This window comes from Sarcophilus harrisii, chromosome 2 (assembly GCF_902635505.1).
Source record: "Sarcophilus harrisii chromosome 2, mSarHar1.11, whole genome shotgun sequence".
NCBI classification, from domain to species: domain Eukaryota; kingdom Metazoa; phylum Chordata; class Mammalia; order Dasyuromorphia; family Dasyuridae; genus Sarcophilus; species Sarcophilus harrisii.
In genome coordinates, this window is record NC_045427.1 from 484,969,141 (window position 1) to 485,090,635 (window position 121,495).

General features: G+C 42.9%; 2 protein-coding genes across 10 annotated transcripts; both read right to left on the minus strand.

Moving 5' to 3' along the window:
• Positions 1-2,235: 2,235 nt before the first annotated feature.
• Positions 2,236-91,213, minus strand: RALGDS (ral guanine nucleotide dissociation stimulator). 6 transcript variants are annotated; one of them, XM_031954904.1, is made up of 18 exons: positions 91,065-91,213; positions 18,281-18,391; positions 17,643-17,836; positions 17,019-17,093; positions 16,080-16,273; positions 15,726-15,844; positions 14,694-14,909; positions 14,007-14,110; positions 13,736-13,820; positions 12,491-12,568; positions 11,461-11,547; positions 10,664-10,696; positions 10,311-10,432; positions 9,814-9,909; positions 9,416-9,617; positions 8,515-8,760; positions 5,382-5,496; positions 2,236-3,533 (listed from the first exon to the last, which is right to left on the minus strand). In XM_031954904.1, exons 1-18 carry the CDS (start codon positions 91,083-91,085, stop codon positions 3,358-3,360), a joined length of 2,274 nt encoding a protein of 757 aa, XP_031810764.1. In that variant the 5' UTR covers positions 91,086-91,213; the 3' UTR covers positions 2,236-3,357. The 6 variants fall into 6 exon arrangements, with proteins under 6 accessions (XP_031810764.1, XP_031810763.1, XP_031810762.1 ...); XM_031954903.1 differs by lacking the exon at positions 91,065-91,213 and adding an exon at positions 78,253-78,596; XM_031954902.1 differs by lacking the exon at positions 91,065-91,213 and adding an exon at positions 58,388-58,598.
• Positions 91,214-97,583: 6,370 nt separating this feature from the next.
• Positions 97,584-112,253, minus strand: GBGT1 (globoside alpha-1,3-N-acetylgalactosaminyltransferase 1 (FORS blood group)). Of its 4 annotated transcripts, none has more exons than XM_012553983.2 (7): positions 111,815-112,253; positions 106,406-106,534; positions 105,266-105,328; positions 102,815-102,865; positions 102,680-102,715; positions 99,331-99,465; positions 97,584-98,928 (listed from the first exon to the last, which is right to left on the minus strand). In XM_012553983.2, exons 2-7 carry the CDS (start codon positions 106,471-106,473, stop codon positions 98,244-98,246), a joined length of 1,038 nt encoding a protein of 345 aa, XP_012409437.1. In that variant the 5' UTR covers positions 106,474-106,534; positions 111,815-112,253; the 3' UTR covers positions 97,584-98,243. The 4 variants fall into 4 exon arrangements, with proteins under 4 accessions (XP_012409437.1, XP_003757494.1, XP_031810766.1 ...); XM_003757446.3 differs by having other exon boundaries at positions 106,406-106,537; XM_031954906.1 differs by lacking the exons at positions 102,815-102,865; positions 105,266-105,328; positions 106,406-106,534; positions 111,815-112,253 and adding an exon at positions 99,652-99,827.
• Between the last annotated feature and the right edge of the window lie 9,242 nt (positions 112,254-121,495).

Genomic DNA, 121,495 nt, shown 5'->3' on the forward strand with positions numbered 1-121,495 from the left:
GGGCATCCCCAAAAGCTGTCCTGGACCCTCTTTTTTGTCTCTATATCTGATGATCTCATCAGCTCCCATAGGTTTAATTTTTATCTCTATGCAGTTGATTCTGAGCCAATATATTCATCCCTAGTCTTTCCTGAGATCTAGTCCCATTCATATGACCAACTGCCTAGTAAACAGAATAATTTGTAGGCATCTCAAAGTGTGTCTAAAAATTCATTCTTTCAGCTTCTAAACTGATTACTATTGAGGGTATTATCTTCCTTCCTAAGTCACCAAAGTTCACAATTCTAATGCCAGTCACATACACAGTATGTGTATAGGTATACATATACACATTTAAAACCATTCTATATATACTTACATTTATCAGTTCTTTTTCTATAGTATCTTAATTTATATGTGCCCTTTGTAGTTAATCTGGGGTATGTTTCTATCTTTACAACATCTCTTGCATTTATCCCTTTCTCTCCATTTATAAGCCACTACTCTAGTCCGAGCTTTACTTTTTGCCTAAACCATTGCAAGAGCCACCTAATTGGTCTTCCTGGCTCAAATCTTTCCCATTCCAGTACATGTTCCCTTTAGTTGCTAAAGCATAGGTCTTAAAGCATAGGTTTAACCATGTCTATAGCTCTACTTTAATTTTAGTAGCTTCTGATTACTTCTCAAATCAACAAACTACTCTGGCATTTAAAACTCTTTACAACTTACCTTTTCCTGGATTTCTGGGCTTGCCCATTACTCTTCCCCATGCACTATAAAGTCCAGCCAAACTGGCCTTCTTGCTGTCCCTCACATAAGGCCAGGCACTATCTTGCATTTCTTTGTCTTTGCACTGGCTTTCCCTGATGCCTGGAATAGTGTCCCTCCTAAGTTCGGAGAATCTCTAGATTCCTCCAAGATACGCCTAAAGCACTATCATCTATAGGCCTTCTCCTGCAATATATATTGATCTCAGAATCAACTGCAAAGGCATAAAAATTGAACCCATAGGATCTGATGAGATCCAAAGCAGAGACAAAGAAGAGGGCCCAGGACAGCTTTGGGGGATGCCCAGAGTTAGTAGCATGCAATGGATAAAGATCATAACATCACAGATTTAGGGACCTTAGAGTCCATTCTAATCCCTTCATTTTGCAAATGAGAAACTGATATTCCAACTACTCTGTAAGCATATTGTCTCCCCTATTTGAATGTAAACTCATTGAGAAAAGGGAGCCATTTTTGCTTTCTTTTTATTCCTGAAACAGCCTGAGTGGCTAAGTGCTTGTAGACTTAGCATCATTTAACCTTGGTCTCTTCATCTGTATCATAAATAAATAAATAATGTTGTTTAGATTAGATGTTTCAGAAATCTAAGATCCCTCTTCTAGCTCTATGATATTACAACTTACTACTCTGATTCCCCTATTTTTTGAGATGGGGAAACCAAATCTAGGAGAAATTACTTGCTCAATTACTTCCCCAGTTATTAAAATATTAAGAGAGCAGAGAGACATTAAATGGCAGAGCTAGAATTCAAATCCAGGACCTTTGACTACAAATCCAGTGTTATACAGTTCTGTGTGTCCTTGGGAAAACAGGTTAATTAACCTACCTGCACCTTAATTTACTTGTAAAATGAAGGTATGGGTATAAATGGCATCGACCTTTTTGCACTGATATCCTGGGATTTAGTTGGCTCTACAGTCTCATCTCTGAAACAGTGCTTGGTATATACTAGGGGCTTGCTTAATGCCTATTAATTAATTAATATAACTCCTTGCAATGACCCAAGCTCCTAGCTGGCTAAGGGATATTTCCAGCCAGTTTTAGAACTACCTCATCTTCCTTTCCCCTTAAACCAGGGGTCATAAAACTTTATTCCATCTGCAACATAACTGGTCAGATTAGAAGTCTGTAGAGAGGGGGTGTCCACTCCGTCCATCTTGCCATCCACAGCCCCATACCTTTAAATACTCTGTGGCTACACCCAATGTGGGGATAGCGATGCTTATACTTCCAAACAGGGCTCGCCACTAGATATTATCATTACGGATGAGGAAACAGATGTCTGGAAGGGAAGCCAATTAGAAAGTATTAACTCTAGTGGCAAAGATGAGACTAGAACCCAGGCTTCCCAGACTCCTGTGAGCCAAGATTCTTTTTTTTAGCATCTCTCCCAGCCATCTGCCGAAGAGAAAAAAAGTCATGTATAAGGAAGACCTGGAGTGTCTGAGCCAAACAGAAAAACTCGAGTTCTGGTTGTAACAGGATTTAGTAGAATGTACAAGTCTAATGCTTTCTATTTACAACAAATAAATATTACCCCCCCCCATCAGTAAACATTTTTTCTTTTTTTTTCTTTCTTTTTCTTTCTTGTTTTGTTGTTTTTTACAAAAATTCAGTCATTTCCTCTTTCCCCCCACCCCAACTGCCCTCATTCATCATCTTATGATGTCTGCAAAGTCCAAGGTTAGTGGCACTTGGTGTGGTTGAGAATTCAATGTCAGCAGGACCCCGGCCTGACCCCTCCCCCTTGCCCACCGCAGTGAGTCATGCTGTATATGTACAGGGGCCCCTCCCTCTCCCAGAGTGTAGAGGGAAGGGTCACTGGATCCTCCCTGCCCTGGTGTGTCCCTTGAGATAGAATCTTTGGTGCAGGTTTAGGGCTAAAGATCTGGGAGGCAAAGTCCCTGTGCTTGGGGCCAGATCCAACTCATGGTGATTGGGAGAGAGAAATGCTTCGCTCCCACACCCCCCTCCACCCAGTTTGGTAGTGACCGTGGGGACACTGAGGGTGAATGACAGGGGTACAGGTGGGCAGGTGACTGGGGGGACTCTGGAGGGTGAAGGAAGAAGTGCGGTCAAACCCCTTTTGGGCATTAATGCTCCAGGATGCCCACTGGGCAAGGAATGTGGCAGTGACCATCAGCTTAGGAGCTGGAGATCCATTTGAAGGGCAGTAATAGGGAGGGGATGGGGCATCGGTGCCCATTGGCAGAGTTCCTTGGCAAAAAAAAAAAAGAAAAAAAAGAAAATTGTCTGTCCTCTGGTTCTCGGAAAGCAGAAGGCACCTAAGGCAATGAGGTGGTTGTTGGGGGTTGAGAAGAGGGGGATGGGAACCCGGTCAGCCCAAGTCTTAAGGGCGTCATATTGGGTAGGAAAGAGTGCGCTTGAGTGTCCAAAACCACGTAGAAAAAACAAAGTAGGAAGGTGTCCCAAAAAGTCCCTGAAGATCAGGGGATCTAATCTGTCCAGGGAGCTGTGAGGAAAGACCCTGGTGGAACGGACATGGGTGGGAAGCCCAGGCCTCTAAGTGCTTTGTGGCTCCAGAAAGAGGTGGGGAGGCCTGGGATTGCTGCCCCAAGGAGGTGAGAGTCAGAAGATGCCTTTGGCGATCTTGAGGCCTTTCTGTTTCATCCTGGGCAGGGTCGAACTGGCTCCATGCTTGACCTTTACCCCCTTCGGGAAGCCCCTCTTCTTCAGGACAAAGTCATAGTTGGCAGTGGAGTTCATAGCGTAGAACACATTGGCGTTGTCCGGAATCTTCAGCTCTGAGGAGGGACAAGAAAGGTTCGGGTCAGCTGAGGGCCTCTCCAGATCGGCCAATCGAGACCCACCAGTCCCAACGTAACAGGTATGGGGGCAGAGCTATTTCACAAGTCAGGACCCTGCATTTCTAGGAGGTGGGTGAGTTAACAGAAGTTGAGATGCTCTCTGGGGGGCTGGTTAGATTCAAAATGCCTGCGGCAAGAGGTGGGGCTCTGGTGGGTACCAAGAGAACGGCACGCAGGGAGCCTCAGGGATTCCCTATGGGTCACCACACTAAGTCTGGCTTCGGTTCTGTAATCCTCCGTGAACTGGCCTGAACTCATCTCTCAGTCATTTATTCAAACATTTACTGAGCATCTATTATGCGTCAAAAATCAAAGTCAAAAGAGTTTCTGCCTTTCTGTCCTCCCTGGGCTTGCCACTGCCTAGAGGAGAGAGCTAGTTAGCTTCGGAGCTGGAAGGGCTTGTTTTTCAGTCCCATCTCTGAGATAGCCTGGCTGTGTGATTCTGGACAAGTCAATGCTCTAGACCAGGGGCAACAAATTCAGATAGAAATGAGGACCACTAAACTGTACGTAAGCACCCCCAAAGACCCTGATTTAGAAGACAGCATTATCCTTTTTAATTATATTTTTACTTACTTTGTTAAATATTTGCTAATTAAATTTTAGTCTGTTTTAGGCTGCACTAAGGGATGTTGTGGGCTGCATGTGGTTCATTTGACATCTCTCCCCTATATATCTCTCTGAGACTATAAGTCACAAGAAGGTACAAACCTATATGAGGAGAGGGGAAGGAAAAAAACATGTATTAACTGCCTATGTGCCAGGGCAACTAGATGGCACCACAGCAGACAGAGTGCTGGCCTTGGAGACAGCAATATTCATCCCCCTGAGTTCAAATCAGACCTCAGACACGTGCTAGCTGTATGACCCTAGGCAAGTAATTTAACCCCATTAGCCTCAGTTTCCTCATTTGTAAAATTAGCTAGAGAAGGAAATAGTAAACCAGGATCTTTGCCAAGAAAACCCCAAATCGGATCATAAAGAGACTGAACAACATTTGTGTCAAGCACTTCTAAGCACTTTGTAAATAGTTAATTCCAATAATTAATACAATAGTGTGAGATAGATACTATTATAATCCCCATTTTACACTTGAGGAAACTGAGGCAGACAAAGGTTGAATGACATGGCACATGCCTGAGGCTACATTTGGACTCAGGCCTTTCTGACTGTCTGGTGCCTATTCCTGTCAGGGATAGAGTCCAATGAAATACTGAGGTGAAGAAGGGGTAGACTATCCCAAAAGAGATCACCGTCCAGTAGGGGAGAGAGGGTACATTTACCGATATTAGTTCAGAGGAGAATGGGATAAATGCCATCAAAGAGGCAGAAACAAGGTACTTTAGCATGTCAAAGACTTGGTTTTATAGTCAATTTTCTTTTATCCAACTCAAAACAAAGGTGCAAAGATGCAATCACCAAGTTACTTATATTCAATTCAGAAAGATATTCTTTAAAAAGTTAAATGTATTTCTATGAAACATATTTAAACTTAAATATATTTCTATTGATTATGCTTGATTAAGGCTAATAGGACAAGAAGACTGGGCACATTGGCTAGATAAAAAAGGGAGATAAATGGCATCTCTATTCTGAGCTGCTAAAAGGAGTTGGTTCTGGGATGAAAAGGTTGCGACTGAGGAGAAGTTCTCAGACTTTTTGGTCTCAGGACCATTGATTTAGCGCACTATGACTGAGAGAATCTGTGACCCTAAAGGAGACAGATGTAGGTAGCGAGTGGCCCCTTCCCCCAGCAGATGATGCCCTGTCTTCTGGGAGCCCTACCTCTTTCCTCAGAGATAATTTGTACCAGCTCGTAGTCCTCAGGCTGGTCACCATCCAAGTTGTGTTTGACCATGGCTTTCCGGATCACAGCTGGGGTCTTATCTTGGCTTGTCACCTGGGGAAGGGGACAGGAAATATTAGGCCTAAGGACTATGGGCCCCAGATCAACCTGCTCTCCCCTCCCACCCCCAGAGTCATGGAGGAACATGTGAATGGAAAGAGCCAGAATCACAGAATGTCCCCCTTGGCTGGATCCTCAGTGGTCAACTAGTCCAGCCTTTTTTCTACAATGTATCTATGATTAAAGCAGAGAGGTTAAGCCCATGACTCATAGGCCACAGGAAGCCCCCAACGCTCTCCCAGGTGGTATCTGATCGGGATTAAAATGTATGGGAAGTAGTTTACAAAGTAAATAAAATACAGTAAAACAACCATTATATTACAACTTCAAGTCAATATGTGGCCTGCAGGGATCCTTATGCACAGTTTAGTGCGGTCCCTTGTTTCTTCTTTAGCCTGATACTACATAGTGTGATATCACCTCCAAAGCAGGTGAGGGGGGTAAGTGGCTGTTGGGTTCATTCTCCTTTGGGATCGTTTTTCATCATTAGGAATTTATTTTATTATGTTAAATCTCAATTTGCCCTTTGCAGTTTTCAACCATGATGATCCCATTGTACTCTGCCCTGATCTAATCACATCTAGAGAATTGTGTTCGGTTCTGGCTGCCAAAGGAAAGACATTGATAAACTGTAGTGTCCAGACTATGATAAGCTGGATGGTGAGAGGTCCCCAAGATCCTGCTCTATGAGCCATTTCTGGTTAAAGGAACAGCATATTCAGCTTGGAGAAGACTGGGGTGGGGAAGGGATTGGGGAAAAATGGCTGTTTTCTTCAAAGATCTAAAGAACTTTCATGTGGAAGAGGGATTTGATTTATCCTGCTTGGTGCCAGAAAGCAGGATAAGGAACAATGGGTGGAAGTGGATACACAGACTGTTGTTTAAAAACCTAATAATGAGGCTGTCACAAGTGCAGTGGATGGCCTCAGGTGGCAGACAGTGGGCTTCCTCTCACCGGAGTGCCCTAAGTACAGATACTGGCATTCTACTTAATGGGGAAAGGATTTTATTGGAGGATTGGACTGGACTAGATCAACATTTTAAAGAATGTGATCTGGGGACTTTTGGATTGGGGGGGAGACATCCTCTCAGGAGATAACCATTGAAGGATATTACCCACAAAACAAAACCTCTTTGGGGGAGTACTCAATAATTTTTTTAAATAGTGTAGTGGGCTATATGTGCCTAAAGTGTTATAAATTCATGCATATCTTTTAACCTAACAGCTCTACTAGACATGAATACCAAAAGAGATTCAAAAAAAAGAGGAAAATGACCTATATGTACCCAAAAATATTAATAGCAGCTCTCTTTTAAGGGCAAAAAAAAAAAAAAGGAAATTAAGGGGATATCCATCCATTGGAGAATAGCTCAATAAACTGTGGTATGTCTTTATGATGGAATATTATTATTCTGTGGGAAATGATGAACAGGATACTCTCAGGTAAAAAAAAAAAAAAAAAAAAAAAAGCACTGAAAAGTCCTCCATGAATTCAAGCAAAATGAAATGTATTGCAAACAAAGTAATAGCAATGTTCTGGGATGACCAGCTGTGAATGACTTTGTTATTCCCAGGAGTAAGTACAATCATCCATGACTACTCTGAAGGACTTATGATGAAAAAACCTACCCAGACCCAGAGAAGGAACTGACTGTGTCTGAATACAGATTGAAACTTTCTCTCTTTTTCTATTTCTTTTTTAAACTTAAATTTTTTAAAGTGTTTTTATTTTCATTGGGGTAAGAGATCTATGTTTTCTTTTACAACTTGACTTTTATGGAAATGTTTTGCATAACTTCACATATGATGGACATAAGAGAGAGAACCTAGAAGTCGAAAAATTTAAAAACAAAGATTGAAAAATGTTTTGAATGTAGCAGGGACAAAAAATTAAATAACTGAATCAAATACCAAAAAAATATAGGGGGCAAATAGATGTGGCAATGGATAGAGCACCAGCCCTGAAGTCAGGAAGACTTGAGTTCAAATCCAACCCTAGACCTTAACACTTCCTAGCTGTGTGACTCTGGGCAAGTCACTTAACCCCAATTGCCACCATGCCCCCCATAGACATAGACACACACACACACACACACACACACACACACACACACACACACGGTGTAAAGGGATCTTGGGACCAAAAACTTTGAGAATTGTTGGACTAGATGGCTATTTGGAATTCTGTAATTTTGTGAAATATTTCAAGACAGGGATTAGGATTTCCCCCCAAAAGCCTTTTCTTCTCCAAGAAAAATGTCCTCATTTCTTTCAAACAAACCTAAAAGGGCAGGAGCTCAAGACCCGTTATTATCCTGGTTGTCCTACTCTGGACTAATTGGATTCAGATGATCTAATCCCAACCCTTCCTTTTATAGATAAGGAAACTGGAGCCCAAGAGAGGAAGTACTTGCCAGAAATCTTGAAGCTGGCAGGGAGCTGGAACTAGAAACCAATTGAGTCCCAATGTCCTTTATATTCTACTGACTGCTTCATCTCTATATAGAACACTTCTTCCATTTGACTAGCTGCCAATTCCCCTCCTGCTTCTCCTCTCCAATTTTCCTTTAATGAAAGGTCCTAACTCCCTAACTCCCATGACCCATTCCTCAGGTCAATTCCGTTTTTGACTCATTCTTCTCCCATTCCATCCCATCAAACATCTCCAAATCAAATTTAAAACAAATCTCCCTCATACTGGAGAGGAAGAGGAGATTCCCCTGTCCTGGCCCTTCTATCCCCAGCCTTTCTATGGAATAAAAGGTCTGAGAAGGGACTCTGAAGTCACTCGGCTTATTCTTTGCCTATGGGGGGATATCCTCAAATCTCTCCAGAGAGAAGAGACTTTCCTGCTATCTCCAGGCCCTGTTGCCCTTATTAGTCAGGCACTGGAGCACCAGCATAGCCCGCTGTCCTGGGAACTGGTGCTCTCCTATTCCCTAAAGCTCCAGTCCTGTTTCCAAATCTCTTTTCACAGTAGCAAGTCGGAATCAAAATAGGGAACCACTCACCAGAACACTCTTGTACATGTTCCCATTGTCCACAGCCAGACTCACTCGAATGATACAGCAATCGTCAATCTGCTGATTGTAGAGGGGGAGGGAGAGGGAGGAGTAGCTGGAGATACCCGAGACGGAGCGCTTGTGGGTGCGGGAGGCAGTCACCGGCGTGGAGGAGACGGAGGAGGACGAGGCACTGCTGGAGCCGGACCCGATACCCGATGTGTCCAGGGAGGACAAGGATGTCGACTCCCAGAACTGGTGGGATGGGGAGTGTTGGGAGTGGGGAGGGACACAGATTTAGGAGGGGCCCCGAGTGGCTGCCTGGCCTGAACAGGGGCTGGGGCAGAGATTCTCAACCCTTATCAGGCAGAAAGTATAAGGTTCATAGGAAGGAAGGTGTGGAATAGATGTGGACCACATTCTAAACCCCTTCGATCCCCCTTATAGATCATGGCTTATGTATCAGTCTCTGTTCTTCAAACCACTAATATGGCAAATTTCACTATTCACTCAACAGTGATGGATCCAGTGACTGTTTTTTGTTTCTCTTCTATCTACCCAAGGCTTTTTCTTTTCCTTTCTTGGAGTTTTCCATATCTCCCTTATCCCTAATGGGGTAGAGAGCCAAAGTGTCACGGGGATCACAGGCCTAGTGCCCAAAGGGAATTCAGAGGCCATCCAGTCCAGTCTCCCCATTTTATAAATGAGACAACTGAGGGCTGGAGAACTTCTGCCCAGTGTCACATCGATGGTGGGATCTGAGCCCGGGGTCTCTGATTTCTCCTGTACGAAGCTGCCTCCCTGTCTTGATGGAAAGGTTGAGAATCTCACATAAAACTGGAGGTGGAGGCCATTTGATGGCTGGAGAAGCTCAAACCCAAAGGCGGAGAAGGAGAGTAGGGATACATACCTTTTTCTCCTGGCAGTCTGGAGACTCCGGGACGAAGGTGATGTTAATTTCTTCGACATCTGAACTGGAGGACCCCGCTGAGGTGACACTGAGGGAGTCTGCCCCGTCCCCGCTGCACAGGTAGGGCCCACACTTGAGCTGGTCAAAGGACTTGGAATGGGAACTGCCGCTGGTGCTGGGCTCTGCACTGGGGGCCTGGCGGCTGGAGGGTGAGCCACTGGTTAATCAAAAGCCAGCTCTGCCCAGGGGACCCTCCCCCATTACCCTCTTCCTCAGCTCCGGCCCAGAAAGATTGATACTGAAAATGCCAAAAGGGAACCTAGTGACCTCCCAGTGTGTATCTCCCCCTTTTCCCTGACTTCTCTGGGTGTCTCAGGGAAGGATATCCAGGTACTTACTCGCTCCATCGTTTGATAATCCCTGGGTTCTTCTTGGCCTTCAGTGTATTACTGGCCGATTCCGACAGGGGTTCTAGCTCACAGGACAAGCTGTAACTGGGCATCCAGAGAGCAAAGCCAGTGAATAAGGGGAGGGCAGATGGAAATTGGGGTAGGGCAAATTCACACTTTTGTCCCTCTTACCCAAGACACAGTTTTTTACCCAGGTAAAATCAAATTAGAATGAAGCTTGACATAGCCTAGAATGTCAAATTTAACCCCAAAGAGCAATGTCTGAGATGGGCAGGAATGGAGCTGGAGGTGGGGAAGGTGTACTATAGGTTTGTGTGTCTGTTTTAAAGCCTCAGCTTGTCCAGGGCTACCCTTCCCCTCTCTGGGTCCGCCCCTCTGGCCAGTCTCTGAAGAGGCAAGGGGATCCTCCTCAGTGTGGAAGGATGTGGCTGGATGGACTGCAGGCTCAGCAATCAGAAGGAAGCGGATGAAAATTTAATCCTTACCTCTCAGATTCACTGAGCCTCTCCATGCTGTGGAACCAAGCGATAAACCGTACTTCTGGGGTAAAACTGTAATTGTTGCAAGCCGATTGCAGCAGTTTGATCTGGGCAATCACTTCAAACTCCTGGAAGGATAAGATAAGTTTGGATGCCAGAAAGGAGGAAAACTTGCAAAATTTGTTTTCTGCTTCCCAGCTCCTATGCCTTTTCTCCTCAGCCCACTGTAGCCTTTTCTCTTTCCATTCACGCTTGGCCAAAAGCCCTCTCTCATCACCCTAGGGCTTCAAAGATCCTTCTGAAAGTGCCTAAAAGCTGCCAATAATGTCCTTGCCCCCACATGGCCACTCTATGCTCACCTTTCTCCTCTTCTCAAAGTTGATCAGGCCCCCCTGAAAAGAAGAAATCCAATCCAGTGGTCAAGCCCAGCCCCCAGAGACAGGAACCCACCCAGCTCCCGGCGGTCTCCGGCACCGGACCCCCTTAGCTCCTGGTGGTCTCCGGCACCGGACCCCCCCAGCTCCCGGTGGTCTACCAGCACCAAACCCACCCAGCTCCCGGTGGTCTCCGGCACCGAACCCCCCCAGTTCCTGACGATCTACCAGCAGCCCTAGCTGGCTCCTGGTGTGTAGTGGAGCATGGGCTCCACCAGAGGGCAGTAGCTACCCACCCAGTGCAGGGCTGGATTTCCAGCCAAGCTGTCAGGATTGCCCGGGGAAGGGATTTCCACTGGAGGGTGCCCAGGGGGTAGTAGCTAACCAGCCCAGAGAAAGCAGATGTCTTCCCCTGGAGGGGCACCCCAATGCCCAAAGGCCAATCAAGCCCAGAGACAGATACCCAAAGCTGGAAGGGCCTACAGAGATCTCCTTGTCCAGCCCCGTTACTTTATACATTAGACAACAAACACTCAGAGACTTGATCAGTCATACTCTAGTTATAATAGGCAAAGTGGGACCATCAGCAGCTCCCTTCCTGCTTTGTGTGTAGCATAGTGCCTAGCACACAGTCGGCGCTTAATAAATGCTCTCTAAGATTCGTGGCGGAATCTGCCAGGTGATGATGCTCCCCCGGAGGAAAGCCCAGTCCCAGGACACGGTCACGTAGCCCGGCCCCCTTCTCCCTCAACCCTGGAGGCCTGGGCAGAAAGGTCACTTACGTCCAGATAGTCCTTCATTGCTGTGTCCAGCATCACCAGGTCTGTGAGGAAGGTGCCGAGGTAAGGAATAGTGCCTTGCATGACACCCTGTAGCACGAGGAGGGAGAGAGGAATCCCTGTGGAATGATGGCTCTCCAGAGACACCCCTAGCTCTTTGGACCTGACCTCTGCCTCCTGAGGAGGAAAGCCTTTGCATGCCAGGGAAAATTCTGGGAGAACTGAGAAGGTGCTTCAGACATTTTCCACATTTTTCTCTCTCTCCCAGCTCTCCCCAGCCCCTTGCTACTCCCAAGTCTTTCCTCCCCACTAATCCGAAGCAAAAGTATGAAGTGGATGGAAGTCTCTCTCTCCCCTTCCCCTTTTAGGGTTAGAGTCTGACCACCAACTAGTCCAAACCCCTCATTTTATATATGGGGACATTGAGGGCTAGAGAAGTTAGGTGACTGGCAAAGGCAAGATTTGAACCTAGCTGCCTTACGAGACTCCTCTTCCTGATCTTAGTTTCTGATTTCTCGCTGTCACTCACAGGTGATTGATTGGTTAGCCCATGTCCCTTTCTGACAAGATTTGGCTATCTTAGGTCAGGTGTCAACTGATAAAAACTTAAGCTATACCTTTGTCTCAGTGGGAATAGGGGGAAAAGGTGAAAATTCCCATCAGAATATTTCTCTAATAGAATATAATATTGTATCAGGCTCCGATTTCCTTTTCTCCATTCCATTTGTCCCCATCCCCTTCTTTCTGCCTCTCCCTAACTGTGCTCTTCTCTGAGTCCCAAATCAGAGGACCCTCACTTTAGGACGAGAGTCTCAGAGGTCATAAGTTAGTCCAATACCCTCATTTTATAGCCGAGCAAACAGACCCAGGAAGGTATGGCAGAAACTATGAGGGTAGTAATAGATCTGGGAGCTGAGCGTCTGTTCTTTGATTCCAAATCCCGGTACCCTCTCAGCCTAAGTCCCACCTTCGGCCACCCAACCTGCCACTGCGGAGCCGAGGGTGCTAATTCAGCTGCGTTCTAACCACTTACCATTTCCCGTTGCTGCTGCTGCCTCTTTTGGGCTCTCTTGGGGTTGATTTCTAGTGTAGCAAACTTCGAGGTCCCCTCCTGGCAAAAGTCATAGAATAAACACATAAAGGAGAAGAGAGATCAGATAATTAATAGAAGCATATAATGTTAAAGCTCAATAAATCTTAAAGACTATCTAGTTCAATCCTCTCACTTTATAAACGGAGAAAGTGAAGAAGGTATAAGTGATTTGCCATATCTACTCTGCCAACCTTCTTTCCTTTCATTTCCTTATAGGAATCAAACTGAGAACTGAAAGAGATGTCAGAGATCATGCAACTTAATCCCCATTTTACAGATAAGCAAACTAAGGTCCTGGGAAGCTAAGGTCACAAGTCAGTAAATGGAAAGAGACAGATTTGAACTCAAAGCTTCTGATTACAGGGTCAGCACTCTTTCTCGTTCACTTAAAGCAGCTACATGGTGAAACAGACACTGAAGACTACTGGGTCTGGATTCGGGAAGACCTGAATTCAAAGCCAGCCTCAGATACCTACTAGCTGGGTTGCCTTTTTTCAGTCATGTCCAGCTTTTTGTGACTCATTTAGGGTCTTCCTGGAAAATACTGGAATAAGTTTGCTATTTCCTTCTCCAGCTCATTTTACATATGAGGAAACTGAGGAAGAGTTAGGTGACTTGTCCAAGGTCACACAGAAAGTATCTGAGGACAGATTTGAACTCAGGGAGAGGAGTCCTCTTGACTCCAGGACCAGCGTTTTATCCACGGCACCTCTTGGGCAAGTTGGTTAACTTCTGTCTGCCTCAGTTTCCCCATGTCTGAAATGCAGATAGTAATAGCACCTTCCTCCCAGGGTTGTTGTGAGATGAGATAATTATTTAGGAAATATTTTGTAAACCTATAAATGCTATGTAAATGCCATTCATTACCATTTTCTTCTTTCACAAACTACTGCTCCTTGTAAAACCACTGCCTTAGCCAGGTCATGATGGAATCAGGCTACCCCAATCCTAAAAGACTCTCTCAATCACTTCTCCACCTAGTCACTGATGCATCAAACTATGGATTTCTGAATAGCTAGCTTGTTGTTGTAACTAGCCTGTTTTTTCTCAGGGGAAGGAAAGACAGAGCAGGGGCTAGGACTTCTGAGCTTGCCCCGCTCAATGACCTGGCCTTCCTGCCTGGTGGGTGCCCCCAGGCCTGCCCCCCAAAGCACTCCCTTTCCTCCCATGGGTCCGATCCTTTACCTTAATAAGGAGCTCCCGGCTTAGTGAATGGTTGTTCTCATCAGAGAAGATCTCTGACAGCTCCAGAAAGATTCGGAAACTTTCTCTGGAATGAGGGGAAGGAAGGCAGAAAGTAAATGAGAGATGGAGGCAAGGCAAGCCAGAGAGGATCACTGCCACCCAAAGGCAAGGCTTTCCTTTCCCAGACTACCAGAATCTTGTTCTTCAGGGTGCATCCTGCCAGGTAGGACATTTACAGCCATGGAATAGCCACGGCAGAAAGATCACCTACCTCGCCACTTCATCCCAGGTCTTCCTGAGGCGGTGAACCGCATTGCACTGCAGGGCAGAGAGGATAGCACGCAGGGAGGAGAAGTTTTTGAGGATTCGGCATTCCTGATGGATAGAAGAGGAAACAGAAAGAGGGACAATGAGACTGAGGAAATCCTGGATTTCCTCTGTTATGCTCACTGCTGCCACTCCCTTCAACTCTCACCAGGGTTCAATCCTTACTTTCCATAAACTAGATAATTTTACTGGGAAAGAAAAATACTTTCCAGCCCCCCAAAGAGATTCATCCTCTGAGGTTCCAGAGGATTCATCCAGAGATTTCCCCATGAAATCCAGAACTAGGACCAATGGTTGGAAAGTACAAGACAATAGATTTGGCTCACTGTGAGAAGAGGTTCCTGACAATTAGAGCAACTCCAAAATGGAGTGAGTCAACATAGAAGGTAGTGGGGCTTCCCGTCACAAGGAGGATGCAAGAGGAGAGTACTTGTATGGACTAGGAAGGAGGCTAAACTTGATGCAACTGTAAGAGTCTATGATTTGTGGAGGCTGGAATACCAGGACAGGGAAAGGGGGGAATCCCACTGGACTAAGAGTAGTGGAAGAGGGTGGGTGGTTGATCCCTGCAGTCCTGCCATGCAATGTTCCCTCCTCATCATGACCCCATTGGTGAAGGGCTTCTCCTTACCCGGGCCACCTCAATCCACCGCTCCACCACCTTGGCCCGCTGCTGGGGCTTCAGACCTCGATCCCCTAGGCACGTGGCGATGACACAGTTGGTGACAGAGTTGAACTGGGTGACAGTGGCCCGAATGGTGGGTGCCAAGTGTTCATTGCCTTTTTTGTCCCTCTGAGACCAGATGCAGCCCAGGCAGTGATAGGGGACCACTTTCTTAAATAACTCCTGGGAAGACATAGCTTGAATTAACCGTGCCCCATTAATCCCACCAAAACCTCATCATTTTTAGATCCTAAGGCATCAAGGACGTCATCTGCAAGAATAGGTGGGCCTTTGGCATCTGTTCTAAAGTTGTTCAGTGATTAGAACACTGTGCTAACAAATTCAGGGTTTTCATCTCTTTTTGGAATAAGGAGTCTTGATTGGATTATGAGTTATGACTAGCAAACACAGGCACTTAGTCTCAAAGAGTTACAAAGTGGGGTGAAAAGGGCCCTGGGTTTGGATTCAGGAGGCCTGGGTTCAGTCTTGACTCCATTACAACTATGTAGAGAAAGTGAGATTGAGAAAGAATAGGCTGACTTGTCTGTGTCTGATCTCAAATCCAGCGCTCTATCCATTATGGCAACTTTAATGCTAAAGAAATGTCAGGGTTTTTTCCAGGACAACCTTTCCATTCCTGGGAGAAATTTCCATTTCATGAGGACAGAAAACTCCAAGTCCATACTGAAGACAGAAACAGGAACATCACTTTCAAATACGAAAGCTTTGTATTCTAAGTGTCCTCAATTATTTTCATGGTTGTGTCTGGCTCTCCAACTACAGCCAGAGCTCCCAGAGGGAAGGAAATGTCTTCTATTCCTTGTGGGCCTTTCTCCAAAATACTCAAAGCAGAGGACTCAGTACTGCTATCTTTGAGGTCAGCAAATTGGAAGGAATATGACCAACCCTCGGTAGGACTCTAGGCAGAGGGGGAGGGAGCTTTGGAAAGACCAGGAGAAAAGTACACCCTAGTATTGCCAACATAAGCTAGTCACTAACCGCATCCATTAACGTGAACTGTTCTGCGACCATCTCTGGAGAGAAGATCAGGAAGTCAGGTTTTCCTTCTCCTAGTCCATTTTCTTCTGTGAGATGGAAGGAGCAGACAGACTCTGAGGCTATAGGAAATTGGGAACAAAAAAGACCCAGGAGATCACGGATACAATTCCTCTTTAATTTTTTCCCATAAGACCCATTTCTGCCAGGAAACCTTCCAGGATTAGCCCAGTCCTGATCTAACTCAATGAAATAAGCAACCTAGAACCTCCCCAGCCCCCCCAATCCTACTGGGGCTCATCATTGTGTGACCCAACCCTGGTTCCCTTTCCCCAACAAAGAAAGAACCCTTCTCACCTTCTGGCTCTGTCTCACTGGGCTCCTGTCTCTGGAACTGGGCAAGGAGGAGGTGGGCTCGCCGTTCAAGGTCTGAGCCAGGGATGTTGTGTTGAACATAGGAGACTAGCTGTTTGAGGCAGTTGAAGTCCGGGGGCTGTCGAAAGTCCTCGGAGTATTGGTCCAACCAGGCTCCCAGAATGGAGGAAATGGTGCTGAGGAAGTAGAGATTCAGGGAGTAAGGGCTTTAGCAGAGTGTGGTGGAAAAGGCACCAGGGTAGGAGGCAGGAGTCTCCTTGACCTCTGTTTACTTCACTATAAAAAGATGGAGTTCAGCCATTTGGCTTCTAAAGACTCTTTAATATTGAACATTCTACAATTCCCCCTCCCTAAACTCTGACAGAAAGTATAGTCTACATCATACAACCTGGCACTTAATTAAACTGTAAGTTCTTTGAAGGCAGGGATCATTTCTCTCCTCCCTCTTCTGTATTCTTTATAGTACCTTCCACTAAAGACTTTTTGAAGATTGATAACTCTTCTCTTCCCATTATGGACCTTGTAGAACCTCTGATATCTATCTGGTCGTGGAGAAGTAGGATTCTAGAAAACTAGTTTGTGCTTGCCATGGCACCCAATATGCTGTGTCTAACTTTTTCCTTCTCCCTCTCACTGGAAACTCCCTCTCCTCTATATCCCCAAAGAAGACAAAAGTAGGGACTTGGAGAGCTGGTTAAGGTGAACTTCCCTTGGGTGAATAGGAAGAGTGATATTTCTTCTGGCTGACATCTCAATTAATGGCTCACTCTCTCTGATCCCTATCTTCCTAGGAGAGAATTAGAATGGGTCAGACCTCTAATTCCATGTCTTACAAATGACCCCAGGGCCCTTATACTCTGGTTATGGCCACCCACATGCAAAGGAATGGTTACTGTCTTTCAACACCAAACTCCGCCTTACTTTTTTAGTTCTAGCCGGTCATCTGTGGCCTGCTGCCCACGGTCCCCATTGGCTTGAGGGTAGAGTCGGCCATACCTAGTTGGATGATCAAGGATGGCACATTAGACTCCAGGTTCTGGAGGAGCATGCCATTCTCATGTCTAAAATTGTATTTTAATTTATTACTTTTTAAAATTAATAAGCCAGTATTTTCTCTTGCTACTCCCACACTCAAATGATGATGATCATCAACAACAAAGAATAAATATGCTTAATGAAGCAAAGTAAATTCCCCATCCATGTCCAAAAAGGGCATCTCATTCTGTATCCTAAGTCCATTCTCCCACAGTCAAGCAGTGGCTTTCTCTCTAGGTTGCTAAAATGATCTCCCCACACCTTTTCTGGAACTCTCAAGAGTCTCCCTTCTCTCCCCCCTCTATGACTCCTGGTAGTCTCTACCTGTCTAGGGCAAAGGGTATGCACAGTTTCTTCACAGCTGAGGTGAGGAAAAAAAACAAATGGGGAATTGGAGGCAGAAGAAGGCGGCACCAGGACTGAACGGTCCTGGGATGGTGATTAATGGCAATGGCTCCAGAACAGGTTGTAGGACATTGATGGGGGCCCTCTAGGGTCAGACTCACTTACCTGTTAAGCAGGAGGTCCAGCACCTGTTTGGTGGTGGCAAAGGCACGGTAGGTACACAGGAAGATGGTGACGTAGGTGGAGTCATTGCCTCTGAAGGCTGATACTAAGTATTCCACCAGTTTCTCCAGCGTCCCTGCCTTGATGGTACGGACTTTGCAGGTCTCATACAAATTCAGAGCAGATTCATTCTCAAACTTGGGAATGGAGAGAAGAGGAAAGTCATTCCTCTTCCCTCACTGACATTCCCAGAGACACAGGGAAGCCTTTCTAACCCATGCCCCCAACAACAGAGACACAATTTCCAAAAGTAAATATGTAAAGAGGAAGAAAATTAATTGAGGGAGCATGCAAAACAAACTAAGTTGAGGGCTTGGTGGGGGAGGGAAGAATCACAAGAATCAGCCCAAATGGGATCGAAAAGACAACAGAACATGCTCGTAGCATGGTGGAAAGGACAGGATTAGAGCCAAAAAATATGGGTTTGAATCCTGGCTTTGACTCTTATGATTTATGTGACCTTGAGAAGCCACTTGATGTGTCTCAGTTTTCTTTTCTATAAATGTACTTGATAATCTCTGTGGGGCCTTTTAGCTTTAAATCCTAAGCATGCCCTGCTTCCCAACCCTGGAGACACTCACCCCCAGCCATCGCTGTCCCTTGTTGGCGGTGTGATGGAGTTGTACTTTACGCAGAGAGATACTGTAGATGATGTCATCTGCCAGCTCTTCTCCAATCTCCTGTGTGGAGCTCTGCAAAGAGAACAGCCCACAGATGAGCTTTAGAAGAAAAATTCCAAGATTACCTGGCCCAGATTTCTGGCATACTTTTTTTTGCTAATCTTCCCCCAAGCAAAGGAAACAAAGGCTGCTCTCTAGGGAAGGGAGCACTCCTTTGTTTTATTTAAGTGAGAAAAGCAGCGTGGTGAGAGTCAGAGGGGCAGGATCCAGTCCCAGTTGTGGATTATGATGTGATCTGAGTAAGACCCTTTAATGGCCCTTTGCCTTAGTTTTATGATCTGCAAAATGGGTTAATAATTCATTTCTTCTATTCCTTTCACTATTGTTTCAGGAGCCAAAAGACATATATCCCCAGGGATCACAAACTGAGATTTGGAAGGAATCTTAGAAGCCATGGTGGAGTCTAATATCTTCTCCCTCCCATTTTACACATGAGAAAACTGAGGCATGGAGCAATTAAATAATAGAGGCAGAATTTGAAGCTAGGTATTTTAGAATCCGAGTTCAGTGTCCTATTCATTATGTCATGCTTCTTCTCTGACAGAACATCTGCAATGTTAAAAGTGTTCTCTAGTATCCTGCCCTATAAACATATGGACATAGCACCATCACCATGACACACCACATTTTCCCGAGTTTGTCACACATAGTCCAGGGGCACACAGTAAGTTTAGGGACAAGCCTGTGTGGAGCTTTAGAAGCCTAAATCCTGAGACTTTTTGGCAGCCCAAGACAATCCCAGGCCATTTGTGGTTCTTTCCCAGGAAGTATTCCATTCACACATACTCTTAGCCAATACTCCAGAGTTTAGAACATAAAATGGTGCTGGGATGGGAGTATAACTCGGGTTGAATGGTTGGGGAAATGTCTATGGCACAATTATCATGCCAAATCTCTCAGATGATCCATATATATATATATAGATATATATATATATATATATCTATATATATATATCTATCTATCTGTAACTTTTATCCTGAACTCCAATCTCTTTTCCAAATGGACATATCATTTCAACATGGTTAAATGGGTTCTGCCTCTAAACATCTCTATTTTTACTGAATAGAATAACTTTTCTGTGCTTCATTTTCCACTTCCTTCTCCCTGCTCCTACATATTTAAATAGTTGCCAAGTCCCAAAGTTTCTGTCTTTATAACTTTGCTTATATTCATTTCAGTTTTTACTCCCAAGGCTACAATGTCCCATCTTGCACTGCATCATTTTCTTGTCTAGATTATTAATCACTTTCAATAGAACTTAATACATCCTTATAGAATATATTCTCAGAAAATCAGGGACTTTCATTTTTAAGTCAGTCTCCCTAGCACCCAGCACAACCCTTATAATAGTAAGTGCTTAATAAATGTCCAGTACTTATATGCTTCGATGGCTCTTTGATTTCACTGAAGAGAACTTCTCTTTACTGGTACAAATAGCAATCTTTTTACATCTTCTATAGATACCCAAGGAGGTTCTATCCCACACACATTTGACTTCTTCTGGTCCTCTCTTTTTAAAACATTATATACTTTGACATCTTCATGTAGCTGCCAAAGTAATCTAAGGCCCACATCTGACCATGTCACACTTCCTGTGTAAAAACCATCAGTGGCTCCCTACTGTCTCTAGAATAAAACACATACTCATTCCTCATTCTGCCTTCAATAATCTGACTCAAACTTGTCTCTGTCTTGTTTCCTCTCTCTCTCTCTATACATGCACGAATGCACGCGAACACACATAGATATTTAAATAAACTTAAACAAATATTTAATATACAAAGTCCAGAAAAAAAGGATTGTACATGAAACTGAACTTACCTTCAGTTTTTTTTAACCTGTTATGTTAAATTCAACACAGCAGCAACAAAATTTCTCTGCTTAACTATGTCCCCTTCTGAACTGTGTCTGCTTTATGTATGCTAAAGCTTTCTTCACTTCTTTCTTTCACTTTTCTTTTTATGATTATTGTGACTACCCATGAACCTCCTCCAAAACAGAAACCTTACTTCCTAACAAATATAGGCAAACAGAACAAAAATACTATATCTGAAAATGTATGTTTTATTTCATATCAATATTCTACCACTTCTCTCCCCAAATTCCCAACTTTCTATTATGTTCCAGCTAAATGGATGAATGAATGAAAAAAATATTTGCTAAATGCTTACTAAGTGCTAAGTATTAAAAGCCCTGGGACTACAAATACAAAAGCAGAGATGGTCATTGACTTCAAGAAGCTATGCTTATATTACAAATGAGGGAGACAATACACATAAGGGAGTAATAGCTAGGGAGAGATACTTTGCTCCAGAAAATTATAGGACAATGAATAGGGTCATGGGGATCTTCCAAAAAGGATGGCAGAGTCGATTTGATCATACTTCTAGAATTGAAGAGAGGATAAAGCTTGATAGACACTGGAAAGAGAGGAATAAATGGGAGAGGTATTGGATAAGATAGGTTCACTGAGCCAAGGTTGTTGCAAAGATAGAGACTAGAAAGACAAAGATAGCTTGGAATCTTGCCAGTCTGAAAAAGTGGGTCCAAAAATGAAGTCACTGATGGAGGTGGTGGGGGAAAGAAAGGCAGGATGGAAATTACAGAGATGAAGATAAAAGTGCTATAGACTCCAAGGCATGGTCTCTGGTGTGGGAGGCAAACCAGATCATCAGCTGTTGTTTACTGAGGTATATGTGACCTATCTCTCAATACTAGTGCACTGACACAAACAACAAACCAACTCTAGGCTCAGTCCCTCCTTAACCCTTAATGCAGGTAGATTATAGCGAGGAGTCCTGAAGTTCAAACTTTGCCTCACAAGCTTGCTAGATGGATGATCCTGGGCAAGTCAACTTAACCTGCCTGTGCCTTGGTTTTCTCACTTGTAAAATTAGGGAGCTGAATTCAATGTCTTCTACAGTACCTCTTCCAGGAAGTTTTCCCTAATGCCTTTAGTCTAGAGGTTCTTAACTTTTGTGTCCTGGTCCTTCTCAGGATAGTATTTTTAAATGCACAAAATAAATAGGATTATAAGGAAAACCATTTTACTGAAATCCAATTTCACAATTAAACAAAACAAACCAAGTTTATGAACCTCAGGTAAAGAACCCCTGCCCTAGCAGAGTCCTTTCCCCTCAAAATATTCAGAGCTTTACTTATTATATATATGTTGCATCTTCGAGGAGAATAAAAGCGCCTTGAGGGAAGGGATTTATTTTAAATTTTGTCTTTGTATCCCTATCATCTAAAATGATACTTTGTACCCAGGAGGTGGTTAATGTTTCTTGAATTGAACTGAACTTCTGAGGAAGCAGGCAGGGCTAGGAATGGGGAAGCTGTCACCCTGAACAGGTCCCAATACACATCTCTTGAGAAACATCAAGTATCCTTAGGCAGAGACATCCCCGCTTCATCTTTATGCAACTCTTACTTTACAAAGCTGGGAACAAAGCTCTCAGGCCTGTTTGAGAAAGCAGTCAATACATATTAGCTGGAACAGCAGCTTTTCATTTAGGAAGCTAGCCCCTAAGTCCCAAACTCATTCAGGGCCACCACACAGAACTATGGCATTCGTGCCTACTAACCGCAAAGTGAGGACCCTCTATCAGCTCCACAGGTGCTTCGCATCCAAGCTTATCACTGTTTCCCTGTCCCTATTATAGTTAAGTCTGGTCTTTGAAGAACACTTGTCTGGATTCATGAAAAGAAAGCAGGTGTCTCAGTGGATAGAGCACTGGGTCTGGAGTTAGGAAATCCTAAGTTCAAATCCAGCCTCAAACACTTACTATCTCTAACTATGTGACCCTGGACAATTCATTTAACCTTTCACTGCCTGACTAAAATGGATCTGTGGAGAAGGAAATGGCAAAGAAAAAGTCAAGAAAAGCTCAACTGGGGTCATGAAGGGTCAAACATGACTAAAAAACGGCTGAACAACAAATAATAGATTCATGAATATTACAGAACCAGAAACAGACACACACATACACTGTCCGTCTGTCTGTCTGTCTCTAAGAGAGCAGGTCCTGCATAGGTAGTCCTATAAAAGACACTGAGAGGTGGGGATAAGGAAGTCACATTTTATTACCTGGGAGACTATCATCTATCTGGGGAGATGAGAACTCTACATATGAAAAAGAAGGATAGAGCAGCTTGGAATTTTATTCCTAGATAACACTTATATGTGGCTTTAAGACTGACAAAAGCAGTTTACATTCATAATTATTCAATTAATCAAACAAATATAAAGCCACGAGATAAGACTGTCCTCCAGGAGTTTGCATTTGGGGAGGAGGGTGCCTCCTAGATACAGATAAATATAAGGGAGATCGGTGGGAGGGGAAGGAAAACAGGAAAAGCTTCACAAAAGGGGGTGGTATTCCAGCTGAGTCTTGAAAGAAGTTAAGGATTCTAATAACTGCGATGAGAAAAGCAATATTCCAGGCTTGTAAGACAGGAAATTGGATAAATTGTTTGAGGGAACACATCTAACAGGTCAGTTTGACTGGAATGGATAAAATGCGTTAAAGGGAAAGAATATGAAGTGTCTGAAAATGTTGCTTAGATCTAAAGTACAGAAAAGAATAAAGGTTGGTGGTATAGTAGATAACTGCTGGACCAGAATTTAAGAAGTCCTGAATTGAAATGTGGCCTCACATTTATTAGCTGGGTAATCATGGGAAAATCACTTCTGTTTGTCTCAGTTTCTTCAACCATAAAATGAGGATAAGAATAGCATCTACCTTCAAGGTTGTCATAAGGATCAAATGAAACAATATTTGGGAAGTAATTAGCACACTGCCTGAAGAGTGGGCCCTTATTAGATGCTTGTTCCCTTCCCCTCTGAATTATTGTAGGCTTTGAAGTTTGTATTAGTAATAAGAAGGCATGGAAAATTTCTAAGCAAGACTGACCTGGTCAGATCTATCTAAGCCTGGGAAAGACTAAGCTGTGTGAAGGAGGTTCAATAGAAAAAAAAAAGCAGGAAACAAGGAGACAAATGAGAGGACTATTATAATAGTGCAGCTGAGAGAAGATTCGAACCTGAAATGAACAGAGGAGGACAGATGTTAAGAGATGTTTGTAGTGATAGAAATTTGAAAATTTATAATTAGTTGTCAATTATGCTATATAAATGTTAGCTTCTTTTAAAAACCATTAATTGTATTCAGAACATGAGGAGGAAGAAAGAGTCCAGGATAAATATTTGGGCATTTGGAGGATAGTGGCACCCCAAGGAGAAACTGGTTGGGGGAGAAGACTTTCAGTTCTACAGATGCTCAGTTTAATATACTCATAACAAAATGACCAGGTAGAGATGGCCAACAGGCAGCTAGAGAAATTCACCAGAATTCACAAGAGACAGATGTAGATTTGGGAATCATCAGCATTGGGATGATCATTGATGGAAGGGGTGACATTACTAAGGAAAAGAATATATAAAAAGAAAAGGAACTTAGAGTCTTGGGGGGACACCAAGACTTAGTAGGTAAGAGATGGTAAATGATCCAGCAAAAATTTCAAAAGAGTAATCAAAGAGAGAGGAGAAAGGAAGGCCTGGAGAAAGTAGTGCATGGATGCTAAGGAAAGACACTTTATTTAGGTAAACGGGTGTTAAAAGTCACAGAGTTCAAAGAAATTAAGGTCAGAGAAAAGACCATTGGATTTATCAAGTAAGAGATTGTTGATTAACCTTGGGGAAAACAGCTTCAGTAGAATATAAAGAATAGAGAAGGAAGTGAATGGTGGGGGAATTGAGGCAACAAGTATAGTTCACTTTTTTAAGAGGAATTTGGTCATGAAACTGAGGACAATAAGATGAAAGTTTGAGAGGCTAATAGTGTGAAATAGAAGGGTTTTCTTATTTTGTATTTTTAAAGAATGGAAGAGATCTAAGCATAGTTATGTCAGGAGATCAATAATAATCATAATAGCTAGCATTTACATAGGTTTGCAAAGTGTTTTGCACATATTTACCTTATTTAAGAAGCCAATATATAAAATAGAAATTGTAAGTTGGATAGAAAGAAGGGAGATTGTGGGGTCAATCTTCCAAAAAAAAAAAAAAAAAAAAAGGAGGGGAAATTCTTCCTTTGCAGAAGGAACATGGGGATTGATTTAGAGACTTGAGAAAAGAAGGGGTTTAGAAGAACTCCTGTAAGAAGACTAATAAAGAGTCAATCAAGAAAATATAAAAATATGGCCACACAGCAGTGTGATCACAGCAGTTAAGATCAGAAAACAAAATTTTGAAGCAAACTCATGTGGCAGAGTTGTATGAGTTGCTTTAGCAAGGAGTAAACAAATAGGAGTAGAGAAAGCAGTTTAGCAAAATGTGAGCACACAAAGAACAAGAAAAGAGCATATAACTGAACTGAACTAATCTAGGGTCAAGAGTGAAGTCATGTGAACTCAAAGCAGGGGCAATTGACTGAGCATGCTCAGTTTAAGATGCTAAGGTAAAGGGCCTGAACATGGAGAGAAGTTTGAGGGGAATGAAGCACCAGGAGAAATGGAAGAATAGGAAGGAGACTATAATCAGAGAATTCAAGATTATGAAGATAATAAGTGTAGGTAATGGTGATGGTTTAGACTAAAGTATGACTATTAATGAGGGTGAAGATATATTAGTATAATAGATTTGCAAAGAGCTTTACATATGACAACTTATTTGATCCTCCAACAATCCTAGGAAGTAGATGCTATTATTATCTTTATTTTATAGATAAGAAAACTGAGGCAAACAGAGGTTAAGTGACTTGTTTGGGTTCACACAATTAATACTTAAATAAGGATTCAAATTCTAGTTTTCTTGCCTCTAAGACTAGCAGTCTATGTACCGTGTCACCTAACTGCCTAGGGCAAGGGCACTGAGGAGGCTGATGAACTAGGAAGCCAGGGTATGTGAGCAACGGGAACGGTAAAGAGAGGGGAAAAACAACCTAATGACCATGAGTTGGGTGTGAAACTTCTTAGGAAAGGAATGAGAATCAGCACAGACGGTGAGGGACTGCTGGAATGATGGGGGGGAGGGTCTGGAAGTAACAGCGAGTTAAAACAAATGTGGCGACTTTTCTGAGATCCACTGATGCTGGCCATCTTGCTGGACACTCCATTTGGGACTGGCATTTTCAGTGACTGGCCATCTCCCCTGCCTGGAATTCTCTCCTTCCTCATTTCCACCTCCTGGCTTCCCTGACTCCCTTCAAGTCCCAGCTGATCACCCTTAATATAACCTTCTGCTGATTTATGCCCAACTTATCCTCTGTATGGCTTGTTTGTATACAGTTGTTTGTGTCATCTCCCCCATTAAAAAGTGAGCTCCTTGAGAGAAAGGATAATGATAATGCTTGGTCCACAATAAGTGCTTAATAAATGCCTGATTTGAGAGGGACAATATGAGAACTAGAAGACATTAGAGATTACCTAGCCCAGTTTCTCATTTTAGAGAAACTGAGGCAAAAGAGAAGAAAGTGATATGCCTTCAGTTGGTTAAATAGTGGTATAAAGCGGGCCTCAAAGCCAGGTCTCTACCTCTGAGGCCAGAACTCTTTCTACTATATTTGAACTACTAAAGCTGGCTCCAGATTCAAGCCTGGAGACTTCCTGGTATAGTGAGGCCCTAGAGAAGGCCAGCTGTTGTCTTAAGGATTCTCCCCTCAGAGGCCTCTGCCCTGCGTCAGCACCTCATGTTCAGCAGCACGTGTTTCAAGAGATGCCCAACGTGACCACACTGGAGACTTCCTTCCCTAATCACTGCTCATTCATACCCATACGCCTTCTTGGGCAACAGCAGAAATTCCCCATTTTAGAGACATGACACTGGCGTGGGGAAGTTTGGGATGGGGTAAGTGTAGAAGCACATCTTTATATTTCCACCCTCTCCCTCCTGCAGGGTGCAGGGATACTTGGTGCTTAATAAATGCTTGTTGATTGATGACATTCCAGGATTCAAGGCTGCCTGCAGCTTTAAGGTGGGGAGGGAAGTCAGGGGAGAGAACGCTGGATGAATCGCAGTAGAAGTCTGGGCCAACAAAAACAGCAAAAGGGGAACTCTCCTTGGAGTAAGGAGGAATTGGCTATCAAGCCAAAAGATAATAACAGAAAGGAAAAAAATTTCATTATCTTTGGAAACAAAAGGCTTAATATCCTGGGAATAGAGATGTCAGGAAAGCTGGTGGGGTGGGGAGTTAGTTGTGAAGGAATTTTTTCTGCCTTCCTTGGAAACTCAAGGCCAGGTTTATTTGGATCCAAAGCCAAACCTTAGAATATTTTCCTTCTCCAAAGGGGGGAAGATATCCTGGATACGTTATGATGTTCTGAGATCCTCACTCTCTCTATCAACTTTTTACTAGTGGTGGAAAGGGAAGGGATGGGAAGGCATAGGATCCATGAGAGAGATGGGGAGGGAAGATGATTATGTGTGGAGAAGGAGAGCCCGGGTAAACGAATGCATAACTAGATGTGGGGTTATCCTTCTATACCAAACACTCCTAGCTAGGCCCATTTGACCAAGTTGGTGCCGGCTGACCAACGGTTATACAGAAAGCCAGGGACTCAGCTCCTTGCCCTGTTGTACCCTCTGGGGAAGAGGACATTGTGAAAGTCACAGGTTTCTTAGCTTACTCTTGCTATTCCCTATTTCTAGGCTTCCCTTGAGAGACCTCTCAGGGTAGCCCCATAGAAGCCAGTTTCCTCAGGAAAGGCATTTCCTCTGGGATCTGAGCCTACCTCGGGTTATATTCTAACCACATTTCCCTTGACATCTCCCTCCTCTCCCCTCCACCCTCACTTCCCCAGGCTGTTAATGAAAGGAAAGCCACAAAAATTACATTTAGCCCTTTCTTACCCCACACCTTCCTCTGGCCATAGGAACTGAAAAGCAACCTGAGGGCTCTCAAATTCACAGGGAAACCACAAAGCAGAAGTCCCCAAATACCCTCTGGTAACATCCGGACTATCCGGAGGGGAATTCCCCTTGACCCCAAAGCACCAAAAACAAACCCATCAAAAATTAGCTCAGGGAAGTGGGAAGGGAACAGAGGCTGAAATGAAACCTTTGGAGTCAAAGGCAGTCAAAGACAAAAGGTGCCCCATAACAACATGGGGTTGTCAGAGGCCATCACAAGCGTTTTTAAGCACTTATTTCATGCTAAGCATTATGTCAATATTTTCTGGCTCAATTCTTCTATCCTCCTGCCCTCCCCCTCCCATTTTGGGTTTCCATTCCCTCCTATGGATGCTTGATGAAATCCTGGTCCTGAAATTCCAGATCCAATTGAGGCTTCCACCATCTCCTTGGTGAAGTCTTCTTTCATTCTCTCAGCTGGAGTTATCCCCTCCCCCCCGACTTCTCATGGCCTCTGGAATGAACTCTTCCTTTACATTTATCACATTTTATCCTTGTGTGATAAATTATCTGTGTAGATGGCCTATGTCATCTCCCAGACTGGAGCAAAAAGTAAGGGATGTCCTTAGTACAGTGCCTTGTATCCATTAAGCCCTCATATTTTGTGGAAATGAGCCAGCCAAACACCTACCTGCCCATTTTTTAGGGAGCAATATATACTTTGGAGAGGAGTATAAAAAATTTGAATACTTCCCATGCCTAGGGGGACTACACTACCATCAGGAGCTTCACTCCCCTGCTCATAGGTCAAGGCCGGGGGCAGGAGGAGCAGAAGTTCTTAGGAGATGAATGGTGCCTTCTCCCCTGTTCTACTCTAAGAACTGAAAGCACACAGCTGTGCCATCAGGTCTCATGACTCCACAGACTGTCTCAGTAGCCAGAGGAGCAGCGTGGGGGAAGGGGGATTAGAGCTAAACCTCTTTAGTTTCTAGAGAGGAGACCACAAAACTAGCCTCATTCTTCTGACTTTTGGGGCTTCCCGTGGAAGCCCTAGTCACTGAGCAGCTCCGAGGGATAGGATGTCACTGAATGGAAACAGACAGGCAAGAGAAGGTGGCTACGCGGACCCAGTGCCAGCTCAGTTTCTCCAGGAATGCCATCTACCCTGCCCGGATTCTGCTAGAGTGGATGCTTGCTTGCTGATTAGCTGGCATGGGCGCAGACCTCTGGCATGTTTCAAGGGACTGCCACTCAGGAAAGTGTAAGGCAGAGAAGTGAGAGACATGATTCCCAGGAGCCTCTTTCATTCCAGTCTTTCTGCCAGAGATCAGAGAGGTCACAAGCCAAGGGGTAATGGGATAGTTGCTTAGGGAAGCCTATACTATTAGAATCGGGGCAGGGAACAGTGGCCTTAGACCTAGAAATGGCCCCATGGCTGGCTGGGCATTTCAGTGCCGTACCAGTGGGCTCCGGGGAATATGGCCCAATGGTCATAGACAGGGAACTTTTATCAGCACCCCAATATGTAGCATGTAGTTGTTCTCTGTTGCATCTATGCTGATCTTATCTCAATAGGGCTGAAATTTACTGAACTACATCTTAGACGCCTGTCTCCCTCCTTGGACAAGGCTATGTGTGTGTGTAAATACACACACAAATATATATATATATATATGCATATATACTTATGTATGTCTATACACATGTACATATGTTTATGTGTGTATATGTGTGTATAAACATACATCTGTATACACACCCAAATATTTAAGTGTTATTTGGCAAACACTTAAGAATGATAAGATTTTTACAACCCAAACAAGACTTAGATCATATAGTGCAGCATGCTCATTTTGCAGATGAAAAAAACAAGGTACAGGGAGGAAAAGGGATTGGCTCAGGATTTGAGATCAGGTTTTCTAAGTCCAAATACAGACCTTTTTCCATTACATCATCTCAGTGAGCTTTATTGATTGACTAATTGGGAAATAATTTTCCACAGTTAGATGGGGACAAATACAAACACAAAGAAGATGGAACCTGGTCCCTCCCTACACTATTCTGGAGTTACCCAGGCAGGTCCCCTTGCTCAAGCTCTAAATAGACCACTCGCCAATAATCCATCTGCCTCAGAGGCAGCAGCTGGCTCCCCGACAGCAGTCATGTGACCCTGGAGCTGCCTGTCCACCCATCAGTCTCCCCTCACCCTGGCCTCCCTCTCAGGCTCAGCCCCCAGCTCAGCCTCGGTCCCTCAGGGAGGCTTCGTTTCCCTCTGCCTGTGACCCACCCAGCAGGGCTGACCCCAGGAGTCAAAGCTATTTCCCTCCTCCCATCTCTCTCCCAGGGCGAGGGCTGGGGGAAAGAAAAGCTGTCTGACCCTTTCTCACCCTCTGAAACCAGGAGCTTGCTCTAGGCCGGGACAAATAGGGCCCTGGTGCTGCCTGGCATAGAGAGGGCAGTCCTCCTGGGTAACCCCGAGTCAATGTATCACTGTTCTCCACTGCCACCCACACATGGCAAGGGCCCGGGTCCGGGGAGCCAATCAGAGCCTAGCTTGGCCCTCTGGGGAATAGAGTTCTGGCAGAACTGGGGGGAGCAGTATGTGCATGGGAGGGGAAGTAGTAGGGGGGGGAGTGACCTAGTAAACAGCTGATGCGGAGAAAATGAATTGCCATTGAAAGCAGGACCTAGGCAGCCAATTCTGGGCTGATTGTTAGAGACAGTAGGGGAGGACAGGGGAAAAAACATTAAATGGTTCTCTTTGTTCTCATGGTACTTCCCTCTCACCCTCAGAACTAACCACTTCAAGCCTCCAGGTGACCCCTGTTCATCTCAGGCAAAGTCTCAGCCTCCTTGGAGACCCAATGCTCTGTTGAGATGCTGGATCTCTCTGGTTCTTAGTCTTCCCATCTGCAAACTGGGGCAAAAAGACACTCACCCTCTAGGGAGGGAGTACATTACAGGTTGAATGTTAAATCAAAAGATGGGATGGTGATATCATCCTGTTTCTGTCCTTCAACTCCCCTATGGCCAGGATATCCTTGACAGGTCAGTTTGAAATGGGGCCAAAATGGTGTCCTATTATTGTCACCAAATCGTCCTTCTCACAATGAAACTGGTGGGGGGAGTATGATGCAGTCCCCAAGTGATGGAGAAAGCAAGAACTCAGACTGGAAATCTGTTCTGCAGCTAGAAGGAAACTTGGAGGTCATGTGGAGGTCATTTGCTCCCTCATTTTAACCCACTCCCCTCATTTTTTTTAAATTAAAGCTTTTTATTTTCAGAATAATTTTGCACAGATAATTTTAAACATTCACATTTGCAAAACCCTGTGTTCCAATTTTTCCCCTCCTTTTCCCCCACCCCTCCCCTAGACAGCAAGTAATCCAATATATGTTAAACACATGTAATTTTTCCATACATATTTCCACCATTATCATGCTGCACAAGAAAAATCAGTTCAAAAGGGGAAAAGATGAGAAAGAAAACAAAATGCAATAAAAAAAATAGTGAAAATAGATTGTTGTGATCCACACTCAGTCCCCACAATCCTCTCTCGGGGTGCCTTCCTCATTTTTAATGATGAGAAAAGCAGAGTGACTAATTTAATGCCACATAGTCATTCTCTGGCAAACTCAGATCACAAACCTAGGTGTCCAGAGCTAGAAAGTGTGCCCTCCCCACTACAGAACAATGCTCTATAATTTTCACTTTTTGTTGTTGTTCTTTGCTTTTTTTTTTCTCATTTCCCCCCCCTTTTGATCTGATTTCTCTTGTTCTGATTTTTAGAGGTAATTTATTTTTGATTAGTCAGATTATATTGTAAAGTACTTCTATAATTTTATCAGAAATGCTTTGAATTTACCACTCAGACACATTTACTCTAGAGGCATAAAATGGCCAAAGACAAAACTGAGTACGTGGATTTATTTTTGGAAATTGACTAGATGTTTAAATGAGTGCTACTCATGCTATTAAGCACCATATTTTTCCTATGAGACAACTGATCACACACTAAGTTATGCTGATTTTCCTAGCTTTTAAAAACATGATCTGATTTTTCTTTTTTTAAAAAAAATCTTTTTTATTTTAAAAATATATACATAGTTTTCAACATTCACCCTTACAAAACCTTGTGTTCCAAATTTTTTTCCTCCCTCCCTTAGAGGGCAAGTAATCCAATATGTTAAACACGTGCAATTCTTCTATACATATTTCCCCAATTGTGCTGCACATGAAAAATCAGACATGATCTGTTGTTGTTTTTTGCGCAGCATGATGAATATAGAAATAGGTTTAGAAGAACTATATATTTTTAACTTATATTGGAGTGCTTGCTGTCTTGAAGAGGGGAGAGAGAGGGAGAAAATTTTAGAATACAAGTGAATATTGAAAATTATCTTTGCATATAGTTGGAAAAATTAAATACTATTTAAAAAAGAATACTGATAGCATTTTCATAGCTAAGAAATAAACCTTTTGAACTTTAAAAAATAAAAATGCTCTAACTCCTGGTCCACTCTGCCTCCTTTGGATAAGGCTATAAAACTCAAAAATAAGAGCTCGCTGCTTAACCAAAGCAAAATTCGATTCCCCCTGAAGGGAACTCATCTCTAAAAGAAGATAGAATCTTACCACCTGACTATAAAGATTGTTTTGGATGGTTTGGGTTAAAAAATAAACAATAAAATTTCTTTCTCATACACCCAGAATGACAGATAACTTTATATAGAGGACAAGTATGAAGTGAAAGGGACTCTAAGGCTATAAGAGGGCAGCTGCAGAGAGAACTAACTGGACCTCCAAGCAGAGTTTATTCAAATTTAAAAGGCCTTCACACTCTCCCCACTTCTTGAAAGCAAGTTTCACTTTTAGTATTTGGGGATATTTAGGGGTGGCAGATATGCCATGCATTCAGCCCCCTTTCCTCTCCAAGATCCCTGATCTTTCTTCTTCTGAGACAACACATGGAGCCCTAAATCTCCATATGCACCGCCAGAGATTCTATATACCTGCTACATCACTTAATCGGTGACCTTACATATACCCTTGCTTGCTCCCCCAAGTCACTCCACATCTTGTTCAGGCAACCTGTTGAGTATAAACAACCTGAGTCATCGCAGGGTTCCCAACTCCAGCTTCATGTCTCCCTTAGTGAGACAGAGCAATTGCCTGTAAAAAGAGGAATTACTTGGGAGAGGTGAGGGGAGTGAATACTGACCCTGAAGAGGGACTTAGCTGATTTAGGGACAAGGTAATCCACTTTGAATTCAGAAGCCTCTAAATGCCCTAAAGGAGATCCTATGTAGTACTGATTCTAAAAGAGCTCCTTGCATATCCAAAGGTCCCTATGACTCTTCTAGGGAGTCCCTGAGATCAAAACTATTCTTGTAATAATACTAAAATGTTATTTGCCTATTAAAATACAACTTCCTTTTTTCAACTACATTATCTGCATAGGCTAAACATTCCTCACATACTGCAACTCAAGGTATCACAATGTTCTGATAAAAAAAAAAAAAAAAAGCAGATATGAAAACTCAGCTATCTTCTGTTAAGCCAGACATTAAGGAGATTTGGAAAAAGAAAATAAAGTAAATCAATATCACTCTTTCACTAATTTTTAAAAATAAAATTATTTTTCATTAAAATATGTTATTTAACACTCAATGGGGTTATTATTTTAAATGAATTAATATTTTTAAATGTACAGTTTTCTTTTCTAAGGTGGTAAATATTAATAGATGTAACTGACATAAATAAAAGCTTTTTGGCATCTTCAGAAAATTTTCTGAGTGCAAAGGAGTTCTAAAGCCAAAAATTTTTGGCCCTTAAGAATCATTAAAGCAGGAGAACTTAGGATTCTCAGAGGCCAGAAAGTACTAGAATGAGAAATGCTCCCTCTGCTCTGACTCAGCCTCAACCACTGTACCTATCTTACTTCCTAAGACAGGGCTTAGGGGAGATGAGAGGCACACCACAGGCAGCTAGGGTGAGTCAGGGATTGGAAAGGGAAGAGGGTCACCTTGGTTGGATATCTAAGAGCTAAGGCAGAGAGGACTAAAAAAAAAAAAAAAAAAAAAAGAATAAAAACCAAACCCGAAAAATACCACCTTTCCACATAGGGGCTGTTATGTTTCTTTGCTGGGATATGGTGGGAAACATGTGTACACACAAGCCACAAACATTTCTGACCCCAAACCACCGAAACACCTCAACCAGAGACAAGCCCTGAGGCTAGAGAGGTGAAGTTGTTAGTGTTTTTAAGGTTGTCATGACAACCCACCTTCCTTTCAGTAGATGCATCTACTCCCTCTAAAAGAGAAACCCAACATTAGGCTCAAAGTCTTGAAGCTGGTTATAGATGATCTCAAAACGTCCCAGAACATAACAAACCTCCTAAGTCCTGCTTCAAGTACCTATGGAGCAGAAGCAGGACACAATACTAGTTTAAATCAAGAACATTGGCTTAAAAGTAAATGCCCATTGACTAGAGAAAGGATAAGCAAACTGTGGTACGTGAATGTAATTTAATATCATTGTGCTGTAAGAAACGAGAAGCATAATGAATACAGAGAAGTATGGAAGGATTCACATGAACTGATGGTGTAAGTAAGTAAGTAAGCAAAGCCAAAAAAACAACAGATACCATGGCTACAGCAATGTAAATAGAAAGAACTTCCAAAACAAAGCAATCAAAAATATTGCAAACAAGCAGCTTGGTCTGAAAGGGGAGATATGAAAAGATATCTTCTCCTATTCTTTTGCAGAGATTTGGGTGGGAGGAAGGGAAGGTGTTCTTGGGTGTGCAACACTACATGTAATGCTAGATTTTTTAAAAAATGTATTGATAAATTTTGCTAACTTGTTGCTCCATTTTTTTTTCTTTTTAGAAAATTTTGTTTGTTTGTGTGTGTGTTTGTGGGTGTGTGTATCACAATGGACAGAATGCAAAAGCAAATATGAGAATTCAGTTATCTTGTGTTAGGCTATACATTAAGAAGATTTGGGGGGGAAAGTAAAAGCACTGATTTTTAAATAGTTATTTTTTAATTAAAAATATGGTATTTAACATTCAATGGTATTATTTTAATTAATATATTCTATATGTTATAAATATAATGTATATCTTAATATAATGTAATAAATATAATGTATATCTTTTTAAAAAATTTTAATAAACGCTCTCTGGGAGGCAGAAGAGAGATACAGGGGAAAATATAGGTATTTATTTTTTAAAGTGGGGGAAAGAGAATTTTTGTTTAAGAAAATGATAAAGAACACATTTAGGGCAGATCTAGTCTCTCCAAGGTATCTGTTTCTAGAGCAACAAACCAGGGAAAATGAGAAGCACATCTAGGTTCTGAAATGGTTGTCTTTCCCTAGGATCTCAGATGGGAAGCTTGGACCAACTCTGAGCCAAGTTCAGCTCTGTTTGCATTAGTTTTTTCCTTCTAACCTCTAATTCAATTCACATACCATCTCCTCTGAAAAGCTTTTACAGATTTCTTCCTTTTCCACTCCAGCCCCCTCTCTCAATCATACCCTTCCTTGTGTTTTTCATATAAGTATACACAACATATTCCCTTTCCCCACCATTCCAATAAACTATAACTCGCTGAAGGCTGATATTGTAATTTTTAACCTTTATATGCCCAGCACACCTGGCAGTGTGCATTGCCCATTGTAAACCAATGTTTATGGAATTTAAGTAAACTTAAGTAATTTCCCTTCTCTGGGTCTCAATTTCCCTGTCTGTAAAATGGCTCTTGGGCAGCTAGGTGATCCAGTAGGGAGACCTGCTGAGTATGAAGTCAGGAAGATTCAACTCCTGAATTCAAATCAGACCTTAGATACTTACTAGCTGTGTGATCTTGGGCAAGTCTCAACCATTTTGCCTCAGTATTCTCCTCTGTAAAAAAGGGAATGGCAAACCACTGCAGAATCTTTACCAAGAAAATCCCAAAAGTGTCATGAAAAGTTGGACATTTCCAAAATTATTCAACAACAACAGCAACAATAACTGTAGCAGCAACAACAGCAACAATAACTGTAGCAGCAGTAACAACAGCAACAATAACAGCAGCAGCAACAAAAACATGGACTTCAAAAGATCTAGGACCTAGTTTGGAGTCTAGTTCTTTAACTTACTACCTGTGTCTTTGGACAAGCTTTACTCCCTGGCCTCAGTTTCCTTATCTGCAAAATGAAGAGGCTGGACTAACTGAACTCCAAGGTTCCCCTCCCTTCATCACTCAATAGGCTCATGCTCTGTTCTCCAAAATATCCTCTAAATCACTTGGATCTCAGATATTGAGAGTGGGGGCATTGGCAAAGGGACCCCACTCAGAGCATAGCAGTTTCCCAACCAACACTTATCCTTCCCTGAGCACAGGAAACTTTCCCCTTATTGGAAGACAAAGACAAGCCAGATGTGCCGCCCAACTAGACCTAGTGGAAGGATTGTTGGGACCAGAGTTCAAATTCAACCTCAAATACTTAGGAGCCATGTGACTCCAGGCAAGCCATTTAACTAACTCTGTGAGCCTCAACAGTACAATGGCTATATAATAATAGCATCTACTTCCCAGAGTTGTTATAAGGATCAAATGAAATAATATTTTTACGCACTTAGCAGCCCAGTAATTGGTGTACATCAGGCACTCAATAAATGCTTGTTTTCCTGACCCTGACTCTTATCTCACCCCACCCTTTGGCTATCTAAGACCATAGGAGAGGCAGAAGCATGGGAGGGGAAAAGATCTTCAGTCACAATTTGTTCCAGGTTAGGGGTGAAGGGATTTATTTTTCTAGACCAGGAGTTCCTAATTCTTAAGTCTGGTGAAACCTAATAGCCCCTTGAGAATCTGTTTTTTAAATGCATAAAATGAAATACATAGGATCACAAAGAAATCCAATTATATTGAGATAAAGTTATCAAAATATTTTTTAAAACTTTACAAACCCCTGGTTAAGAAACTTTTTTAGACAGATCCAGATCATATTTTGTGTTCAGGAATGATGGAGGGCCTTCTCTATTTGTATTCCCAGCACTTAGCACAGTGTTTTAAAGGCATATAGGAAGCACATTATACATGGCAGCCTCCCCCCCCCCCCCAATTAATTCATTTACAGGAAAGATCCTTTAGGCCAATTACTCTTTCCTCTGTCTCTTACCCAGCCACACATGCTTCCCTACCTTAAAACATAAACAGAGTCTCTATGGTGGAGAAGGGAGGGTGCCAGCAGTCTTTGGGACAGCAGAGACTGGGACTGGCAGGGAAAGTGGTGGTTTTGTTTGCTAAGCTAAACGGGGTCAGCTGGGGTGCTGCCTTTATTTATCTTCCTGAAAACTGTTCTGTAATCATTCATTTAACATTTAGTAAATGCCTACCATGTGGAAAGGCGCTATATTCGGCAGGAGGCAGCGACAAAGTTTAAATAAGACGTACCCTGCCCTCTTTCTCCTCCTAGATCATTTCTGTCATAAAGGCAATGACACAGATAGCTGTAATACATGATAAGTGTATTAAGCAGGAGCAAAACAAAGTCCTTGGCAGTTCCGGGGAGAAAGGTCATAATTGACTGAAGAGATTGGAGAGTGGAAGGCTGAAGGAGCAAAAGGTAGCATCTAAGAATCCTCTATCTGGGGTTCGGAGGCCCTGGATTCAATCCTAGATCTGCTAACAATTGGGCAAGCCATTTCCCCATTCTGGGGCTTAATTTCATCTGTTCAAAGAAAGACTGGATCAGATGATCTCCAATATCCCTTTTAATGCTAAATCAACAATCCTATGAATGGATGATCAATCCAGAGGAATAAAGCTGCCTCCTCTGTGTCATACTCATGGAACTGATGAAATCACATAAGAAGAAGATGTCCCAGGCCCAGACTCCCCACTCGTCCTGGCTTTTGACCGCTTCTTCATCCCCCCAAGCCCCTCCCACAATGCCAGCCACATTCCAACACACAGCAAAGGCCTTCTGGAATCTCACCTCCCAGGAAAGCCAGGCTGCCAATGAAAGGCCCCTGTGAATGGGGCTCAGCTGATATTGTGTCCAAATCCTGTTCCCTAGCAACAAACTCACCCCTTCCCTGAAGTGTGGATGCCATATTCAGAAGTTAAAGGGAGGGGGAAGGAGAATGTAGGCCATAGGCCATTGCTGTCTTTTGTGGTGAGATGTGTCCACCAATGCTGCTGCCCCGGGGGAAGCAGGAATGTACAGAGATCTCTGGTCTTGTGCCCCTGGGGGTAACAAGTCTGCCTGTAAAATTCCAGCAATGGAATCCAAGACTCTCATATAATACACTGGTATGTGAGATCATAGCACCTTAATGCTATAATGTATGAGAGATCCGAGAAGTCAGACTGAAAGGTCCAACAGGGCATAGCCAACGCTTCTTACAGATCCCTTGCTCCATGCCACAAGCCATATACCTTTTATATCTGCCTTAGGTTTTGCTGTCTCAGCCGGGCCAGAATAGAATGAGACAGAGAAGAATAGAAGAAGTGAAAGTTGTGTGAATCCCAGTGAGTCATTCCCCCTATACATGCCTCAGTTCCTTCACCTATAAAATAGATCACTTAGAGAACAAAAAACCACCTTACTGATATTCACATAGAACACTCACAGTTTCTAAGTATTGTCTCATTCTCAATCTTTAGAACACTCTTCCCTGAGGCAGACAGGATACAGATCGGCTAATTTTTTGCACACATTTTGACCTTTTCTTTTTTTGACAAACAAGGAAACAGAGGCCTCAAGAGTCTCCTTCAAATTAGTGAAAGAGAAAGGCTCTTCAGAATCTCATTAAGAGCCACAGCTATCTCCCCAAGGAGATTCCTTCCCACTCCTCCCTGAGACAAGTGGACATTATCAGCATCATTTTACATAGGATGACAGAGGGGACCTAGCTGATTTTTCCAAACCCATCTCTGACAGAGTTTAGTAACTTCCTGCATTGGAAATTCCCAGTCCTTCTAAAATAATCCCACTGCATCAAGGGCAGCAGAGTGTCACAGCAGAAAGGGCCTCTGCATAAGATCACAGACATTTAGTCCAACTCTATTATTTTACAAATGTGAAACAGAACTAGAGAATGGAATACATTGCCCAAAAGTCACAGTGTCAGGGTCCAGTTTGGAGCTCGCCTCCTGGCTTTCGGTCTAATCTTTGCAATACATCAGGGAAAAGGGGCCTTGAAAAATGGCTGCAGTTTAGAAGAATGGGACAGACATTCTTAGCAAAGTGGAAATCGATACTTCATTGGAGGATCTGGGTTCAAATCCTGTCTAAGCTCTTATTGTTGTTCACTTATGTTCAACTCTTCATGAACTCATGGATCATACTGTCCAAGGAGTTTTCTTGACAAAGATATTGAAGTGGTTTGCCATTCTCTTCTCCACATAATTTTATAGATTAGGAAACTTAGGGAAACAGGGTTAAGTGACTTGCCCAGGATCATACAGTTAATATCTGAGGCCAGACCTGAACTCAGGTCTATGGCTATATCCACTGAGCCACCTAGATGCCCTCCTGGCTAAGTACTTAGTATCAATGTGATTCATGGGGCAACTCACCTCAGTTTCCTCAGTTTCAACAGGATTAGGTGAATTCTAAGTTTCCTTCCAATTTTTAAATCTAAGTTCCTTTCAATCAACTTGCCTGAGGCCAAGGAATGAAGGAATTACAGCCAGGGATAGAATACAGGTTTCCATGCCTTGCTCTCTGCATTCTACAACACCCTGAAAAACTACTGGGGCAGGAGTGGGGCAGGGCTGGGGAGGAGATGAAGAATAGGAAGCACATCTGTGGCTGACCTTATGTCAAGGTATAAGGACTCAAATTTAGGAAATCCCGGCCCCACAAAGTCTGTTAGGGCATCAGGTGACCTCCCAGACTATTAGCTGGGTCATGAGGCAGACTCCCCAGGGGCATAAGCTGTTTCTGCTTCCTTCCCCAACTTTCAAAAGCCTAGGAAATGCAAATTATGTCCCAGAAGGAGCAAAAGAAATGGCTCAAGACATATGGGAAGTCCAGCTGTGGATGGATTCCCAATCCTTTACAGAGGAAGCCATCCCACAAAGCAAGAGGGGCTCAAACCTTTATTCTCAGGGAAGACTGATGACCAACCCAGAAACCATCAACTCTTGGATCTCTATTTTCTCCCTTCTTGAGCCAAAGTGAGGAAATAAGCTTTCATTGCAGCAGGAGGGACTGTGGTTAGACACAAAAACTTTCAGATAAGGTCAGGAGAGAAGGAAGTAGATAGATTTTCCCCTAGCATGATCCAGCCCTTTAAAAATAAATGAGATATCTGTTTTTCTCTGCTTAGAAAGTCCTTCCTATCTAACTAACTAACCTAACTTCAAGGCCTTATTATTAGAGTGGATGATCACACAGAAGAGAATATATATGGGGTGACAGCAATGGCAGACCTCAGGCAGATTCTCCCCAGCATGGATGGTGCCAGAGAAGGGATTCCTGGATTCTGGCTGAAGCCTGGAAGCCTTTTCACCCTTAGCAACATTTCCCACCTCCGCCCCTTCTTCAGTTGCCTCTCTTGCTACTGTCCTGAGTAGTGGAGGCTCTGGAGCCATCCTCAGCCCCAGGGAAAGCCAGGCCAGCAGCTCCCCCACCCACAGGTGCTCGGGCAGATTCCTCCAGGAACTGGGACTAGGTGCCAACACACCCAACCGTCCTCCCCTCCCCCCAGGCCCATCCACCCTGGAACAGCCAGAGGAGAACCTGAGCTGGCAGGTAACACGAAGACTCGGGCGGCGGCGGAGGCAGGATGGATGCCTCCCTATCCATCTGAGCTCTGGGAGGAGGGGAGGAGAAATGAGCAGAGCAGAGGGGAAGGGAGAGGAGCAGAGCACACACGGGCTACGAGGGACTGCTGTCTGAACCCTGTGTGTCCTGAAGCTCCGGAGGAGACAGCACCTTTTGGAAAGAAGCCAAGAAGCAAGACTTGACCAGGAAATACCAACACATAATGGGCTCCACGCAGGCTGTAAAACATGTGTATTCCAAATATTCTTCTTTCTCTCTGTGTAACTTTGCAAGGTAGGGGAACCTCAGGGAAGACTGATGACCAACCCAGAAACCATCAACTCTTGGATCTCTACTTTCTCCCTTCTCAAGCCAAAGTGAGGAAATAAGCTTTGATTGCAGCAGGAGGGACTGTGGTTAGACACAAAAACTTTCAGATAAGGTCAGGAAAGAAGGAAGTGGATAGCATGATCCAGCCCATTAAAAATAAATGAGATATCTGTTTTTCTCTGCTTAGAAAGTCCTTCCTATCTAACTAACTAACCTAACTTCAAGGCCCTATTATTAGAGTGGATGATCACACAGAAGGTTAGGAGAGAAGAGGTTCTAAAGTGAAACCTGAATCTACCTGTGTCCTTGTCTTCCTCCTCTCTAGGCCTCATATTTAAAAGGACAGGGCTGCATTAGTTGATAAAGAGGCCTTCTAGCTTTAAGATTCCCATGATGATTCAAGTCTCCCCTCAATGAAGCCATGATAAGAGTATTTTCCCCTCTCTGAACTCCAGTATTTAACTTTGTGTGCATGACTCACGTGGCACTGATCACACACTGGCATATTGTTGATTATCTTTTCATGTCTCTCCAACTAAATGTTCAGTTCACTGAGGGCTGGGACTGAATTTTATACTCTAATATAACTGACTATGCTTTGTCAAATCAAGTCAGCAAGCATTTCATTAAATATCCTACTATGTACCAAGCACTGTGCTAAGTTCTGAGGATAAAAAGAAAGGCAAAAATACATGGCATTTGCTCTCAAGGAACCTGCAGTCACTGCTGGTATACAGTTGGTTGCATGCTAGGTACCCCTAATGGGACATGCAACCAATTCTATACCAATGAAAGATTTACAGAATAAATTAGAAAAAAAATCTTGGAGGGATGCCACTATTATTGAGGGGAACTGGGAAGGGCTTCTTGCAGAAAATGAGAATGTAGCTAAGACTAGAAGGAAGCCAGGAGACAGAGACAAGGAGAGAGAGCATTCTGTAATGTGTGTGTGTGTGTGTGTGTGTGTGTGTGTGCAGCAGTCAATGAAACTAGACCTTAGAATGGCTGGTGAGGAAGAAGTAAGGTGAAAGGTAGAACAAGGCAGGTTATGAAGTACTCTAGCACTGGGCTTTGTCTATATGAGGTGCTAAATAAGTTTTTGTTAATTAATATGCACTTTGAGGATTTGGACTTCTTCAGAGGTAAGGAAACAAACAAAAATACGGAATCTCAAGGCAGGAGGACATCTCAAAAGGCATTTAGTTCAAACCATAACTGAAAAGTTTCCCCTTCTCTATTCCATTTCCCATGGACAATATCCCCAGTCTCCATTAAAATGCTTTTAGGAATTGTGAACTTCTTCCTATATATTTTACTTTTGGACAGGCCTAACAGTAAAGGAAAACTATGCTATAACATGAAAGCTGTTTTTCTACAGCTTCTAGCCCTTATTCCTAATTCTCTACTCTAGAGCCAAGCAGAAAAGGTTTAAGCCCTCTTCTCTATGACAGATCTTTAAATTTTTAAAGGCGCTACTTTTCCAGTCCAAATACCCCATTACTTCAGTCAATCTTCCCATGGCATTATCTCCAGTGTTCTCCCAGTCATTCTCCGCTGAATACACTCCAGTTTGCCAGTGTCCTTCCTTAAACGTGGCAGCCAGAACTGAACACAACACCGCAGGCTGGTTCTGACCAGGGCCAAGCTTCCCTCCCACATTCAGGACACTAGGTCTCTATTAGTGGAAGCCCACTACAAGTTCTAGGCAGGAGGAAGATTTGGTTGACTCAGAGACAGAGGTAACTGAAAAGACACCTTGAATAAGCACCTGGGCAAGGTCAAAGGAAGGGAGAAGAGGACTATCCCTGATTTTCTATGATATGGGGGAGGACAGGCTGCTTTCCTAGTGGTAAGGCCTGAGCTATAATCAAAGATGGCCTTGGTCCGAAGCTCCCTGTTCCTGCCGAAACCCTGGCAAGCTATCGCCACGAGGAAATCCGCCCCAGGAGGGGAGAGGATGTTGGCAGGAGGGATAGGGACTTCCCCTCCTTTCCCCTGGGGAGGGAAGAGTTGATGGTAAATGAATATTGTGTTTGGGCTTTTGTCCCCAGGCCTTCTCTGCCAGGACCCTGGTTTTCTTTCCCCTAGTCAGAACTCTTAATCTTTAAGCGGCAGCATAGACTGAAGGAGAGAGGGAGAGGAAGCCGCAGGCAACACAGCTGGGAACTAAGATGGAGGAGAAGACCTCCTTCCTGAGCTTCTCTGATGGCGTGGAGAAAGAAAAACATCCACGGCTTGTGGTTTTCCCCCAACCCAACCTTCCTATCAATGCCTGACTGCCAAGAATCAATCCAGGCTCTCCTTGTGCAAAAGGATTTATTTAGTGAGCCAGATTTCCTGCCAGACATAATGAAAACCAGATGAGCGGCTGTAAACAGTGTCAAGACACCTCCCACCCTTACTCGGGGGAGTTCTGGTTTAGGGCCTCTCCCTAAATGAGCCCCAGTCACCTTCATGACCCCAGAATTCCCAGGAGCTAAAGAACGAGCAAAGGGTGAGAATGGCTGGCCAGGTTGGAGGTCATGGGCATAGGAAGGTTTTGCCGCCTCCCACATAATGGACAGCCAGGACCCTGTAAGCTTAACCCTGTTAACCACACTCCTTCTCTGTCTGAAGGACCCTGGGGAAACAGGGGAAACAGAGGTCAGTCATCCATTTATGGCTTGGAACAGGGCCATAGGGATATTGGTTAAAGGGTCCCTCCCTAGAAATGGGGCTCGGACTGCCAAAAAGTTTTCCCCTTATCCAGCGAAAGGCAAAGTGAGCCTAAAGGAAAAGCAGGGGAAAGATGATTAATATCTTCTAAGGACCCCCCACAGCTGCACTCAAGCAAGTGTGCGCATGTCTTGTCTCTTGAATACACACACTCAAGCTTGCACATCTGCAGTCCACCCTACACCAAGCAACCCATGTCTCCCCCCCCCCCCAACACCCAGATACACAGGACAAGCTTTCTGTCTATGAAATCATGGTCTTCACGTTCACAATTCCTGCCCACCCTCTGTCCAATGTTGCCAATATTCTTCCCCCATCAATGCCCCAATCTCTGTGGGTTTTTCTAATGGCCCTTGCAGGGCCTGGCCTTCTGCCTGGAAATAATGGGATTGATATCTAAAGACCCTAGTTGTGTTAGGGCCACCTGATCTGAGTCAGAATTCAGAATCATGCTAACATCCATAATCTTTTGCAGTATGGAGATGCCCATGGTAGTCCTGGGTCCTCTGGAGTTCATGGAAGATTCTCAGTCGATATTCCTGGATCTGACCTAAATTTTTCTGGCTAAATTCGATCTAATTGACTACAATAGGTACCAGAAAGTAAGTGGCTGTCAATCAGAAGGTTCTAAGAAATATCATTTCTCTTGTGACCATCTAGGGTCCAGGCATACTAGGTAGGAGAGGGGAGAATGATCAAACTATAGGCCAACTAGGCCATGGGTTTTAGCTGATCAGATCCCTAAGTCAACTGATGCAAGGCCCTGTCTAACTACTATATCTCCCCCTTTCCTCCTTCAAAAATAGAATTCACAACTTTTCCCAAAGTGGCACAAAGGATCATCTGTTTCCCTCCTCCTACCAAACAACAGGCAGCCCCTTGATCCTCTCCAATTGTACAATCATATGATTGGTAATTCCAGCACATACTTGGACTATCTCCTATGCATCATCTACTATAGTAGGAAGTCATAAATTAGAGGTGATGGTAGTACAAAGAATGATCGGGAGGCAGGAGCCATAAGTTTGCAGAAAATGGACTAAAAACGTGACCCTGACACTGCCCTTCAAAACGATTCAATTTCCCCCAGTTGTAAAAGGAGAAAGCTGGCTGAGGTGGTCTCTAGGTTTCCAATTCCATAAATTCATAAAATTTTACAAGGTTGGGGCTGAAAAGGGCTTTTGAGCTTAGCCAGTCCCTCTATCATTTTATAGATAAGGAAACAGAGGCAAGATGAGAAATTGCCCCCTCCCCCCAATCACACTGCATCTAAGTTGGAACTAGAAGCCAGGTCTTCTGACTGTCCGGTTTCCCTAGAAATAAAAGGCCTCTCATCTAGAACTTGTGAGATCCTTAAAGGCAAGGACCCTGGCTCGTTGTTACGCTTTCTTGGCTCATCCCCTCAAGTCAGCTTGAAACAGTTTTTAGACATTTGACAATGACCAAAACAGCACAAACGCTCGGAACTCGCTTTAACTTGTGTCGTACGAACGGTTTGTGGATTTTACTGATGAAGTCAAAACGAAGGGAGGCATCTCTGACACTAGGATGACAGCCTGAATCCGGGGCTGAAGTGAAGTCATCAATACTGGCAAAGTAAACTGATCTCTCCCAATAGCGCCCCCACCCCAAGATTTCGAAAGGAAAGAATATTTTACTCTTCGCTTTCTAGCAAGACATTTAAAAGTGGGGGAGGGGTGTATGTCCGGCATGGGCAAGGTTGACGCTAAGCAAGAGATAAGCTAAGGTGGAAGGGTAAAGGTGACGTATGCAGTGATTGATGGAGGTCCCGAGGTCCCTCTTTCCCGGGTTCCCAACCCACTTGGCCCATCACAGCTCAAGCCCAGTCCCTCTCTCCCCGGCCTGCCTCAGCCCCCTCCTGCCTCCGGCTCTCCCTCCATCCCCGTTCCCCTGCTCCCCGAGCTCACATCCAGGCGCGGCAGGTCGGGGTCCAGCTGGGTGAAGCTGTGCAGAACCACGGGGCCGCTGTCGGCGGGGGCCACCTCGAGGCGCACGGCGTCCCACAGGCTGCGGCTACGCCGAGAGCCCGGGAACATGCTCTCGGAAGCGCCGCCGCTGGCTCCGAACTGCTCATGCTTGTGCTGCGGCGGCGGCAGCGACTGTCCCCGCGCGGGCTCGGACCACATGAGATGCACCATGGAGGTCCGCAGGGAGCGGGCGGGCGGCGCCCCCGGCCCGCGGGCCGGCCCGGCCTCTGCCCCCCCGCCCCAGGCGCTGGGCTGGCGAGTCGGGCGGCCCGAGCGCTGAGCTGCGCTGCGCTCCGCGCTCTGCGCCGGGCTCGGGCCCGGCCTGATGTCAGGGGCTGGGGGCGGAGCCGGAGGCGGAGCCCCGAACGGACCGGGCGGAGCCCCGAACGGACCGGGCGGAGCCCCGAACGGACCGGGCGGAGCCCCGAACGGACCGGGCGGCCCGAGGGCCGGGAGGCGGGCAAAGCCGGGACTGGGCGGGCAACATCTTGGGGCCGGATCCCCAGCCGAGAGGAAAAGAAGGGAGAACGGCAAAATGAGCCACCAAGAGAGGGGCCTAAGAAAGAAAGAAGATGGGAGTGGAGGAAGTGGGAACTAGATCTGGGGGAGGAGTTGAGAAGCGCACTTTGTTTTCATCTCTAATATTGTACACTTCGGGTAAAACTGTGTATTCTAATTAGTCGTACTTGAGTCTAATCCCCTAATTAGACAGTCAACTCTGTGAGAGGGGAAACGAATGAGCATTTATGTTACCCACTATGTGCCAGACACCGAGCTAAACGCTTACAAATATGATCTCATTTGACGTTCACAACAGTCCTAAGAGGGAAGAATGGTTATCCCCATTTGAGGGAACTGATGGGCAAAATAACTTATCCCGTGTTGCACATCTAACGCACTTCTAGTCTGAGGTCGCATTCGAACTTCGGTCTTCCCGATTCCTTGCGCAGCTTTTGTGTTACAGGGATCCTGTCAAACCTCCCTTCCACCGACCATTACCTAGCTCGGGTTCTCAGCACACAATATTCGCTTAATATTTGTAGAATGTATGAATACGTGAAGGAATCACAAAAAGCCTTCACGAAATAAATGGTGATTCTATGTTGGTGCACTGGAAGTGTAGCTAGTGAGCCTCTGAGGGAGGGTTGTCTCTGATTAGTGTGTTAGCCAGCATCTGTGCCCGGTCACAGGGGCAGCGAGCGCTCCCTTCGGCCTTCTTTCCTGGGAAGAGATGGGCGATTTTGCCGCAATCTGCCCCGGCCGGCTGCGCTCTCCTCCGCCAGCCTGAAGGGTTTCTAGGTACACGTGGTTCCCTACATGTTTAGGTGGGCTCTTTAGATATTAAGGACCTCTCTGTGTGTCTGAAGAACATATTTTTCAGAATATTGATTTTAGATGCACAAAATAAAACAAAACACATAGGATTAAAGAGTAAACATGTTGCTGAAATGGTCGTCAAAATATTTTTTTTAAGTTCACCTACACGAGATTATGAACATCTTCTCTAGATTCAATACTCGACTGATTTGGGGCGGAAGAAAGAAGTGGATCCTCTGAGGGTCCATTTATGAAGACTAGTCCGAGATCTGGACTTGGATCTAAATTCCACTTTTTCTCCAGTCACTTAATCTTCTTGAGCCTCAGTTTCAGAATGTATATGAATGAAAAGGCTGGCCTAAATGCCTTTCGAGTTCTTTTCTAGCTCTAGATTTGTGACGTGACTAATGTAATCTGACCACAATGGCTGCAGAAACTTGCAATTTCCGAGCAGCTCAGGAAAGAGACTTGGGAGTGAGGCTGTCAGGGCCGCCTGCTCGGCACTTTCAAGATTGATCAACAAAAAGTCCGGAAGGGGTTAACTTCGAAAACAGCCCCTTAGGCTAAGAAAGAGTCTTCCCTCAGTTTGTCAGCTCCCAAGTGACAAACTCTACTCTGCCCACAACTCCCTAGATAGTACATTTAATTGGTGATATTTCCGTCAGGAAGAGAATAAATAGACTTGTGTTGTTATCCCCATTTCACAGACTAAGACAGAAATGCAGAGAAGTTGAGGGTCCTTTCTAGCGAGGAAGCAACGGGCAGGTCTGGGAGAATGACTGAAGATAAGAGAGCAGAAAAAGGTACCTAAGCTTGGGAGCGATCATTAAGAGTAATTTACATTTATATAGCTGTCTGCAAGTGTTTTCACATATTCACAATTTCAACTTTTCCCTACAATAAACTTGACAGCTAGAGCAGAACAAGTATTTTTATCCCTAGTTTACAGAAAAGGAAACTGAGCCTCAGAAAAGTAAAAGACATTTATTTAGTAAAAATAAGCATACCTCAAAAAACCAGTCACTTCACTTGTCTACCGCTCTCTTCCTCCCCCACTACACAGCCACCTTTCTCTATGGCTTCTGGAAGATTGATTGCAATCCATCTTAGTGACTGCTCTTGGACCAGACAAGATGTTTTCTGTTCAAAAACATACCAGGGAACTTGGAACAGTCTAAGACACATCTATGAATTGAAGGAAGTATGTTCTCCTGTCCCTAACCACAGCCTTTCTCTCATCTCCCCCATTCTTTACTCCTGATAGCACATCTTTCCCAGACTAATCACTTTATTTAATAAAATAATTTGTTTTGTACAGATTTATATAAATACATGTTGTTGTAATTCCTCCTCCCCCCCTTCCTGGTAAACAGGCACTCTTTCTTTTCCTTCTTCCTCTCTCTCTCTCTCTCTCTCTCTCTCTCTCTCTCTCTCTCTCTCTCCCTCTCCCTCTCTCTCTCTCTCTCTCTCTCTCCTCTCTCTCTCTCATCTCCCTTCTTTCCAGCTTGGGGTACAAGCCAGTAATTAAATTAAGTGTTGCTTGATTGCTTTTTTCCCAGCTAAGAACTACTTCCTTCAACCTCCTGCTACACAAGTGCCAACAGAGATCAAGTGGAAAATAAAAGAAAATCTGAAAGTAGAATATTGAGTGTCTAGAATCTAGAAAAAGGCACCCTAAATAGGTTTTGGAAGTTATGTGTTCTCTCAAAAGTCCCTTCCTGGAGATCCCCTTTCGTTTCCCCAAAAGGAATTCAGTCTCTAAGCCTTCTCTTCCTTAAGGACTTCATAAAAATGTCAGTTTTCTAAAAATATCAGGTCATTGCCAGAAGCAGAAGTGACTTCCTTTACGTGGTAATGGGCCACGTGCAAGGAACCTGTCTCCTCACTTCTATTTCATCATTCAGTGACGACCAATTCCCTGCCCCCATGAGGGAACCCCAAGCTAAGGCCATAATGCTGAATCAGGAAGAAACCTCTGTGACTCAGCTCCCTGGTGTAATCACTACCCCGTGCTTTGAGCCTCCCACAGAGTAATTCCCCACACCCCCTCCCAAATACTATGTGCCTGGCCTAACTGGCTTCCTAGCTGCCAGGAGTGAAGTCTGGGACAGATAGAGTAGCCCTGATGCTAACCCAGAAAGTGGTCTTTCCCCTCACCTACAATGGCTAGAATCAAAGAACTTCTAGGAATCCAGTGGACCTTAGAGATAGATAGCTAAACCATAACATGAAGTAGGAGTGGGGAATGGAGGGATGACCAGGTAGAGGGTTTAAGCCCTAGGACTTAAGGAGCTGGGAATGACTAACCAGGCTAGAAAGAGGGTCCTTCGGAAAAGTTTTCTGATGGACCTCTTGTTCTAAGATTTTTGGTTCAGCAAGCTAGGGGTGGCTTGATGGAAAGGTGTTCAGATTCAGAATTCATTTATTCATTCAGCAAGCATTTTATTGTTTACATAAAATCCTATGCTATGAATCAGCACACCATCTGTAACCGCACACAGTGTAACCACATTATCACCCTATAGGTATTTAATTCAGTTGAATTTAAGAAGCACCTACTAAGTACCACTAAATGCTAAACACCTAACCAGGTGCCAAAGAAACAAGTACAACAATAACAGACAGGCTGTGTCCTTCAGGAGCTTAAAAGCTAAAAATGGTTTCTTCCTCCTTCCTGTCCCCCAATTCTGACTAAGCTGCTGTTGGAAGTTATTTATTTACACAGCCTTAACTAGGGTTTAATAAATAGGGTTTTGCACCACAGTGCTGAAATTAGAGGGGCATCCTTCTTTCCCATATTGGTTGAATCTCTGGCCCTTCCCCCACTTACTTCCTCTTTTTCCTCCCTAGCAAAGGCCAGGTTAGTCTTCAGGAGGATAGGAACTTCAGTCATCAGAATGTCTGGGGAATTTCTCTTTGACAACAGCCTTCTAAGTCCCAGACATATATAGATATAGGTGTGTGTGTGTGTGTAATATATTTATACAACTTTATGTCTATATCTATATAATAACTTATCTTTGGCAATGACAATTGTTTTAAAATTAATTTTTAGAAAAGGTTTGTTGATATCTTTTGACTTTCCCTCTTCATTTGTCTTCAGATTGTTTTCAATTAGGAAAAATTAATTACAAATTTTAAAAAGAGTCACAGAATTGGAGGCTTCAAAAGTGATCACAATAGCTATCTAGTTCAACCCATACTCAAAAGGAATTCCCACTATAATATTTCCAAAAAGTATTCTTCTAGGTTTTGCTTGAAGACCCCAAGAGCTATTCAATTTTTGTATAGCTGGAATTGTTAACAAAACTTGATCCTAAACTCAAGCTTAAATTTGCGTTTTTACAACTTCTACTTACTACTCTTGATTTTAGCCTCTGGAGTCAAACAGAACAAGATTAATCTATTCTCTGTATGATAGAAGACATGAAGTCAACAATAAGTTCAATCAGCCTTAGATACTTATTAGCTATGTGACCTTAGATAAGTCATCTAACCTTGGTCCTTATGTGAAAAACAGGAGTAATTTATAACACCTACCTCCCATGTGAGGATCAAATGGCATGGCATTTATAAAGTACTTAGCACAGTTTCTGGCACACTTATTACTGTTCAGTAATTTCAGTTATGTCTGACTCTTCAAGACCTCATTTAGAATTTTCTGGCAAAAGATTTGTGTGATTTGCCATTATCTTCAGCTCATTTTCCAGATGTGGAATGGCGGCAAATGGTTAGGTGACTTGCCTAGGATTATACAGCTAGAAATTGTTCGAGGTCACATTTGAACTCACATCCTCCTGATTATAGGGCCTGTTCTCTATCCACTTTACCAACTAAGCTTTCTTTCTTTCTTCTTTCCTTCTTTTGTTCCTTCCTTCCTTCCTTCCTTCATTTCTTCCTTCCTTCCTTTTCCTCTAGTCTTTTCTTATCCAGGCTAAAAATTCTGTCAGTTCGTTCATCTTTCATGACAATGGATGTAAGGTCCTTTATCATCTTGAATGCCCAGAATTGAGCACAATTCTCTCAATCAGGAGTTCTCCAAAATATAGCCTAGGAATCTTTGGGGGATCTTCCTAAATTCTTTTGGAAGGTCCAAGAGGTGAAAACTATTTTCATAATAATACTGTTTCAGTTCCTTAGGTGATAAATATCAATACTTTTACTCACCCTCTTCTCTTTGATACTGGCCTCCTGGCTGTTCTATTAACAAGATACTCCACTGGGCTCTGGTAATTTTCTCTGGCTGTCCCCCATTCCTGGAAAGTTATCCTTCCTCATCTCAGCCTCCTGGCTTCCTTTAAGTTCCAATTAAAACCAACAATCATCTACAGAAAGCTTTTCTTAACTTCTCTTAATTCTATTGTCTTCCCCTATGTTAAACAATTTATCTTGTATGTAGCTTGTTGGTACAAATTTATTTGCTTATTGTCACCCCCATTAGAGTGTACTTTTCTGGGGTAAAGACTGTCTTTTGTCTATTTTTATATCCCCAAAAGCTTACCACATTGTTTAGCTTAGTAAATATCTATTTACTCACTGAGATATAAGATTACAAAAACAAAAATTCTTTGGGGGGTTCTCAGTAATTTTAAAAAGTATCCTGAAACCAAAAAGTTTGAGAACAGATAGACTTAGACGATGTCTAGTGAAAATAGGGTATAGAAGGAAGATTATTTATGTATTCTTGGAAGCTTTGTGCCTCATTGAAATATCCTTAAAATCACTAAATCTGATTATGCATACAAAAGGTAGTCTTACAACTCTGAGATACCACCACACACCTCTCAGATTGGCTAAGATGACAGAAAATGATAATGACGAATGTTGGAGGGGATGTGGGAAAACTGGGGCACTGATGCATTGTTGGTGGAGTTGTGAACAAATCTAAGCAGTCTGGAGAGCAATTTGGAACTATGCTCAAAAAGTTATCAGACTGTACATACCCTTTGATCCAGCAGTGTTTCTTTTGGGCTTATTTCCCGAAGAGACCTTAAAGATGGGAAAGAAACCCATATGTGCAAAAATGTTTGTGGCAGCCCTTTTTGTAGTGGCCAGAAACTGGAAACTGAGTGGATGCCCATCAACTGGAGAAGGGATGAATAAATTACGGCATATGAATGTTATGGAATATTATTGTGCTGTAAGAAACAACCAGCAGGATGATTTCAGAGAGGCCTAGAGAGACTTACATGAACTGATGCTAAGTAAAACGAGCAGAACCAGGAGATCATTATTCACCGCAACAAGAAGACTGTACGAAGGTCAGTTCTGATGGACATGGCTCTTTTCAATAATGAGATGATTCAAACCAGTTCCAATTATTCAGTAATGAAGAGAGTCATCTACACCCAGAGAGAGAACTATGGGAACAGGAGTGTGGAACACAACATAGCATTTCTACTCTTTCTGTTATTGTTTGCTTGCATTTTTGGTTTTCCTTCTCAGGTTCTTTTCTTTCTTTCTAGATCTGATTTTTCTTGTGCAGCAAGATAACTGTATATATATTTCTATAAGATTTAACACATATTTTAACATATTTAACATGTATTGGACTACCTGCCATCTAGGGAAAGGAGCAGAAAATTTGGAACAAAAAGTTTTGCAAGGGTCAATGTTGAAAAATTACCCATCCATATGTTTTGTAAATAAAAAGTTATAATAAAAAAGGTGGTCTTATTAATCTCTACCTCTGCTGTGAAATTAAGGGGCATTTCATTATCAGCTATCTAGGATCTTCACTGATTTTTTAATTATTATTTTAAAGTATATTTTCAATTCAATTTTTTGCAACTTGATAAATAATTATTAAATATCTACTCTAGGCAAGATTCTGAACTGGACTGTAAAGCTGATTTTTGGAAAAAGTCCAAAATTATTTGAAGTTAAGTTTGGTGTAGCTGTGAATACAAGAGAATATAACCCCATTTTAATAAGAGTTAGGTCAGAAGTTTACACAAAATAGTAATATCTTCTATTAATATCTCAATACCATATACCAACATCTCATGCCATACTGTCACATAAATTTTACATACCATATATAACTATATAATAGAGCAAATTCTAAATGGATATATGACTTTATTACAAAAGATTCAAGCATAAACAAATTAGAAGCACAGGAAAAGAAATACTTGTTAGAACTATGAAAAGAGGAAAAGCTCATGACTAAGTAAGGGAGAGGATGTAAAAGATAAAATAAACAATTTTATTCTGTAAAATTTCTAAGATGTCAAAGAAATAAAACAAATGTAGTTCAAATTAGAAAGGAAACAAGTTATTGAAAAAATCTTTACAGCAAATTTCTCTGATGTAAATCTGATATCAAAATAAATTAGGAACTGATTAGAATAAAAAAGAACAAGAGCCATTCACCAATAAATAAACAGTCAAAGGTCTTAAGCAAGTAGTCTTAAGGATGAAGCCTACACTTAATAATGATATAAAATACTCCAAATTACTGGAAAAGCAAATGAAAATAACTCTGAGGTTTCATCTTACCCTCATTAGATTAGCAAAGATAATTTTAAAAAGAAAGGCCAATTACTGGTGAATCTTTGGGAAAACAAGTACTCTTGATAGAAATGTGAACTGGCTTTTCATTTTGAAAAGCAATTTGAATCTATTCCCCCCTCCCACAAAGTCATTAAACTACTCAATGTCTCTGATCCTATGAAATCACTACTAGGCCTATACCCAAAAGAGAACAGGGAATGATATGGGAAGTCTCAAATGAAGAAAATCCAAAGAAAGATCCCAAGCTGAGGTTTAACCTATATGAAGTGTAATGACCTTTGGGATAGTTCTTTAGAAACAGCAATCGGAGCCCTGAGGCTAGCTGAATTTAGAGGTAACCTCAGACCAAACCACAGGAATTTTACCTCCCAGATAGGTGGAAAGACTGGGGTCTGAGCCCAGGAATTTAGTGGGAACTTCTCTTGATATAGAACACCAGGCCCAGTTGTGCTGCAGGGACTTGGCCCTAGGCAAGAAGGAACAAGCACACCTGGTGACCCTAGAACCAGTGGAGCAGGGAAGCTGTTGTCTGTGGATACTTATTTTTTGTTTTAGGTTCCAGTTTAGAGGGTGAAGTGAAGACAGAAGCAACCTTCCGAGCTACCACTACTCTCCTGCAGGTTAAAGGTTTTTATATTAATAAGTTCTCAATTAAAAAAAAAAATGAGCAGATAAAGGAGAAAGAACCGAACTTACTATGGCAATAGGGAAAACCAGGGTTCATCTTCAGAGAACACTTAGGCAAAAAAAGCCTCTTTTCCCCCAAATCCATTAAATGGCTATCTTCCTAGAAAGACTTTATAAAAGAACTCAAAAAAAGGCTTTAAAAATAAAATGAGAGAGAAGCTAAAAAAAATTCAAGAAAAACAGAAAAACTTACAAAATAATATAAAGAATGAAAAACTAGAAGAGAATATGAAACATCTTAGAAGAACTGATGTTAAGGGAAGTGAGTAAAACCAAGAGAACATTATACACAGCAACAAAATTATGTGATGATCAACTGTGATGGACATGGCCCTTTTTAACAATGAAGTAACTCAGGCCAATTCTAATAGACTTGGGATGGAGAGAGTTATTTGCATCCAGAGAGAGGACTGTGGGGACTGAATGTGGATCACAATATAGAATTTTCACCTTTTTTGGTTGTTGTTTGCTGTCTTGGGGATTTAGAAAGTAAGGACAGAGAGAGTAAAAATTGGAACAAAAATGAATGTTGAAAGTTATCTTTACATGTGTTTGGGAAAAATATTATTGAGAAAAAAAGAAATAAAGGGAGCAGGGAATAGGATAAGGTATGTAGATTAATGAGAATGGGACAAAGAGGGAGGGAAAGGAAAGGGGGAGAAGATAAAGGAGGGATCCATGGATGAGGGGAGATTAAGTAATAGTAAGGCAAGTTAAGGAGCAGAAGAATTAGCAGGAATAGGAAATAAGAGATATACACAAGGATAGGGATCAAGAACAGAATTTATTAGAAAAAAAAGTAGAGTTAGTAATCACTCCTCTCAAAGTCAAATTTAAAAATTCAATCGAGATTTCTACGTTATATGTCAGCCATATTATTGTTTTAGATGCATGTCTATGTATAAATGCATATGTATATATATATGTATACACGTATGCATATAGGTCTATGTATGTGTATATGTAGATCTATTTATATGGGGAGGGTGTAACACACACATACACACAAATATATCCATACTTAACTGTAGCCTGCTTGGGAGAAGTAGGGGGAGGGAGAAAAAGAATAAAGTAAAAAATGTACAACAGAGAACAAAAGAATAACCTACAAAGAAGCAAAGAAAAGATGGATAGTCATGACTATGATGTCTTCTATTATTATATATGCTTTCTTGAAATGGAAATTGTTACATATTTTGAATCCTTAATATTCTGCTGGGCATGTGGCAATTTTTTTTTCTTTTTCTTTTTTGTTTTTTCTTATTTTGTACAATAAATATTTTAAAATAAAAAATGCATAGATGATAATAGAAAAGTCAAAAGAAAAAGTAAACAAGACAGCTTTGAAAGTTGCATGTTGAATTTCTTATATAGCTAAAAGGAAAAGCAAGAAGAAGAACAAGAGATTTTTGGTTTAATATATTATTCTCTTTTTTTCTAAATAATATTTTTCTAAATTTTTTTTTCTTTTCTAAATAAGGGTACTGAACAACAAATTCAATACTCTTTCCATTGTATCCTATTTCCTTCCAGTTCCTTCCAACCCTAACATTTTGTGATTTGAGGCAGAGATAAGAGGGAAGAGACTCGATGGTGTGGAGGAATACTGACCTGAAGAGTAAATCTTTTTCATTCCTTTCTCTAGATGAAAAACAGAGCAAGATCCTTCATAGTGAACAGGAAAATCATGGTCAAACAATCCCAAGAACTAGAACTCTTGCTCTAACTTCTCTGGGCATGTTTTTTTTTTCCTTTGTAAAACAATACTTGATGTGCCCAAAATAATACTTCACAGGCTTACCCTGCTGAGACAGCACTGCTATTTGAGAAGATCAAATGAGGTGATGATAATGATAATGATGTGAAAGGGCTTAGAAATAATATAAAGAGCAGTTCAAATTGAGAGATTATTACTAATCTTTGTCTCATCCTGTCAACACCCCACTTTTAACTACCTCTTGCAAGAAGCCTTCTTTGGTTACTCTAGCTACTCCTAGCCTTGATGTTTACATATTTAATCATTCTTGTATAAAGCTCCACGTATTACTATCTCCCTTTGAAAAGCTTAAACCTAAGAAATCACTCAATGCTTTTCCCATTTTCACCTCTTGTTTTTGCCTGCCTTTCCCCTGAGAGGAGAACTCTGCTGGATCTGTGTCAACTTTTGAGATGACATTGAGATGTCAGGAGGACAGAGATTGGCTCTAGAGTGATTGAGGGCAAAGTGAATTCACCTCTAGGTCCCTACTTTGGTTAGCCACCCAACAACCCACAACTAAGGTCTGAAGAAACACATACAGTGCTCGGGTGCTTCTTAGGCAGAATCTGTCCTCCAGATCCTCATGAATACTCCTGTTCCTTCTCTCATCCCAGGGCACTGCTCCCTACCACCAAGGGTGATTGGAGAAGGACTCTCTGTCCCGATCACCCAGAAACCCTATCTTTCCAGACTGTGAGTTCCCATCATAGCAGCTATCACCAAAGGGAGGGGAGTAGATATATGAGCTCATCTTGTCCATTGCCCTGCTTTGGGACAGGACTGTACCTAATCATCCTAGATCAATGAGTCTCTGTTCAGTCTATTTTTAGACGGCAGTAGGAACTCCAGGGAGCAGAGTGTTGGCAACTTCTCCAGCCACGCCCTGTGTGTCTCCCTGGTCATTTCTTGGGACCCAGAATTACCTCATTCCTCACCTGCTTCTGTGGTTCACCGGGTAGCCCCATGTGGGAGAGGTGAATAGGAGGACAGCTACATTTATAAGCCTTGACAAGGTTTGTGGTTCCAGAGCCCCATAGGGTGAGGCCCCAGGCTCAACCATGCTTCCTGACTTAGTCCATAAGAGTTTCCTGCCTCAGACCCCACGAGGGAATTAAGATGCTATTGTCTTTGGCTTAAAGAGATACTGAATCGGAGGGTATAAAGACAGAGCTCGGGCTGAATATACACTACTAAAGGAAATGTCACCCTTTCTATTTCAAGTGGTCTTCCCTTTAATAGCAAAATCTATATAGGACAGGAGAAAAGGAACTCTTCACAGGCCAAAATGGTGGGGAAAGACTTCTTACTCCCTGTCTTAGAGCCTTGGATTTCCTCATTTGTAAACAAGGTTTCCCCATCTGGACTAGATTATCCTTCTAGCAGCTTGGTGATGCAATGGAAAGAGTGCAGGACCTGGAGTCAGAGAAGTCACCTTTAGGAATTCATATTTGGCCTCAGATGCTTATTAGCTGTGTGACCCTGGTTGTGTAACTCTATTTGACTCAGTTTCCTCATCTGTAAAATGAGCTGGTATGGGAAATGACAAACCATCCCAGTATCTTTGCCAAGAAAATCACAAATAAGATCACAAAGAGTTGAGCACAACTGAAAAATGATTTACCAATCCCTTCCAGTTCTGACATTCAATATTCTAATTCAAATCTAATATTCTAAGTTCTCTTTTGAAGTCTAACCATTATTATTCTATATGTCCATATTATATTCCCCTGAAATGACTTGAAGAAATTTGCACATGGCCAACATGACAGGACAGCTTCCACCAAAGTAATCACTCTCCAGAAAGGCACTTGGCTAAGTAGAACATTCAGAGGGTCAGACCACTGGTGTCCTCTCACCTACATTAAAATCAGTCCTTCATATTGCATTACATATTTTTTGAATCAATATTGTCCTCATCACAACCTTCTATCCTCACAACAAACCTGAAAGATCAAAGGGGACAGATTGTATAATCTTCATTTTGCAGATGGAAAAACTAAGGTCCGGAGTTGAGTAGTTAATAGCAAAGCCAGAAATAAAACCCAAATCATAAGATTGTAGATTTAAATCAATTCCACAAACTTGTTTTAAGACCCTGCTGTGTACAGAGAACACTATGCCAGGCTCCAGGGGAGGTACAAGATTTAGATAAGAAATGGTCTCCCTTCAAATAATAATTTAATTATGCCATATTTTTATCCAACAAGTGAGAGCTAGCCATTAAGGAAAGAGCTGAAATTTTGATTCAGAATGCTAGATTCTCATAGCTTACTATGACTACTAACCAGAATCCTTGGGATACTCAGTCTCTCCCTGGGGTATACTGGCTTGGTATTTATTAATGTCCCATCAGTCTGAATGTAGGAGCCAGGAAGTATCTGCTGGTAACCATCTCTGAAGCTGTTGTGTATAGGAGGCCTTGACCCAGGAAAAACAACATTGGTTTCTGAAAGGCTCCAGACATCCACACATACTGTTATCCTGCTGTCTGAACACTTAAGTTATGGAATCTCCCGCCTTCTTACCACACTACCCACTACTCTCTATTATTACCCTCAAGAGAATGGTCGTGGAGCTTTTACCTTCATAGATACAAAATAAAACGAGAAAATGAGACATGACAAACCTCAAGTCTCCCTTGTGATCATCCTTCTAGAACGGGAAGGGATCCTATAAACTGTCTTTTACAGGTGAAGGAAGCTGAGGCACAGAGGAGTACTCGCCTCTTGTTATACAGGGAGCAAAAAGTTCACGTTGCTCTAAGTTCTCATTCACTGCTATTTCTACCTCACTACAATCTTTGGCAGCTTTTCTTAAGACAGAGAAATGGGACCTCAAACATCCAGCTCTGGGTGGCCCTCCTCAAAACTGCTTTATTTCCATGAGAAGCCAAACTCATTCATCCAGTTCTAAAGGAGCAGAGATTGAAAATGGGTGAAGGAGATGAAAAGAAGCCTGAGGCTTTGGCCAGGGCCCAACCAGACCCTAAATGCTCTGCTTCCCCACTCCGACTCCCGACTCCAACCCTAACTCCCCAAGAGAAGGCTGAGAGCTCCTCCTGGACTCACCTCTAACAAGTGTGGGCTTCCCTGGGAGGTTCGGTGGGAAGCCGCCCGGCCTCGCGAGGTTATCAGGGAAATGCAGGCATAGAAAACCCAGCCTTTCTTCTGCTTGACTAGTCGGGGTGCAGCAAGGATTGGGCTTGCTTTTCGGGCCATGGGGAGGGCGCAAGGGCCCCAGGGAGTCTGAGTTCCGGCTGCCTCTCTGTCTGTCAGCCCATCTAAGCCAGGCTTCCCCAAGAGCCTATCCTGGGGTGTCACTCTGTCCCAGTGGCCAAGCCCGCCCCAAAAGGGGTTGGGCAAGGTATGCCGGTAAGTTCCCAAACCTCACTATCCAGTATCCTCAGCTGGGAAGTGTTTGAAGTTTGGCAAGAGTTCCTGACTTAGAATCTTCCAGTGTCAGGGGTGGGGCCTCAGGTTCCTTAAAAATAGTTTCTTTTGAACTTAGATCTCAAATGAGATAATACCTATAAAGTACTTAGCATAGTGCCAGGCACATAGAAAGTGCTTAATAAATGTGTGATCCCTCTTCAATCCTTTCATTTTACAGATGAGGAAAAACAAGGCAAGTTGAGGGATAAAAGATGCCTTTACAGAGGTAAATAATAAGATTATGCAATATATAGTAAAATGGGAATAGACAAACATTTATTAAACACCTTCTGTATACCTGGCTCTATGCTGAGTATTTTACATGTATTATCTCATTTGATCCTCACTATAATCCTATGAGATGTAAGACCCATTTTACAGTTGAAAACACTAAAGTAGATAGAGGTCAAATGGCTAGCCCAGAGTCACACAGCTAGAAATTATCCCAGACCAGATTATAGTATTCCTTTCTCCAATTTTAGAGCTCTGTGTATTATACCACCTAGATGCCTATGGTTCCTACTCTGTGGAGCATGAATTCCTAAGAGGCCAAAGATTTTTTTCTAGGAGAGTTCATGAATTTATGAGAATCCATGAATAAATAATCACATCTTCTATAGACTGAATAAATAATGTCTTCATAGACATTATTGTTTTCCTATTTTAAATGTATGTAGATGTATGGACATATATGTACATATATATGTATGTATCCATTAAGTAATAAAATATTCAGAAGTTCATAGATTGAAAGCTAGAAGGGGTTTCAGAGCTCTTCTAGTCTGAATCCTTTATTTTCCAGATATTAAATGATTTACCCAAGGTGCAACTCAGACTGTCTGATTCCAAATTCAATTATCATCACTCCACAGTCTTTTCTGCTCCCCCCAGCTGCTAGACTCTTTTCTTCCTAACTTCCTTGTATTTATTTTTTTAATTTATTCTGTATATGTGTGTGTTGTCTCTTTCAATAGAATAGAAGCTTCTTAAAAATTATTTTACTGATTTTTTTAATCTTCAGCTCATAGTATATAGTAGGTGCTTAATAAATGCTAACTGATCAGGATTGAGTTAAAGATCAGTTAAAAAGTCAGGATGCACTGATTTGATTATGATTTTTGTCATATACTTTCTCAGTCAACAGATATTCAGTACAGTAACTAGCATATGTGGGAGATAAGGACATGAAGGAAGTTATGAATTTCTTTAGGTTAAAATGGGTTGGGGGCAGACAGATAGCAGAGTAGATAGAGTACTAGCCCTGGAATCAAGAGAACCTGAGTTCAAATCCAACCTCAGACACTAACTGTGTGACCGTGGGTTAAGAAATGAGTCTGCCTCAAAAAAAGAAAGGAATGAATGAAAGGAGGAAGGAAGGAAAGATTAAAATTTGTTAGGAACCATTCATCTGTATCTTAGAACACTGATCTCTGCATATATATATATATAAAATCATAGAGATGGACCTCTCTATGGACCCTGCAGATCATTTAATCTAACCTTGTTTTACAGGCCAGGAAACTGAGGCTTAGATGGGAAGTGACTTGCTCTAACCAGACTCAAGTCTCCTGAACTGTAGTTCAATAGTTGCACTAAGGCTCTCATCTAATCCATCTAATACAATATCCTCATTTTGCAGATGAGGGACTGAGATCTTGTGGAGACACAAGGTTATAGGGCTAGGTTAAGAACCTAGGGCAGGGGTCCTCAAACTTTTTAAATAGGGGGCCAGTTCACTGCCCCTCAGACTACTGGAGGGCCAGACTATAGTAAAAACAAAAACTTTGTTTTGTGGGCCTTTAAATAAAGAAACTTCATAGCACTGGGTGAGGGGGATAATCGTCCTCAGCTGTTGCATCTGGCCCGCGGACTGTAGTTTGAGGACCCCTGACCTAGAGTCTCTGATTCCAAATTGATAACTTTCCTTCCCACTGCTCCTTCTGTGTGGCCCCTTCCTTCAAAAAGTCTATCTTGACGATCCCAGCTCACAGAGTATTAGGAATATTGTCACTCCAAAGAATGAGGCAGAAATTACTTGCGTCAAGGTCAATGAATTAATGGCTGAGTTCTCTTGAATGCAAAGGTCCAATGCTTTTATGGCCATCCACATCATGGTCCCTCTCCAAGACTATTTTCTCTGAAGATCCTTAATTACAAACTTGCAGGGAGAATGGTTCCATCGCCTTACTTTTCTTTGCCTTTGGATGGATGGGCACCAAGGCAGAGGTTCAGGCCAGAGGTAACTGGAAGTGGTTTGGAGAGTTAAGAACATGTGTTTGTGTTCTGGAGTAAGGGGTAGTCTGGATATGTCACAGATGCACAACTTGCCCTCTGCCCTTCTGGGGGCCCCAGCATTTTCCCCAGTTGCTAAAGAACCCACCAGCTGCTACTCTACCCATCAGATGGTTTCACATCCTCTTTGGGTAGCTGTGTGGAGGTGTGGGGCTGACACCGGATGTGTGGGCTCAGAGTAGCAGGGGGTTAATGCTGGGTGGAATTGAAGGTGAGCAGAATCTAATCTGCACCTTCATTCAACACCCTGATAACATCCTGATATAGCTAATGGAACAGTGTAAGAAGAGCTGGGCCCAAGTTCTCCTTGTCATGAGAAGCTGGACTAGCAGCACCCAGAACCGCGTGTCCTAATGGGAACAGTGTTCGGAGGAGAGCTGGCCCAAGTTCTCCTTGTCATGAAAAGCTGGACTAGCAGCACCCAGAGCCACGTGTCCTAATGGGAACAGTGTTCGGAGGAGAGCTGGGCCAAGTTCTCCTTGTCATGAGAAGCTGGACTAGCAGCACCCAGAGCCGCGTGTCCTAATGGGAACAGTGTTCGGAGGAGAGCTGGGCCAAGTTCTCCTTGTCATGAGAAGCTAGACTAGCAGCACCCAGAACTGTGGGGTTCCACAAGCTGCTTCTGCTGGCAGTCAGTAACCATCAGAGGGGGTCCAGCCAAGCCCCATCTGAAATACTGTATCTTTATAACTCTTGGCCTAGGACTAGAGATCTGGGTTTACAGAGACCCGATTCCAACTTATAATGACAAGATCAGAGGCTCATGGATATTGCATGGAAAGGACCTCAGAGGTCATTTAGGCCAGCCCTTCCACTTTACAGATGAGTAAACTGAGACCAAGGGAGATGAAGTAACTTGCCTGGCATCATATTAAAATCGCAGCAAGGCAGGATTTTCACCCAGGTCCACTTATGCTAGTCGGTGCTATTTCTACAGTACCAGGCAACCCCTCTTTTTTAGGTGCATGCCTTCTCCCAGGGATTCCTTTGGGGACACCAGAAATTGGTTTGATTTGCCTCAGGAACTCACTTCCCTGTCCCTGACTGTCACTGCCATTTCTTGCCATTTGTGGGTCATGTAATTCCCTGGGGGGGGAACTTCATGAATGGATGAACCAGCTGAATCAATCAATTATCCTGCACACAGTTTTAAAGAGGAGCAATGGTGGCCCTGGGGACCAGGGAGTGAGCTCCAGATCAGGACTCAGGAAGATCTGAGTTCAAATCTGACCTCAAACACTAGCTCCCTAGCTGTGTGACCCTGGGCAAGCCATTTGATCCCTATTTGCCTCAGGTCCGCATCTGTAAGATGGGGACACAGTGAAGAAGAAATGGCAAACTACACTCCAGTATCTTTGGCAACATGGATATGACTGAACAACAACAAAAGCACTGAAGGCCAGATGAGTTCATATCTTACCAGAGAGCTAACCTAATCAAGGGATGAACTTCTCATAAAAAAGATACAAGAAAGATTCAGGATTCTCCTGGACACATCTTTTAAAATCAGTTCTGGATACTGTGTTTTAGGAAGGATGCTCACAAAGAACTGTCTAAAAGGTAAATGGCTAGTGTAGAAGGGAGAGTGTTCTCTCCAACACTAAAGATCCTTAAAACAAGGATAATAACTTTCCAGAAATGTGACAGGGGGGATACCTACTTAGGTATAGGTCAGATTAGATGGAAGAGAATGAACATTTATATAATACCTAATATGTGCCAGGCACTGAGTAAAGAGCATTTTTACAAATATTATCTCACTTGAGCTTTACAACTACTCTGGGAGGTGGATGCTATTACTATTCTCATTTTACAGTTGAAGAAACTGAGGCACACAGAGGTTAAGAGACTTGCCCATTAAGTGTCCAAAGCCAGATTTGAACTCAGGCCTTCTTGATTTCAGGACCATTACTCCATCTAATGTTCCATTAGCTGCCTCTGATGACCTTTGACGTCTCTCCCAAAGCTTAAATTCTAAGACATGATGATTTCTAGATGATAGACTATCACAAGGAAGAAAACAATGAATTCTAATGGAAAAACAACTAAACCAATTTGTTTTCTTGACTCTAGTATCTCTGTTCTCCAATCTATCCTCTTCACTTTATCCCAATATACTCTTAAAGAATCACAGAATTTGAGAATTGGAAGAGACTTAAGTGGCCAGCTGGTACAATCCATAACTAAAAGGAATCCCTACTACAACATGCCTGAGAAATGGTCCTCCCACCTCTGCTTGAAAGCACCACTTAAGTCACAATTAAAATTTAGTAGGACACTATTCCTCCTTCTCTTTCTCCTACTAGAAATCTGCTGTCCTTTTCCACTGCCTACAGAAATAAGTATCATTGGCTGATCTTGGCATAGAAGGCCTTCCACCAATTTATCTCCAATTATATGTTCAGCCTTCTCTCACACTTCTCTATTCAATAGTCTGTGTTCTTGCCATAGACCTATTTTTCCTTCTCCAGTTTCATCCTATTTGTCCCTATGCTGGGGACAGGTTCCTCCCCCACTGACCCTCTCTTCCTACTGAATCTTTCCTTTCCTTCAAAGCCCAGCTCAGATCACACCTCCTCCATTAAATCTTCCTTGACATCCATCCACCCCCACCCCTTGCCGCTAAAAGTGATCTCTCCCTTCTCAAATTTCTAATAACCTTTTGCTTAGACTTTACCTTTATAAATTGTAAAATCCAACCATATGAGGGATTGTTATATTTTATGGAGCAGCTGGAACTTTGCAGAGTTCCTGGAATACAGTAGGCTCTGTATAAATACTTATTCCCTCCCCCCTCCTATAAAGATTTTTATTCCTATTTTACAGATAAGGAAACAGGCACAGAGAATTAGACTGATTTGCCTAGAGTTAAGAGAAGGTCCTTAGATGATAAGACCAATATTCTTTTCACTAATGCCTATCAAACTAGAGGTCTGCTCTTGCTCTGGCCCCAACCCCCACTTCCACAGTCATAGCTTGGGATAGGAAGGTATCAGTACTCCTAATTAATATTGAGTACCCTAGGGGCCGGAATGACCCTGGGAGGCAACCAAAGCCAGGACATCTCACTGCTCCCATTCCTGGGATTTAACCAGTGGTCAATACCTCTTGGATCGCTATCCCAGCAATGTGTGAAGCTCCGGGCCTCTGATAGAACTCAATGACCTCACCTGAAAAGCAGGGAGGAGGTGGAGTCACAAATGTGAGAGAAGGAGGGCAAGCCTGGGAGGGGGGGGGGGACATTTTCCTGGGTTGACTGAAGGGGCTGCCTGCCCTGCGCCAAGTCCAGCTGGAGTCCAGAAGGCAATGAGCTGCTCTCCCCCTCCCTGAGGGCTGAGGAGTAGCATGAGCAGGAGGGAAGGAGAGTGGGGGAGGAAAGGGGCCCGCTTTCTCCTTCTCCTCCTCCCTCAGACGGGGTCCCTGCTGCTGCTGCTGCCCGCCTGCCTGCTAGCCTGTCAGCCACAGGGGGCCTAAGAAGAAACCTCTTTGTTTGGGAGTCCGGATGGCTGCCACATGACACTCTAGATCACTGTCACCAACTGGAACGAAAACAGATGACAAAGAGAGCCTGGGACATTAGAACACAGGGTGGGGGTGTAGTCAGAGCAAAGCCGGGAACCAACAGGCTTTCCTTCCATAGAACAGTCATGACCCTGGGCAGTCCGGTCTGGAGGCAGAGGGATGGACAAGATGACCTGGGGAGGAGGCATCCCAGTAATAGGATGCTTTGTTATGCTGAGGATGGCTGGACTGCACTCTCTCTCTCTCACACACACACATACACTCAAATATAACTTAAACAGAGGCAAGCACAACACACACCTTTCACACACATTCATGCATACTGTGACATACATTTGCGGACACCCACACAAATTACACAGTACGCCCTGGTAGGTCCAGGCTCCTCCAGTTCAGGGGGAGGGAAGCCTCCCTCCTCAGCCGTCCCTCTGAGGAGGATCCTGTGGGCTGAGCTGGACCTATTGTTTATAAACAGAGCAGGGCTGTCGCTAGGAGCTGTGATTCAGACCAAGAGCATCAGGCTCACTGGGGGGTTGGTTCTGGAAGCTGTTTACTCAGAATGACATCCTGTATGGGGAAGAGAATAGAGGGGGCTGGCCCCCATGGTTTCAATTCTCTTTGCCGGCTTGGCCCGGCCCAGGGAACCCACCTCCTCGTCCCCTCATCCCCAGCGGCCCCGGAAACAACTCAGGGCTCCCAGCATATGGTGGACATATGTTAGGGCATATACATACAACTGTCTAGAGATGTGGGGATGTGTGGCTATTGGGGAGAGGGGGGAAGGCAGCGCATGGTCTGATGTGTGTCTGGTGTTGGTGGGGATGAGAAGTGAAACTGTGTCTGTCCTCTCCTTGATCCCTAACTGTTGAATCTGGGTACTTGGGGCTAATCAGTGGCTAAATGGGGACATTTAAAACTGCTCACCTGAAAAACTGAAGAAAAAAACCTGTGAAAACAAACCACTGCTTTTTCTTTCCAACTCTACCTAATCTTAGTACTATTTTACCCTTCCCACTCAGATCCACTCAGAATGGGAGATTTTTCCCTTTGTTAGCCAATAGTAAACATTAATGCTAATAATGCTTTATATTTCTGGGCGCTCAGAACTGGAAAGGTTTGAGGTTATGGAGTCCCCTCCTTATTTCATTTTGTATATAAAGTATAGCTTTATACTTGACCAAATCTTTCATATCCACAAGGTAAGACGGGTAGGCAAGGCAAGGATTGTTCTCCCCATTTTACAGAGGATGAAATTGGGGTCCAGAGAGATTAATAGCTAAGGCGATACTCCTTGTTCCTGGTTCAGTGTTCTCTCGGCTGTACTATGTGAGGAGGCTATCTGGAGACGCCCTGGAGAAATTTTTGAGCCAAAAGAAACAACAGTAGATGCTAGGAGAAGGTGGGGGTGGGGAAAGTATAAAGTATGGAGCTGTTGTAGAAAGATCAAAGAAGTGTTTTATTTCTCCAAACCCCAACTTTTGTTTAATCCTTAAAGCTGAGAATAACAGTAACTCAGTGGTTACCAGGGTGCCAACCTGCTGATTCACAGTTGTGCCTGCAGTGAGGTCACTGAGTCATGTTCCTGGGAACCCCAGGCTGCTCGACCCCCAATGTTTCCCATACTGCCGGCATGTTGAGTCAAGCCCACATCACGTGGGCCTTCTGCCCAGAAAGAGCTGAGAACAATTTGCCCAATGACTCTTTCATCACCTCACTCAGTTCAGAATTCACTAGCAAAAAGGCTGGACACAGTAGAAGGTTCTTTCCCTCTACCATTTGGATCGAGAGGCAGGGCAGTAACCGGCATGGGGCTAAAAGCACTCTACCCCAGGCAGGGATAGAGGGGAAGGTGGTATAGCTTCTTCCCCTCCTTGCTTCCCCCCTGGAAATTCTCTATTGACCTAGTACAGCTGCCACTTTGTTTTACCTGCTCAGGGCCCCCATTGTGGGCACGAGATTGAGGATTGTACTCCCCCCTCTCCTGATAACACCAGTGACCAGACGGTCCTTTCCATCTATGTCCATGAACCTACCCCAGTGGTTTTTACCCAGGGTGAAAAGGTCCCAGTTCTAGGATTTAGTTTTCTTTGTGTCCGTAGCTGCTATTATCTTGTATGTGTGCTTACATAGGTGTGTATGTGTGTGGGAGACATTATAAAGAAGTTCTGTAGTCTCAGGTTTGGCTTCCAACCCTATCTCCTGACACTACCGGTGTGTTGTTGGGCAGGAAGCCCTTACTTCCTCCTATGTAAAATGAATGGAATAGCCTCTCAGGGCCCTTCCGGTCTATTTCTAGAATGCTTAAATTAGCAAACTTCTTCATTTTCATTATCTCACCTGACTTTCACAGCGACCCTTTGAGGAGGTTTAGTTTTTTTGTTTATTTTGTTTATTTTTGTGTTTTAAAATCTCCGGTCTCAAGTTAGGTAGGAAACAACCTCAGAGAAGTCAAGTACCATGGCTTACTTAGCAAGGAAGCATTAGAACTCAGATTCCTCTCATGTATACATAAACACAAACTCGCAGCAGTCCTGTAGGTGGACATTCTTATCCACAGTAAAGTAGAAAGGGCAGGGAATTTGGAGTCAGAAGACCAGAGTTCTGCCAATGCTAGTTTTTTGTGAGCCCGGATAGTTCCTTCGTGTTTCTACCACCTCAAGTTTCCTCATCTGCAAAATGGGATAACACTCCTTACTCTATTACCTATCTAGAAGAAATGTCATGGAGAAAGTGCTTACTGTAAACCTTAAAGATAAATATATGATTATTTATGTCTGTTATAATATGTTATTATAATAAATACAGGTAACACACCCTCCACTCAAGTCCTCTTCCTACTGCCTCATTATGGCCTGGGGTGATTCTCAGCTCTGGAAAGTTGGGTTGCTTGGGAACACAAGCTCCAGCAAATCCTACCAAGCTGGAAAAGCATCAAGTACAGGCTCAGCAGCAGTTACCACTCAGCCCAGGAAGCTCAAGGAGGGTTATCACCAGTGCAAGCGAGGTGCAGTTTGTGCATGGCCATTCTCAAAGACCATCTACCAAATCAAAGAGCTAGTGTTCTGGAGTCATGGTCCCACCGATGAGATACGTCACCCAGCACCAACATATGTAACTTTGCACATAGATATCTGGATGAGTATATAAATATTCATGTACATATGATACATATACCCTCCCTCTTTTCCCCAGTAAGCTTTTTTTTTTTTTTTTTTTTTACTATTTTGCTATTATATGTCAGGCACTGTAGTAAAATGTATATTCAAAAATCTCCCCTTCCTTCAATGAGCTTACATACTACTAGGTTTCTCCACCTCTTTCATGTCCTGGACCCTTTTGATGGGCTGGTGAAGTCCAGGGATCCCTTTTCAGAACAATATTTTTAAATGCATAAAATCAAATACATAAGATTACAAAGAAGACCAATTATATCGAAGTAAATGCAAAATGACTGGGGAGGAGGGCCACTAATAATGGAGGGGGTGGGGGAATCTGTCTCTTGAAAGAAGAGGTACTTTAGCTGAGGTATGAAGGGAATTAGGGATTCCAGGAATGGGGGGTGAAAAAAAAGGAATTCCAGGCCCAAGGGACAGACCGTCTGTCCAAAGACAGGTTTAATGGAACATCATGTTTAGGAAGCAGCAAGTAGGACAGTTCGACTAGAATGTCACAGATAGAATATGTGAGGGGGAGTAAGATGTGATTACACATTACTGAAAATATAGCCGTGGAAAGGACTCTGGAAAGGGGCCAGATTGTGAAGGGCTTTAAATAACAAAAAGGGAGGGCTTGTATTTGATCCTAAAGAAAATGGGGGGCAACTGAGGCTTGTTGGCAGAGGAATACTATGATCAGACCTTGCTTTAGGAATATTAATTCGGCAGTTGTGTGTAGGGTGGATCGGAGATGCAGAAAGAGTAAGGCAGGGAGTCCAGATTGGAGGCTATTGTAATAGTCCAGGCAAGAATTGATGATGTCCTGGACTAGGGTGGATATGATGTGAGTAGAAAGGAGGGAGAAAGGAGGGAGACTTGCCAGCTAAAGGCTACATATAGTTCAATTTGGAAAGAATTTGCTATTGGATTCGATTCAACAAGCATTATTAAACATCTGCTATGTGTTAGGCACTATGCAGATACAAAGGGGAGGGACAGGAGGAAGGGGGAAAGGAATAAGCATTTATAGCAAGCCAAGAACTGTGCTAAGCATTTTTCACGAATATTATCTCATTTGATCTTCACAATAACCTTTTGAAGTAGTGCTTTTAATGATCTCCATTTTACAGCTGAGGAATACAAGGCAAATTGTAGGTAAGTGACTTGCTCAGGGTCACACAGCCTATAAGCACTTCAGTCTGGATTCCACTCAGTTCTTCTAGACTGCAGCTCTATCTTCTACACACAGCCTCACGTAACTGCCTGGGAGATACAAAGAAACTCCCAGAAAATAAAGCAGTCTCTGCCTTCCAAGAGTTTACAGTCTACTGAGAGGTGGATGGGAAACTATAAATCCAAAATAGACTCTCTGATGCCCTGAAGGGCAGTGCAGTGGATGGCCAAACGGCCCAAGGAAACTGGAGTAAGAGTAAGAGTGAGATGTTAGTGTCTCCTCCCCAAAATCAGATATGACACAGTCCCAGAAAGCAACAGGACAAGCTCCAAATAAAGTCTCTTTTGTCTCAAGTGGTTAATATTAATTTAAAGTTAAGGGATGGCATTAATTTATCTAAGAAGGAATACTGTGGAGATTCAAACCAAGGTCCAAGCTGTTCAGATTGGCAGAAGAGAAAAGGGGGAGGGGGGAATAACAACACATAAAAACCAAGTATACAGAAAATTGGTCCTTGTCCTTCTCTCTGACTTTCAAGATGGCCTTGCTGGCCCCAGCCAGAGAGCTCTGCTCCCTTCCCCTCCAATATAATTCCTGCCCTCCTACTTTCCCTCTACTCTAACTGGCTGTAAACATCCCTTGTGGGCTCAGACTTCAAGTATTCTTGAGACTGTAGTGAGAACTCTATGTTCCTCAGACTCCTTTAGGAATCTCCAAGTGGACCCAACTTGTGATAAAGTCACACTTTCTGTTTTTTCTTGTGCCTTCTAGATATAGAACAATTCTAGCACCACATGATGGGCTTGTAGTGTTCTATAAATTTCAGATCTTTCTTATCCATTGTTACACCCTACTCTCACAACAATCATTAACAATGACAGCCATCAAAATTAGACTTGTATTTCAGAATTGTTCCTTTTTTTCTCTGTCAGATGTGGAATACAGCATATAATTTCTGAGTGGAGAAGAGAATTATTAGGATAAAATATTAGGAAATGAAGGTAAAGTCAAAACAAAAAATACAATAATAAATAATAATAAAAGAACGTAGTGCTGGAAGGAACTCATTCATTAGGCCAACTCATTCATTTTATGGATGAGAAAACTGAGACCATGCACCTCAGAATTCTCAAGCCTCAATCTGCAACTAGTAAGCACTTGATAAATTCTTGCTCCTTTTTCCTTCCCCCTATCTCCAGCTTTAGGGAGAATCCTCAATCAGGGCTCTAAAATTGTCCTGTAAAGGAACAATAAAAATAGCTTTTTTTCTCTAGGATATTGTCCCTGGGAAGCCAGGCAAATAGACTTAGGTGGCTGTGAGTCTAATTGATATCTGCTCTTCCCACAAGGTGCTAATAATCCTGAGAACTGGCTTAACTACAAAAGAGAGGTAGGGCCCTTCAAGGAACTTCCCTAACTTCTGCCCTTGGGGTATGTTCTTCCCTTAAACCCGAAGGTTAAGGATGCAATCCGGTTATCGCTTTCCAGAAGGAGAAACCCTAAGGCATCATTGAAGAGAGTCTTTGAATGTTTTCAGAATACCCCGGCAAGGGTGTAATCTCAGGAACTGGGGATGGGGAAAGGAAGCCACTTTGGGGAGGAGTCTTACTGGAAACAGGGATGAGGGCCATTCCAAGAAGGGAAACCACCTAAAGACTAGGCTGGCTTGTGTCAGCCAAATTTGCATCTGGCTTTGTAAAGACTTGCGAGGGCCTCTGGGAACAAAGGCCTTGGGGAAGGAAGTATGATTGGCAGCACGCTGACAGTGATGGTTTGGGAAGGGGAGGGATGATAAAGCCAAAAGAGGTAAGGATGAGTCACATGGCCAGTGGGTTGATTTGTTTTGCTTAAAGATACTTATTTGTCACAGAGCAGGCTTCTATGGGAATAGGGTGGTGGAAGAGGGAAGTGACAGTGAAGATCAATAAAATATTTTTAAAGCATTTTAAAAAGATCAATACAAAAGCAACTTGGAATTATTTCTAGGGAAGGGCTAAAATGTTCATGTCCATTGACCCAGAGATTCCAGTGCTAGGTTTATTCCTCAAGGAGGTCACTGACAAATACAGAGCTCCCATATATAACAAAATATTTATAGCAGCATTTTTGTGTTAGTAAAGAACTGGAAACAAAGTAGATGTCCTTCAACTGAGGAATGCCTAAACAAATTGTGATACTGTGATGGAATATTACTGTGGTATGATAAATGATAAATATGATGATGAATACAGAAAAGCATGGGAAGACTGATAAACTGATGCAGAGTACAAGGAACAGAACCAGCTAATCATCATTACATATTGATTTCAACAATGTAAGCAAAGAACAGCCTTCAGAAGGCAGCCTGTCCTTTTGTTGGATTTTTCTAATTGTTATATTCTTCTGGAATAATGTAGGACGAGTGTGTATGGTTTCCATTGTGGTTCAAACTGTCTTATGTTTCCCTCCTATCCCTGAAAATAAAGCAAAAAAAAAAAAAAAAAAAAAAAAAAAAAAAAAAAAAAAAAACCTCTTCACCTTTTTGCTTAAAATTTACTATGACAAAATAATGGCTCAGTCTTTAAGAATAGTTCATTACAAGGCAGTATGGATTGAAGTTTTTTTTTTTTAAAAGGTTATTTTCCATTTGTTCTGTATATGCTTCATATATTCCTACTTACGATCATGTCATTTCCTGCATTTGAATATGAGTTCCTTTAGGACAGTCATTTTTTTTTTTTTGTCCCTTTTTATTAGTATACCCAGAGCTTAGTCTAGTTTGAGGCTCACAGTAGAGCCAATAAATGCTTGTTGATTGATTCAAAGAACTCAGTGGATAGAATGCCGAGCCTGGAGTTAGTCAGACTCATCTTTAGGAATTCAAATCTAGCCTCAGACATTTACTAGCTGTGTGACTCTGGGCACGTCACTTAACCCTGTTTGCCTCAGTTTCCCCATTTGTAAAATGATCTGGAGAAGGAAATGGCGAACCACTCCAGTGTCTTTGCCAAGAAAACCCTGAATGGTGTCATGAAGAATTGGACACAACTCAAAATGACTGAATAACAACAACAGCCTTTGCATCAAAGCTAAGTGCTAAGCGTAGAAGTTAAGAATTAAGAATGGGAATTAAATGCTAGGATATAGCCTAATAGTTTACATTTATCTAGAACCTTAAGTATTGCAAAGCTCTTTTAATATGTGTATGTGTGGGGTGTATTCACACACCCACAACCCACATATTATATATATATATATATATATATATATATATATATATACACACATACACACACATATATATGTATGCATGTATAAAATCTCATTTGATCCTTCTCATAATAATTCTGTGAAGTATTATTAGACCTATTTTACAAATGAGGGAAAAGAAATTAGGAGAAGTTAGGTCACTTGACCAAAGTTACTCAGCTAACAAATATCAGACATAAGATTCAAATTTAGGTCCTACCAACTTTAAGTCCATTGCTCTAGCCACAACCAGACATAGCAGGAACAGACCTAAATTCCTGTGAAGCTGGGAAATATAGGTCTAAGGACAAGATCCTGAGGTGAGAGACCACACAAAGGATTGGAATCCCTTGCAATAACAAGCAGTGATCTGCTCCCTGACCTGGTCTCTGCACTGGCATTGAATTCCACCTCCAACACTCCCTCTCTGTTCTGTGGGGTCTCTGTGGTCAGCTGGGCAGTGGGCACTGTTGCTCTGAGGCCAAAGGAGGGTGGACAAACATCCCGTTGTGGCAAGGATATTGTTGAGAGGTCCTGGGAACACACTGTGCCTGGTGTTGGGAGTGGGGATGCTGGACTCTAAAAAGATGCTATGTTCAGGGCCTGAGAAGTACAAACCTCTCTTCTCCCCTCCATAGACTCATTCCCAGCAGGACAGCAGACAGTTGCCTTCTGGGAGCAAGGCCCTGGAAATTTTTTCAATCCTCCCCCCATCAACTGCATAGGGCTCAACTCAACCCACTTGGGAAAAAGGGCTGAAGTTTGACTGCTTAGAGGAGCCCAAGAGGGACCTCAATACTCCTTGGTGCTGACTGGAAATTCTGAGCATATCTCCCACCTCTCAAAGCCAGTCCTGCCTGTCTCCATCTGAGGTTAGAAGAAGGATCTTCTTTCAGAGTTCAGTACCCTAAATTTTACTAGCACCAGAAACTGGGGAGAGGGAATGGACTATTGCAGAGTGTAACCAATCAATTGGCAAGCATTTATGGAGATACAGATACAAAGATGAAAAGGGTCCGTGTCCTCAAGGAACATATATTCTATCACTTACTTACATATATAAAAATTATAGGCTAGGGATGGACTAATTTTTTTCACTGATATAGGGTATTTCCATATGACGAAAACTCCTTCTATCAATGCATTCTATCATTCTCTCTGCAACTTATAGTTTTATAGTTTTTTTTCTTTTTTACAATTTTATAGGGCATTGAAAGATTAATTGACTCTCCTATACTTATTCTGCCAGTATGCACCAGAGGGGGCCACTTGCTGTAAATATAGAGCCTCTGACTACTAAATATCATAGCCCTCCTCTCATCTTTGTTAGACTTCTCTCGAAGACACTAAAACCCATCTTTGGCTGGGGTGGGAGTGGGAGGCAGGGGTGTATGTGTTCTGGTCTTGGTCTTGTGCCAGCGCTCACTTAAGACTTTCAGCAGCAGGGTATGTGTAGGGGGTGGGGAGCAGGAAGATGGCATGTATCCCCAGGAAGGAAGTCCCTGCCCCGGGAGTCAGCAGGCACCAGCTGCCTCTTGCAGCCTAGAGGCCCTGTTTCAGGGCTGAAGCTGTGAACTCTAAATCTAGTCTATTACCTATCAGAGCTTGCCAAATTCAACTCATTCAATGTAGGCTCGGTTGGACCATAAGTTCGGCATTTCCCTCAAAGTCTATCAGGCTCACCCAGTGTATGTAAATGTATACCATACAATTATACATGTACACATGCTTACATATACACAATCTATATGTATGTTGTTGTTCAATAGTCTGGTCTGCCATTTCCTTATCCAGCTTCTTTTACAGATGAGGAAACCAAGGCAAACCGAGTTAAGGACTTGCCAGGATCACACAGCTAGTAAGAGTCTGAAGTTACACTTTGAACTTAGGTCTTCCTACTATTTCACCTTGCTGATATATATATATATATATATATATATATATATATATATATATATATATATATGATATGTTATATAGTTGATATGTTTTTCTCCCAGATTCTAAGGTCAACTACTTTCTATCCATTCTTCCCGCCAATTAGGAGTTTATATTCTAAGACAACTATCATATATATGATCATACAGAAAGTCAATGAACAATTTGATTTCCAGTTTGAAGCTATTGAAGTTTAACTCATCTATACACCACTTCACAGCTGGAGCATTATGTTCTAAGTAACACATTTTAGGAAAGACACAGATAAGCTGGATCAGCTCGAGGGAAGATGATCAGGATGGAGGAAGATGCCTGAAGGAGAGACAAAAAGCCAGGGATTTAGGTCTGGAGAAGATTTAGGGGAAGCCTGATTATGGTCTCTGAGTATTTAGACTGATAGTCTAAATGCAATAGGAATGAGATTATTTCAAGTTGGCTTAAGATGCCAGAATAAGGAGGATAAGGAGGAAATAGCAGAGAAGATTTCACCTTGGTGGTTAAAAAACCAAAACCCTAACAGAGCTTTCAAGAAATGGAACAGCACATAACAAAATGTAGTGAGTGGATTTCCACTGGAAAATTATAAAAGATGCTCCTGTTCAAGTATGGATGGTATTAGATCCACATGACCACACATTATCCTTTGGACAATATCACTTGTATATGTATCCCTTACTCAACATCAGACAAGAGGAAAAGCCCAGAACCATTATCCCAGATGTTTGTGTCTGACACAGACTATGGAGAAATATCTGCAATGAAGAGTTCCCCAAGCTCATGAGTATGGGAAGAAAAATTCCCTTTGCAATCCCAAGGAGTCACTGTACTTGGAACAGAAGGTGAGGAGCCTGCTCAAACAAAACAGAACTTGTATTCCCAACTTGCCACATCAAAGGTATTACCCTAATACTGGTACAATAATTTTTTTAACTCTTCCCTCCCTTACCATTCAGATAAACAATCATTCTTAACTCTCAAAGGTTCAGTTTGCTAAATCAGAAAATGGGAATAATAACACTTGTATTAACTACCTCACAGAGTTGTTGTAAGCAAAGTGCTTTGAAAAACAGAAATTCCCATATATATGCAAATTATAAATACTATTATTGTTATTAAAGAACTCCTATATCCTCCTGGATATTAAGAATTTGGCTCCCTTAAAACTCAGAGCAGGTTTCTAATTTGATCCTGAGATGATTCTCATCAGTGAGAAATGCAGGCAGTAGGGATTTCCTCCTTTTTGGACTGAGGAAGTGATTAGGAGGGTTTCTGGTTGATCTGTGGGTGATAGAAGCTAAGGAAATCTGATATAGAACTTGTGTTCTGTCACTCAGGTGTTATATGATCCTGAATAAGTCATTTTCCTTCTGTCAACCTCACTTGTCTATGAGCCTAGAAGTCACTCATTCTCTCATGACCTTGGTTTTTCCAGCTAGGAGAATATCAGCTCTTTATAAGGACATATATGGAGATACATATATCTATATCTATATCTAAATACATATCTAAATAAAGATGTAGATAGGTACAGTCTTTATATCTACAGAGTCTAGTACAGTATCTGGCATGTAGTAGGTTATAATAATAGTAGTTAGCATAGCATAGCATAGCATAGCATAGCATAGCACCTATATAGTGCTTTAGGATTTGTAAAGTTCTATACGTATCTATACACATATTAGGTAGCTAGTTGATGCAGTGGATAGAATGCCAGGATTGAAGTTAAGAAAACTTATCTTCCTAAATTCAAATCAGGCTGTGTGACCCTGGGCAAGTCATTTACCCCTGTTTGCTTCAGTTTTCTCATCTGAAAAATGAGAGAGAAGGAAATGGCAAACCCTTCCAGTATTTCTGCCAATAAAACCCCAAATAGGGTAATGAAGAGTCAGACATCAAATGACAACATCAAAATATATATTTCATTTGAACATCACAACAACCTTGTGAGGTAAGTGCTATTATTATACTCATTTTACAGATGAGGAAGCAGAGGCAGAGACAGATTAAATGACTTGTCCAGGGACATCAAGTTAAGCCAATTAAGTGTCTGAATCGGGGTTTGAACTTGGGTGATCCTGAATCTTAATTCATTGTTTTAACCCACTGAAACACCTGGGTGCTTAATACATGCCTTATACCTACAGTGTAAAAGAAAGAGATGTAACCATTATTGCATGGACCAGATGATTGAAAAATAGTTATTTCTGAAATGTACTTTTCACCAGGGGTTTAAACTTCCTAGGCTTTTGGCCAGACAGGCAGACTGTTTGAAGCCTCTAATCTCTTCCCAGAGTTCTGGGAAAGGTACTAAAGATCAGAGGGATGACCTAATCAAAGCAGATTGGAGGGGAAAGAAGGGATTATGGTGTAGAACTCAGATTTCTTTTACAAGGGGGCTGAAATAAGGGAAGAACAGGGGGAAGAAGTGGACAAGGAACTAGGAGTTAAAGGAAAAACTGTTAACTCAAAGAAGCCAGTCAGAGTTTAGCCCCAGCTGGAAGGAGTTCTGTCCACTCTTTTCTTGGCACCTGACCCATCCTCAGTAACCAGGGTCAAAGTTCTTTCTGCCAGGGCCAAAGTCAAAAGATGTAATTTCTAGTTTTGGAGGATCTATCACTTTCTAGTTCTAGGACTTTGATGAAGCCCCTTTAATTCTCTGAGTTTCAGTTTCCTAAACTGTTAAATGGACACAATAGTTCCTGCTCTAACCCCCCTACCTCTTTTTGGAAGTGGGAATTTAAGGAAGGGCTTTTTTAGGAAGAGAAAGCCTCATCTCCCTAACTCAGTATTGCCATCTCAGTTTCAGGCATCTCCACTCATTTTGTTCCTTTTTATCCTCGCCTTGGTCTCTGGATCCATTATTATTCTCACTGCAATTAATGTTCACAACAATATTCTCTCCCCCTCCCCCCCCATCCTCTACTTTGCTCACAAACCAGTATTTAGGAAGAAATAATGCTTTCCATAGAAAAGTCTATTCCAGTCCAAGCTAAGAGATCCAGACCTGACTTTCCCTCCTTCCTCAAGATCTGTTAGGGTGCTCTGAGGCACAACCAGAACCTGGGTGTGTGGGGTGGGGTGAGGTGGGGTGGGGGGAAGGCTGGCATCCTTTCAGCCCTCCTGTCCCAAATTCACCCAGTTTAGAACCAAGGAACACCAAACATATGTTGCTACCAGCCCTAGGACTTTGCTGGGGAAGCCTTCATCTAGCACCCCATGCTCTAACCAAATGACCAACCATGATGGACTTCCTCCCTGCTGTGAAATTTGTCCCTGATCTCTACTTTCCTAATTAGGGACACACCCAAGCAGGTTGGCCCAGCATTAATTCCAGAATTTGGGTGGAGGGGTGGGGAGCCCCATAAAAACACAAAGCACTCAGTCTCTCTTCTTCAAAAAGAAATACTGGAAAGAATACTAGACTGGGGAGTGGGGGTTGGAGGGGGTGGGGGGTGGGGGTTAAGAGGCCTAGGAGTCAGAGCTAGCATTCTGCTTTTCCTTCTAATTTAGCTGTGACCTTGGACAAGTTATTACTCTTCTCCCAGACTATTTTCCAATATGCAAAATTCAGAGTCTGAACTTGACGCCTGGTGTCTCTGGGAGAGTGCTGGGGCTGGGGTGGGGAGTGGAGAATGTACAGAGAATCTGTTTTGAGGGCACCCAGTCCTTACACTGAGAGCTACCTCAAGACAACACTTCGATACCCTACCAGACAGACAGAATTGCGTTAATTATACACCGGAGACCCTGGGGGATTAAACCAGGAGGCCACCAGGGTGGAGAGGGGGGCGGGGTTGAGTCAGAGAGGGAACCTACACCCCCATCCCCACCACCCCCTCCCACTTTCCCACAGTTCAAAAGCAGAAATTTGGGGACTGCCGCTGAAAGAGCCTCTGGAACCACACCCAGCAGCCTGAAGCTTGAGGGGGTTGGGGGGAGAGAGCACTACCAAGCACGTGCCTGCTCCCGCCAGCCGGACCCATGTCCGGAGTCCAGTGGGAAAAGAAATGCACCACGAAGGAGGGAGGAGATCCGACTCTGGCTCGTCTCGCCTTCCAACCTCACCCAGTCTTTCACACTGGTATCCTGCTCGGATGCCCGCCTGTCTTTGTTCCCCTCCTGGGGGACCCGAGGGGTGTGGCCAACCTCCCCGAGAGTCAGCCCTGTAGCCCCAGTCCCTGCCCCCGGCTCACCTCGTCGTCCTGCACGCTCAGCGGGATGTCCAACATGAACACCTGCATGGGCTGCACTAGCGCCTTCTGCACGTTAAATAAAGGCCGGCCCTCCATTCTCAGCCCGGTCCCTGGCAAACCTCTGCCAGCTGGCGTTCAGCTCCTTTGGGGGCCGCGGGCCCTTTGGGCAGTGCCCTGCAGTCGCGCACACATCTTGCGAGGCAGCGAGCGGGTGCACGGAGCCGCCGCCCCCCCAACCCAGCCCACAGCCCGGAGGCGAAAGGCTTGCGGGGAGCGGCCCCGGCACGCCTGCCGCTGGGGCTGCGGCTCTCCTGGCTCGCTTACTCACTCACTTCACTCACAAAGAGCCTGGCACTGGGTAGAGAGCTGGGGCGTCCGGGCTCATTACCATGCACACACCGGCGCGCACACACACATCCGCACACACATACACACGCCCCCCGAGCTCTAGGGAAACCCGGGACTGCCTTTGTTTTCTTAGCCCCAGCAGGTTCTTCCACACACCCCCTTCGCCCGCCCCGGCCCCACCAGAGAAACCAGAAAGACTCACCTCCTCCTCCCCCCCCCCCCCCCCCCCCCCCCCTCTCTCCCCCGGGATCTTGGTCACCTCTTCCCCAGATACCTGCTGGGAATGACCGAGGTGCGAATAGCTTTGCTTCGGTGGTGGTTAGTGTGGACCTAAGAATCCTTTCTCATTCTCAGCTGCGGATCCCTGCTGACCTCGGTCCCTATCGGGAAGGGTGAGGGTATGGGGTGATGGTCAGGGGAGGGAGAGGACCCCAGAGGTTGTGAGTGAGGAGCGGCGGTAAGGGAAGTAGTAGTGGACAGCTCCTTGCTTCTCCCTCCTTTCTCTCCCCCTCCTCACCCTCTCGGGAATCAGAAGTGTTTCTTCTTGGAGCTCCTTGAAGCTTGAGTGAGCAGACCCTAGTGAAACCCTTTGAGAGGAGCCCCTCAAATCTCTAGGCAAGTTCTAGAGCACCAGGGATCATCGTGCCAACTACCTACTGTCCCAGGGGCCCAAAGTCATTCTGACTTCGGATGACTGCCAAAAAGGAAGAGAAAAAAAATTCCATCACCCTACAGCCCCTCTATTTATTCTATCCTTATACCTCTTTTCCCATTAATCTTTCTGGAGTACCTCTTCCATCATATCAAGCTCAACTAGTAAACCTGCAGGGGATCCTTATTGTCTGCTGCCTAAAGTTCAGATGCTTCAGTCTCACATTTTAATTCCCTCTTCCACCCCATCCCTAAATTTCCCTCTGACCTGTTTTTCCATCTTTATCTGAAAGTACACTTTCTGTTCCTTACAGACTGATCTCAGCTTTTTTTCCCCCTGAGGGTCATGTTTTCTAGCATTGGAGCCTTAACTCTTATCATTATCACTACTTAGAATGCCATGCTATCTAAATTCTACCTTTCCTTCAAAGCCCAAGCCATATCTTGCCATCTCCAGGAGCCTATCCATCCCAAAATGCTTTCCTCCTCTTCTGAGCTCCAACTGAACAAATTGTCTAAACCAGTCAGTGGACAAGGATCACAGTTTACTCATATCATTGACCATCCTTTTGTATTCATCTTGTCTTCCTGTGAGCTTAGTATATCTTAACTTTGTCGTTATGAGATATAACAAAATTCATATCATATATTAAAAGCTATTATATGGTTTAGTTATAAGATATACTATATCTTAAGCCTGGTGAAACTTACTGCCCTGGTCCCAGAATAATGATTTGTTGCTAATGTTATTGAAGGAAATGCTAAATTTCAGGTAGGCAGTGAAAATGATAAAAAGAATTTTCCATCCAAGTTCATGAACCCTCTGAAATCTATCCATACTCCCCTTCCCAACATGTATATAGATCCCTCCTCCCATCTATGTGTATATAACTTACTCCTCTCTCTCCCCAGGTCTAGTACAATGCTTTGCAAGTTCTTCACACTCCACAGAGACATACTGATTGAGTGAATGCTTGTTTGGGGGCAGGTCAAACCAGAAAGGAAGAAGAGGCTGGGGCATTTGCTGAACCCTTGCCCAGTTCTCATTATAGGTTCTGAAATCAGCATCTTCTCTAGATCTTTGATCCCTATTAATTCCACATCAGCTAACATCATTTGCAGGACTATTTTTATAAAGTGAAAGATGAATAAATAAACAGCATCAGGAGGAAGGAGTCCATATAATCTGGGGGTGGGGGAAGGCCAGGAAAGAAACTTTCTTCCCCTTCGAGTAAAAACCCTGCTTCAAGAGAAAGAAATCCTGAACAAGGATCTGAATCACTCAGAGGCTTGTACAAGAACCACTTCCTAGAACCAGAAAGGTGAAGGATTAGATCATATCATATAGCATGTTACAACTGGAAGGAACCTTGAGAATCTTCTAGGATGACCCTATCATTTTCAAGATGGGAAAAATGGAGACCCCCCAAAAAGGAAGCAGACCTGGGCCTAAAATCCAGACCTTCTGTCTCCTTTGGGCTCCCCTTCTGAACCTCAAGGTAGCCCCTCTTTCAACTCCCCTGCTCTCACTCCATACCAAGCTGGTGTGTCGAGGGAATGAGATCATATCTGGGAGGAGGGGAAAGAAAGACAGAGAAAAATGAGGTTCCAAGAAGGTGAGATCAGGACTTCACAGTGGGAGGGGCACTGGTTCTGACACCCTTTCCAGGCCTCCCTATCAACTCTAAAAAACCACCATAATGTGTCACAGGGATTCTACAGAGGGGTTTTTTTTTTTCTTAAGGTAAATTGACTCTAGAATGTTTATTTTTGTTCCTTTAAACCTCTGGCCTATCTGGACAGGATCCCAGCAGGGAGTTCCCAGTGTTCAGCCCTTGGTCTTTTGACCTTTATTCTTCTATAAGGGAAAACCACCTTGTTATGTTGACAGGGTTCCCTTAGTCAGGCAGGTATCCAGGAAATGGACTTTGTTACCATAGCAATCATTCCGATGCTGTTTTACTCAGCCTTGGTGGGGTCATCTGGTCACATATGGGTGGGGCTGGATTTTCCTCTCCCTCCCCAATCAAATTCCTGAGAGCTCATCTAGAGGAATGTTAGAAAAATAAGCCATACAATTTCAGACTTCTAATGGACCATGCTAAGCAAGACAACTCTGCTATACTTGGCACAAAGGAAGCAGATAAGCCATTTGGAAATCTCCCTCCTTCCTCCCCTACCCCAGCTTGCTACTCCCTTCCCTCCTAGAGCTGGCAATGTGGAACAATCAGCGATGGGTATTTTGGGGGCTCTTCAGTTGCTATGGCTACCCCAAAACTGTTGGCATAGAAACCTTCCTTCTTCTGGGGCTTGCCATTTTTTAGGGGAATTGCAGGAACCTTACAGCCCCACCTTCCCTTTTACACACTCTCCCTCATCTCTCCTCTTGTTCTGGTTTGGCTGACTCAGGGACATACCTGGAAGAGGGCTGGGGTAACTACCTGCAGGAAGCCAGGGGCCCTTCCTTCTGCATTCTGTGCTTTTTCCCTGACCTGATGTGTGATCCCAGCTAATTCATTCCCCTTTAGCTATGGGGGTGCTCCCTCCAGGTCATTGTTTCTTCTCCCTTCTGTCTCACTGTACTTTCATCCCTTGCTCTTCCTCAGGCTGGAGACAGTGAAAGGGCTAACATATCATTATCCCTGCTTACACTTCTGTTCTTTTCATAATCACCATTCTTCAGTTTCAAACCCTGTCTTTTAGCAGCAGCCCCAGGGCCGATCCAGTTAGGGGCTAAGAGTGGGAAAGGTCTGCTTGGCAGGATGCACAGGTCAGAGAGCTATCCATAATCCTTTGTTTAAACCAACTTATATCTGTATACACATATAAGTAGGCACTATATACGTATATATGCGTAGGTAAATATTTATCTTGTGTATCCTATCTTTCCAACTTTATGGATAGGAAAGTTGAGGCCCAGTATCATTGATCACACACTGAAACAGATGGTATGATAGAAAAAGTGCTGGCTCTGGAGTCAGGAAGACCAGAGTTCAAATCTGAACTCAGATACTTAATTAGCTGTCTGACCTTGGGCAAGCCACTGACTTAGTTTTCTCAACTGTATAATGGGGATCATGATAGCACCTATCTTCCAGAGGTTTATGGTAAAACTGAAATGAGTTAACATTGGAAAGCAATTAACACAGTGCCTGGCATATGGCTGGTGCTTAATAAATATTTGTTTTTTTCTTTTCTTCCTCAGTGACAAGAGGTCACTGGAATCCATTTCTTGATTCCAAGTTCAGGGCTTTCTCCACCATTTCTGGCTGACCAGTCAAAGAAGTATGATGACTTGCCTCTTTGGTGCTTTGGGACTGAGGAGTGCTATCAGACATCAGTGGCTATCCTGGGGCCTGGATTCCTATATGCTCTGCAGAGTCCCAGAGCTGTGGGGTGGAGGATCAGGCCCTATTCCATATGACAAACTTTCCTAAATTATCCAGAAGAGATGTCATGATTGAGGCAGAAGAACAAGGGAAGATTCATTCTGGGGCCTTTTTCATGGGCAAATGCTTCTTGGTGCTACAGACCATGGCTGCTGTGGACTGGAGATGTGGTGGGGCAAGAAGGGGCCCCAGAACTGGAAGCTGCAGAGCAAAGCCAAGGCTTGGGCCCCTTCCCGATCGTGGAAAATAGACTGAAATAACTGGATGATCAGAGCACCACCTGCTGGACACTATAGTCTTCACATGCAGTCAACAAATAGTACATGCTTTGGATAAGATTCAAACCAAACCATATCCAACCATCCTTGTCCTCAAGGAGGTTACTTAGTTGTTTTTCCTTTTTTCTGGAGGGGGACATTCAGTGTGTTATACAAATACGTTTTATACAATATGTGTGTGTATGAATGTATACATACATAAGAGAGGGGGGGAGGACAGAGAGGGAAGGAGGGAGAAGCAAAGTATTCGAGGAAAATCCACGGTGGGAAAGAACATTTTCAGGGTGAGGGGGAAGGAGGATCAGGGAAGACCGTTTGGAGAAGTTGATACTTGAGTTAAGACATTGAAAAAGAGAAGGATTTCACTACTGGAGGAGATGAGGAAACAAAGCGGTAGATTTGGGATGAGTTATGCCAATGGATGTAGGCAGGAGAGGACAAGCTGTGATGGAGAGCACCAAGTAGTCTAGTCCGGCTGGAACAGAATACAGGGAAATTATGAACTAAGGGTAGAAAGGTAGACGGGCCCAGAGAGCAGAGTTTGTGCAACAATCACAAGGATGTAACATAAAGCAATACTGAACATCAGAACTGTCTCATCAATATAGCAATCAATTATGCCTGATATCGAAGCAAGCCTCCTGCATCTGCACAGAGAGGTGGTGCACTGGTAGTATGGAATATAGCATATATTTTTAGAAATGACCAATGAATTGACTTGTTTAGTTGTTAGGGAGGAACAGTGGTTGATCAACATATATTTATTAAGCACCTTCTATGGGCCAGGTACTACTCTAAGAGCTGAGAATATAAAAGCAAAAGAGTTTCCATCCTTAAGAAATTCAGTCTAAACAATATGCATCACGACATAACATTCTCCCTCTTCTTGTTGTTCTCTTGCATTTTGTTTTCTTACTCATCGTCTTTCCTTTTTGATATGATTTTTCTTATACAGCAAGACAATTGTATAAATAGGTTTATAAATATTGGATTTAACATATATTTTAACATGTATAACATATATTGGATGGCTTGCCATCTAGAGGAGTGGTAGGGGAAGGAGGGGAAAATGTGGAACACAAGGCGATGCAAGGGTAAATGTTGAAAAATTATCCTTCCATATGTTTTGAAAAGAAAAGGTTTTAATAAACAATATGCAAATAACTATGTGCAAACTAGTTATATACAAGAAAAACTGGGATTATTTTAAAGGGAAGGTACTGGGACACTAGGAGAATTTTCTCGTAGAAGACAGAGTATTAGATGAGACTCAAGGAAATTAGGGAAGTTAGGGGTTGGAGGTGAGTAGGAGGAGCACTCTAGGCATGGAGGACAGCAAGTGAAAATCTCCATCAAGAGTTGGGGGAATCCCACAATCTTTTATACTGTTAATCACCCTTCTCTTTGATAGTCTTCTTTCTCATATTTTATAATATTGTTCTTTCATGGATCCCCTTGTATCTATTTGACCATTCCTCAGCATCCTTTGCTAGTGCTTCATCCTGATCATACCTGCTAAGATTGAGGAATAGCAAGGAATCCATGTCACTGAATGCTAAAATATATAGAAGAGAAATAGGTGTAAGAAGAGGACTGGGGAAGTAAAAAGGGGTCAGGTTACAAATGTCTTTAAAAGCCAAAGAAAGGGTTTTATACTTACTCCTGGTGATAATACTCACTAAAATTTACTGAATGTGAAAGTGACATGGTTGGATTTTTGCTTTAGGAAGTTCACTTTGACATCTGAGCATGTACTGGAGTGAGGAGAGACTTGAGACAGAAAGATCACCTAATGGGCTATTTCAATGGTTCAGATGAGAGATGGTGAATGACAACCTGTATCAGGGTGGTGTCAGTGTCAGAAGAGAGAAGGCATATATAGGAGATGTTTTAAACATAAAACTGACAGACCTTGGCAACACATTTTATACTGGGGGGAGAGGTGAGTTGAAAGAAAGTGAAGAGTCAAGAATAGGACCTATGTTGGGGTGCTAAGTGACTGAGGGGAGGATGGTGGTATCCCCAAGAGTAATAAGAAAATTAGGAAAAAGCTAGAGTTTAAGGGGGAAAGACAATGAGTTCATATATAGATATGTATTTAGAAAAATAAAATACTATTAAAAATAGACAAAGAACTGGAAAGAAAGAAAAACAAGATAATGAATTCAGTTTAGATATGCTAAGTGTAAAATTTGTATGGAATATCCAGTTTGAAGTGTCCAATAGGAAGTTATAAATGTGAAATGAAAGAAGAGAGGTACTGGATAAATAGATCTGAGAAAAATCTGCATAAAGAGGATAGTTGAATTCATGGAGGCTGAACAATTTCCCAAGTGCTTTGAAAACTGATTCAATTTCCATGTAAACTGTTTTCTAGGGCCTAAAGAGAAGATGATCCAGGTAGATCCCCAACAAGTATGATTGGGAGTGAAGTACTAGCAAAGGATGCTTAGGAATGGTCCAATGGATAGAAATGGATTCATGAAAGAACAGTGTCACAAAATATTAGAATGAAAAAAATATTAAAGAGAAGAAGGTGATTAACAATGTGAAAGACTGCTGAGAGATCAAGAAGGATAAGACTGAGAAAAGGTCAATAGGGTTGGCAATGAAGAGATAGTAACTTCGGATAGAAGAGTTTTGGTTGAATTATAGGATCAAAAGCCAGACAATAGAGAGTTAAGATAGTGAAGGGAAAGAAGGCATTGATTGTAGATAGTTTTCACAAGGAGATTAGCCACAGAAGGGAGGAGGGATAGGGCACTGATGGATGCATTAAATGAAGGAGGGTTTTTGAAAATGACATGTTTGTGAGTTACAGAAAAGAAACAGTAGGGAGACACTGAAGAATAGAGGGGACAATCTTCTGGGAAGATGAGATGAAATGGGATTACTTGTGTGTGTAGAGGGGTTTGTATCACTGGGGGGATGGGACACTTCTTTCTGTGAGATGAGTGAAGGAGATAGTTGTAGAAGGCACATGAGTGATATGAAATAAGGAGGAGGGGAAAAGGGGGAACTTTCATTGAATGACCTCATTTTTTCTAGTGAAATATGAGATAGGTTCTCAGTTGAGAGGGTGAGGAGGAAAGGAGCCACGGGAGGTTTGAGAATCAAAAGATTTGGAAGAGTTGTTGTGAGTAGAATAGTGAGTTAATTTGCTGTTCAATTGTTTTAATCATGTATGACTCTTATTATGAGCTCATTTGGGGTTTTCTTGCCAAAGATAGTGGACTAAATTTGTCATTTCCACCTCCAGCTCATTTTACAGATGAGGAAACTAAGGCAGAGTCAAGTGACTTGCTCAGTCTCACAGCTACTAAGTATCTGAGGCAATAGTTGGATTCAGATCTTCCTGATTCCAAGCTCAGTGCTCTATTCGATGAGCCACTTAGCTGCTCCCAAGGAGTTATTAAGGAGGTATAAAGAGACTACCTTGAAGCAGTGAGAGCCCAATTGAGGTTATGTAACATAAATTTGTAGTGGATCCAGTTTCATGATTTTTTCCAATTTCACTCACGTGAGTCATGAGTAGGAGCAAAGGCAGTGGATGATAAGAGAAATCCAAGGGTGGGGCTTGGCAGGGCGGGATTGATAATAGGATAAGGAGGTAAATGACTCAAGAGAAATGAACACTGTAGAGTTCAACTGATTCCCCAAAAGGTCAAGATAGGGAAGGAAAAAGAGTCAGTCAGTTAGTCAGTGCCAGTTAGATAGAAAGAAATAAGGATCAAGGGCTTAGTGGGGATGAAGTGACATTAAAAAAAAAAAAAAAAGAAAAAAGAAAATCAATATTTTTATTTTTATTTAAAAGCTGGATTAGAGCCAGATTGCAGAGGGCCTTAACTCTTGGAGTTCATATTTTCATATGAGTTTATATTTTAATTCTAAATGCAATACTGAGCCTCTGAAGCAAGTGAGTAAAACAATGGACCTGGATTTAGAAATACTTGATGACAGTCCCATCTCAATGCTGGGCAAATCACTTAACTTCTCTGGGCTTCAATCTCTTCATTTTCTAAGTCTAAATCTATGATTCTATGATCACAAGGTAGAGACATGACTCTTTTCTAGAGTCAATGTGGCTTTGAAACTGTTGGAGTCATAAAGACCTGGTCTCTGGTCTCTAACACCTTCTAACTCTGTGATCATGGGCAAGTCACTTAATCTAAATCTCAGTTTTCTTATCTGTAAAGTGACAGGACTAGAGAAGATGATTTCTTTGGTCCCATGATACTATGATCTCCACCCTGACATCCACAACCAAACCAAGACACTATTCGGGCTACAAGGCAGTGTGTCTGTAAGTTTAGAATCCTGTGATCCTCCTTCTTCTGTCTTACTGAGTATCTAGGAATCCTATCATGCAGGTTTTCCTCATCTTGGTAGCTACTGACTTTCCTAAAAGAGACCCAGGGGCTCTCACCTTCCTAAGGAATCATTCTAATGTTCCAAATTCAGGTTTGGGCTATTTTCTCTTACCAGATAGTGGTACCTTAAAAACTATTCTAAGTAGACCATCATCAACAAATTAAGGTGATTACTCTAGGCCCTTTAATTTTGGGGGTCCTGTGTAACAGGTGGGAAAAAGGCTAGTAAAGGAATAGGAAGTAGTAGGGAAGATACCCCAAGTCTATTAATGATAAACAACAACTACAATGACAACGGCAACAACCAGATCTGAGCATTTATCCACATTTAAAAGAATAGAGGCTCCTGGGTTTGGCAGCAATAGGCCTTCCAATGCATGTGGTGATTTTGTTTGGCAGTCACTAGTTGGCTCAAGTTATTCCCCTGCCCAGTCTTGCTTAAAATTCTGCCCATCCTACAAAGGTCAGCTCAAACACTGACTCTTCTACAAAACCGTCGGGTTTCCTACTTTCCCCAGCTAGTTCCCCCTCCCTCCTCTGAATTCTCTTAAGCACTTGTTCTTTGTGTCTCTTGGGTCACAGGACCAAAGGCTCATGGATTCAGAGTCAGCACATTGCCCTGTGCATGATGGCCTTATCTGTTAACATCCGTTCACCCTCATCCCACAATAAGAACCCTATCTTCATCATTGTCTCTCCTCTGACCCCTTACCCTAGGTTTAGTTTAGCTTCTGGATTTTTCATGACATTTAAAACCAGATATATAAAACCTAGATATTTAAAACCTAGAATACTGGAGTGGGGGAAATCCCTTCAGATTGTGTGATTATCAAATGAAATAATGGCTAGAAAGCACTTTGTAAACTTTAAGATACTGTATGTCTGCTTTTGTACCTTGCCTTTTCCTAGAGCCTTACCTCTGAAAGGAACTGAAGGAATCTAATCCAACATCCTTATTTGACAGATAGAAAGTATGAGACCCAAGAAAAGGACTTGAGTCAGGACATCAAGCTGGTTAAAAGCAGAGATTTTCCCTTTTATTGATCCAGACTGACTATAAAGGGCTATGCACATAATGGGTCCCTAGATCATAGATTGAGAATTAGATAAGGTCTTAGAGGTCATTTAGGCCATCCCTCTTATTTTACAAACAGGGAAACTGAGTTAAATGACTAGCCCAAGATTGTAAATAGTCGAGCTAAGATTCAAACCCTCTGACTTCAAGTCCAGCATGATTTATCCTTGAAGTGGTTGCCTCCTTCCTGGGTGTTAACATTGCTGGTAAAGATCTTGTTTCCTTTTCTTTTAAAATGTTTTATTGATGTTCTTTTATTGTTGTTTATTCACTTTGTTATTTATTTTTCACTTCATCATCACTTCCCAATGCTTACTTCTTCCCTGAGAACCATCCCTGGTAACAATTAAGTAGAGCTGTTAAGCAAAACAAGTTAACACATTGGAATGGTTAAGATTTTTAAGTATGGAAAAGATGCCTGCTTGTCTGAGATGCAGAATAGTTGGTAGGGAGAGGGGAGAGATAGATAATTTTTGCTTGGAATGCTCTCTCATAGAAGGAGAAGTGATGGAACCTGAAGGCCAAGATTGAGACTGTCCACTGTTCAGAAAGCCTTTAAATATGAGGAAGACCCTCTCCCTTTGAATACCCCCCCCAGACTCCCTTTCCAAGATACTATCACCCTATCTCCTTTCCATTCCTGATGGTGGTCCCCTCTCCTGCTAGCTCCCAGTTCTTGCTTAGTAAAAACAAAGGCATCATTTCCCTGGAGGGCTGGGGGCCAGGCAGGAATTTGAGGTGGGTAGGATCCTCCCTTCCTAAATCCTTTATTTCCACTTCAACAATCCCAGGGCAGTTACTCTATTAACCAAAAAGATCCCTATTCACCCTGTTCCAATAAAAGTTCCTATAGGGTGAAAACAGACCTGGCCCAGATGCTCAGCTGGAAGAGATATTAGAGACCTTCAATACATACACAGTGCTCTACACACAGTGGTTAATTGTTTGAACTTGTCCAAGCTCTGAACCTTCAGATATTATAATGGAAAGAACACTCAATTTAGAGTTAAAATAAAACAATATGAGTTACCTCAGTTTGAATCGTGACTCTCTAACTTATTACCACAAGCAGCTAGGAGATGAGGTGGATAAAGTACTGGGTCTGGAGTCAGTTAAAATGAGTTAAAATCTAACCTCAGACAATTAGGACCTGTATGACTCCTAGAAAGTCAATTGATATCGACCTTGGTTTCCTCAACTATAAATGGATATAATAGTAACATTTACCTTGCAGAATTGTTGTAAGGATTAAATTACATAATATGTGGAAATTGCTTAGTATAGTGCCTGGTACAGAGTAGGTGCTTAATAGATACTCTATTCCTTCCTCTGGGCCTCAGTTTTCTGATCTGTAAAAGGAAGGGCCTAGACTGGGTTGATTCCTAAGGTCTCTGAACCTGGATTTTCTCCTCTTTATTTTTCACATTGGGAAGCTGAGGCCTTTTCCTCTATTCTCCACCAAGAAAATCAATCTTGTGTGGGCTGTGCACAGAGAGCTGGAAGAAGAAGGAAGATATTGGGAACCTGATTTGGTATGCTGGTTTTTCTGTATGCCTCTGCCATAAGAGGGGAAAGGCTGAAAGTTCCTTCCAGGAGAAGTTTTTGGTTTCCCTTGTCCGCCAAAATTCCTTGCCAGGCCATCTCCTATTGCACACACACACAAACCTCTAGGCCCTGCTGCCATTTTCCTTTTCAGATATTGTCATGGAACCCTGATTCTCCATTGGAGGAAAGAAAAGGGGAAATCATTTATTAAACATCTACTCCATACCAGGCACAGTGCTAAATGCTTTAAAAAATGTTATCTTATTTGATCCTCACAACAATTCTGAGTGGTAAGTGCTATTATTTCCCCCCTTTATTGTTTAGGAAACTGAGGCAGATAAAGGTTAAATGGCTTGCCCAAGGTCACACAGCTAGTATGTGTCTGATCTGCACTGAGGGCTTCCTGCCTCCAGGCCCAGCACATTGTCCACTGTATCACCTAGCAGCCTCTAACATTGCCCTTAACTTCTGTCCAGCTGCTCAGTTACAATGAAGAGAAATAATGGGGAGGGCTGGAGAAATGGGTCTCCTACTCTGAACTGATTGGAGGAGGGATGTCCTACAGAAGAATTTCTCCATGTTTTGAACCTTTATTCTTTCAGATCTTGTTAGGGGAGATGGGAAGCATGAAGCCTCCCATCTCCCAAGACTAGCATCTCTGAACCTCCTTTGCACAGGAGAGCAGGGATCTCTAAGATCATTCCTCCAGGCATGAATCGGAATTCATTTTTCCTTGTATACGCTCCACTTGCCCCGCTGCCCCCAGTACATCCCTCCTCCATGTGGTAGTGTGTGTGGGGGGAGAGATGGGGAAAATATTGCTCCTTGCTTGATTTCCCATAAATATGTCAGCCTTCTAAGCACTTTGCCCAGGTCAGACCCTCATTTCTGTCCCCTTCTGGGCTAGCTTATAGGAAGGGACCTTTTACAGTAATCGTTGCTGCTTTGTGAGAGCTTCTGACCATTAAGAGCATCATATCCACTTGCTATCCGGTTCCCCCAACACTTCGGATGACCCGGGGGCCCCAGCTCCCTTCCGCATTTGCATGTGGGGGCGGTGGCCCCTAGGCTCCACGACAGCCACCTTACCTCTTCATCTCCGGTCCGGCTGGGGGGGGGGGGACCTGGCTAAGAATGGGGGCTTGAGGCCACTCACCTGGGTATCCACCATCATCATCACATTACCCGCCGCCTCGCATCGCCTCGGCGGGGTGTCCAGGAGAACTCGCGTGGGGGTGGAGAGCTGGGGGGGCCCCGGGGCCCCCGACCGGACTCCGTACCCCGGAGAGCGCTTCAGGGGCCGTTTGCCATGGTCCCCCCAGCTTGGCCTGGTTTGGCTCAGGGCCCCGGGCGGGGCGGCCCCCGCACTCAGAAGTCCCGACTCAGCTCATGCCCCGGACGCCGGGTCCCCGCTCAGCGGCCAGGACCGGCTGCGCTGGCCTCCGCCGCTCCCATTGTCTGCGCCGCCCCGCGCTGCGCCCCGCCGCGCTCGCCTCTCCGCGCCGTGCCCGGCTGTGCTGGCCGGCGTCAGCCTTTTGCCCCTCGCTCCGCTCCGCTCCTCCCTCCCCGCGGCGGTGCCCCGCGCTGGGGGCCAGGCACAGCGCGGCTCCGCCCCGACTCGTGCCCTGGCAGCGCCGGGCTCCGAGGAGGGGGAAGGGGCGCGGGGCGGAGCCGCGGCTGGGCTCCCCTCCGGCTCGCCCCGCCCCAGCAGGTGTGCAAGGAGACCGGGAGGGACGCGGGAAGGGCCCTCCTGCCCCCGGGGACCCTTCTTCCCCCGATAAGCGGGATGGAACAGGCCGCAAGGAAGGGCCCGCGCCCGAGACGTGCCCTCCGTCGGCTCTCGCAGGGCACCCGGGAGACCAGGGCTCGGCAGGGACTCCGGGCCCCCACCCCTTCCACTCTCCTACGCACACCTCGCTCTTCCCTGCGTGTGCCCCGGCCGGGCGCACAGAAACTTGTAAGCCCTCTGCACTAAACGGGCACGGGGCCGTGCGCACCCGGAACGTACGCCTGTGCCCAGGCGCGGCTCCGAATCAAGTCTGCAAGGGCCCTCGGAGAGCACCGCGCTCGGGGCCTTCCCGTTCCAGGCCGGGGAGATAAATGCCGGGAGAGAATGAATCGATCCGTCACACAAGCTGGGGGCTTAACGTGGGGACTGAACCCAGGCGTCATAGAGTCCAGTTCAGTTCTTTCTGAAGCCATGTCAGCAATCCCTGGCTCCCTAGAGCCGTCCAAACAAGCGCAGGATGCCCCTCCCCCTCACACGAGCGTCCCCGTTACAGAAAGCTCCATCCTCTCACACCCCGACCCGTCCCGCAGTCTCACAAGCACTGCCTGTCACCCTCTCTGCCCAGAGCTACTGGACAGTGCTGTGGTCTGGGGAGACGGCCGAGCTCCTTTCCAGAAACTTCATGTTACACTGGTAGTAGCCCTTGGGGACTTGGAGGGGAGCTCGGCATCCCTCTACCTTGGCAACAAGCTCTCTGCCTGATTCCCAACTGTTTCCATCCCTCCCCCAAAGCCAGTAGGCACCTGAGAGTCAGTCCCATGGGGGCCTGAGAGTTGCCTGGAAACTGCAAAAATTAAATGAATAAATTGGTCTTCTTAAGGAGAAGAGACCATCCTGATGTAGGTCTCTGCGCTGTCCCATCTCCTCAGCAGGTCTCCTTCTCCACCCTCCCTCCTCACCTACCCAGGGATGATTTTAATGGACCTTAGCAAATGTGTCCCCTTCCATTATCTGAAAACCATGTTGTCTTCAGGAATGTCTTCAGGAAGAAGACAAGATGGATACAGAGAGACTAGAGCAGAGAAGGGGTTCTAAGGGTTTCAGTCTGTGCGGGGCTGAGGGTGGGGATTGTGCTTGTGCACCCCTGCCATGGTGTCAGTAACATGAGACTGAACTCTCTTCCCTGGGGCTGGGATGGAAAGTAGATTGACTCCAGAGTTGAACATATCAGGCTTGTACTACAGGGGAAGGGTGGGTGCCTGGCAAAGGGAGGAGGACAGTGTGATGTGGCAGGAAGGAAGGTATCATTCCTAGACTAACAGCATCTATAGAAATGAAAAAACAAACCACAAAACTGCCAGCTCCGTCACTCCTTATTCCTCCCCTAACAAAGGAGAGCTGCCCTTTTCTGTGACCTCATTAACCTTGCATTGGCTGATAGGAGGGGGATGGAACTGAAGGATGGAGACCACAAGGGAATGGTCTCTTAAACTCGCCCAGGGGGTTAAGTGCTAAATTCGGTGCTATGAAATTTATGTGGATTCTGTTGCTTCCTCCTAGTGTCTTCAAGGGTATAGAGATATCCAAGGGTGCTGGATCCTAGACTGACTGAGCCTGGGGACCGGCCTTTGGAGGATCCCAGACTGACCAAGGCTGGGGAATAGCTTTTGGAAAAGAGCCCTGAAGGTCACATTAGGGACAGAGTTAAGGAAAGAGTATTGAACAAAGGAATCATTAGACCTAAGGTTCAGTCTAGTAACTTGACTAACTGGCTATGGGAATTTGAGCAATTAACTTTCTCCTTCCTTTCCTTATTAGTAAATGAGAAATGGACATTATTGCTCTGACACTTTCACATGGCTGTTGTAAAGATCAAATGAAATGTTAGTGTGATCGAGTTTTTATGGCCCTGGATCGGTAACAAGTTTTTTGTTTGTTTTTAACTTCAGAACTGGAAGAGCCTTAGGAAGTAGAATCTCAGAGTTGAATGGGATTTTGAAACAATGCACATAGAATATGAGAGCTAGAATTTTAAAAGGTAGATCTTCGAATGCTAGAGTTGGAGAGGAACTTAGAACATAGAATGAGAGTATTGAGAAGGATCTTAAAGATTATTTAGTTCAGTCCTCATTGTGCCATTAGTGGCAAGGTCTGAACCAGAGCCCAGATTTCCTGATGTTCAATCTAGAGCATTTTCCAGTCAGTTAGTGAAGCATTTATTAAATAATTAGGTGTCCCAGGAATTATACTTTATTAGCTACTCATTTTTACTCCCTTACCACCACCAATTTCAAAAAGTAAAAAGCCCCTATTCCTTCAAGAGAAGCAGTAAAACCCACTACACTGTACATTATGGGGGGTACAGTATGGGTGATGGAGAACATAAGTCCCAGCACACAGCTAGTTCTGAAAAGGGGCTATAAGACCCATGCCTTAGTCCTGGGTCCTTCTCTCCTCTCCATCCCTTTCACACACATCCTTTCCCAGCCAGAGCATCATGAAGTAGATTTATTCAGATACCATTATCGTCATTATCCTCAGGTCATGGGCTCCAAAGTCCAGTTGAATTTGGACAGAACTCCAGAGGCATTATCACACACATTTGTGCACATACATGCTTGAGTGCATGCACACAGGCTGGCTCATACACACACTCTAGCAGACATCCCTTCCTGCCAATCCCCCCCACCCTTTCCTTGGTGAAGACGGTCTGAGCCAGGTTGCCATGACAACAGCAAGGCCGATGCTGAGAGAGTGGGCCTGGTGGGGCCAACCCTAGTGGATATTTATGATGTGGCTGACAGGTGGAAATGAAAGGGGTAGGGGTGAGGGTAGGAAGAGGGAGGGGGTGGAAAGGCAGGGAGTCACCCTCTCTCCCTCATGTACATTTTCCTTGGCCCCAGGGTGGGGGTTTCAACAGAGAAGCTCACTCCCCCGACCATGTGGGAGTTTTAAGAACCATCTGATTCTGGAAAAGCATTGCCTTCTCTCTCATTCCTTAATCAAATACCTTCTCCTTCCCCCATCCAACACCTCCTACTAAGCTAAACAACTGCTCCATCCACCAAATGCTTCCCACTACTCTAAATAGTTTCTTTCCTATCCCATCATTCTTTCCTCTATTCTTTCCTTCTTGCATTTCCCCTCCATCTTACTAACCATCTGCATACATCTCTCTCTTACATCTATTCTCTGCTTTAAGATTGTTCCTTAAATACCTTGTCTGCAATATAGAGGGGTTTAAAGGTTGTAATGGTATAAGGGACTGCTCAGTGGTACCACAGATCAAGCTTCCAAGCATAGATGGGAAATGACATTGAGCCTAGGATAACACTTATTTGAACCATCAGATCTTCTGCTTATTATCAACAGGAATAATGATTCATACTTCACTTTCTTCACAACCACTGGGTGAGGCAGGTAGTATAAATATACTCTTCATTTGACAAATGATGAAACAGGATCAAAGAGGTCAAGGTTATGCTATTAGAAAAATCTGCTTTTCTTCAGGCAAAAACCTAAATTTTAAAAAAAATTTGTCTCAAAAATCTAAATTTTTTAAAATTTGTGGCAAAAACCTAAATGCAGATCCTGCCTTAGCAGTAGTGGAGGGGAAGGGTCCTTGTTCTAATCCCTTACCTAGCCAAAGTCAGTCTTTCCCAATCAGGAAAAATGCTTCTGTGGTCCCGCTCCTGTTCCAATAAGGTCAGGCAATATAAAGGAGGGCAGGCTTGGTCTCCCCTGGGATTCCAAGCATGACTCTGAGTACCAAAGCCTGATGCAGCCAATCATTCAATTCTCCAGCTGGGGCAGCAGGGGGGGGGGGGAAGGTGGGGGGAAGGGACTCTCCAACAGGGGCTATTGAGGCCCAGCAGATTCAGTGCAGTATGGTAGAAGGAGATTAGCAGGAATAACACTAAGGACAGAGATTCTACCTTTCTGGAATGCAAATCCCCTCTCTGCCTCCAAACAGAGCATGTCAGAGCTGAAAGGGGCTTTAGGGAGTACCATGTCATTTTATATATGAGGGAACAAAGGTCCCCAAATTCATAAAATTAGCATCTGAGACTTATGAAATATGAACCCAGGTCTCCAGACTCCGAATAGAGCACTGAAATTTAGCCATTCTTCAGAACACAGCTCAAATGTCCATCTTCTCCGTGAATCCTTCCCACCGAGTTCCCACTCTTCTGCTCAATTAACTACAGTGACTCACGATAGCCTCAAGGAATAAATATTAATTTCTGTTTGGTATTAAAAGCCTGGGTCCAATTTACTTTTCCAATCTCCTTATAGCCCCTTTAAAGGATTTTAACCCTTTCATCTCCATAACTCCTTCTTGCCCCACTCCCACCATTGATGTTGACATCTCCATAGTTGCTTTTTGGATAAGCAGACCTAGGCACCATCCTTTGCAGTCTCCCCCCTCACCCCACCCCATCTTCTTTCCCTCCCACTTTGTGAATACCTACAAACCTCTCTCTCAGTTTGGGAGCCATCACCAAACCAGCATTGCTATAGCTTCTGAAGGGGTTATAGCACACCTACACCCCAAGACCTACTTCACAACTTGGTAACATTAGTGCCTCTCCCTGGCCACTCACTATTCCCTGATATGTGTCAGAAAACAAGCTCTTTGAGGGCAGGGACTATCTTTGCATTTGTATTTGTATCTCCAAGGTTTGACACAAATAAGAACTTAATGAATACTTGTTTGTGCATTCATTCATTCAATGTCCAGTCATATGGTCCTGGATGTTCTTTGAACATATGCAATCTCAATGTCTTTGCATGAACTGTCCTCCCTTATCAAGAAGACCTTCTTCATTTCTACCTCTTAGAAGCCCTGACTTCCTTCAAAGCTCCGCTTGAAGGCTGCCTCCAACATGAGGCTTTTCCAGATTCCCTCAGCATCTAACGCCTCCACTCCTGCTCTCTAATTACCTTGTATTTATTTCATATGTGTACATATTATGTCCCCTAATAAAATGTAAGCAACTTGAGGAAGACCAGTTCATGTTTGCCTTTGGATCCCCAGCTCAGTGCCTAATGCTTAATAAATACCTTTTGAACACCGGTAGCACTTATTGCCCATGCTACTTCTTGGACATTGATCACAGATGGTCTGACCTTGCTAATTTGTTTCATGTCTATGCCCCATCTCTTCAACAAAGCTAAGGTGCTGAAGGGGAAGGACCAGATTTTACTTCTCTCTTGATCTCCTCATATATATATATCTGGCATACAATGCATGTGGGTAAATGTTTTCGAGGTGGCTATGGAAGCACACTCTGTGGACAGTCAGATCCCAATCCTTGGCAATTCCACTGGTCTAATGGGAAGGGAAACCCACATGTGGATCTATTCAGCAAGTCTTAGTGACAACAGACTTCATTGCTCCATGTTTTCAGATTCTTTGGCAGGGTAGTCAAGAGGAGAATTTGCTACCCTGGAAACCAGGTCCTAATAATAATAGCTAGCATTTATAAAACTCTTTGGGGTTTTCAAAGTGCCTATGACATTATTTCATCTTCCCCTCACAACCACCCTGGGAAGCTAGTGCCATTTTACAGATGAGACGTCTGAGGCAGACAGAGATTAAGTGATTTGACACAGGGTCACACAGTAAGATTCTGTGGCTAGATTTAAACTCCTGGCTCCAGGTACAGCATTCTATCTATTGAGCCATCTAGCTGATGGAGCACTTTAATCCCAGGCTCTCTTGCTACTTGGAAAGCTAGTTAGGACCCTACCAGGAATGCTATCAGCCTCTTCACTCACCTACGTCTCCCCATATCCTGGAAAATCCCGGCACCCTACCTCTAGCCAAGCCTTTAACACTCCTCAAATGGCTGAGGAATACCTGATGCCTTAGGGTTCTGGCCCTATGACTGTTCCTCCCAGTGGAAGAATGTCTGTCCTTTATAAGAATAACAACTCAAACCCTTCACAAGTACATAGAGTTTTACAGTTCACAAAGCACTTTCACATTCATATTCAACCCTCACAACACCACTGTGAGCTCAGCAGGGAAATGTTTCTTTACATTTTACAAGTAGGTAGACTGAAGTTCAAAGAGATAATTTGCTCTAGGTCACACAGCCAACAGTAGTAAGCACCAAAGCCAGGGCAAAAACCCATGTCATTTTGTGTTTGCTTGTTATTACATTTTCCCCTTAAGTTTAATTTAGCATCAGCTCAGTTCCTCTATCTCTTTTTCATTAAAAACAAAACAAAACAAAAAAACAGCCTTCTAGGTAACCAGCAGCCTCCTTTTGTAACAAGAGGAAATTATTTGATGAACAAATTCAATATCGACATATTCTCATTCCCCTTTGCCATTCTTGGGGATTGCTTATGAAATGCTAAAATGGTCAGTTTTCAAACACTGTGACATTAAGTGGATGCTTTGGATGAGAACAAATGTCGAAGGTAGCAGCTACATGGGTCCTGACTGCCCTTTAAAAAACTCACTCCATGGCTTCCTTACTTTCAGTCTCATCCTTAGTACCTCATCACCAAGCTCTTGATGACCAGAGAAAGTTCTGGTCACCTCAGTCTCTCAGTAGTCTTGGGTGAGGACTGAAGGCCTTTGGCCTGTGTCCATCAGTCCTTCCAGTTCAGGGAGTCTTTGTCCAGTGTAGAAAAGCGAATCAGCTTCAAGCTGGGTGGCTGGGGCTTCCTGTCATCCCAGAGATACTCAGGAGACAGGACCTTGGAGGGCTTGTGGGAAATGAAGCGCCGATTCAGGTGGCTCTCCTCCTGCCAGGCAGCCATGATGCCGTTGGCTTTGTCTGCCAGAATGGCCATGTGACAGCCTCCTGTGAACTCGTACACCCTTTCTACTCGGCCACCAAACACTGCCCCACCGTAGTAGAAGTCTCCCTCACCATCAGCAACAAAAGCTGTGGACAAGGGCCTCCGTTCATAAGGGAACTGCCATCGAGGAACAGTAAAATAGCCAGGGTGAATGGCAGCTACTAAGTCTCCTAAAGTCTCAGCACCCCAAGGATTCCAGAACACCATGTCTATATCTAGACAGTAGAGATAGTCTACCTCCCGATGGCCCCTGGAGGCAATGAATTTGTTGATCGACTCCATTCTCCGCATGGAAATTTCCTCCCAGTGTGAAAAGCCCTGAATGGGGATGACTGAGAGGTTTCGGCCAGGTCCTAGGGGAACATGGGGTATTGCCTCTGGGTCATCAGTGAAGATGTAATAGTTCACCTGAAAGCCTTGCATGAAGAATTCTTCAGCTGACTCCAGGAAACGACGGACAAATCTTGTGTATCTGGTGGATGGGTACAGTAGGGTATTATGGGGTGGGATGGGGAGAAGAACTCATCCCTATTTCCTTTGCTTTTGTTACTCTCTCCACCTAGAATTCCCTCCCTTCTAACTACTACTTACCTAAGTTCTACCCATCATTCAAAGTCCCACTACAGCTTCCAATCTTATTGAAGAATCTTTAAACCACCCTACTTCTCAATGTTGAAGAGACTTTGTCTTCTTTGACTAAACTTAAAATTTCCTTGAGGACAGGTACCATGTTTTATGCTTCTCTATTCCTTCTCCTCCATCCACCTACCCCGGGCCCAGCATATAGATTATAGATTGGAGGAAGGAGCAAGTCAGAGAAAAAGAAAAAGAGAGAATTCCTAATCACCCTTCCCCTTCTAGCCCAGTCTCTTACTTCCCAACAGCAAACGCTGTGACCCCAATGGTGAGATTCAGGGGCCGATAGGCATTATTCAGGAGCTCCGAGTTGAACGTCCCTTCAGAGACAATTGGAGCCAGCCATGGTGTAAGCGTCAATACATCTTTGCGTCTAGAAAGAGAGAAGGGAGAAAATGGTAAATCAGTGTCCTTCCCTTCACTTTTCCCCAATTCTTTCTAAACCACAGAAATAGAATTAGTGTATTCCAGTGGTTAGTCTGTATTTATGGAGCTTATTTATGAAAATAACTTTTGGTCTGGCATAAAATCTGACTTCACTCAGAGGTAGGAATCTCACCTAAACTCTTGTCCAAGGTGCTGCTGTCACTGAAAAGCTTTGGCCGTTCAAGTCAATTGTGCTGGGACTGGACCTTTAATTTCAGCTCATTGCAAAAAGACTTTTATAAAAATTAAAAATAAGTCCCCCAAAGGTCAATGCTGGACTTTCAGATTCTTTCATGTAGTGAGAGAAACCTGGTCAGAACAATATGAAGCCACCAGTTATGGGTATTCCAGAGGCCATTGGTCAAAGCTGCTTTATTCTCTCTCAGCAAGCATAACGAGAGAATGAATTCTACAATCTCAGGGTTCAAAGGGAAATCAGAAGGTCTTTAGTTCAAGCTGTCCTTAAACCAAAGTCCCCAATATGTGGTGAGCCAGACTACTCTTGGAGACCATTACTGATGGGAAATCTGCAACCTCCTGAGGGAGTTCATTCCATTTTGGGTCAACACTGAATATTAGCAAATTTTCCTCCATATTGTCTTTTTTTTTTTTCCTGAGGCAATTGGGGTTAAGTGACTTGCCCAGGGTCACACAGCCAGGAAGTGTTAAGTGGTAAGAGACCCGATTTGAACTCAGGTCCTCCTGACTTCAGGGCTGGTGCTTGAATCACTGGGCTGCCTAGCTGCGCCCCTCCCCCCCATATTGTCTTTTAGCAATTTTTGCAACTCTCTCATAGTTCTGATCTTTGAGCAAAGTAGAGTTCATCCCCTCCCTCTTCAAATCCTTCTTTCTTTTCCAATACATTTTCCCTTTTCCAGGCTAAGTAGCATAGTGGCTAAGGTACTGGGCCAGGAGTCAGGAAGGCCCGAGTTCAAATCTGCTTAGGAAATTATTTAACTTCTATTTACAGTTTTCCTAACTTTAAAATGAGATAATAATAGTACTTGGCTCACAAGTTTGTTGTAAAGAATCAAATGAGATAATAGTTATAAAGTGCTTAGCAAAGTCCCTAGCACAAAATAGGTGTTTAATAAATCTTCTTTCCTTCCTTTCTTATTCACTTATATGGCATAGGTTCCTGACACCATGACATCCTGATCAATTTTCTCTGGCAAGGGTTGTTTGTCTTTCTGGAATTCTTTCTGTCCTTCTGTGATATCTACCATCATTTCCCCTCTTCACTCCTCCTCCTCCCCCCACTCTTAATCTGTCCCATGGAAAGGATGCAAAATCAGTCACTTATCTTTCAGTGTCAATGTCAATCATTGTGTTCTCTTTCCCAGGCAGATTCCCACTTTAAGCCTAAACTTAACCTGAGAAATCAAAGTTTGGCTCCTCTGGTAAAGAGATTTCAGAAAGTAGGGAACAAATTAGGAAAGAAATCAGGAGACAGGAAAGGCCCTCTCAAATCTAGTCATCCTATAAAGGTGGTTGGTGACTACATCACCATGTAGTACTAACCCTGCTTCTAAATGCAGGTTTTCCCACAGTAAATGAGCTCCATCCCTTACTGTCCCTTTGGCGAGTCTTCCTCATAATGCAGACACGTATAATTTACATCTGGAACAGAAATGATACATTCTAACGTTATGTGATTATTTCTACATAATATCTAGCATCCTTTTCATCTTTAAGATGAAGGGTCTGAGGGCAGCCAGATGGCGCAGTGGATAAAGCACTGGTCTCGAAGTCAGGAGGATCTGAATTCAAATCCAGCCTCAGACACTTAACAGTTCCTAGCTGTATGATCCTGGGCAAGTCACTTAACCCAAATTGCCTTGAAAAAAAAATTGGGGAAAAAAAAAGAAGGATCTGGACAAGAAGGTCTCTGAGATCCCTTCGGCCTCTGAATTACATATTCTAAGTAGTCTTTTCCAGCGCTGATATTCTCTAGTTCTACTGGATATTAGACAGTAGTTGTATGAAAATGGAATTATATCATATGAAACGCTGAAAGGACATCTCATAGTTCATCTACTTCAATGCCCACGTTTAATAGAAGGAAACTGAGTCTTAGAGGAAAGAAAACTTGTTCAAGATCCCATGTTGAGCAGGGGCAGTTAACACAAGTGAGCTGACCCTCTGCCCATGATTCTTTCCACTACTCCCACCTACCTGTCTATGGTATCAGAGTTTTCACAGGACCTGAGCTGGAAGATATCCCACAGAGAATCAGTTCAACCTTAATTTTAATTAATTAATTTTAGTTTTAATTAGTTTTTTTTTTTTTTTAAGAGTAGGTCTCCGTATTTTGTCTGGGCTGGAAGTGCAGGGGCTGGCTACCCATGGGCCTAATCCCAGTAAAGAATGGCATGGAAGCTTCTGTTCTATTTCTTACTTGGGCTGGTTTGCCCCTCCTTAGACGACTTGGTTCTCAAATCCCCCAAACATCCTCTCTAGGTCCTGGGCATTCACTATTTTGATCCTGGACTTAGCATAGTTACCTATCAGCTTAGCTCACTGCGGTTCAAAACTCTTGAGCTCAAAAGATCTGCCAATCTCCACGCCTTCCTCTTCCCCTGTAGTATCACCATGCCTAGAACCAACTTCTTTTACCCACAAGGAAAAGTTTAGCCCAGACAGGGAAAGGACTTGCTCATATTCCCAAAGCTAATCTGGATTAGGATTTGAATGTAGGACTCCAAATCCAGAACTCATCCACTACATCATCTATACACAAGATCAAGACTGCTTTCTGTTCAACTTTTCCTCCAAGTCTCCCAATCTTTATAAATTCTATTCTATTCCAATTCAGTAGCATTTTTCATTCTGGAATGGGTATCCCTAACCAATCACCAAGTCACCCACAATGGCCCTGTGGTTGGTCTCTAATAGCAGGGGCGTAGGACGTGGGAGGGACAGGCTCTTCTTGATCATCGCCTGCAACAGTGCTACTTCATGTCCACTTTATTCTCTGGACAGCTACAGGTCATCTCCTTCCTCCTTCTCTACATCAAGGCCGCAATTTCTGAAGGTTCTAAAGCAATGAATCAGGCTCCCCTGACTGGTGAGAGAATTTATCCAGCAGGAAGTACCCTCGTCACCTCCCCAATCCCTCCCCAAGTAACATTTCATTTCTAACCCAGTGAACAATAACTTACTGCTGCTCTAGCAACTTTGGCTGAGGATAGAGTAACCTGCAAAGAAAGACAAATAAGGCATGAGGTTCACATTCTAGAGACAGCTGCATCATTTTAGATCACTGTTAAGGCAGGAAAAGAAGGAATTCTTCTTACTGGGGAAAAGGTCGAAATTTCTTTTCTTCTGTAGCTGGCAATTTCATAGAACTGTATCAGAGAAGAAAAAAAGACAAGTGAGAATTGAGACTTATGGTCCTTCAGGAAGAAGTAGGGATGCTTTAGATGGGCACTTACAAGGCCCAAGATGGCAACATTCGCCGTCCCAAGATCCCACCTAAGGTCATCCCCTTTTACTACTATGATGTTTCCACCATTAGTCAACTGCATCGATTGGTTTACAACCCAGATAACAACAATAGGGAAGATAGCAGGTAGAGGATGGAGAACTGGCTTTAGTGCTGGATGATGTGGGCTCAAGCCGTAATTCTGAAACATTCTGCCTGTGTGACTTTGGGCAAGTCACTTGTCCTCAAAGTGCTTCAGGCAATTCTCTAAGACTAGAAATTAAAGAGGACCTGGGTTGGTAGAGGGAGGATCCTAGATGTTGGGCTGAGAGGACTCTAGCACAAGAACTGGGTGGGTCCTCAGAGGCCATCAAGTATGAATGAGGAAACTGAGGCCCCAGGATATTCAATTACTTGCCCAAATCCTACAGGTAGTAAGTGTCAGGGACAGGGAATCACTTCCTTGTGGAATCACAAACAGAGGCACTCTGCAGAAACAAAACGAGTCACTAGAATTAAGAGATATGGACTCAAATCCCAGCTCCATTATTTGATAATTTTTTTTGATATTTGATAATTATATGGCCCTAAACAAGTCACTTAATTAAATGAGGTCACATTCTGCAAAAAACACAGATGATAACCTGCCTCATGTTGTTATTCAGTCATTTTTCAGCTACATCCAACTATTTATGACATCAGTTGGGGGTTTCTTGGCAAAGATATTAGAGTATTTTGACATTTCCTTCACCAGGCCATTTTACAGATGAGGGAACTGAGGCAAATAGAGTTAAGTGACTTACCCAGGGAAGAAGAGCCTTCCTGACTAAGCTTCACACTCTATCCACTGAGTAGCCTAGCTGCCCATCTGGCTCATAGTAGGTGCTATATGAATGTGTAATTATTACTCTTCCTTTTCCCCACTCAATTTTCTCATCTGCAAAATGGGAATAACACAACTTGTACTACCTCTGTCATAGGATTGTTGTGAGGAAGGTGCTATTATTATGAGGCATCTGGGCACTGTCCTGTATAATGGCAAGATCCCAGAAACATGAATCCAACAGCCACAGTTATAGCCGCAGTCTATTACTAAGTCATTGGGTGTCCTTGGGCAAGGTGCTTCTTTAGGAGCTTGTATACAATTTCATTCTCTATGAATATGGGATAATAATTCCTGCTTGGCCTCTTTCACAAGGTCATTTTAAGAATTAAATTCACTCATCAAGCATTTATTAAAAATCTGCTAAGTCCAAAGCACTGTGGCTAAAAAAAAATTACAATCAATGTTTTCAAGGAATTTACATTCCACTGATAGGAACACAGATAAGTGAAAAATAAGGTAGGAAGTGAGGAGGACAAAGGAAAGATCCAGACATGTGTGTGTGAGAGAGAGAGAGAGTGTGAGAGAGAGAGAGAGAGAGAGAGAGTGAGAGAAAGAGAGAGAGAGAGAAAGAGAGAGATCAGGGAAGATGACAAAAATTACAGGGAAGATGACAAAAATTACGTGGAAGAAAAGGTGTTTAATCTGAATCTTGCAGGAAGAGAAGAGTTTTGAAATAAGATACTTTGGGGAAGCTAACTGGTACAGAGGACAGATCACCAGTCCTGGAGTCGGGAGGAACTGAATTCAAATTGGGACTCAGACTTAACCAGTGTGACCCTAAGCAAGTCACTTTACCCTGTATGCCTCAAAAAAGAAAAAGAAAAAATGAAATAAGATACTCCCTGGAAAAGTACTTTTTAAATTGCTAAAGCAGTAACCACACAGATAACATAAGAAAAAAAAGTTATAACTGGATTGGAGAGTATATAGTCATTTTACTGAAGAGGCAGAAGGGGAAAGTGACACATATGATCAGGAAGCTAGCTTGGATTTGAACCCAAGTTTTTAGGCTGCAGTACCTTTTCTACCTTTGTCTCCAAGTTAAAGTCCTTTGTGAGAGGGACCTTTTAATGGAATCTGGGGGAGCAGAGGATGTCTGCTGAAGAACAGCACACCATAGTAACATCTGTATCACTAATGTTTCAGATTTACAAATAACTTTTTCTAGAAAGCCCTGTGTGAGTAGTGCTATTGGCTCAATTTCATAGATTGAGGCTCAGGTAACTTGTTCCATCCCAAAGTTTACACAATTCAATAGAAACCCGAGGTCAAACTTAGGCTTGCTGATTCCATGAGCAGTGGTCTTTCTGTCACACTATACTCTTACCTGAATGACTTCAGAAAAGAAGTCAATCCTATACCTTTACACATTGCCCAACAATGTTTTTGAGAGACTCATTACCTTTATTCCCATCTCAGACCCATCTCAATACTTACAAGGCTTCTGGGCAAGGAAGGTAATATGGGAGGTAATGGACAGACCAGTTCCAAGTTAACATCCTGAAAAAAAAGAAAAGCTCTCTTGCATGTTCCTTCATAGATAAGATCGTTTGCTTAGCAAAAATTAAATTTATCAATAATATATTCTGGAAATTACTGGGCCACTTGTTCAACTCTGCTGTTAATATAAGTGAGAATTGTTAGCAAATGATTGAATTAGAGAAAAGCAATCAGGATTATTTTTGTAAAAGAAAAAAGTGGGAGTTTTGAGGGAGGAATGAACATATTTTCAATGTTATAGTTCTAGGACTTTTTTATAATAATTATAAATGACCGATTAAAAAACTGCGCCTATTTATCTGAACAGATATTGCTCTCCTGTTCCTTTTCCCCAGCCCTCCAGCCCTGGATGCCAGAGCCTCCTCCCCAACTGCTGAATCCCTAGCCTGCTTTCTAGGCTATAATTCCTGCAGTTCTACTTCTAAGTGGGCTTATTCTGGGGGTGAAAAGAATTCCCAGGGCTCTAGATTTGGTGTTAAATTGTATTTCTGACATCCACAAGTGGAATACATTTCCCCCACAAATATTATAAAAATTATAATTAGGGTCTATAGTGCTATTAATCCTAAAATAAAGATAAACACTATTTCTGTGTGAAAATGCCTTCCCACCTTCAATCAACCAACCTTGACACAACTTGTGTGTAAACTGAATGCTGCCTCTATTTATTACCCTCTATTTGGTGAAATATCTCATTCCCATTATTCTAAAGGGGAACAGGAAGAGATCAAGGAATTTTATCTTTTTGGAAGAGGTGGAATTTGAGGATGGGTAGGAATTCCCACGAGTAAAGAGAAGGACAGAGGATGTTCCATGTAAAGGGAATCGTGTGAACAAAGGGATGGAATAAAAGGATCAGAGGCTGGAAGCTAAAAGGAATCTCAGAGGCTTTTCCTCCTTTCTTTCTCTGTTTTTCTTCCTTTCTTTCTGGAGAGGTACAATGTTTCTATGTCTATATCTTATATATATATGAATCCTTATACCCATAAGGACTTTATCCCTATGAGGGGGTAGATGGAAGTTTAATATGACTCATCAAGCCTAGACACACTCTCTCCAGAGTCAAATCAAACTTACCAAATGACTAAGAAGATGCTGAGTAAGGTGAGGGTGATGGCTGCCAGCAGCATGCTCCGCCAACGCATCGCTGCGGACCTTGAAGGTTGATTCCAGCGTTGTCGAGCCTGGCGCGCCGTTTTCTACAACCTGCTACATTAAAGTATAGCAGAGATAAAGTCACAGCCCCCTGCTGACCCTACTGCCGAGCTTGGGGAAAACAGTTCTTCTCTCTGTTCCTGTCTGATGGAAAGCCAGCTTCCCCCTGAGATTTAGGAGGGAGGGAAGGTGACATAGAGAGCTGGAGTCAGAAAGGGTCAGCTTCCCGAGTTCAGATCCAGCCTCAGACATTTACGGGCTAAATGACTTTGGGCATGTGCCTCCTGGTCTATAACATGAGCTGGAGAAGGAAATGGCAAACCACTCTAATATCTCTGTCAGGAAAATCCCAAACGGGGGCTCAGAGGATTGGACATGACTGAAAGCTCCCAACAAGCGAGCAAATGTCTTGGGAAGCCTCTCTCGATTCCCCCACAGCTTCCAGTTCTCTCCCCGGGTTACTCTGTATTTACTTATTTTTATAAGTTGCTGTACGTGGGTATTGCCTCCTTGGATAAAACGTAGTTCTTTAGGGTGGGGACTGGTTCGTTTTTGTCTTTCTGTTTTCAGTCTTAGCACAGTCTTCCACGTTGTGTCTGACTCTGTGATCCCATTTGGGGTTTTCTTGGCAAAGACATTGGAGCGGTTTGTTATTTCCTTCTCCAGATTGTTTTACAGATGAGGAAACTGAGGCAACCAGGATTAAGTGACTTGCCCAGGGTCTCACGGCCAGTAAGTGTCAGAAGCTGTATCTGAGTTCTGGGAGAGGAGTCTGACTCCCAGCCTGGCAATCGATGTGCTATGGCGCCACCTAGCTGCCACCTAGCAGGTGCTTAATAAATGGGCACTGATTGATCAATTGAATAGGCAGCTCTCTAGATGGGATGATTAGTCCGGTCTCTTCCACACAATTCCTGGCTGAGTTAGCATGCTTCCAATCTCAGGGGCCTGCGGCTTCTACCTCTTACAATGTCACATCCCAAATACCAGGATTTCTTTTATTATTAGTGACTTTTTTCTTAGGGATCCGAGGAACGTTCCCCCTTCTAGGAAGTTAAATAAATCATTGAGGTTTTTTGTTTTCCCACATCTTTACCTTCAGCCTCCCACCGAGCCTTGAGCCCAACCATAGGTCCCTAATTCTAGCCACAGACTGCTCCTTTGACCTCAGGGCAACGCTATTTTGTGGATTGTTGGATTTGAGGTCAGATCTCAGTCCTTGATTTTGAGATAGTTTCTTAATCTCTTTGAGCTTCAGTTTCTTCATGTGTACAATGAGAAGGTTGGAGTAGATGATTTCCCAGATTTTTTAAATCTCTGATTACTGATTGGCTCCTAATCCTGATTTCCGGTTCACCAGTGATAGGCCCCAATCATCAAAGCACAGCATTAGAAAACTCTCTCTCTCCTTTTCTCTCTCTCCCTCCCTTTCTCTCTCTCCCTCCCCTGCTTCTATCTCACTCCTTCTCTTTGTCTCTCTCTCTCTGTATACATATACACACACACACACACACCTTTAGATTCAATCTTTTACCCAGCCAGTTCCCATGGGGACCAGATAAGAGTGTGAATGCCTTGTACCCTCCTCACCACTGTGCCTGGCACCTGGCAGGTACTTAATAAATATTTATTGAATGAATGAATTTTTACATAGCCAGGATTATGCATTATAAGCTATATCCTCTGCCTACCACATCCCTTATGCAACCTTTTATGTCTCCTGGTTTTAGCTATTTTTTCCTAAGTATATACCTTATCCTCTTATCCCAAGTTTGGTCCTGATTTCAATATCTATAGGACACAGAGAATCAGGTGCCAATCTTTGCAGAACATTCATTGAGCTTAGCCTTTAAACCTAGCACAGACGGTAGAGCCTTGAAGATATATTGGAAAAGAGCTCTGGATCTGAAATCAAAGGGTCTGAGTTCATGTTCCACGCCTCATACTTACTCTTGGACAATGACTTTAACTTCACGAGAGTTGTTACCTCATCAATAAAATAAGTAGGTTATACAAGGACTCTGAGGGCCCTTCCAGGACTATGATCTTTCTCCCTATTTTTGTTCCTGGAAGGTATGGAAACCTTCCAGTGACTAAAGAGCTCTCCCTCTCCTCCAACCAAAGGCAGGCTTCCATTTTAGGCCTCTAATCTAGTCTCTTTTAGGTTGTACTAAACACAGGTGGACCCAGGGCTGCCCACTTTTATCAGGCAGTGAAAGTTTCCACCCAAAGATCAGAGCGGTCCCTAGTGTTTCTCTCAGAGGTTCTAGATGCTGAACCTTATTTAAGCCTATGCTCATAACAGCCACTTGCTTTCAGGGTTCTGAACTGAGCCCTCTTCTCTTCTCCCTCTATACTACTATCAGCTCCCAAGGATTTAATTACCATCAGATCTATCTATCCTGCCCCAGCCTCTTTGATGACATTCAACCTTGCATCTCCAACTGCCTTTCAGTTACTTTAAACTAGATATATTGTAGACATCTTAAACTTAAGGATCAAAACGGAATTCATTATCTTCTCCCTAAAATCTGTCCACTCCCCTATCTTCCCTCTTACTATAGGGGGTCATACCATCCTCTCAGTGCCCCAGGCTCATAACCTGGAAGTCATCCAGGATTCCTCAGTCTCTCAATCTCTCCTACCCCTATATCCAAGTGTTGCCAAGGCTGATCCATTCCACCTTTGTAACATCTCTAAAACACATCCTTCTCTCTCCCCTGACATTACCACCAGACCCTCATCACATCAAACCTGGATTACTGCAAAAACCTATTGGTAGGTCTGCTTGCCCCAAGTCTCTCCTCACTACAATCCCTCCTCCATTCAGCCTTTAAAGTGATTTTTCTAAAGTACATGTTCAGTCATATCGCATATATACACACCCTACTGAATAAACTCCAATGGCTCCAAAACTCCTATCACCTCTAGGAGCAAATACAAAATGCAATCAAAGCCCTTCCTGACTTGGCCCTCTTCCCCCAAACAAGGCACTCTCTTAGCTCCAGGCATTTTCTCCGGCTTCCTTCATGTGCTTGGAATGTTCTTCCTCCTCTGTTCTGAATACTGACCTTCATGGTTCCCTTAATGTCCCACCTAAAATCCTATTTTCTTCAGGAAGTTTTCCCTCTGTGAACTCTCTTTGTCCTGTATATAGCTTGCTTTGTATATATTTGCTTGCATGTTGTTTCACCCTTTCAGTTGTAAGCTCCTAGAAGACAGGAACTGGCTTTCCCTTCTTTTTATATCCCCAATACTTAGCATAATGCCTTACACATAATAGGTGCTCAATGAATATTGATTGATTGATTGTTATCCTGTCTGTTCCTCCCTAGATTGGGAAGGCAAGCAGATCCTTCCAGGAAAGTTTTGATGTATTGCTGCATACACCCCCATGGTAAATGACAGGTTCATTGCAGTTTTTTCTTAATGTGTGTCATTTTTAAAGTAAAAAGTAGGGAGGAATAAGTGCCTGAATTCTCCCTTTCTCTATCATTGTGAGGAGAAAATAGTTGATTGAATCAACCAATCAAAAAGATTTTTAAAGTGCCTGGTAGGCACTGTGCTATTTGTAGGAGTAATTTCTTCCACTTCCCCAAAACAAACAAAAAAGCCTATGCTTTCAAGGAGATTACATTTTAACAGAGGAGACAACATGTGCATATATAAATATATACAGAATATATACATAATGAATACAAGGTAGTTTTGGAATGGGGGAGCCCCTTAGAGCTAGGAGACAGATGGAAGTTCAGGACCATAAATTTAATCACAGAAAGGTTGTTGGGTTTTTTTTTTTTTTTAAATAAACTTCTTTTGTGTTATGGACCCTTTAAGCAGTCCAGTCAAGTCTACACATCTCTTCTCAGAGTAATACCCAAAATATTTAGCATTACAAAAGAAACCAACTGATTGAAATAAAGTTATCAGAATGTTAAAACACAACAACAATAAACCCCAAATTCTGAGACCCCAGGTTAAGAATCCCTCAGCCACAAATAGAAAGATCTCTAGGAGTTCCTTCCTAGTTCAGTCGCTTCCATTTTACAGATCAAGAAACTAAGGCCCAGAGAAGGGAGTAATTTATTCCTGTCCTTACAAATGGCAAGCAACAGAGTCAAGATTTGTATCTGATTTTTGCATTCAGTGCTCTTTCCACTCTACCATATTGCTTTTTCCTTTAGTTTCCTCACAAGGTTGCCTGCTCACAAGGTTGTTGTAAAGACGAATAATAACATATGTAAAAAGCACTTTGCAAACCTTAAAGCACTACATAAACGCCACCAACATTATCATTATTTTCTTCTTCCTATGATTAAAGGTTACATGGGGGAAAAAAAATCAGATTTCCAGGGAAATTAATTCCCAAGCCCTCTTGGAGGCTGTACCAGTGCATCAGGAGATTCTATTTATTTGTCTAGCCAGTGAGAGACCCGTCCTTCTCTCCTTCCCCTCCCCCACGTGGCCTCTGACAGCTGGCAGTCTAGGTACAGCTGTAACTGCAGCGAACTATTGGTGTTTATATGTTTAGTTTGCAGGCTTCTTACTGGGAGGCATCTAAGTAGAAGGTCCAAAAAGCTGTGGGTCAGACTATTTTAAAACTATTTCCCCATGCATCTGGTTCCCACAAAACAAAATAAAGCCTCTACAGCCTGGGATCCTTTATACCAATCTCTTTAATTGAGGAAACAAATATGGGATGACAGAACTAAGTCCTGGCCTGGGAACCAGGGTTCTATAGTCCTAGTTCTAACAAAACTGCTCAACTGCTTTGAGCAGTTGTTATTTCACCACCATCACAACCCCCAACCTGTTTCCTAATAAGTAAAATGTGGAGAATGGTACAGAGTTTTCCATGGGGTCTGTGGAAGATTACAGAGGGTCCAGAAACTTGAATAGGAAAAAATAATATTGTTATGTTCAATAATCCTTGGTTTCCTTTGTACCCTAGTATTTTATATTATATATTGTTGTATATTAAAAATTAGTCTTCTGGAAAAAGATGTTCACAGGTTTTCTCAGATTGCCAAAGAGATCACATACAAGGTTAAGAACACCTGCATTAAACAGTCTTTGAGATCCTAGGATTCATTGGAGCAATACATTTCTAGAGACTGTGCTTTAAAAGAAATCCATGGTGAAACCATTTCTTTCTTCTTCCCTCCCCCAGCTGTCAGAAGCCCTAGGCCAGCTACTCCCTCCAGGCTTGCCCATCCAGGGAATCCGGTTTATTTATGGTTCGAGATTGGCAGAGGAGCCAGGACCTGCTAGATTCCCCAAGGAGAATTTTCCTACCAACACAGGCGAGACCCTCCACGCGTCCCAACTCACCCCTAAGCCTGGGGAGGGCAGCAAGCAGCAGTGAAAGGCAGAGAGCTAGGCGGGCAGGCAAGCTGACTGGGAAGTGGGGAAGCGGACAAGGTGGTGGGCAGGCAAGATGGACTCTCGTGGTCTCTTCGGAGAAGGACTCGAGCAGCAATCTACCCTCAGCCAGCTTTGGGGGGACTCGTTAGGCTTCGGGTCCCCGTGTCCTTAGCGTCACGATCACCAGGGTTTCTGAGAATCCCAGGCTTGGAACATAAGTCCCGCAGTCGCAGAGGACGAAGATCTCTTCGGCTCGGACCCAGCCGGAGCCGAGCCACCGCCCTAGCCCCCAAGGCTGCTGGAAGCAGGAACTGCGTGCCTTTCCGCCTGGCCCCAGTCTATTTCATTCGCAAACTCGATTGATTCGCTCCCTGAGGGTCCGGCTGCCTGCTCCTCCCTTTTCTGGGCCGGGGGGGGGGGGGGGGGGGGGGGGGGGAATAGCTTTGTTTCTCCTTGAGCCTAAGGACCGAAAGGGGAGGGATGGAATAGATGCGAAGGGGAGGGAGGCGCGGGGAGAGAGAGAAGGGGGAGGGAGGGCCTGCTGGGCTAGAGGTTTGCACCATTTCGAGAGAGGAAATCACTGTTATGTACCAGCCAATTTTCCTAAGTCTGTAAACACAGGAGGATACCAATATATCTGCACGCACGTGTCTGGACTCCCATACTGTCACATATATACAACAGACACACTCAACACAGCTAAACGTGTGGCCCCAGGGACTCAAGGTCATTCTTCCAAGTTTACCTGGGGACTCCCGTGATTGGAATATAGAGTCTATGTGGGTGATGAAAAACAATATAGCTCATATTTAAATAGATAGCCCTTTAAGGGAGTGATTTACATATGTTATCACATTTGATCTTCATACCAACCTTGTGAGATAAGGGCTATTAATTATATTATTATATTATATATTATATTATTATTATATTAATCTCATTTTACAGATGAGGAAACTGAAGTTGGGAGTGCTAGAGTGACCACTCAGAGTCACAAGGCTAGTCAGCGTCTGAGGTAGAATTTGAATCCAGGTCTTCCCGACTCCACATCTAGTGCTCTATCTGATAGAGTGCTAGGTTCAGACTAAAGAAGATCTGCCTTAGACACTTACTAGTTGGTTGGAGCCAGTTACTCTACCATTCTTAGCTTTAGCTTCTTCATCTACACAAAGTAGGAAGAATGTACTAGATCAAACCTTCTTAAACTGTGGGCCGAGACCTTACATGGGTCTTATAACTGACTGTGGGGCCTGCAGAATTATGATTTATTATTAGTAAACATTTGATTTGTACGCCTATTTTCTATATCTATATACCCAGGGTCAAATAAAAGTTTCTCTAATAAAAAGGGGTCTCAAGTCAAAATAGTTGAAGAAGTCCTCTGAGGTCCCTTCTAGTTCTAGATCTTTGATCTCTTGGATCCAACTTTGATCTTGGAGAAGTAATTTCCCCTCACTGAGGTTGCTTCATTTTTGCTTTTTGGAGGGCTTAATTTTTTTTTTTAATAATAGCTTATTATTTTCAAAATACATGCAGAATTTTGTTTTCTTTCTCAATTGTTTCCTTCTTGATCCATTTTTTCCTGTGCAGCAAGATAACTGTATAAATATGTATACATATATTGGATTTAACATATATTTAACATGTATTGAACTACCTGTCATTCAGGGGAGGGGGTGGGGGGAAGGAGAGGAAAATTTGGAACAGAAGGTTTTACAAGGGTCAGTGTTGAAAAATTACCCATGAATGGGGCTGCTAGGTAAACACAGTGGTTAGAACACCAGCCCTGAAGTCAGGAGGACCTGAGTTCAAATCGGGTCTCTTACCACTTAACACTTCCTGGCTGTGTGACCCTGGGCAAGTCACTTAACCCCAATTGCCTCAGCAAAAGAAAGAAAGAAAGAATTGGGCAAGGGTTTGTTATTATTATTTTCCTAGATCATATCCTTTAGACGAGCAGTTTCTGAAGTAAAGGCTTAGGCTCCTAGAATATGTAATTACTCAGAGATGGGAAGATGCTGACAGTAAATCGTGGAACTTGTCTCCAAACTAACCATATCCATCATTTTCCTTCAACATTCCCATTTTACCTGATCCCTTCCTCCATTAAACAAGTTCATAACCTCCTTTCTTCTGCCTGGAAGTGGATCCTTTAGGATAGATATGACAACACTTTCCTGGGCACCCACAGCAAGAACCATTGGAAAAATTCTTCCCCTTTTCCACCAACCCCCCATCCCCCTCCACCGTGAGGAGATCAGCAGGTTGATGCAGATATTTTTGTTCCAGTGTAGCAACTAATAAGTAAGGTCCCACTTTTCCCTATCCCTTTAGTTACCTAGGTTGCCATCTTTGCTGCCATCACTTATACTTGACTCTTCATTCTCACCTATCCTAGTGCTTGCCACATCTTGTCTTTTCTACTTTTACTACCCCATGATCTCCACTGATCTAGGTATCATCCTAGTTCAGGTCCTCATCAGTTCTCACTTAAGACTATTATTGCATTATTCTCCTAACTGACCTCTCTGATTTATGTCTCCCCATTCCAAACCATTTTCCCTAAAGCTGCTAAAAGGATTTTCCTAAAGTACAGGTCATGTTGTCCCCATCCTCAATAAGCTGCAGTGACTCATTATTTCACTCTTTTCTAGCTGGCAGGTAGGTGGCACAGTGTGGGCGATTCAGAGTACATTGTGCTCTGCCCAGAGATAGGAAGATGTGAGTTCAAGTTCAATCTTAGATGCTTATTAGCGGTCACTTAATCTCTTTCTGCCTCAGTTTCCTCAACTGTGAAATGAGAGAAATCTTAATAGCTCCTAACTCACAGAGTTATTGTGAAAGATCAAATGCAACAATATCTGTAAGTGCTAGCATACTAACTGGCACTTAGTTGTTGTTTGTCCTTTGTTTTTTTTTGTTTGTTTGTTTGTTTTTGTCCTTTGTTTTTGAAAAGGAGCAATGACATCATGTCTTGCTTTGCTTATAAATTGGATTTAACTAAGGCAGAGTTCCACAAAGTTATCAGCCTCACTCTCTCTTCCACAGTCATCAAAGTCCGTGGTAAGACAAAAGTCAGGAAGAGGATGATATTCCAGGATAAGTGGATGACTTAGCATATTTGATGACCAAGTTGTAAGTAAGTGGTCTACAACACTTTCTTCAGTTGCCTTCAGGCACTGAAACAAATTATTCTCATTCTCCTGAAGGCAACTTCAATTGAAGGCAGTTACCCTCAACCTAGTTTAGCCTGTCTGCCAAGATTGTTTTACTGAGATGAGGCCACTAGACATAGCCCAGCTTTTTGGAACCATAGGTGAGAGTTGGTCGACAGGTGGACACGAAAGGTGGATGAACAGCCCTGAAAAGGGCGTGGCAGGCCCTCATATCATAGGTACTAGATCTCTCTGAACACTTCATATACCCCAGGCACATAGTAGGCACTTAACAAATGCTTGTTCCCATCCTTTTTCCAATCCTTTTAAATGTCTATATTGATGTTTTACAATGTATATAATGAGTATTAACATATAATTTATAAATAATATAATTATTAGTGATATATAGGGGGTATATGTTCAAAATTTTTTTTTTCTGATAAAAGGTGCATGACCAGAAAAGTTTGGAGGCTATTTATATCTTTCTTTTGCCCATATTATATATACACCTTATTGTGTACAGTGTACCCCACTTCCAATAACTTCCATACTTTAAGGTCTGTGAGGGAAGGTATTGTTTTATCTTTTTTCACCTCAGCATCTAGTTTAAAAAAATACAAAAAAGAAAACATTAAACTCTTGCATTTTTAAAAATTTAGTTTTGCTGGTATCCTGTCTTTTCATTATAATCATAATGGAAAGAAAGTGGATTTTAGCAGGAAAGACTCATTTAGGGCTTGGGTGTAAATTTTTTCTGTGTTTAGTATTATCTTAAATACATATCTTTTGATCCATTTTACTTTGCAAGGTTTCTTGAGGATAAGGGGTTAGATTTTTTTTCCTTCCCTATTTATTTATATTATCTTTGCTATTGTTTTAAAATTGGGACAATTAACGCTTCTGCTAATGTAGCTTTCATTCATGATTTCTTGAAATGCAGCTCTGTTAAAACAGGCTTTAAAAAAGCCTACTGGTATTCAAAAGAAGCTATTTCACTGCCTTTAAATCCAAAACATTCTGGCTTTCACTGATTGCCCAATGTTAGGTTATAACCCAATCCTTACTTACTCTTTGGGCTTTGTTGACTCAGAGGGAGTATAAATAGAAATTGTTTTTGTGTAGGTCAGAAACTTTGAGGGTCTTCCCCTCCCAGACTGATTCTTTCAGGAAATCAAATTAGGCCATCTTTTCCCTCAATTCTTACCTAGCCTTTAATCAATGAATGTTGTTGCCTCAGGAAAACCAGGACCTGTGAAAGGCCTTAGCTTAAAAATGCCAAGGTTTCCCACTGTACCTAGAGCCATTGCCAGTCATCCTGACCGACGTCTCACCACTGGACACTAATGACTCTGGAAGAAAGAGTGAGGCTGGTGAATTTGCAGAATTCTGACTCATTCAAATTCAATTCACCTGCAAGTCATGATATCATTCTTTTGATGTTAGTCCTCTGTGAGAGTGATGGACAAATAATTGTATTAAATACATATTATTTCTATTTATATTGCCTGTTTTTTAGAGAGATGTAACAAAAGATGATGGAATTGACCTCAAAGCTAACAAGACTTGGGTTCGAGTCCTGCTTGTATACTAGGTAAGTGACCTTAGTCAATTTACAAAAACATTTATCTTTGTGTTCTAGGAACTTTAGTATTATAAATTGTAGAGAAGCTGCTGACTTGCATTGGTAGCAGGAGTTCTCTTATTCAGAACATCCTGGTCTTTCCCATTTGAATTCAAGATGATGGTCCAAGTCATAAAATTTTTTAATATATTTTAATAAATAAATGCCCAGTTATGATACAAATTTGTGTGTGTGTGTGTGTGTGTGACTACAAACATATATTTTTGAAGCATTATGGACTTGATTCTGCAACAATTAGAAATCATCACATCATATACACAATGATTTTAGTATTCATACTGTTATTACATAAAACACTAACTGCTTCTAAGTATCTGTCCTAGAAATTTTTCAAGCTGTCATCAAATTGTTTGCAAACTGCCACAAAGATCATTCATGCACAAACCAATTCCCAGTAGATAGTCTATGTCCTCATTTGCATTCTATATACTCCACCAAGTAACATTCTCATTTTACTCTGTTATCCTATAATTTTGTTTCATCAGCTTTGTAATCACATGATCAAAATATTATTATTATTTGTGTTCTTGCAGAATAAATGTCAGGCTAATTGCAAACCGTGATTGCTAGACCTGTGTATTACAAGATTATTCAAGTAATCATAGGTCATCACAAATGTTTTGCAGAAATAAACCTTACATTGCCTCTCTTTGCAATATTAAGGCTATTTTCTGACTCACATTTACCTTCTACTTATGTTATTGCTCTTCTATTTGGCTGATTTTCAGATGAACTAGTTGGCAACACTGGTCAGTCATTCAGTAAAGTTTATGTGAAAGCATAACCAATGTGTCAGTGTTAGAAGTAAAGAAAGTCATATTTGAAGAGAACCTTTCCTCACAAAGATTTGTTTATATATGTAAAGTCTTGCTGGATTATTTCTGTCAATTCTTATAGAATGTACCACACAAATATTTATAATTATTTTATAATAATAATTTGATAATTTTACATTTGGAGTTTTCATAATCAGACTAAAATTTTGCATTTTATAATTAAGCAACAAATTTTAATTTGGATTCTTTTCAGGGGAAAAGTTTTCATTATAGTTATTTTGAATAATAAATAAAGCTAAAAGAATGTTATGAATATTACATTGAATTATTTTAAGGGTCATAACACTTTTTGTTGTTGTTGTTGTTGAAAGTAGTTCAAGAAATCAAAAACATTGGGAACTACTATTCTGGGTCAGTGAAATCACTTATCCAGCTTCTATTTCTATATATGTTTAATCTTTTTGTTAGCCAAATGCTGTCAGGGAAACTGCTGAGAGACCTGAGCCAGATTCTTTGATCCCAGGGAGAAACTCTGGTGAGGGAAGCACAGAAGTTATTAATGCAGAGTAGCACCCAAGATTACAGCTCCTTTGGTTTTCAGAGGTCTGGGCCTGATATTCCTGTTACACAAGTATGGAGTAGAAACAAAGAATCAAGAGGAAACAAAGGAACTTTAATACAAAGTTGCAAGGGAAGAAAGCAGAAGAAAGGAACCAATTATCCAACAACTCTCTTTCCTTCTTTGGTGTCAGACTGACATGCCTTCCTAGATCATGATTGCATTTTTAGCTAGTTATAATGTTTTCTCACCTCCTATTACTTGGTTAATTCCATGCCCATAATTGACTTGTTTTTTTTTTAAGAACATTTATCCCCTTCTCCTTAAGTTTCTTTTTCCCTAAAATCTGGGCTCCCAAGAAAGGGAAGAGAGCTCAAATAAATCCATTCTTTCTCTACCTAATTCTAACTGAGGGGTTTTTGGCATAGTGGGTTTCTCTGGGATCTTGAATTATCATGCTTGGTTGTTAGAGTGCCTGTTTTGCAGAGGATGGTAGGTAAGGCTTGGTTTAGACTAGTCAAGAACAGAGGAGGATACAGCCCATTTTTGAAAGAAAAGAAACTTACCCTGAAATGCCCTGGAAGGAAGTGAAATCAAAGTACAAAACCTTGCTGTTATTTCCTTATTGACCCAACAACCCCTAGAGATTTCCCAGCAAGTTTATACTCAACCAGCACTGAGTCAGGAATAGCCCTATGCCTTTTACCATTTTTCCTTTATGCTCAAGGATGGGATGAAAGGCAGCATGGTGGAGTAGAGAGCTAGGAAATCAGAAGAACTGAGTTTTTGTTCAAGTTCTGCAACCTAATTAATTACATAACTTGAGTCTCAGCTTCCACATCAGTAAAATGAGGGAACTGGAATAGATATCCTTAAGCTATAACATTCTAAGATTTTTTTTCTATTCTAAGATATGATAAAGGAATTACCTTGTTGTTGCAAGGTTTACAGAGACTTCCAGGGAAATCCCACATCTGGCAGAAACCAAAACTAAGGGTTCTCAAATAAGGTTTTTCAAGAAAATAAAATATAAATACAATTTCTACTTACTCCTGATTTCAATCATTGAACTATTTTCTCTTTCCCCTCTCCTTTTCCTTTTCCCTTTCCCCTTTCCTTCTCTTAGGAATAAGTCATTCAGAACCTTACCTAAATCCTGATCAAGGCAGCTCCACAGCAGGTAGTAGATTGGATACACTGAACACCAGACTGTCCCACCAGGTGAAATAAATATTCACTTAGTGCAGTACTGAGGTTGACTGACCAGGTGGACTCCTGGCTACAAATCGAACTGCTATCATGAGGAACCAAGGAGGAACTCTAAACTGAGTAGTGCCTCTGGAGACATGGGGTGCAGGTGGGGGAAATTAAATGAATGCTGGGTTGCATCATCTGGGAACACAGCTAATGAAAGAGGAGTTCAGACAATGGCAAACAGAAAAAACATAAATTCTTTTTTTTTTCCACGCTAGCAGAAGGCTCCCCACCTTTCCCCATACCTATTTCTTGCTCCCTTTGCTCCACCAGAACCTGAGAGAGTCTGAAACCAGAAGGAAAAAACTAACTTTTCCACTGGTTTTTAATTTGTAGTACTGAATGAATACATTCTTTCTGCTCTACTGAGCTGTATATCTAGCTACTCCCATCCTATACAATTTTCATGGGTTTGTAGAAAAGAGGTGAGAGGCAGAGAAGAGAAGCTTTGTCCCACTGGCTCAATGCTTCAAATGAGATCTTCCACATTGGTAATAATCAATTAATAAGTTAATAAGTTAACCTGTTAATAAATTGCCTAATTTTATCAGATTCTTCATGACCCTATGGATTATATTGTTTATGGGATTTTCTTGGCAAAGATGCTGAATGGTTTGCTCTTTCCTTCAGTGAATTAAGATAAACAGAAGTTAAATGACTTGGCAATGGTCATACAACTAGTGAACATCTGAGGCTGGATTTGATTCCTGATTCCAATCCCAGTGCTCTATCCTCTGAGCCACCTGTCACCTCCTATAACATACAGGTTTTTTTTGTAAGAGGACACAGAAATAAAAGATCTTGTATAGATACACAACTAATATTGAAGATTTTATAATCTAGTAGGGAAGAAAGATCAAAATATCTCAAATTAAATCATGGAAAATTAGAACTGGAATGGAGTATCTAACTCAACCTTTCATTTTACATATGAGGAAAGTGAGATAGGGGAGAGGGAGAAGTGATATGGCAAAAGCCATGAAATGACTAAATAGTAGAATCAAAAGTAGAATCCAGGTTTCCTAACTCCAGGGCCAGTGTTCTTAGACTCCTTGAGCATCTCTAGAGCAGGGCTAGGTTTTATTTTTGCTTTTATTTTTTTCTGTATTCCTAGAACTCAGCAAAGTGTCTGCTTCATTTTAATTACTTAATACATATTATTGATTTGACTTCTTTCCATTTTATCATACTATTTTACATTGTAGCTACTATAGCACCAAGCACAGAGTACTGCTCGCAGTAGGCACTCAACGAATGTTTGCTGAGTGAATATTAATAATATTGTAGCTCTGGATAAGCAACTAAAGCAGATTTGGAAATTGAGAAACTACAAAGTCCTTTTTGAGACTTGGGGATATTATAGGAGGGAAGATTTTGTATGTACTAGTTTTTTGTAATATAGTGGAAAGATTAGAAAAATGGTCAAGATTCATGGGTTCTCTGGATCTGTTTTCTTTCTTGTAAATTGGGTATAATAATGTCAGTCTTTCCCAGAATTGTTATGAGACTCAAATGAAATAATGATCAGGAAAGAGCTTCATACCAAATCAATCAATTAATAAATATTTATTAAGCACTTATTATGTGCCTGACTGCTGAGTGCTGTGTTTTAGGAGTGTTCAGGGAAGACCATGTAAGGACTGCTGAGTTCTTTTCAGGGCTGCTCATTCATCTTTGGAGGTTACCTGATTCATCCAACTCTTAACTATGGCTCCAAGAAGCTGTAGTGTGCATCGTAGACACACCCTGGTAAACTGTTGGCAGATGGGCTAAAAACAGGTTGAGTGTAACTGAGGAGTCTTAAACCTGTCATTGAGTTAGGGGGTGTCTACCCCAAGCATGTAAAGACTTTACCTGATACAATGGGTGGATGAGGATAATTTTTTCCAACAGATATGGAAGTAGCTGAAGCAGGCATTGTAGAGCACTTAAAACTTGATCAGACATTGAGGACCTAAATCACCTACAGCATCCTGGGCCATCACCTGTTGTCCTGACTTTTGTATTCCACTGGACTCTGATGACTTGAGAAAAGAAAAGTGAGACAGTGACTGAGCAACTCTACCTCAAATCTTAAATCCAATTTATGCATGAGTCAAAAGTCATCATATTCCATTCCATTTTTACTTTCCTAAAAGTCCTATGACAACATAGGACAAAGCAACAATAGTGTGGCTTCACTGGAAACTATAATCACAACCTTGCACGCAGGTGGCCTAGGCCATAAGGTTGTCTTCTCATTGATTTGAAACATCAGTG

Bases quoted from the DNA above. Each gene is read 5' to 3' on its own strand.
- RALGDS (XM_012553980.3), bottom strand. From the start codon at position 45,211: ATGGTGCATCTCATGTGGTCCGAGCCCGCGCGGGGACAGTCGCTGCCG. The intron at 12,569-13,735 runs GTAAAGGATCGG...GACTTTTGCCAG, and splicing joins GCCGGGAGCTCCTTATTAAG to GAGGGGACCTCGAAGTTTGC. The intron at 10,433-10,663 runs GTGAGCATAGAG...TTATCCTTCCAG, and splicing joins ACTTTGAGAAGAGGAGAAAG to GAGTTTGAAGTGATTGCCCA.
- GBGT1 (XM_012553983.2), bottom strand. From the start codon at position 106,473: ATGCGTTGGCGGAGCATGCTGCTGGCAGCCATCACCCTCACCTTACTC. The intron at 105,329-106,405 runs GTAAGTTTGATT...CTTTTTTTTCAG, and splicing joins AGCATCTTCTTAGTCATTTG to GATGTTAACTTGGAACTGGT. The intron at 102,866-105,265 runs GTAAGTATTGAG...TCTCTGATACAG, and splicing joins CTTCCTTGCCCAGAAGCCTT to TTCTATGAAATTGCCAGCTA.